The 124,036-nt window shown below is 40.6% G+C and overlaps 3 protein-coding genes and 1 pseudogene across 4 annotated transcripts; all 4 read left to right on the forward strand.

The window, feature by feature from the left end:
- The first annotated feature begins 55,842 nt into the window (after window positions 1-55,842).
- LOC111834845 (thiamine transporter 2-like) lies at window positions 55,843-66,261 on the forward strand (annotated as a pseudogene).
- A 7,888-nt stretch (window positions 66,262-74,149) lies between these two features.
- On the forward strand, window positions 74,150-88,071 carry rgs8 (regulator of G protein signaling 8). Of its 2 annotated transcripts, none has more exons than XM_023794445.2 (5): window positions 74,150-74,369; window positions 81,568-81,682; window positions 82,487-82,548; window positions 86,718-86,884; window positions 87,044-88,071. In XM_023794445.2, the coding sequence occupies exons 2-5, from the start codon at window positions 81,582-81,584 to the stop codon at window positions 87,236-87,238; spliced, it is 525 nt and encodes a 174-aa protein (XP_023650213.1). In that variant the 5' UTR covers window positions 74,150-74,369; window positions 81,568-81,581; the 3' UTR covers window positions 87,239-88,071. The 2 variants fall into 2 exon arrangements, with proteins under 2 accessions (XP_023650213.1, XP_023650215.1); XM_023794447.2 differs by lacking the exon at window positions 74,150-74,369 and adding an exon at window positions 80,846-80,899.
- Window positions 88,072-89,950: 1,879 nt separating this feature from the next.
- On the forward strand, window positions 89,951-91,917 carry LOC111834899 (regulator of G-protein signaling 5-like). The gene is made up of 5 exons (XM_072699802.1): window positions 89,951-90,047; window positions 90,478-90,567; window positions 90,757-90,821; window positions 91,122-91,288; window positions 91,387-91,917. The coding sequence occupies exons 1-5, from the start codon at window positions 89,977-89,979 to the stop codon at window positions 91,564-91,566; spliced, it is 573 nt and encodes a 190-aa protein (XP_072555903.1). The 5' UTR covers window positions 89,951-89,976; the 3' UTR covers window positions 91,567-91,917.
- A 20,719-nt stretch (window positions 91,918-112,636) lies between these two features.
- On the forward strand, window positions 112,637-121,025 carry LOC111834910 (regulator of G-protein signaling 5-like). The gene is made up of 5 exons (XM_023794747.2): window positions 112,637-112,767; window positions 115,211-115,324; window positions 117,128-117,189; window positions 119,501-119,667; window positions 120,060-121,025. Exons 1-5 carry the CDS (start codon window positions 112,724-112,726, stop codon window positions 120,219-120,221), a joined length of 549 nt encoding a protein of 182 aa, XP_023650515.1. The 5' UTR covers window positions 112,637-112,723; the 3' UTR covers window positions 120,222-121,025.
- Window positions 121,026-124,036: the final 3,011 nt, after the last annotated feature.

Raw genomic sequence — 124,036 nt, forward strand, 5'->3', positions numbered from 1 at the left:
AGTATTATCTGTTTTTAATCCCTCATAAATGTGCACAAAAAAGAAATGAATCTCAATCGTTCTCCGGACACTAAACCTATGGAGCAGCGGCTTCTTTTTACGAGGACAACTGAGTACAAAAAGGCAGGTACTAAACATGCAGGAAAAAGGAAAGTCTGAAGCAATCACAGGCTCACTCTCTCTCTCTGAAAGTCTCTGAAAGTTGGGTCCCTTTGCAAAGCAGGAACAAAGCGCTAACCGGTTTAGTCTGAATAAATGTGGAACTTACACGTCTTTAAATTAGTACTGTGGGGAGGGTGAATTTGCAGCCTGCTGTGAGAAACTGTCTTAATCATAAAAATGCCCTAGATTTATAAATAAATCCACTAAATATTCCTTATAAATAAGTCCTTTTTATATCAAAGGGCATTTTAATAGTTTACTCTTGCCTTAAAATATGCTAACATAAAAATAGTATTTTTGCATTAAATAATTAAAAATATATATTTCATTAATCCACTTCATTTTACTAGCAATTTTTTTCTAAAATGATAAATAAAATAAATGAGTAAATACAATTAATAATAAATGATCATATACAAACAGTAAGCTGCAGGGCTAGATTCACGCTATTAAAAAGCTGCATTTAGAAATGTCAGAACTGAATTATTGACCATTGTTTAGATACCACCTGATCATAGATGCAGTTGTACAATAACAAAATTCAGATCAGGCCCTATCTTATGGAGGTTTGCCAAATAGTCTGATTGGTTTGTCATTTATGTGTATTTTTTCTATTTTTCTTCTTAATTTAATCATGGAAGAGAAGAAATTGTGTGTAGTCTAAATTCTCATTAAGAGCTGGGTAAAAGACTAAATTATTTTCAAATGAAGTAATTTTGTTTTTACATTCATGTATCACCAGTAGGAGTTGCTTTTTAAATATTCTGCATAATGACTAATATGTTTGAAACTGTCGATTTAATCACATAACAAGTCCCATTAAGGAAAAATACTTGAAATTGTTAGTTTTAGTGAGGAAAACTTGGGGTCAGAGCCAGATCAGCCAACATCCAGCAGTCTTGAAGCAGATGAGGTTAAGCACCTTGTTCAAGGGCCCAATGGCAAAATGATGACACTGTCGATGACAGGATTTGAACCCACAACCTTCTGGACCCAGGCCAAAATCCCTAACCGACAGATACAGTACATGCCCCCCCATTTATTCTGAAACACATCATTTCTGTCAGCAGTTAAATCAGATTTTGGATTCTTTTGTTTTTATTATGAAATTGGAATAGAATGCAGTCCTGTCATTCACAATTAACAAACATTCTATTCTATTCTATATAGTTTTGTTATTCTACATATTTCATTTCTATTTGTTTACATGTTTTATGTAAGGTAGAGAGAGAACACGAGCATAAGTATTTCATTGTATATTTTTAATACATATGACAAGCTTGAACTAAACATTGTACATTGGTTTACACCTTTGTAGCAACTTATCTCTGATGTTTTTGTGAGCAGTCAATTACAGTACTTCAGTGGGAGTTTTCTAAGGTGCTATAATGAGATTTATTTTTGAACAATGTGATGCTACATAATTTATCAATTAATTCAAGTAAAGAATCCATCTTATCAGCCACACTGCGCTCCTTCTACATGCTCCTTCCAACTTTCTTTTAGTTTCAGGAATCTATTGCAAACATTTGAAAGACTCTTTGACCTCATCCTGCACCTTGCTGGTTCCTGCCAATTTATCATTGATGCAATAGGAATATAATCACTTATCCTGACACATTCATTGATCTCATCCCATATGATTTGCTGACAAACTACAAGCTATATTACTTCATTTTCTTGGGTTTACTTTTAATCTTTTAAACCACAATGAAGAGGGATCCATCACATGGGAATATTAGAATCCACCTATTTAATTTATGAATACCTAAAATAAATAAAATCTAAATCTCATCTGATGCCACTTAGATTGATTGATTGATAGATAGATAGATAGATATAGATAGATAGATAGATAGATTGATTGATTGATTGATTTGATAAAATCATGGATTTGCAGGTGCTACAAGTACATAACTATCCATTTAGTTTATTTTGTCTGCCTTTTTTTCTTAATTTACTTTCTTAAAATAATCATTCTGGAAATGATAATTACATACAGAACAGACCAATTATTCTGTAATCAATTATCCATATGATTCCATATCAATACTGTATTTCATGTCATTAAAATTGTCATGTGGACACTGACCTGCACCAGTACATGTGTTATAAACCAGTACAAACCAATTCGTTTGTGATTCTATTCTTGCACCTCAGTTGATTTTTGTGAACACATCAATAATCACATGTCCTGCACAAGGTTGTGAGGAATCTGGAGCACAGGCTGCAGACAGGGGACACTTGGGACACAGGCAGGGAATACTCAGGGCACAGGCAAGGAACACTCAGGGCACAGGCAAGGGACACTCAGGGCACAGACGGGGAACATGGGAGACACAGGCAGGGAACACTCTGGGCACAAGCAGGGGACTCTCAGGACACAGACAAGGGACACTCGGGACACAGACAGGGGACACTCGGGACACAGGCAAGGGACATACTAGATGAGACGCCAGGCTATTACAGACCATAGGCCTGCACACAGTCACACACTATGGGGTAATTCAGAAGTATTGACTGACCTAATTGCCCATTTTTGTAATGTGGTAGGAAAACTGATGGCTGAAAGAAAACCCTGTGAATGGAGAGAAAAGATATGAACTCCACACACAGAGAGCCAGGGGCAGAAACAGAAATGCAGCTTGGGAGGTGAGAGGCCACAGTGCTAAGTACTGAGCCACTGTGATGCCTGAAATATATAACTACCATTATACATTTTCATCAGTCACATGTATTCCCTGCAAATGAAATCTGGGGCAAATGGCAAAGATAAAATGCCGCATATTAAGTCCAGCCTTACCCAATGATTTGCACATGAACTCTACACAATTTCTGCACCAAAACAAACATACAAAAATACGTCGCTATCCATCCATCCATCCATCCATCCATCTACCCACCCAGATCTGACAGGCACTTCTGCTGTCTCTCAGTGTGAACTGAGAGGCTGAGAAGGAGCTTCTGCCCTCAGGCCACCAAACTGCTTGATACTTAATCCCCCTTCTTACTCATGTAACATGCACTTTATTTGTACTTTATTTGAACTGTGTTACACAACTGTTTCAGTTTCTGTTAATTTCTGTTCCTTATTTGTTGTATATTTATTATACTGTTACTGTTTATGTCTTTATTACTTTCACTATTGTTATTATATAGAAGTTCACCACCTTGCATTTCACTGCAGCTTACAGCCTGACTGCATACTGTACCTTGCAGATGACAAATAAAACACTTGAATCCCTTAATTGAATCCATCCATCCATCCATCCATGGTATCTTCCAACCACGTATCCTAATCAGGGTCTTGGAGACATAGTAATCCCTATAAATAAAGTGTATAATAGGTTCTCAATAAATCTATTAGCCTTCAGAAATGTTTATTGCTGATAAGATGCAGACTGACTAAGTACCTTTAGAAGGCATTACATACCAAGGTACACCATTTATTGTCATATTAACATAAATAATTTATATTCATCTCTGCATGCCATAAAGCCTAATACAGTGGTACCTCGGATCTTGAACTTAATCCGTTCCGGACTCCGGATCGAATCCTAAAAAGTTTGAGTTCTGATCGAATTTTTCCCATAAGAAATAATGGAAAAGCAATTAATTGGTTCCCGGCCCCCCAAAATTACACCTAAATATGTTTTTTTTTTTTTTTTAGCATTTAAACACAAAATGAACAGGATAAAACAAGAAGAGCATTTTTTCTTAATGGCTTCCAAAACGATAAAGATCTTATCCCAACATTACCCCTGTCCTGCCCCGATCGTCCGCTCCTTCCGTGTGCCACGCCCCCTCATTAACCCTGTGTGGAATCCCCGTGTGATCAGCTGTTTCTGGTTGTTGTCATTAGTCCTCTGTATTAAGTCCGTGTTTCAGTTTGTTTCCCCAGTCCGGTGTTCTGACGAGTTGAACTACCTATCGAGACGTACTATCGAGCCTTTTTGCGCATGTGCAGTTCCACCGTTTTGGGATTAGGGTTAGGTTTTAGGGGTTTGGGTTAGGGTAAGGATAAGGGTTTTAGGGGGTTTGGGGGTTTAGGGTTAGGGTTAGAGTAAGAGTTAGGGTTAGGGCTATCGATTAGCACTACGGTAGGATAACTCATCAAAGTAGCTCATTTCGACAGAACACCAGTCATTGGGTGCGTTCGACTTGCTTACAGCGCTGGCTTAAAGCAACGCATTCTGATCCTGCCGCAATGCATTACGGTTAGATGCATTGCGACCTCTCACCCGGCTGCACAAACTGGAACCGCCTCCATGACGACACACCTTTGCCCTTATTGGCTGAAGAGTTTAGTTACACGCATGACGTTTGTATCCCAGGCAGTTCCGATGAATCTGCTATTTTTCCCGAATATCACGTAAAGCAGTGAGAACTGGTTTTCAGTTAATTTACCTGGTAAAATAAAGTTTAAATAAATGACATAAATGCTCTAATAGTACACGTAAGTTAGTGGTTTATTTATTGTTAGTTACTGTAATGTTGTTCTGCTTTATTTGGTTAATCGTCCAGTCTGTGAAGAAGGCATTCAAGTAAGAATTGCATTGTAGTATGACTCACTTCCTGGCGCGCACACTTTATATTAGGTCAGCGTTCACGGTTCGACTTCTGATATTCAGATCGAGTTCTAGGTCAAACTGGTTTGTTCGACTTTCAAGAAATTCGAGTTCTAGTGAGTTTGAGAACCGAGGTACCACTGTATTCCATCAGTAGATCAAGTAGTTAACATACAGTATACTGTATTTGATCATTGTTTTATGACATACAAATCAATTGTTTTATTACATCATTATTACTCACCACTCATAACAGGCATTTTTATAGCCATCTGAGTTTACATAAATGAAAATATTTAAATAATTCATTTAATTTTAATATCCAATAAATTAAATTGGCTTAAATATGTATAATCTAATCTTAAATATACTTCAAACTACAGCACCAGCCAAATGTTTGACTAGAGACTATAATCATGTATGCTTTATACTGAACACTTATCTTTCTGTTTTATGGATTAGTGAGTCAAAATTTAATTGCAGTGTCTTTGTAAGGTGTACAGAGGGTGAATGCAAGTGACCTTCGTGTGTGTTTTCCATCGTCAAACTTGGAGGAGGCAGCGTCACGGTGATTGGTTGCTTTGCAGGTGAAAGATTTGCAGATGTTTACCAAAATGTAACTAATCCTTACTAATGGTTATTATAACCTCCTTCAAATGCACTCCAACCCATCAAGATTATGAGTGATTGGCCAGTTTTTCTGTCTTCAGCAGATAACAACCAAATCTGCACCACTAAATTGTGCAAGAATTCTCTGGAGCACATGGAAAGTGAAGGACAACTCAAACTAATGACTGGCCTTGTTCAGGATCCAGACCTCAGTCCCATAGTGCTTGTAAAGGACGAGTTGGACAGAAGAGTCAAAGCAGTGCAGCTGAAAAGCACCTCATCTCTGGGAATTGATTCCCTGTTGAAACCTGTTCACCAAATGCCATATGTCCGTGAAAATGTTACCTAAGCAAATGGTGGCTATTTTGAGGAATCCAAGATTTAGAGACACAAATTTTCTCCAGCAGTGCTTCATTTCTCCTAATGCTTTGTTTTTTATAATGCGTTGCATTTCAAATATTTACAGAGAAAATATATCATGTAAAACGTTACAAATAACCCTAGATTTCAGCAAGTTTAACCAAACTCTTGACTAATATTGTATGTCATATCCAGACTGCAGTTGATTTTGTTTGGTTATTAGTGTTTAACTGTGGTCAGAAAGCCCTATTAATTTGCATGAAAAATATCATAAACAATAAAATTTATATGTCTTCAACCCTGCATATAAAACTGTGAACATGGCATGTATTTACACCATTTTCAGAAGTGCATCCCTAATAAATTCATATTATTATACTAATTTAGAAATTCAATTAGAAATGAATGATTTATATGCATTTGGGACAGTAAGCTGTAAAAGATGCCAGTTTTTGGAAAAGCCTCCCAAAAAAGGCATTATAATTCACAGGGTAGGGAGGACATTTATCAAAGGGCTCAGACTGGAACCCAGAACTAAATAGCCAGAAGACAAAAGAGTGTCCTTGTATTCCAGCTATTTATGGAACCACTGGTCCAAGTTACACTTCCAGCTTTGGCCAAAGTTCAGTTCATTTATCCAGTAATGGATAATGTGTGTGTGAGCATGCATGTGTGAATAAAGGATTATTACAGAAGGTAAGGGTAAATGACAACAGAACAAATGCAGATTTATAGATTTTACTCCACACGTTTGGTCCTAAAAGTTGCACATACATTCCCATTTGTTAATATGCCCAAATGTAAATCCGGAATTGCATTCACTCCACAGTAACTCTCTCCTTGGCTCACATCATCTGACGTTACTAAGCAGAAAGTGTTAATCTGTAAAACGATTGCAGTTACTCTACTTGGAGACACACAAAGAAAACATTATTGCTTTGAGATTTATTAATTAAGACTTTAGAAAGCACAATGAGAAATTGCCTTATATGAATGTCGCTGGAAGGACCTGAATTATAACAGCACGTTAATCTGTGTATTGATCATGGCTGAGTTAATTAATCTTCTGGGACAGGTTTGTGCATCTTCTGTTGTCTGCCAGATAAACAAGATGTGTTTGTTACAGCAGGTCAATAAGATGTTTACAGTAGTAAATAAACCAGAAAAAGGAAGGTACCTGCACTGTGCACCTGTCAAATCCCTAAAAAGTAAAATTTTGATTTTTCCATGCAGTGTCTTTTCCCTCCCATCAGTGTAAATATCCTGGTCCTACAAGCTTGATGCTTAGTACAAGATTTTAATATCAGTTTGGGCTTTAATAAGTGCTTATCACTATATGTTGCGTTCTCATTCTGTTTATTTTAAATGTATTCAATATATCAACAAGTTAAGATGTCATCTGCCAAATGACCAAGAATTAAATTAAGCTGAGGCTGTTGAATAATGTAATTATTTCTCGAAACATCTGTATGGATTCACTGTTGAAACTGAACTGCTGCTTTTAGCTTCTCGCAGGTTTTCAGCTGTAGTGCTGACAGAGCTGTACAGCAGGAAGGTTACTCTCCTGAGCAATGCTTTGAGACGTTATGCTTGGATGATGCTGTTCTGTCGGCCGACGTCTCATTTACTCCCTGGTCGGAGTGTGTCCCTTTTCCCCCACCTTCCTGTTTTCTCTCTCTGTACAGAATCGCTACGGAGACAGAAAGTGAATTGGGGAAAGAATGCCTAATAAAAAAGGCACCTTAAGCTACAGTATGTTTCAAACTATATTTCCTGACAATGCTCAGTAACACGATCAGTAAACACATTTGACAAACACCGATTTTGAAACGGAATATTTGTAGTCGCATATTATTAAATTAATTCACCAGTTGCCACCCTCCCTGTTTGGAATGGAAGTGATAGAAAGCTGTGTTGTTTCGATGCATGTGTTCTCATTTACATTTACGGCATTTGGCAGACGCCCTTAGCCAGAGCAACTTACATAAGTGCTTAGAAGTCTCATCAGTGAATACGTTCTGATACTGGTTCAATAGAACCTGGCTAAGAATACTATCATTCGAAAAACCCTGCTGTCAAGTAATTTTTGTATTTTTTTGAAAGAGTATAATTTAGGAGGTGCTAATCCAAGTACTTCAGAAAGAGGCAGGTTTTTAGTCCTCATTTGAAGGCACCCAATGACTCAGCTGTTCAGATATCTAGGGGAAGTTCATTCCACCACATAGGAGCCAAAACTGAGAAGAGTCTGGATGTCTTCCTTGTGCTTTGTGCAATGGTGGGACCAGTCGAGCGGAGGATTGAAGAGAGAGTGTTGCAGTGCAGGGTGAGGTTCTTTTAGATAGGAGGGTGCTGGTCCATTTTTGACTTTGTAGGCGAGCATCAGTGTTTTGAATCTGATGCGGGCAGCTACAGGAAGCCAGTGGAGGGGAGCGTAGCAATGGTGTGGTGTGGGAGAACTGGGGAAGGTGGAAAACGGCTACACTGTCCTACTATTTACACGTAATAGCAAATCCACAAGTACATATTCATAAACAATAAATGCTTTGAGGCCAATTTTCTGATCCACTTGAAGGTTCTCAATGGCTTGACAGTGCCATTGTTAGCGAAATGTTAGCGATGTGTCATTTGTAATGATATCTTTTTTCGCCGTTTTTTTTTTTTGCCATCTGGATAATTGTGGGTTTGTTTACAGTGTGTTCATTACCAATTTACCCCAAGAGATTACGATGGACTCTGGCACTTGCGTTGATTTGACATGGAGATGTAACAGCCCTAGGGCAAATCAGAGGAGGAACCTTCTCCTATAAAATACAATGAGCCAGAACAGACTCTGCCGTGTTCCGGTGACCCAATCAGGTATGTGACCATGTGACACCCAGGGAGCTGTACCAGGTCTCTGCCTCAATTCAGACGGCTTGCTGTGGTGAAAAGCTAGCTAGCCCTTTTAGCGAAGCAAAAATAAGAAAAACACAGATCCACATACAGACCATCACCCCTCAGCCCCTTCTATCCAGGATAGAAATCACCCCTGAAAGAAAATGTGAAACACGCTTCCCAATCCAGTTGCAGCCTTATCAGAAATTAAGCTGCAGTCAGCGGTCTCACTTACTATCACACTGATTCAGCTCTGTGAGTCGTATCCAAGGTGCGCAAGCCAGAGCTGTAACTGAGGGCAGTTAATAATATGCAAGCTTTTGCAGAAATATGGATGTGCGTCTATAACCTCTGGCTTTCAGCCTTTGGGCCACATCTGGACACATAGCTAAAGAGAAAAGGATCTACACATTCGTGGAAGGCAGAACTTGTGTCGGCAGCCAAGGAAGTTAGCAACTCCAGTGCTCTCATATACTTATATATATACACACACACACACACACACACACACACAATCACACACACAGCAGGGCCTGATACCCTATGTGCTGTCACACATTACTTCTGTGATAATCATCAAAATCATCTACAGTTTGTTCCACAGCAGCCCTTCTGTTGGCTTGCATTGTACAAGATGGACTAGCCTTCGTTCACACCTTGCATTGACAAGTCATGGCTACCTAACACCCTGTCTGTGATTCATAGTTCTCCATCCTCTGATCACTCTCAGTAAGAACTGACCATTTCAGAGATGCTCTGACCCAAATCATAGGGCCATAATGATTTGGCCCTCAGATCTTTATCTTGACCTATTTCTTCTGCATTCAACATTTTGTCTGCAAGCACTGAATGTTACCTGAGCATCTAATGTATCCCAGACCTTCACACGCCCCATTTTTATGAAATCGCCAACATTATTCGCTTCACAAACGCTTCATAAACTTTTGGCTCTTCGGTTTATAAATGTTTCCTTTTTTTGAACACTCGCTAAGACTATCATATTGCCAGACATAGATCGACTCATAAGCACATGTTCTAAGATATACATTATATCTTACGTTTTCAGCCCTACTTAGTTCTGGTAAAGCCCTTAAAAGTCCTTTGTCTGTCTGCAGTTACGCCAGAGCGATCACACCCTTATCAGCCAGCGGATGCGTTACACACTGTGAGTCATACGTCGCTGTACAGGAGAACTACAGCACTGCCAAATGGAAGAGCAGCATCTGGCGACGTGTGTGCGGCTGACATGTCCCTAGGATGGGGCCGTGTAGAAGCCTACTGAGATCCTCCTTCCAAACTAACACCTCCCCAGACTCCCCACCAGGAAGACATGTATCCCGCCACTGCAAGCTTCTAGTCAAATGTAACGTGTCTCAGACACACGGCAAAACTCTGTCTACACTCACCAGTCCCTGAGACTATATATTTACTCATTGAAGATGGCACAAAGCATACAATGGCTTTGATGAAATAATGAAAGCATAAATTTTTCTCACGATGATCATATAAAACTATCTCTAAGAAAAATGGCAGTGTAAGTGAGGAAAATAAGATTGATTTTCCTAGGAGAAACCAGCGTGTCAAATTAAGCAGACAGCGTCCCGCTTTCATGTAAAATAACTGATCTAACATTATAGGAGCTGCAACACAAGAGCTTGAAAGAAAGTGAAAATGTTTCACAACAAGTTCAACCCTATTTTTATTTTGTCTTGTTTCATTTAATCAGAATTCCTCAGCTGAAGTTAAATTGAAAAGAAGAAAAAAAGTAATTTCAGTTCTCCAGTGGATAAGAGACAATATATATTAAGGTCATGTATTTTTCAGTGGGTGAGATTGATCTAGAGGCAATCATGTTTTAATGGTTAACAGGAAGTATGTCACTCAGAATCGCTCAATATGTAAATGAGGTAAAAATTACCATTCGTCTGATAAAGTGTGGGGGTGTGCCTGACACAGCTCTCTGAGTGTTAACCCAACAAGGGCCCATGTGATTTCAATGGAAATAGTGAATGAGGAAGTTTGATTATGATTCATAACCATCATACAGCATCGGTAAATGGACCCAAAGATGGACAGATAACATTTACCCACAAGACCCAGCGAATTGTTTCTCGGCAAATTTGTAGTTTGCAGTTCCTCAGCTCTTGTTACATTTATTACGTTTGACACCTGACTCCTTCTTTTGGGGGTGGGGGTGAGCTTCATAAAGAGGGTCCCTTATACTGCTCCTGCCAGACCACTGTGTGTGTGTGTGTGTGTGTGTGTGTGTGTGTGTGTGTGTGTGTGTGAATGAGCGGTCCCCATAAGGATATGTTTACCCTACATGTGCATGCGTGTGTGTGTGTACTCATTTTCTCAACCTGCTGTAAAAATTGCTGACAACCTCAATACTGAGAAAGAAAGCTAAATTAGTTCAGTCAGGAAACTAATTGGTTCAGCCAAGAGCCTAAATGCTTTACTAAAATGGAAAACCTGGATTTTCACAGGGCGCAGGGACATTTACATGGTAAACACGGGTGCTGGTGTTCTGTGGTGAAAGGGAGGCTCACTGCAGTGTTACTTACCTAATCAACCACCAAGGTGTCCATGCAAAGAGCATAAATCGATGAAATGGTCTGGCATTGGTCATGCTTCTGATCTCTTCCAGCTGTTAGTGCAGTTAAGGTCTCTTGGAGAGATAAAAAGCCAACGGCTGCATAAAACCAAGGTTAAAGAGAAGCACGGATGCCTTATGAAGAATCTCTGCAAAGCCTTCTGCACATAAAACACAGAAGATGGCAGAGCGCTGCGTTTTCAGCCATGTGACGGAGGCCTAGCTAACTTCAAATGAAGCTTTTAAATTTAACAAGAAAAAAATTTTGGACTGCACTTCAGTGTGTCATCAAGGCACATTTTTTGTCATTTTCAAATTCAGGCTGTCAATATCTTGAAAGAATAGCTGAAAATGCCACCTTGGTGATTAATGTTGCAAAGACACCAGGAACAATTTATTCAGATGCTGTAATCTGTATCTAAGATATACTCAATCTAATATACACTCAATTACTTCAGTGGTACCCAAGTTTAATAACACGGTTTATCAATAGACAGTAACTGTACTAAAATGCAAAGATATTATCAAATTTCCTAGAGCATTTAGGTTTAGTTTCTTCTCTAAAGTTTTTAGTTTGCTTCAGAAAGGAGAACTTGGAACATTTCATCACATACTGTAGTGATGCTTAAAGTGGAATAAGATTCAGGAAGATATTAATTTATAGAGGTACCTATCTAGGGACACTAGATTAATACTGCTATTGTAAATAAATAAGTTAGTGTTTTATTATGTAGCTTATTTTTTCCTAACAGCGCATTAAATTAAAAGAATGAACGTCTTTTCATTTGAGAAATTGTTTTCAACGAGTTTATTTTGAATAAAAGCCAAATGACTGATTTTCATCCTTCCCCTGAGGCTTATAGCTAGTGGAAAGCAGGGCAGTCTTCTTGTACATGTATTTTTATTTTGTCTGCGTGAACAACGGCGGAGGTGCCAAAGTGATTTGTGTCTTTTTCAAGATCCCAGAGGGAAGCGCATCAAAGTTATAATGGCTGTAAAACATTTCCCTGGAAGAGAGGCGTGTACCTCTAGAGGATACCCGGTGGAAATCCTGTTGTCATCTGAAAACTTTCCGCACTGATTGATCATTTTTATAATGCTGCACATCTGACGTTGACATGCCACAAAATTATTTAACGTTCATGTTACATAGCTCTTTTGTTTCAAAAATAGAATAAAAAAAATGCAAACACACTCATTGTGATCTTCCTACACGGAGTCTACATGTCTAAATCATCTCAGACTAAATGTACCCTGTATTATTAATTCTGCTGTAACTTACCAGAAACTTGCGGTTTTTATTTCAAGAAAATGTAACGGGTATGACGTACTATACATTTAAGTTTGAAAATGCTCCATTTAGTAGCATCTTTGCTATTTACGCAGTTAAGATTAAAAGTGAAAAATGAAGTAAACTTGAATGCCGTTGTTTTTCATCTATCAATAAATCCATCTTCCATACAGGATGACTGTAAGCCTAGAGTCTATCCATGGAAGCACCTGGAAAATGTTCAGGGTCACGCTGGATGGTATGAGAGGCCTTCACTGGGCACACACACCATGGGAACTTCACCAAGCTGATCCCGAAGGAAAACTGCACAGTGCTGGGGCCAGAAATCCCAAACCTGGATGTTCCAGAAAGCCACCGAGATGTTTCTGCAATAATAATGATGATGATTATCGTGATGACAACGACGTCAACAACGATAATAATAACAACAATAGTAATAGAAGTAGTTTCATGTCATGATGACTTCTCACAACTTCCCAGAAAGTATTTCAAAGAACATTTTAATCTGCTTCTCCTTATTGTAACTTTACAAAACGGCCAGATCTTGCTTTTTTTCATTCTGCACTGCAACAGATTATTTTGGAGAAAGCAAATATCTTGTGCTCTAAAGATTGACCCAGTATAATTCAGCTGTTTTCCTTCATCCGGTCTGTGTGACCTGATAGGTAGCTTGTCCGCCTCTCTGCCAGCCTCGTGTAAACCCCTTTAAAGCAGTAATACGCTTATTCTCAGCTGCGGGGGGGGGGGGAGTTTGTACTTCATATCCAGTTTTTGGCTTCCCTGCGCTGAGATCAGCAATTGCACTATTTTTCTGAGGCCTTTTGTGCTTCAGCCATGTGCTTTCAGATTGACCCAGGTCAGTTTAATTCTGTCACTGCACATCGCTAATCTCCACAGGCCTAAGAGTATTGGACAGCTCCCACAGCCAATAGATGTGCGGGAGAGCTTAAATGCTTCTAATTTGGTGGAGGACTCAGGGGAATCCCTCTGATGGACGAAATATTGGGACGGTAGGCTGGGCACAATTTTTCACGGACCACCTTCCACAGCATCTGCTTGAGTGTCTTGATATAGTGCCTCACCAGCAAGTTGGTTCACAGATTACACGCGGGTCTGCGGATTCGCTTCACCCAAACGGATGCACGGCGGTCTCTGCTGCACGGCGGCCTGCGTTGGCTGCCCTTTTATGTCAGATTATCTTTGGGACTGCCAGCCTTAGCAGACAGTTTGGTGGAGGACTGGGGAAATGTGCTCTCTCATGAGGAAAACACAGCAGTACCATTTGACAGATGACCTACGAGAGGCAGAGTTGTATATTAAGAAGTGCTGTGGAGTGGATGGTAGTGGATGACAGTGTTATATAACTCATGCTGCGTGGCTCAGTGGATTAGGACTGTATCTCGATGAAGGGAAGGGTGTCTGTTCAAATCCTGTAGCTGCCAGTGTGATCTTACTGTTGGGACCTTGAACACGACTCTTAACCCAACTGCTCCTGGGAGCCTTTGACCCTGCTTTCTGAATTATACTATGTCTTTGGATAAAGCCAGTAGCTAAATAAATGAGCTTTATTGTTAAACTGATTGATAGATGTCAATAGAATATAAATAAAAGTCATTTAACCTCTGTGCACTGTCTATTCATCAGCCGTGCTTTAGAAACCAAGTCTTTTAGCATGATTTTTCTATTTTACTTTGAACAGAAAGGACTGTTTCAGATAAAGAAACTCGTGATTTTGTGTAGTGTGCAGTTTTGAATGATCTTGTTTTTCCACATCATCGGGGTCAGTCCAAACAGGAGAAAAGGAGCGAACATCCCAGACCGAAGGCCTTTGTCAGAATGGGGCCATTCCATTCGTCTCTGTCTTACGTTAAACACGGCCTCCTCTGCTCTGCCAAAGCCTGTTTTCAGAAGATCTTGGCTGCAAGCAGCAGCTTTTACGAGTCGGTCATTTACAGTTTCGATCGGTCACCCTATTCTGTAAGCATATTTATACTCACCATGTTTATCCTTGTTATGTGACTCGGTGTGCTAAGCCTCTGTAGCTGTTAGCTGAAGGTCGCTAGTTTGAGTCTGGCCTCAGCGGAACAGTCACGTGTCTGTTGGCGACCGAGAAAGTCACTTAACCCCTGGCTGCTGAAAATAAGGTGGCTGCCTCTTGCTTTGTGTTGTACTTTCTCTCACCTGTATGGAGATGAAGATGGTGTACGGTGAAAAGGGCAATTTCCCCATGGGGATTAATAAAGCATCAGTATTCTTATAAAAGACTAAAATCAAATCATTGCTTACTAGTAAAACTAGTCACATATGAAGTTGTGAATTAGTACCTAACAAATTACTAATATTGTTTCCATTTGGGTAAATATTGTGTGTATTATGCCTACTGGGCATGGTAACTGGAAGACAAACACATTAACCCGCATTACATTGAAGGTGCAATTCCAACATGTTACAGTATGTCTGCCCACATTGTGTTTATAAGATTTTGAAATGGACCCTTCTTCCTTAGTTTTATCTATTTCTGTTTGTGACTACTATTTACTCTGAGTAAAATGGAGCCCAAATCCATGAGTTAACAAAAAATATATATTGTTTGAAACAGGGACCTTTCAAGACTTTCAGAGTGTATAGAGCAATTTAGTGACCTAGTAGTAGTAATTAAATTATTCATATAAAATACTGCTGAAAAGGACAATATGATACAGCATAGTGTGTGTAGCAAAGAAAACCAATATTTTATGATGCACTGTAAAATGCACATAAAAGCTTGCCTATTGAATATTACCCAGTTTATATATTTATTTATTTTCCTCAGTCCGTTTCAGGTTGATCCTTAAAAGCTCAGCTTGCATGCTGTGCTTTGTTTGTAGAACCATGGCAATCTGCAGAAGATAGGGCTTCTGTGGCAGATACGGCTGATCCATCTTTTCATGACACCACCCCTCCGCAGAAGGTCCGCGGCTTATGAAGTCCCGCATTTCGCGGCGGGTGTCCACCAGCCTCCGGAATACTCCTCGTCTTTGGTTAGCACCGGGCACCCGCGCGTAAAAGACAGGAAGTCGAAATCCAAGGAATAAGAAGTCAAATAAAAGCGAGGAACTGTAAAGTAATGACAGATATCTCACAAATGTCAAAGAAACAAAATTCAGCGGGACGCATTTTTAATAGAAAACACACGGTCAGCTCTCTTATATGTACATGCAGCACAATTTTCTTTGGAAATGCAGTTGTCTGCAGGTGGGTGAAAATGTCCTGGGGGGGGAGGAATACTCCTGTTTTATTTCAAGAGAATGAATTCATGTGGAAAATCTTATACAGACAATGGAGGAAGTTTATAAACTAGGATCATGTCTTTCACAAATTAATTCTACAGAAAAGACTTAGTCATTGGTGCCCATATTGACTGATGTACATTTAGCCCTACTGATACTCTTCTGATTGAAAGATCACGCCCAACAGGACCAAAGGCAAAGAGGCCAAAAAGGCTGCTCTGTATCACCCGATTCAACACCAGCATCCATCTACCACCAGCACAATATCAGAAAATGTATCCATAAATATCTACAGTATATGTGATTCACAAATTAACATGTTATTTTATAAAGCTTGCGTTTTCTTTTATTATGAAACATGAGGGCAATGATTTCCTGTCGTGACAAGCAGCCTACAGCAGTATATGAAAATATATTCTACAAGAAATATGTAGTCCTGAGCAGGATAAGCGGTTGGAAGATGGATAGATGGGTAGAAGAAATATGTAGTTTCTACAAGGAAACCATATGAGTTGACAGGTATAATATTTTTGAACATAATGCATGCAGTGCATGGTTACCATGGCGCCGTGGCTTGTTATCTTCCTATCCACTATTCTGCAGCTGTTGTTCACTTCATATGGAACCGTATCTCCTGGGTCTCTTAGGGCAGTGACTCTCAATCCAGTCCCCTCCGGACCCCCCAGATGGTCCACATTTTTGCTCTCTCTCAGCTCCCCAGGAGCTCAGACAAAGCAAAAACATGGACTGTCTGGCAGGGAGCTGGGAGGGAGCAAAAACATGCACTGTCTGGCAGGGAGCAAAAAAGTGGACTGGACAGTCGGGGGGGGGGGTCGTCCCAATGAACACTGTCTTGAAGTTGGGTTCTCCGATCATAGTGAAAGTGTGAGGTCAAATCTATCTGAATGTTCCTTTGTATTCCTTTTTTACCGAAGAAAGCAAGATGACAACAAAACATTTTGTGTCAAATTAAATTGTCACTTATTGATTCATTAACCATTGGCATTATCTTCATTTATTCCTATTACAAAGGAGCAATTTATTAATTGTCAAGTGTCAGAGCTGCCTGTATGTCTATAAGACAATCCATCAAAAAACAAAATACTGATCTGTAGTAGTGGTGTGACACAGAGGTGACTGGGAGGTGAGTGCCAGTGCTTCTAGCTATTTAACTCTACAATTTCTATGCAAACTTTACAAAAGGGAAGAGTGTCCATTTTCAGTTTTGGATGTGCGTAAGCAAAACAATCTATCTAATTATTACCAATTGTCAACTCACATATTTATATAAATTACTAAAACCATTTGTTCTTTGGGGTGGGGTGGTAGTGCAGGGTGGGGGCTCAAATCCCACCTCCACACTGTTCGTGGGGGGCATGTATATGTTGCATTCTTAGGATAAATGTCCCTACAATTTGATAAAAACCTTTTATTTTGATCTTTTGGGGACATGTTTCTTGTCCCCACAAGGGGAAACTCAATTTACTAAATATCTGTGACTGCAATCAAAAAACTAAAAATTGCCGAAAGACTTGTATTTTGTTTAGTTACTTATGGTTAAGGTCAGGGCTGGGGAGGGGATAATTATGGTCGTCATGGTGAGGATTAGGGTTTCCCCCGTGGAAATGAATGGGGAGTCCCCACAAAGATATGAATACAAAGACAGTATAAACATAAATTATCAATAACATTTGTTTGCGGTCCCTATTGCCTAAATATTTTAGCTAAATCATACTGTTACATTGTCTCGTTTAAATCTGGACCCCTATCCCCTTGCATTACGTTGTTTCAGCTGAAGGGTGACCCACACAGCTACTTGTGTTACTTATCTCATCTGATAAGGATCTTTGAGCCTTAAGACTATGGTTGGAGTCTGTCTGAATGACACTTGGCGCAATGTGGATATCTCTGCAGCCACACAAAGATGTCTCTCTGTGTGTCTCTCTCTCTCTCAATTCCACTACAATGTCAGAAATGTGGGTCTACGTTAAAAATTCACATCTGGGCAACACGCTGCCTAGCACAGAAACAAGAGCCTTCATCAGCAGGCACTGACTGCAGAGCATGCGGCAGTGTGCGTGGTGGCGTTCTGACAGCAGGCACCGTGGGAAGAACCGTTTTCATTGTTTTCAAATACTTTGGCAGTTAATGGAATCGGTGCTGACTGGGGCTTGTCGATGAGGTACTTTCTGTGGATCTCAGTAACTGATCCGGTCGTTTTTACTACATCAGAAAGCTGATCTACGAGAATTATAAATTATTCTATAGTAGGACGAAGATGTAAAACTGGTTTGTTTCCATTTATGCATGTTTATATGTAAGTGGGAGTCAAAAAAAAATCTATACAAACTGATTTTGTGTCAACAGAAATTTTTGGTTTACTATTTCTATATGTAGTGTCTACTTGGTGTTTCTCATTTATGAAACTCCCCACCCGCTTCATGAAGATGAAAACAGCATTTTATTTGCATTGCATGTATTTTTTATTAAAAGTCAACAAAGCTAAAACGATTTATTTTTAAAAGGTAGCTAAAAGCAAAACAACAGAGACTGAAGGTTCCAGGGGTGGGGTGACTTACGAGATAACTATATCTATCGCTCTGCCACCACTTGCAAAATTTGTCAAGGGGAATATTAAGAAAGAGCAGTGCAGTCAAATGCTTATGGCAAGATGAAAAATGTTGAATACACATTTGCATAACCAGGCATCTCTTACTTATTTATTCCTGGCACAGGATTTTTTTGAATAGTTTAAACATCTGTCTGTCAGGTGACGCAAAAACTTTTAAATGTCTCCTCTGTAAACACTGTGGCTTATTAAAAACAATGATATTTGCTAGGTCTTTGTTTTTTTCCCAGTTGTAGGGCACTTTCACAAAAATAGTGATTTAAACATAGTGCTAATACACTTTGTTAATGAAGAGTGTTGGTAAATGAAAAGATTATTTAGTGAGCTGAAGAAGGACGGATTCCTCGGGGGGGGGGCACACCATGAGTAGGGTCTACTGCTACTTATCTTTCTGCTATCTTTCTGCTCTATTGCTTGGTAGTGATGTTTATTCCCTATTTAACTGGAATTAACGGTGTGGTATTAGCTTACTTGACACAGCTCCCATGTCTGAAGTGAAACACATTTTTTAGAGAAGGTATAATGAAACAAAAAGAAATGTATCTGCAGTTTAAATGGTGTGGAGGGTCTTCTGGGAATGGAGGTCTTACGGTTTGATTATCACTTTGGGGTTGTGGTCCATGGTGTCACATAGTTTCTACAGCACAGTACTTTTAGGCTGAAATATTACACTATAATCAAAGCTTAACTAGCTGTGGAATAATTCTGGTTATTATTCCATTGAAAATAAAAGAGACAATTATTTTAATGTAAAGGACTAAAATTCTTATTCATTTACTCATAAAGGTACCTTACGTACTCGGGGGATTATGCAGGGAGTTCCCTTTAGGTAGGGCTTTATTAATTATACACATGTGGTCCAGGTATACCTTACCTTGTGGGGACGAAATGTCCCCACAACATGATGAATACCCGTTTTTTTTTTTTTATCTTATGGGGACCAGTTTCCCCATATGGGAAAACTCTATTTTATAAAAATCCGCAATGAAAAATCTACAAATGCTTAGGGCTGGGTAGCGGTTAAGGTTGTCATAGTTAGCATTAGCATTGTTCCCATAGAAATGAATGAGCGGTCCCCAAAAAGATGTGATTACACGACTGTGGGTGTGTGTGTGTGTGTGTGTGTAAACATGATGTATATTTATTCTGAGCAGAATAGACAATTTAAAATCAACATTACAAGCACCAAAGTATCCATGTTACGTAAGCATATACAACCAACCATGCAAAAATGCAGCAAATTTATATAAATTCAAATGAAATAGAAAATATTGAGGGAAATTCTGACACCAGTGCCAACCTTGAATGCTATCTGCAAATTAGCTATACAAAGTATATAGCAGAGTTCAATTTTAAGGTGTTTAACCACCAGCCTCAGCATGCTGTCATTTTTCCCCATACAATTGGGGGAACTTTATGTCCACAAAACAAATGGAAACTTCAACCTTTGACTTGTATGAAGTATGGCACTTCCAGAAGCATAACTCTTCTAGACATTATAGGCCAAATGATGAATGCAGCCAGCTACACTGTGGTGGTTCTTGAGTGGTTATGGGGCATTTTCAAGGTGTGAAGATTTTCACCTGGTACACATCTGGGCCGGGGATGTTGGAGGCCAACTTTTAAAATGAATCATTACCTGAGGCATCACACGTGTCCCCAATACAAGCAAAAGCCCTTACGGCCTTTCCCGAGAAGACAACAGAAGCAGAAGACCATGAGAAGCAGAGAGGTTTGCTGGCACATTTTACACATATAGGACAGTTAAAATAGTAGTTCTGGCACCAGACCTGGAAGTGAGTGGCTGTATTCTCAAGTCCCAGGAGGATTAACTGTCGCTGTGCTACTAAGCAGGGTATTTTACCCTTAACAGCCCAGTAAAAATATTTGACTCTATATACAGATACAATTGTAAGACAGTTAAGTTGGTAACACTTTACATGACGGGGCACAATTATAGTACTCATGTATTGATTAACCACAAACTAAGTCTTAGTTACATACTGATCTCATGTTAATCCATCATTAATGAACCATGATGTATGTTTTATCCCAAACAGTTACTATATTTGTTACTATATCTGTCAGTTCTGTAAACTTTTCTGATCTAATGAAGGAACAAGTCATGAATAACACAAGTTAATCAACAAAGAGCTCATATTTGTTCTTCATTAATGAATCATCATCTTTCATCCCAAGCAGCCACTATATTTGTTACTATATCAGTTGATTTTGTAAATGTTTGTGAACTACTGAAGGAACTACTGAAGGAACAAGTCATGAATAACACAAGTGAAATACTGATCATGTTTGTTCATCAGTAACGAATCGTAATGCATCTTTTATCTCAAGTAGCGGTAACTTTGTTCAGGATTTGTTCATGATTTGTACTTCAGTAATAATTGTAGAAGTCTTTGTGCCCCATCAAGTAAAGTGTTACTGATAAGAGCATTAGTTAATAATACTAACTGAATGCGTGTACGATAATGTGAGTGATGAATATGGGTATGTGAGCCTTGATGTCGGATTTCATATCCTTTTTTCGATTCAACCAAGAACCAAGGTGGCCTTCCACACATCAACAAATTTATGGCACAGTAACTGATGAAAGTTATAAATTAATGATGGTACTTGGGACGTACCAAGCCCTCACGCAGAGAGTAGAAGTCATCGCTTGTTGATTCATGTCAAGTTCAACAGCAGGAAGACACTGTCATTATGGCGACAGCCAAACAGCCTATGCCAGCTGCCAGGCGCCACATATGAAACAGTGACAAGCATTGTGCAAATTTCTGGTTCATGTTCATTAGACACTTAAAAACTGTCATAAAATTTGTTAATGATGTTACATGGAGTGAGCAAAACCAGGTGTCTGTCTGCATTGTGCAAAATGAACCAATCATGCTTTATTCTGACACAGGTGGGTGTCTCACAGGGTGGCGTCCATCACCCCTTCATAGTTGAGGCGTTTGAATCCTATCTCTGCTCTTTGTTGGAGCAGCTTGCATGTTCTCCTTGTGGGTTTCCTCCAGATACCCCAGTTTCCAGCCAATGACAAGCACCTAAGCTAACTGGTGTCTCTAAACTGCTCATGGTATAAGATTCTGTGTGTGCGCCCTTTGATGCGGCATCCCACCCAAGGTGTCCCACTGCCTTCCCGATCCTTCCTAGATTCTAGGCCCCATAGTGACCCTGACCAGGATAGGTAGTTGGAAGCTGAATGGCCGGATCATAAACGCAGCACAAAAGCCTTGTGTAGTAGTCACAATGACAATGAACTCTTAATAATTTGTCAGTAATTCTACTACGACAATACCTAGTCACTGTGTTTGCACATAATACAATACAATACTTGTAGCCCAAATTCATTGAAAAGAAGTTTTCAGCAACTGTGAGTGTTTTTGGAGACATTTGCAAAAAAAAAAAACAAAAAACTTTCAATGTAGTCCTTTCTGTCCTCGGCTGAACTCCAGTTCTCACAGGAAATAGGCCTGTCCCTCTGGGTATTAAGGCTCATTGACCACAGAAATCAGAACACGGTGATTATATTGTACCCTTACCTCCAATCACCGTTTATTAGCTTTTCTTTGTGTTATAATTTACCAAAAATGCTCGCAGCGCCACATTAAAAAATATCAATACTGACCTACTAAACGCTTTCTAATTTACTTTCGCTTAACTGGCGACCTTGTGTCTTGACTGAAATCAGCTCAGAGAAACGTCACACAGCCTAAGCATCGTGGGCCGAAAGGAGGACGTCGCACGGCTTTTCCGTGGCTTATTTTAGTTTTGGCACCACCTTGACCGTTACGGTGTTAGAAGCTGCTGGTTAAGGCACATTGAAGTGAAACACAGGAAGTAAGTGGGTCACTCAGAACTCGGTTAGGACTTTTATCAGGTGCCAGAGTAATTAAAATCCAATAAACATGTTGTTATGAGCATCTGTTTTCCCAAGGACTGATTACCTCATACAAAACAAAGACACTTGGGAAAGATTAATCACTGACAAAAGCTGACCTCTGCCCTCTCCCAGAGGAACCAGAAGTTTTAAACTGGACTTGTAATATTAAAATCACTCTTCTCTAAAAACTACACATGTAGGGTAACTAACAAAAAAATTCCCTGTGACATAATAATACTCATCCATGCAGACATTCATCCAGCTTCCGGTTACGGTGTTATAAAAAATAATACAGGATTTAAAAATCAGAACACTTAGATTAATTAAATTGGATGAATTCTTTTAATAGGATGTAACAATTTAATTAAGGTAGTCAACTCATATTCAAGAATATAATTAGTTAAATCAGATATACTCCGGGTGAAATACGTTAGATCTATTGGATGGATAAGACTGTTTGATGAATGTTTTGAGATAGGCAAATGCTAATATGCAGTATTTGCCTGTGACGGGCTGGTGTCTCATCCTGGGTTGTTTCGCCCCTTGTGGGCGCTGCTTCTGGGATAGGCTCCGACCTCCATGACCGAGCATGGGACAAGCAGATATACAGGAAATAGATGAATGAATGATATATTTGCTGGACTGTCATGTTTTTCTGTGGGTGACATGTATGTATTTGAAGCCTGAATGAGGGAAATAAAAAAAAAAACATTATTATCCTTGTGTCACGGATGGTTTACGGATGTGGGGAAGCAGGAAGAGGAGTCCGGAAAGTCGGGTAAACATACAGTTTATTTAAGGTAAGACACGGATCAACAGGAAGGATTGACTTCAATGACTGGACTAGGGAAACATTCACTGAAACACACTTAAATACATGACAGCAATCGACATAACTAGAAACAGCGGAACACAGGGATTCTACACGAGGTAAATGAGGGGCGTGGCACACAGGAGGATCGGAACAGCCGGGATATGATACTTGTATTACTGAGTCATCTTAATAAGAATATCGCATGCTTATGTTCATGGAAAGCAGGGAAGATCTTTTGCATGTCCATCCATCCATCCATCCATCCTCAGACTGCATTTCCAGTATAAGGTTATAGAGTTGTTTTGTATGTGTTTTGTTGCAACATTTACACAACATAATACCCTCTGTATTCTAATTGCATGTGCTACCATTGGAGGAGGCACAGAAATAAATGAATGGAGAGTTAAATAACCAAGATTGTTCTTGTTCTTGTTATCTAGAAAGGTAATAAGATTTCCGTCCTCTGAAGACCTGCAAACACTCCCCCGAGAACCAGTCATTTATTTTTATTTTTTTTTCCAGTCGATGTACTTTGCTGCCCTGCAACATAAATTAGCAAACAAAACTGAAAAGTAGAGCTAGAGATTAATAACTGTTGGCTGCATCATTAGGAACGGAGGTGCAGTCTAGGTATAGCCAGGCAACAAAAAAAAGAAAACTTTATATACAAATTAAATTAGGGTGAAATGAAACCGCGGGTGAAACTCAGAAGAAATTGTGGACAAAAAGGAATGTGCTTTGTGCTAGAAAATGCTCTGATAAAGTTTTATTTGAAATAAATAAACAAATTTCTCTTCAATAAATTATGATTGTCAGTGCCTGAGGAGATGAAATGAAGATGCTGAAACAGCAGCTAAATTGTAGATCAGTCAGTACATTGGTACTGATTTCAAATAGGAGGGGTGGTTGTGGCATTGTGTTACGTACAGCGCCTGTTTTGCACAACAGGCAGTCCCCAAGTTAAGAACGTCCAACTTACGGACAGCTCATATTCACGAACGGACTGTCATAAAGTCTTTTTTGTGAAAACTGCGCAGCTTCAGTACAGTAGGTCATCGGTGTCAGTTGCGATATACACTCACCTAAAGGATTATTAGGAACACCATACTAATACGGTGTTTGACCCCCTTTCGCCTTCAGAACTGCCTTAATTCTACATGGCATTGATTCAACAAGGTGCTGAAAGCATTCTTTAGAAATGTTGGCCCATATTGATAGGATAGCATCTTGCAGTTGATGGAGATTTGTGGGATGCACATCCAGGGCACGAAGCTCCCGTTCCACCACATCCCAAAGATGCTCTATTGGGTTGAGATCTGGTGACTGTGGGGGCCATTGTAGTACAGTGAACTCATTGTCATGTTCAAGAAACCAATTTGAAATGATTCGAGCTTTGTGACATGGTGCATTATCCTGCTGGAAGTAGCCATCAGAGGATGGGTACATGGTGGTCATAAAGGGATGGACATGGTCAGAAACAATGCTCAGGTAGGCCGTGGCATTTAAACGATGCCCAATTGGCACTAAGGGGCCTAAAGTATGCCAAGAAAACATCCCCCACACCATTACACCACCACCACCAGCCTGCACAGTGGTAACAAGGCATGATGGATCCATGTTCTCATTCTGTTTACGCCAAATTCTGACTCTACCATTTGAATGTCTCAACAGAAATCGAGACTCATCAGACCAGGCAACATTTTTCCAGTCTTCAACTGTCCAATTTTGGTGAGCTCGTGCAAATTGTAGGAAAAAGAGGCTATTTGTAGTGGAGATGAGTGGTACCCGGTGGGGTCTTCTGCTGTTGTAGCCCATCCGCCTCAAGGTTGTGCGAGTTGTGGCTTCACAAATGCTTTGCTGCATACCTCAGTTGTAACGAGTGGTTATTTCAGTCAAAGTTGCTCTTCTATCAGCTTGAATCAGTCGGCCCATTTTCTTCTGACCTCTAGCATCAACAAGGCATTTTCGCCCACAGGACTGCCGCATACTGGATGTTTTTCCCTTTGCACACCATTCTTTGTAAACCCTAGAAATGGTTGTGCGTGAAAATCCCAGTAACTGAGCAGATTGTGAAATACTCAGACCGGCCCGTCTGGCACCAACAACCATGCCACGCTCAAAATTGCTTAAATCACCTTTCTTTCCCATTCTGACATTCAGTTTGGAGTTCAGGAGATTGTCTTGACCAGGACCACACCCCTAAATGCATTGAAACAACTGCCATGTGATTGGTTGATTAGATAATTGCATTAATGAGAAATTGGACAGGTGTTCCTAATAATCCTTTAGGTGAGTGTATATAGTGCTGTGTGTAGCTACTTTTGTTATTATTGTATATTTATTTTCATTATTATGTACTGTGTTTTCCTTACATACAAATTGAACTTAAAGACAGTTTTAGGCAGCGTAACCTAGTGACTCTGTATTTTGCAAATGTTCTTAACTATATTAACTTTTATTTCTGATACATGTCAAATGAAGGTGATTTCACCACTGGACATGCCTTTGATGTAGTATTTTAATCTTAGCCATGAGCCTGAGGCTCACGTAATTCACAATCACAGATTACACGGTATCTAAATACAGTGTTAAAATGCCAAGTCTGAAAGATGAATCACTTGTTTTCTCTTCTGTTAAAAATCTGCAGGGCTTATCAAAATAATGGATTCAAGATGTGAGGAGACTGTTTACAAACCGATGGACCATTTGTTTCAAGCCCTGTAAATGGTATGTATCCCCCCTATCTGCCCTTGGTATTCTGAAAGAATACATGCACTGTTTGCCAGGTTCTTAATCCTGACACATATTTGTGTTTTCATTCTGTACAGTATTTCCTTTGTCCCCCCGGAGAGGATAAATCATTGGAATTAGATTAAGTGCTTTGCCTTCCACGAAACGTGCATATGACTCTTTGTGGATCACGCATATCTGCAAGATGTTATGAGTGTCCACTTATGAATTTCTAGGCACTCCTACCTGTTATAACAAGCCAAAATAAGAGACTAAGAACATTTAGAACTAGAAACTGATAATCCACTAGAAAAAAAAATCACAAGACAATATCTTCTATAAATGATGGATACTCTTCTATTCATTGAATAAATCATGCTACCTAAAATAGTAACAAATATCTTGAATAGCTCACAATTACACATTTGTCCTTCTACAGAGACAGATTATATTTCATTTCCAAAATGGTAGCATTCAAAGACCAATTGAAATATGAGTAGTAATTTACAGTCGTTATATGAAAATATTAAATATAAGCTAATCTCTTTCCCTGATGCTAACTGGTGTTCTTTTCATTTAAAATGGCTTTGCAACATGTCAGCAGAGGTAAGAGCTGAGGGAGAAGAACAGAGCAGGAGAAAACCTCATACGCTAATTCAGTACCTTGCGGATGTTTGATCGGCGTTCTGTGCTGCTTGTCCTAATGATGCAGTGTAGATACAGAGAGACCATTTCCCCTACAGCAAGACTGTGCCCATTACGTTTGCATGGTGATTTTCGGTAACATTGTGGTTTTTGTTATTCAGACATTTCTCGGCCCTTTCTTCCTGTCTTGCTCTTGCACTCCTCCTTCTCGCTCTACAATTTGTCTCAATAGTAAAAATTTTACGCTCCCTGAGAAAGGTAGCCACCAAACATTGTGCTGAAAATCGTCTAGATTTGAATATGCAGAACGGCTTTAGACTGACACAAAGCTGGTTTCAACACTCATCTAACAACAGACAGTCTTATGATAATCAGGTACAATCTGCTCACTACAACTGACTCATCCCTTCAAACTCAAATTTGAGAAGGTGACAATTGACAGTAAATCCACGAGGACAAACTTGTTCTGAAGGCCTTTCGTGAATTTTAAAAACTCAGCATCCAGTGAGCTATCATCTGTGTAGCATTTTGAAGGCACTGACAACACAGTAAAATGCAAATGACAGTCTGAGGCTTGTCCAGTGGAGGTTGTAACCCAGTGATTTCGCTTTTGGCATCTTCCAGTGGCATCTGCTGCATTCAGCTGGGACTGTATGTCAGCAGCGGTTTGGGTCATGAGCATGTTATATAAATGCCACATCAGGAATTTCTGTGTTTCCCGTGAGATTTATTACACATAATTATACACATAAACCACTTAAATCTTATATTTCATTTAAAGGTTTAAAATATGCGGATATTTGATTGTAATTGTTTTCTCTGGCAGCCAACCACTGTCCATAAATAACCACTTACATGGTTAATGCATGCATATGTTATACCAACTTCATATAACAGTGTTGGCAAGTCATGGTTTGTTTGTTCATTTGTGATCAAAGTATATTTGGTAATGCTTTACATTTACTGTACTTTCATAATGCATTCCTAATGCATTCATAGAACCACTGGCGTGCACAGATAGAGACGAGGTGGTGCTGAAGCACTTGCCCTTTTGCCCTCAGTCCAAAAAAGTGCCCTTTTGAAAGACGTGATTTTTTTTTTTTTTTAAAGCTGCGCGATTTAAAAAGGTGTGAAAATAATGGCTTGATTTGTGCCCCTTCTTCAAAGACACCCGAACCCTGTTGCTTTTTCACTGTCACCGTGTCACGTGAACACGCTTGCAGTTCATTTGTTGTGAGGCGTGTAGCAGCGGCATGACATAGGACTACTTGGAGTAGGCATAGTAGGCTAACTATAGCGACTGGGAGCCACGGCGGACAACACGGCAGCTTTTTCCCTTCCCAACCAGTCAGGTAACCCATGAATCGAGTGAAATTATTCTGTTTGCCCTCTAAGACCAACCTGCAATTGTTTTGTTGTGAAGTAGCCTGTCAGAAACTGCACATGACAAACTTTGCCAGCTTGCCCCCTCCATCCATCCATATGGATAAACAAAAAAACGACACATTTAAAATGTAACCTAAACCATTTAGGCAACCCCACTCTCCATCAATTCCGACCTTTTTGCATACACTATTGAAAATATCACGTTATGCTATAGGCTACATGCCGTTAGGCAGAGGGCTCTTTTGAGCCCATTTTTCGTTACAAATTTTAGGATGATCTCACGGAAATCTGTGAATAAATACAAAGTTTTCAAACTGAAGTCAGTGACGGGAAGACATCACACTTTTTAGAGATGGAACTGCAGAAAAACCTAAAACCTTGACATGATTATGAATAATAGAATTATGGACGTTTCTCCGTTTTTGTGGATTAGCCTTTCCATAACTAACGTCAACTACTGTCCTACTTTGGTAAGATTGAAATTAATGTCTTTGACTGTCTTTAGTAGGTGTGATTTTTGATTTTTAGAGAATGTTTTGAAATAAAAGTCAAATTGCATTTAACCTGTGCGTTTTTTTTATTATAAAAAGAAAAGGTTTTCCACATATGCAAAAAGTGCCCTTTTTTCCCCCTGGAGCACTTGCCCCCCAAAATGTCTGTGCACGCCACTGCATAGAACATTCATAAGCAGATTGTAAGTATACTTACAAACATCCTTTTAACATACCTTACGCTTTAATGTAGACTAATAACAAATATTATACGAATTTTATGTCTTCTAGCATTACTTTTATAAGACCTCATTGACGCTTTCAAAACATTGAAATATGCACCTGACAGTAATAATTTTGTTTGCTTTCACACCATGCAAAGAAGCTTTTTTTCGGAAATCATACAAAGCTTCGTAGTCGTTGTCTAGGTTTAAAAACCTTAATAATGTAGGAGATGGAAAATCTTATTCTCAGAGACTAAACCCATCCTTTCTCCTAATGAACTATGCTCTTGCTGTGTGGAAATCTCCCTTTACATCAGACCACTCATTAGTAATAATATCATAAACCATTATACTAACTCGAAGCATAAAATGGCATAGCGAATGCTTCATGCAGGCCTTTACCCAATGCACATTCTCCAAACAGCTTCCAAGTCAATGACCTATATTAGTCATGTGAATTATTCAGAATTTTTTATTTCACCGCAGTAACGTTGTGGCAGTTTTATAATGATCCTTTAGACTGCTACATCTGTTACAATATCTCAGTGCAATTATGGACAAATTGCCTGCATCATAGCGTGATTTGTTTGGAAAGCCGTAAGAAATCAAAATGCCACCGACTGAGAATGAATGGGGATCTTCGAACCGTTTCTTTGGGCCTCTGAACTCTAATACCAACCCGACTGACTCCAAGCAAACTGTAAACACATCGCCCACTGTTAGGCTGGGTAATGTTGTCTGGGAGACAAATATAAGGAAAGCCGTATTTAAATGGACTCATATACATCCTGACCCCCAGACAATCCCCATTTTTTCTTCCTCCCAGCTTCGACGGCACCTGTACTGGATATTCTATGTTCTTGATTGGCTGGGAGCTGGGAGGGAGCAACCATGTGAATTGTCTGGGGGTCCTCAAGGGCTGGGTTGCGAAACACTGAAGTGATTGATTATCAATTTATATGTAAGGGTAGTAAAAATGTGTGTGTTTGTAGGTTTTGTAGTTGAGCTTCATGTCTAAATTCCATGGGAGTTTCTCTTGGGCCTAAACATGCATCCTAAAAATGCCTTGAGCTACCAACAAAGCTGGAAAAAAGGTTTATCTCAAATGCTTATCTTGTCCTCAAACCGCTCCTACCTACAAATATCAGGTGCTAGATCTTTCCAGCCTCTCTTTCTAACTTTGTCAGTGACACACTGTACATTTTCTTCTAACAGAGACGAAATCTCTGATTCTACTCATAGACCTAAGTGTCTCTGAAACAGTAAAACAGTGGATTTCTTCAAAAATAATATAACTACCGGATGTGCTAGACCTAGATTTTCCTTATGAGGTCAGACTCCAGACCTTAGGACTTTGCTTCTAAAAATAATCCTGGTGTCTGGCATGGTTTTGCTGAGGGTCACTTCTCTGTTTACTCGATGCCACGTGGGAGCATGTTCATTACTCATGTAGTGCATTTTAAGCTGATAAGTCCTGCATAATGCTTTAGACATATATAATACAATTGTTAAAACTTTGACTTGACTGTTTAAATCCAGAGGGGACATCAAGTTGCCTTAAAACTGTGATTTTGAAAATATATAGTCCATGGAAGGACTGATGTGCAAATAATTTTTATGTTTTTTATGGCTGATTATACAGCGCCCTCCACAATTATTGGCACCCCTTGTAAAGATTTGTAAAAAGGGTTCGAAAAAATAAACCTTTTGGAGAAGCAGCTTCATGTCACACTGAAAAATTCAACCTTTCCTTAAAATAAAGTTATTGAAAGAAAAACAAATCCTTCATCAAGAAATAATTATCTTTAACAAGGGCAAGAAGAGCCTGGAGCCTGTATTGGGAAGCATGGGACACAGGACAGTACAGGAGTCCATCTCAGGGCACACATGACCACACATACACATGCAATCCACCTACCCACCATTCCACCCATTTTCTGTAATCACTTGTCCTATTCAGGGTCGTGGGGCCTTCGATGGGGAGTCCATCCCGGAGGCTATGGGCCCAAGGAGGGAACAACCTAGGGTGGGCTGCCACCCGTCACAGGCCACACATGCAGTCACACTATGTAATTTTAAGTCAATTAACACCTTTGATGGGACCACAAACATCAGAAGTGTTTCAAAGTGTTCAGGAGCAGCATTTGCAAGCGCTGATACACCAGTGGACTTTCTCTGCCTGAGCACATTGTCAGTTATGGTTTCTCACCGTTAAGCAACATTTCCACACTGCACTCCCAGTGTGTCTGAATTACATAAATTAATTTAATACTCGCAGTTTCCTAAATTGACTTTGAAGGATGGTTTAAAAAGCAGCGAAAGTAAATTGTGGCCTTTTTCTAAAGCAATCAGTAACAAAACAACATGAATCACACTGTCAATCTCTCAAAGACTCAATTAAATAAAATAATAATATTTCTAATAAAAAACTTGCAGTTACATCTATTATTACCAGTGCTGAAACCCATCCATTTGCACATTTTATTACCAGAAAAAAAGTTGAAGGATCCACATTCTAAATGAACCAAATGTCTAAACATGTTACTTTCTCTGTGTTACTAGAAAATGACTGGAAAATCACCTACGTGGTTTTTTTCATGCACTTCGTGGTCGCTAATCGATTTCTTCCCAGTTGAGCTGTAATCCACCCATGTTCCACTTCCCCAGGGTGGGGTCACAGTGAGCTGAGGATTTATCCCTAGAGGCACAGGGCAGAGGGCACCGGATCACCGCAGGGCACAGACACAGGGCGAGACCACATTTTACCAGACCCAGTGATTTTGGAGTCCAGGAGGAAAGCACAACACTCCACAGAAACTCCCACAAAAAGATAGAGAACAGGCAAAAGGTTTCATGATGCTGGTTTTGCTGTAGCCTTACAGTTTCCAATGGTGTATTTTATTGTCTCCTCTCCATAATCAATGCACCGAACTTAATAGCTTATCATACACGTTTCTGCTACATTAAACATTTATACATCAATAAATGTAGCATATCATTAATATGACAGTGGTTCAGGAATATAGTGCGTGTTACTTTCCATTTTATTGCACTTGATAATCAGGCACAACATTTCCACACCCCACTCCCAGTGTGTCTGAATTACATAAATTAACATTTAATATTTGCAATTTCCTAAATTGACTTTGAAACATTTTAATTAGCAGGCACTTTGCACACGACACACTTGCAGCAGATGGACGCTCGTGTCAGCCAATTTGAGGAACCGGCAATTAAGAACTTATTTGCATTCATATTTAGAGAATTCCCCTCAAACTGGCTTGGTTAACAAATACTTTATATTAATGCCAGAGAAGTCGCTGTAGCGGGAAGTCGAGAGCTCATTGAAAGTGTCGTGCCCGGCTCGACATAAAGCTCTCCTTCAAACGTTAAATATTGAGCTGCGATTCCCTCGATAGCTTCAGTTCTGCAGTCGAGGGAGAATTGTAAATTAAAGCTCTTAAATGAATTAGAGTTCTATAAGTGTCACGGCACGTTTTTTATTTCTGGTGTCTGAAGCAAAACCCTGCATAAATCGGCCAGTTTTCCAGCCATTATTTCCAGCCTGGAGATGCTGTCACTTTTCTGAAATAAATCTTTCATCACAAAAAAGGCTAATGGATCAATTTTTTACAAAATAAATCGTATGCCTCTAAGATGTATCCTTGTTTTCCTTCTGGTGTTTTTTTGTCAATTTTATGTTAACTTTGCGTAATGTCTTTAATTTTTATGAGGAGAAAAAGCACAAATCCTGGCTTTGACACTACTTAGTTCACTTGCTGAAAGGGGACAATCACTCCGATGTATCTGTCACATGTGTGCATTTTTTTTTCCTTGGTTACACAGAATAAAGAGCCGCAGAATTCTCCTGCAGGATTAAAACACTTGCTAGACTGAAGTGAGTGGGTGAGGTTTTATGGTTTTATACATGTTTCATACATTTATACATCTTGCATTTCATTTTTGTGCTTAGTTTTAAAGTTTCAAACCCTTTTGGTTTTAGCGGCAATAACCTCTGTAGTATTTCATAGGCAAACTGGGTCAGAGTCAAACTGTCAGTGATCCAAAGATCTAAAGCCGGCACGCTATGATCCACCGATGTTTTTATGTGAATAATAGCAATAGCATCTCTAAAAATTGATTTTAAAAAGTGACACAGAAAACAACCCCTCTATTTACATACCTATGAGGAAATGCTATTGCATGTGTTATAGTTAGTATAATGAAATGAACCAGAAAAGAAAGCGAAAGTTAATTGCAAAATCAATGCATTTTATAGTATAATTCCTAGTATTATATTGAGTGCATTAATCTATTGTTGCGCTTGGTAGGTTAAGGCATTGCAGCGCTAGAAAGGTGAGGAGCAAAATGACTCCAAACAAACCAGGTCTTTTATTGTAGCCTTTAAACGGACCACACGCAAATAATAACCACGCTCTGATGACACATAATAGGGAAATGCAGGGAGGTCAGATGCCAGGCGCCGTGTGTAAGGCTCACACAGGGTGAGTAATTAACACAATGGCTGAATACACGCAAGGACCGGAGGGGGTTCATATGACAGGGCACACACGACAATCTGGAAGACAACATGTATTTACAGTAAGAAATACATACAGGGTGTATTTATATGGCTCTCAAGCATGCCAGGACATGCAAATACAGTAGCTCCACTTCTCGGAGCCCGCTGGCCAGCACTACACTATTAATTTTATGCATTTATAATCATACAGAGAAGGAGCCACAATTAGCCATGTTATGAAGATTAAAATACGTGTATAAGAATATTTTTTATTTAAATCAATATAATAGGCCTACCTTACATGACGGAAAAGTTACATTTTAATAGCTTTTGCATTTGGATCTTCTACAATGATGTTTTCAAGTAACACGACAGCTTGTATTCATCTTCTTATTAAAAGTTTATTAAATACCTTATGTAAGTTTGGTTATTAAAGCATTGCATATCTTGCCTTATTTTACTGCACCATAGTGTTTTATCATTTATGAACGGTCTTGTCTGTCCTGTCCTGTTCCCTTTGGCCAGCAGAGGTCTCTACTGGCCATCCTGTGTCCTCTCCTCTGGTTCTTAATTACCCTCATCTGTTCCCCATTACATGTGCTCCCTAGTGTTTAGTCATTTGATATGGCCTGCGCCTATTCCTTGCCCCATCCTTGCTACTAGTATATACATATTCCTGCTTGTGCCTTATCTCTTATTCTGGTCATTAAAGATCTTAGTGCTGTTGCAATAAAGATAAAGATGCTTTATTGTCATTGTACAAGTACAATGAGATTTCGTTTGGGGCGCACCAGCAAATACACAGTAAAAAAATTACAATAAAATCCAAAGAATAAAATATGTACACACACACATATACACACGTTCACAATGAATAAAGTGCTGGTAAATTAGTGCAATATAATCATACTCATGAATGGTTATGATTTTGTATAAAGTGTAGTACATGAGCAATTTCGCAGATTTCGAGTTAAACCTGCTGTATAAGGTAAGTGTTGGTACTGCTTGTCTGTCTCCTTTTATAGTTAGTGTTCCCAATACCCTGTTGCTCTGAACCTTGTTCCTTGGGTAGGTTAGCTGCATACTCTTCTGTTTGTATCTCCTGGCTTTTGTTTTGACCCCTCACAGTCTTTTTATTTCTGCATTTGTACCTTTTGATCCCAAATAAACCACCCCCTCCCCAATTTCCCTCAAAGGCTGTATATGAACTGTCATGACAATCATCCTAAAGACGTATTCTCCATTTTGGCTTTCAACAAATCCTGAATCTTAAGAAGAAGGTTATGTTGGATTGTTGCTTAATTTTGCTCAAAATGCCCCAAAAATATTTCAGCACTCAAAGGGAAAAACACATATGGTCAGAAAATGCTGTGGAATGAGAGGGCCTTTTGTGATTATGCTTTAGCTACCAGGAGCAGTATTTGATTAAGTGTGGCACTCTGGCATCAACCACACAACCTTAGCCACTGATAGTGAAATAAGCAATCAGCAGTTAGACACTCTAGAAGCCACTCGGGGAAAATTGATTCACTGGTGGCCTATTAACATGGAGCCATGACAACTTTAGCTCCACGCGTCCTTGCCTTTAACCTCGATGGAAAATAGATTATCTTTAGCGTCTACTTGCAGCACATGGAAAGAAATAACATCACGATAGGAAGTGCCACTCAATGTCAACATACCCCTGCATGATCAGGCCCTTAGCCATAAATTAATAAATTATCTGGCAACCCTTTGTATATCTATATTTTGTAGGCTGGAGGGGTCCCATTCGCCGAATATGGGGGAGATATCCCATCCCTGCATTACACTGACTGGGGGAACTGAAGTAAATTTCTAGGGAAGTCCAGCCTCATTTTACTACCTAGTTATGCGTCAAACCTCTTATTCGGCAACCTGCTTACATGCCTGTGTTTGATGGTTTGAGAAGAGGAGATGAACTGGGAGTAAGCCCTGGAGAGAGTTTGCTCTCAGAAGAGTGACATTGAAACACTGTTTCTTTTACTGACTTACTGACTGTACTCCTTCTACAATATATTTACAACTTGGCGTTGAATGGAAGCAGGTTATAATTCACCAAGGTACAAATGAATATTAATGATGCCCTAATTTTAATGCATCGCAGGCCTGTAATTCATAGACACGGAAAGCTAAAAATAATACAGCTGTCACACATGGTTTTTGGCACTAAACTACTTCCGAATAGTTGCATACCAATGTACGCAAATTGCTCCTTCTGATAATTAAATGTTGCCTGAACAATTACATGGTTGCAGAACAAATTAATAAGATAACAGCAAACATTGATTTCCTCTTAGCAAAGGCTTTGTTCTGTAATAATCAAGACAGATCAGTGCACAATTTGCATGACCTCGTGAGTCAAACATTTGACTTTACCTAAATATACACAGTGACTGCAAGCGACACAAAGCCAATGTACAATGTAACTGCCATCATAAGCTTTGATAGCAAAACAGACATTTTTCTGCCAGTACCTTATCGGTTAATTGCCTTTTGTATTACAATTGTGTTAAAGGTAAAATCAAATATTTTACTTGAATTTTACAGTACCTAGCAGGAGCACCATGAATGGGTGGGGGGGAAGTTAGGATGATTCCAAGGGCCCCTACGGGACAGGGACCCTAAATAAATATTGGGTTGGGGGCCCAATATTATATGCTTTCATCAGGCCCAGAATCTCTAGCAGCACCACTGGTACCTATGGGAATATGACGTGAGGCCAGGATAAGCAGTCTTAAGATGAATGGGGGGATTATGTGAGTTGCAGTTAGGAGAACTGAATCATTGAGACTGAGTTAGACCTGTTTAATTAAGCATTATTGAGCATTTATTTGGTCTTTAAAGAAGTTAAGGGTAACATCCATAATATATTTTTGAGGACTGTATTATAAAATGCAGTTTGCCTTACTGATATGCATATTCATCTGCATAGAAACACTCAGATCCAGTGAGATATGATGGATTCTTCCATACTGCATAAAAAGTTAATGTTTTTGTCAGCACATTTCTAATAGATGCAAATCGGAAATTCGTAACACAGGGTGCCCAGTGGGATTCAGTAAAAAGTGTGATTCTGACACTTTCTGGCAGTAAGTGATTTTTCTGAGCTTCAACAGCAATGTGGTAAATTAATAGCAAAGTAAGAACTAGGTTCTTCTGTAGATGGTGCCTTAAGTCACAGCTCTATAATATGGTCATGAGCAACTAATTGGCACCTTTGAGCTAAATCATTCACCAGAGATGCATTTGTCCACACTTAATATAATGATTTTTTAATCGCCACTAAAACAATAAATTGAAGCACAGTATGATTTCCAGCCTCAGCCTTTGCACTCCAGCACAGAAGCGCTGTAACAGAAATGGAAATCGTCCTGAGTCTCTTACGTGTCACTGATTCCTTTAAAGCTCAGCTCTACCTTTTTTCTTCCATCAAATCACACTATAGCCCTCAATCCTCACTCAATCCCTATTGTGGCTACAATCCCAAATCAGCTTGTAGCCACGCTCAGCATTTCACCCAATCTGTGTCATTACCAGCGTTGTTTGCGGTAAAAATCCACAGATGCTTCAGGAGAGACCGTGGTGCTAAAGCATTTTCACGGCTACTGCAGCCTGTAAAAGCCTTTCAGCTGCTAAAGTGGAAAAGTCCGACCAGTATGTGGTAAAACGTTAATATGCTTCTCCCGAAAAAAAAGTGGAATTTTACCATGGCTAAACAGCAGAATTAAACACAGTCGATATAATTTAAAATCCACTTTAAAAAGAATCATATTGCGGTCCAGTCGGGGGATTCTATAAGATTTGTATGAAAGATTCAAAGAGGCATTTAATAAGGATACTATTGGTAATTGAAAAGTGGCTAGAAGATGAATGGACACTATTGAAAAGAGCAGAATGAGAATAATCTTTAAGATTGTATAAATTTAGCTGGAATGTATAGAATAGTCCAGAGTGCATAATAATAGATGAATTTTCAGAGGCAAATCTTGCATCCTTTCACCCCTAAATCTTCTAACCACACATCCTGCTCAGGATCTCGGGCCATTACATATAGAGAAGATCCCCTTGGACTCTGGGCCATAGACAAAAAAAACTTCATGGGCCCTTCAACTCACCCTCACCAGACACGGTAAAAAAAATTCGCATTATTTTAGGGTGAAGTCTAAATTCATATCAACAAAGAAAATTTAATAAACACAAGTCCTTTATTTCTACTTTTATGGAAAATAGAATATATAAATAAAGCAGGATTATCGTTGTGATGTACTATGTAGTTGGCTACCCTCAGGGGCCCCTCCAGCTTGGGGCCCCTCCAGCTCGGGGCCCCTGCTTTGCCTGTCCTGTCACCTCTGCTTACACATCACATATTTTATATGCAATATACTGTATGTGTTCATGTATGACTGAACTGTTGAGTCTTTCCTATGTATCTGGAAACTTTTAGCTGAGGTTTATAATGTGTCTTTTTTAGGCATTTAGGCAGGAAGACTGTTCACTACTTGGGAATTAATGCAATAAGGCAGTTGTAAGCTTGTAGGTGTTAACAGCGCTACCATGGGAAAAGTGCCCAAGACAGTAGTTTTGTCTCTTTATGTATTCTTATCAGATTTTTCAATAATAACCTAAGGGGAAACCTCAGCCAGCACTGCCCAGGGGAATAAACAACAGAAACAAATATCCACATGCTTCGCTTTATCTACACCAAGGGATCAAGGTTTGCCCGCTGTTACAATAAGAATTGTGAAATGGCCCCTAACCTTTCCCGCCTCTATGATTCACCCTACAAATCTAAGGTTAGCATTTAGCAAGTCTTTCACTCGGTACAGATGATATCCCTGATTATTTTATCTGATACTGAAAATGAAATTAAAATTCTTCTAATGCAGCTCAGGAAAAAATTCAGTGACCATAGCAAATTTTTTAGTTTCACTCATTTCTCAATTTTTCAGTATAATTCTGTGTTGAATATTATTTCGCAAATGCAAGCTTGGCTCTTCCTGTTTCTCCTTGATGAAGGATTTCTTCCTTGCTTTATGGGACTTTAGTCCTGCTTCTTGGAGCTTTTTGCAAACGTGTCCTAGCAGTGCACTTCACACCTGCACTTAATGTTTCCCATTCTTTTTCAAGGTCTCTTGCGGTCATCCTCCAATTCATGAGGCACTGTTGGATAAGTTGATGGTCATCTCTGGCATTAGAAAATCACTTCCGCTGTTTGCCTGACTGGCTTCTGGTTGTTCCCAGTGTCTCCTGCTTCACCTTGTTCTTGTGTACTGCTGTCTTATAAATTGTGAGCCTGGAAGCAGCCTGTCTCTCAGTGTAGCCTCTGCCAGCAGAACCAGGATTATGCCAGGATTTAACGATGCGGATTCTTAAAAAATCCCAAAAACTTCAGAACAAAATCGTACTCAAGTTAGCATGTCCTACACGAACAAGATCAGAAATGAGCAAGACTTGTTATACCATCCACTCTAAAGGTAGTTTCAGCATTAATTTCAGTTACTAACTACTGTGGCTGCTGTAAAATCGCAGGAGAGGAGTGTCCCAAACTGAGTCCCCTTTCGAGCTCTGTGGTTGTCTCCTGACTACCATGGAGGCAGACATTCTGCATTGTTATATCCATGCTTTAGCCAGGAAGGTGTCATTGAACGCTGACAGCTTAGCAGCCTACGGACTCATGTCCAGGCAGGTGTTCCGGAAACTTCTTCTTCTTTCAGTGCAAGAAACTTCCATGGTGGCAAGCAGCACCCGTGTTCCTCAGTCTAATGAAGAGGATAAAACCACCAAATACTCAAAAAATAACTCCACACCTGAAGGTTAATAATACCTGAAAGGTAACATGGGTGTCGCATAAACTGAAAAGATATCATTTGAGCTCAAAGAGGCCTTTACTGTGTTCTCAAATAGACTAATGATATGTTTTCATTTGCTTGCTGTGGTATATATTCTGTCCCTTCCCTTTGTAAGTTGCCTGTGTTCGCTTCTTGGCCTTCTTCTGCAAATGTATCTTCATGCCGGACCTTCCGCACCGAGCCTTTCTGCTGCAAGGCTTGCTGACACATATTTTCCCCAAATCCTGCAAAAGCGTAGAACCAGAGTGACTTGCCTGCTCATGGGATCCCTCATTACCATCCATCCACACCACACCTTGTGCTCCTCACTTACTTAGAAAATCCAAGTATCTTGCAAGCAATATATAGACAAAATCAAACTATAGATAATCAGTATAGGTGATCGGTAGTGCAAGCTTGTGGGAATTTACAGGAAATTTACTGTTCTGAAATAAAAAGGAAAATCCCTACTGGAACCTTAGACCTTGTATGAAACAGGGGACCGTCACCTCCTCAGCACCTGAGGGGACCTGAGACACTGCTTCAGCCCTTGTTTACTGCACCTGGGTGTGCTGAGGGATTCTCCTGTCTGAAGCCTGGCACTGCATTTCAGAAACAATACGTCTCCCTGATTAGTGACTGTCTAGCCCGGTGTTTCCCAATTCGGTCCTCGGGGATCCCCAGATAGCCCACATTTTTGCTGCTTCCCAATTCACTACCCTGGGACCTTGGAGGGAGCAAAAACATGGACTGTTTGGCTAGGAGTTCAGAGGCAGAAGAACCGTAGACTGTCTATGCTTTATAATCAGGTTAATAATTAGGTTGTAACATTTTGTAAATAATTAATAGCAGAGTTGCCAACTTTGGTCAGCTGGCTGACGTGAGATTTTCAATTTGAAATCAGTCTGCACACACATTTACATGTATGTAAGCATTTTATTACCTTGTAAATAGTCTGTATGGTTTGCAAACTCCCACAGTGCTTTTTATGTAGCTAATCTTAGGTTTATAATGGAATGTAAGTTTCTTGTGTGAAAGTATGAAAGCGTGAGTGTCATGCCAGATGCGTGAAAGTTGGCAACCCTTTTAATGGACAATTATAAACAAATTTTAAGACAGCTTTTTATTATTATTAATGAGTTACTACCATTTATAAGTGGCAAAGGGGAGCCTTATTGCAAAGTGATACCAGCTTTTAAAGGTGCCCCAAAATAAAGTTGTTGTATTTACTTTTTTTTGGCAGAATCGCACTGTTGTAAGAATTGTTTAAAATACCAGTGCAGCGAGTAAATTTTAGATTCCTTCCTTGTTTCAGCAGTCCCAGATCACTGCAGAAGGAGAAAGTCTTAATTGGTAGGGGCATAGGACAAGCTCACCCGACACTCGAGAATGACGGCAGTATCTACAAAGTGCAGCAAAGGAAAGATACGGCAAAACACGGGCTGTCTAGCAGAGGAAGACCCCCGAGACCAAGCTTTCAGGCTTCCAGCAATCTCATACTTAACTGGGGGAAGCTGAACATTTCATCCGTGACTCTGCTGCTGGAAAACAGTAGCAAAGACGCTAAATGGGTCCTTAGAGTGGCTGCCTCCCATAAATGTCATGCTAATGCCGCCAAACCTGAACATCCTCCCATACTTCCCAGAGTTGAGGTGTGGAAACCCTCCTTGTTTGCAAGCGTCCATCCCGGAGTGAAATATATCCTTCTTGGCTAACAGGGAACAGCATGCAAAGCGACTGACGTCAAGAGGTCTGTACTGAACAGTCCACCAAGACTGTATGTTTTAGCTAACAGATTTTTTATTGAGCGTAAACTGACTATTTCCTGTCCGTCACTTATATGATCAGCATTGAGATGCCTTAGGTATATAACAATTAAGTCTACTGCTATTTCCTTTATTATAATGCCTGTAAGAAAGCATAGGAATAAACGAGAATGAGACTTGATCTTGTCTATCTCATAAGTGAAGAAGATGAATTCATAATCTTCATGTGTGTGGAGTTTGCATGTGGAGTTACCCAATTGCCCATAGGTATATATGTGTGAGTGAATGGTGTGTGAGTGTGCCCTGTGATGGGTTGGCATCCCATCCTGGGTTATTCTCTGCCTTGTGCCCATAGCCTCCTGGACCCCTATGACCCAGAATAAGATAAACGGTTAGAGAAAAAGGATGGATGGATGGCCTTAAATTAAACTTCAGACAAAGGGTGAACAGCATCCATCCATTATATCTAAAACAAGCAACAAAGTGAGCACAGTAGATTTTGAAATCTAGAAACACTGATGTCTTTAAAGTATATGGGTTTTGAGCAGGTTGTTATAGACCTGAAGGTCAGTGAATGTTACCAGTTTCCATCGGTGGAGCAACACCTTACTGGAAAGTCATGCAATATCTCCACACACTACACAGTCCTGGGCTCGGTGACACTGACTGAAAACCCTGGTCCCTTTCAATATTGTCTTGTTGGCCTTCTTTGTGAAGAAGTGCTGGCATGGTTTTAATTTCACAAAAAAAGGGTGGATAGTCTGAAGTGCCTTTGGGAGTCAGTGCTCAGGTCAGATCAGTAAGTGCATGTTGACAAAGCCAGGCATCCTCTTATCAGGAAATTGAGATTATATTGTTTGCAACGTTTAAAAGTTGCCTAACTAGTAAAAAGAGGCATATAAGATGTGACAGATTCACATCTCCGTGATATTAAGAATTAATGCTTTTTGCAAATGCATGCAGGATTGTTTCTTCATGCTGCATCTACTGGCCTCATGGATTTATGCTTAACTGTTCATGCATTTACAAGGCAACAGGATTACACATGAACATAACAATAGTATTTCCTGTCTTTTTTCATGAATGCATATATTTTCCATTTAATCTGTAAATGACAGATTTTCTCCTCTCGTGTGAGAACTCCTCCTGCTATTTGCCCGAAGATTATAAAGCACAATCTTGCATTGCAAAGCACAAGACTCGTATTTGTCTCTTCTGTTCCTTGTAATACGAAACACCCCAGGATAAATTCTGCAAGAATTGGACAGTGAACACATGCATTATGTGGGTCATATACATGTTTTACACCCCTGTTGCTCCAAAGGAACCCTGATTCAGGGGAATCTCTTCAGTCAATCTCACACATGAGTAAAAATCAAATCTAATGATCTGTAAACACCTTTCATCACAAAAACACTCTTTTCATAAAGTTATACACATATTATTACCGTTGTAATGGTACTGTAGCTTGAATAAAAGTCGAAATAATATTCAAAATAAAATAAAATAAAATTTACTTGTGCTCTTGCATATATATTGTTATGCTAATATAAAATATAGCTATAGCTGGAATATAGCTATCGGAAAACATCCTTGGAAAACTAATAAAAAACTTAGTTATCTGCAGATGGTTATCTGCTCTGCATGCCTTTGTAATACCCCTAAATATTATCTGTAAATGATTGAAGATATGCACAGCCATCTCTTACACATTGCAGTAAGGAAGATAAGCACACATAAGAATATTATATCTTTGATATGATGTCTTCTTCTTAGTACAGACTGCAGGAACTGCAGGAGAACCTCCTTGATCTCTATAATTTGACAGTGCTCACTAAACTGTAAGCATTATTAAGGGTAACTGAACTGCCGTATTTCTGTGGAAATACATTTGTTTTTTTCATAACTAGTGACATTTCGGTAAGTAGGAATATCGTAATGATGTCTGTGAAAATGTTGAATGAGTCTTTGTATTATATTAATGAGTAGGCCTGTATGTATACTTCTGTTTGTTTGTTTGCCAAATTGTACCTTTCTGTAAGGAGTTGGGGGGGTGGGGGGGGGTTCTCATTCAAATAAAGATTGCCGCATTAAAATCTGTACCAGTAAATTTAAATGAGTTTTATCGTTCCAGTAATTTGTTCTGGCACATTGCATAAACACACGAAGCTGTTTAAGTAAACCATCCATTGTTTTCCATCGCCGCTCTTTCAGTACAGGTCCGAGGAGCTGCTGATCACATTATTTCTCTGGGTAATTATGTCAGTCTTAATTACTGTAGTCATTAATTCAATTATATAGGATTAAAAAAATGAAATAAATTAGCGATATATGCGGTATTTTACTGTAAATGGTAGTTGATACGTGGTTCTGTTTACCTCAGTAAAGCGCTCTCGGGGGGAGGTAAGGGGGGGGCATGTCTGAAAGGTTGCCTGTTATAAAGCCTTAATTGGCTGATTGGTCATTGTTAGAGAGCAGTGCTGTCTCATGAATGGATGGCCAATAAGCCAAACTTGCCCCTGGGACAAATACCAGCCTATTAAAGGCACTTTTCCGCCCAGCTGAAGGACAGAGCACGTGACAGGGGCCCAGCAGAACTTCCAGTGGTGATCTCGTAATCTCCCCCGGTACATCGGTACCTTTTTCTTCTCCCTTACTTCATATTTGATTTTTTAATTTTTGTTTTATTGTTGTTTTTTTTTTTTGCACACCCGGTATTGTACATGGGCCAGACATATTTCAGTCGTGAAGAACGGCCCCATACGTTGAGCCAGCCGGATCCCTCAACTCTCAGCAGTGAAAGTGCCATTGTGCAGAGGAGTGGCGATCAAACTGCTCTACATTCGAGCTGTTGGCTCAGCACCAGTAAGGAATAACAAAGATTTATTTCCATTTGGATGCAGGGTGCCTCAAAGGTCAGCTGAATTTTATATGATCCTATTAAATTACACATTTCCCATCACTCTGGTGGCCTCCTCTGCTCATAGCTTTTCTAAATAGCCTGGAAAGGACAGGCACACAATAAGTCCAGTTGTATATAATCTTCTTCCATCCCATCTAATGGAGAAGATCTGAAAACACTCCGATGTTTCTCTTTGTGGGAGATATACGAGCCGGTGTCTTATCTGCCAACATTTCTGGTGGTGGAAGTTCTCTTTCCGATGGTGCTTAGGACCTGCTCGCCAGACCAGCATGACACGCGGGATGTTGTTGTGCTTTTTAAATGACCTTTCGTTGAACTAAAAAAAAATTGTGGGGCATAGATGGTGTCCAATTCTGTTCATCATGTGGGTTGGAAGAGAAAAGTATTTAGAGATAGTGGGGATGATTTTGTGGCTTACTAATGGTATGAAAGCAGTGTCTGCTTCCTGGGCCTGGACCTACAAGGTGCATAGTTTAGCAATAGTATTTCATGCATACAGCAAGACTTGTTGCTTTGATGAGTGACTTTAATTATATATTCTCTGTCTTAACAACTAATTTTGCAGCTGTGCCCTTAATGCAGTGCTTCCCAATCCGTTCCTTAGGGACCCACAGGCGTTACAGGTTTTTGCTCCCTCCCAGCTGCCTGCCAGACAGTCCACATTTTGTCGGGAGCTAAGGGGGAGCAAGAATGTTTACTGTCTAAGAGTCCCCGAGAATCAGATCGGATTGGGAAACACTGGGATGTAAATAAGCCACAATACCTTTAAAATCTGGGAAGAGATTTTTACCTGAAAACTTAATCATTTACAATGTCCATAAAAATAAAAATGTTATACAGGAGTGTCACGCCCCGCTCCGTCCGCTCCTAGTGTGTGCCACGCCCCCTCATTATCCACGTGTGCTTCCCCGATTGTGCCCAGCTGTTGCCTGTTCCGTTTACCTAGTCCTGTGTATATTAGTCCGCGTCTCCCCATGTATGCCAGATCCAGCATTGTATTGTCCGTTAGATGTCCCTACCTGTCTGTCTGTCAAGGATTAAAGACCCTGATTACCCGTCATTTTGGCTCTCGCCTGCTTCCCTGCTCACCTGCCTGCTGAAACGTGACAAGGAGCATAAAAATTAGCTATATTATTTAAATGGATTATTTTAATAACAAGGAAGAAATATGGATGACAATTCATTTGAACAAATATACTTTATTTTGCTCTTTGTCCAGATACATAGTCATTCTTTATTTTTTACATATCCTCTCTTACTCTCCACTGAAATTGACATACAGTATATGAGTGTGAGTGCAGCTTAGGGTCGTACGTTATTAGTTAATTTTTGATCATGAACCATTAATGCTCCACTTATTAAAAAGATACAGTGTGGGCAGGGAGAATTTAACAGAATCAGAATCAGTTTCAATCTGAATCCAAGTGGTGTGTGAGTGTGCCCTGGATTGGTGCCCCATCCTGGGCTGCTCCCTGCCTTTGTGCCCGTAGCCTCCGGGATGGGCTCCGGACCCCCCCACAAACCTGAATAGTACAAGCGGTTACAGAAAATTGATGGCTGGTTGGAATCAGAATCCTTTTATTTTCCATGCTCAAAAAGTGCAAGGACTTTGATGTGGTGCAGATGGAAGCATGGGTGCATGATTTACACGCAGTAAAATAAATGACAGTTCACCAAGCAAGATTCTTTATTCGTCCCATGCCGTCCCATGCCGTCCCATGCCGTCATACAACATGCAACCAAAATTTTCAGACTGTACAAAAATTCCAAAGTAAGGTAAGTAGGTAACTTAATTTTTTAGAAGTAGGTAAAGTAAGTTTGAGTGTCAAGATTGATTTTTAATGAACATGGGAACAGTACTTAACACTTAGTTACTGGTTAATTAATGTGTTAAGTAAGCGTGTGCTACTACATTATTCATGTCCCCTCAAGTAAAGTGTTACTGGCAACCACAGCCGTAAGAATGCAAACTGCTTCCCCAAGCTGACCTTCCCTGCACATCTCTGCCATCTCCCCCTTGTTTTCTTATTACTCTGCCTTACACAGAAACTGCAGTCTTCATCCTTCCCTCGTTTTTTTGTTTCTTTCCTTGTCCAAATGCTGCTTCGCCGTCGGGAATTGGAGTTAAATGAAGAACCCTGACTCACTGCCACCTGCTTATGATTCTGTTTGCTGCAGTGAAGTTCTTTCACACTTCTACTCTAGCACTAACTGTCCTGTAATATACAACGTTATTATTAATGCCCTCAGCCTATTACATTAGGGAATGTCATGAGCATATTACATTTAACCTTTCTAATCAACTAAGAGCATCTGCATAGAGTGCAAAATGTAAATGAGAAAATATTTGGATTTTTCTGAGCTAGGTTTGGTTAGCTTGACACGGACTGGCAAAAAATACCAAATGTGAAATATTACCTAGGACAGAGTAATTATTTTGGTCTTTTCCTAGATCTCATTTCAGCGATGTCAACAATGTTTTTACTTTATTTGTTCAAATCACGAATTATTAATTTCCAAATAAATTATATTGATTTTCTTGGATGCCCATAAAGACATTCTTATAGATCAAGAGCCAGCTATGTTTATCTGTCTAAATATCACACGGTTGATTATTTTCCCCAAGGTATCTTTCTCAGTAGAACACTTCCCTGGAGTGTTCACAGCATCTTGTTATCAAAATAAATTGCAAACATACAGGAGGCGGACAAAACAATGGAAGCACCTCACAATATATTAATATCAAGCACCTTATAAGGAGTAGGGGCACCTTTCTCTTTAAACAGCTTCACTCCTTCTTGGAACGCTGTCATACCAATCCTGAGCTGCTGGATAGGATATTGAACCATTCTTCAAAACGAAAAGCCTCTGTTTCATTGGGTGATGAAAGAAGTACAAATCTACTCTGTACTCTGTGCTAGCAAGCTTCCCGTAAAGGTGCAGTGATGTTTAGATCTGGTGATTGCGAGGGCCATAGAAGATGTTTTACTTCATCCTGGTGTTCATGAAACCACTCCTGCGCAAGTCGTTTTTCAACTGAAAGCCCCACCATGAATTCCATCTTTGTGAAGCTCACAGTTCATAGTGTTCATTGACACTGGGTCACAGAGGGACTGAATCAGTCGTGCGATGGCGTTTGGGGCACTACCTCAATGCTGTCACCTATCCAGGTTGCTCAATTCTTTCCTCTTCGTTGACATAGTGTGTCCATGATTAGCAATTTTTTTGTGACAGAAGCACCTGCAATTTGGACACAGAGTCTTTGGGACTCCATTAGACACTCATGTTGTTTTGAAAACTTGGATGAAAACTGTTAGCTGACGCATACGGCTAATTGGCATCGGCCTAATATGACTCATCTTCATAGCGGCGCTGTTAATGGTGACTTAGTTACTTCAAAGTTAATGTCCTTTTTCATGTCCTGCATGTCCTCCTTGGCTTCTTGCCCCCCTTCAAGCTCATGCTGTTGCTGTGTGTGGAAGAGCTAAGCAGCTTTTTTTTTTGTTCTGTTTTCTAACTGTAATTTCCAATTAACCTCTTGAGTGAGCAAGCAGAGAGACCTCCTGAATGCGATTTGGTCATGGCAGCCAAAACTAAAACCGTTTTTTGCTTTTTTATCTATCTATTTTTTATAGGAATAAAAATAGAGGGAGAATAAACAAGCATCTTCTGGTGTGATATGAAGGTGAAGCCTTAGACGAATCCAAAGACTGCAGGAATAACTGAGCGCAGATAAGGAGCTGAGGCATTAAATGACAAGTTTGGACAAAGATTTTAGGGCTAATCGTGAACAAAATCCTTACAGAATTCATAGTGCACCTTGACAATACCCACGGGCAGCTTTTTCAACCAGGAGACCCCCAAAAAGGCCCAAATGGGACCATTAGCCATCACTGAAGTGCCATATTATTCAGCTGATAAGTGAGTACAGTGACTTTCATCTCCAAGGTGCCCATTGTGGAGCTCTGCCGTGAGGCTATGGCCACAGATAATGTCCTTTGATGGAAAGATGATGCCCCTCAAAAACATCACTTGTCATGCTTTGTTACAATTTAAAGCAACTGTCCTTCAGTACAGAGTCTCATAGTATTAATAAGGTGGGATTTATTTGACCCATTTTACCCCTATTTGAGCACATATAATTTTTTTGTGGTATTATAACCAAATTCATTTTATGGAAGTTTGTCTAAATATATATGATACAAATAATTCTATTAGTAATTTAGGACCAAATATAAAATTATTATTCTGGTGGCTTGATTGTATATGCGACACTTACATAGTTTCCTAACCTATGACACATCTATGATACACATCCTAAAGATAGTGTGAGTGACATTTAATTTCACCGGGATGTGAAAAGATTATAGACTATATACCCACCAAGTCATAATGATTTTCATTCTGCCCTATTAATAACTTAAACCTAAGACATAGAATGCAGGCACGACAGCTTTCAAATATTGCTATTTTGCATGTATTGGTTGACGACGTAATTCATGGCCACCGCGTTAGCGGAACTGGACTTAAGGCTACGCCAACCCTCCAGGTCAACAGCCCATGAAGTACCTGGCACAAAATACCACGTTTTTTCATGCTGGGTTTGATACTCACACTCATTTTTTTCATTAACAGCACAACTTTGCCAGCCAAGTGTGCCGGGAATGGTGTGACTTTGGCATTTACCATTCTAGTGAATGGGGTTAGGGAATTCTCGCACATGAACGTTCTGGAGCTGCCAGGTGTTTGTACTCCATTGTTCCAAGTGGATCGGGAGGATGGATCAACGTGTGGAAGGACTAGAGATCAGGGCCCAGAGAAGGTGCCGCAAGATGGTACGAAGTGTCGTTCTATCTGGGACCATTGTTGCTATCGTGCTGCTGGACATCTCACGGGTTAAGGATGGCATGGGGGATGGGGGGGCAGCCAGCAGAAGCCACATTAATGTGAGCGGGCCAGACACACAGGAGGTCTGTTCTCGCCACCAAAGAGGTCAGGGCCATGTCCTCTTCTCCATCGATCCGGAGCTCAGAAATAAGCCCACCAGAGCCTCGTCTCATTCTGATGCTGGTATCAAAGAGGCCGTCATTGTCGCTTAGTCCCGTTCACAGCGCATGGCTCCGTGACACGGCGCCCTGGCGATATGGGGGGGGTTAGACGTGGGCCCCGACTCCAAAGCCTGGCAGAGGTCTGAAATGTCAGATGCTGAGGGGATCTCGGGAAGGTCACACAGCAGGCACGCCTGATAAGCTTCTAGCGGGGTGATTGTTTTATTCTCACAGCATGACAGACCCACTGCCAGATATGCCTCCCCAGCAACAGATGCAGTGACGCGCCATTATCTGTGAGGCAACATGGGTTATTTTTTTATAGCTTGTCACAGTGGGTAGAACCAGTATAACAGCCAGGGGGGTGGGGTCTGAGGGGGGGGGGGGGCCGCTGCAGCCTCCTGACTATGCCTATCCAGGTTCATGGGCTGCGCAGGAGCCAAAAACGACTGCAGGAGTTGCCATAGGACACATGCAGCAAACATCATTCACTGCCACAGTGAAGCGCGGAAGGGCACTGGAACATAGATTGTCCACCCTAGGGCAGGAAGGGCGGACGGTGGATTTTCCAGGAAACTCGGGCTAATTCACCATCCTTATGTCTTCATCATGGACTGTCTATCACTGTAACTGTTTTCTAGGTGGGAGAGAGAATCCTTCTGCAGAGTCGCTTCTCAACAAGCTTCAGACATTTGACGTGTCAGTTTGGAACCTCCACTAGCTAAACAGGAACTGCCTATTTCACCTCCTGAAAAGATACGTCATCGGTAATGAAAAAGGGGAAACGCAAGTGGTCTGCTAACCTTTACCTTCTGATCCGGTTAAAGCAAGTCTGTTAGTGCCTAAGTTATTCAAGCAGCCTTTTATTCTCATGTCAGACAAATCAAGACTGGTGTAGCAATGCTCTGTGATGCATGGAGGTGGGACACTTAGCTGTGGTTAGCATTAGCCTTGCTTAGCGTTAGGCGTTTTACACGATCTTAGCTAATCAGTCCATACACAGTTCAACAACACAAAGGACTCCTTCACTATACAGTAGATTCCAGTGCATGCTTCATGTTTAAAAAGTGCTTAAAAAGTGCTTTTTACCAGCCAAACAGATGTTCATTTTATTCTAAGACTTATGGGCTGTGTAGTCTAACCATTAATCCAAGAAGGACTACAAAGCTTGTGTTATGCGTTTCTTGTTGTATGTAACATTTACAATGAATGAAGACACTCCTCAAAGGCATTACATAATCACACTTTGCTGCAGAAATGCATTTGAATACCTCAGTGACTTTAATGTTTTCCGTTTCTTCCCCGGAACTAGAACCCAAATGTCCTACAGGCTTAAGGTTCTGGGCTTCCTCCCAGAACCTTTTTAATATTAACAAAATCATATTTAACAGACCTACGATATTGTATGATGGCAGTTAGGTTGAGTGAAAATGACAGAAGTGCTATCAGTTGCTTTTGGCCACTGAAGACAAATGTGTTCAATTGTAAAACATTTAGTTTCATTGTTTCCAGATTTGTCCTGAGGCATTATAATATTGACTAATAGCGTATAATTAATGTGACTCCAGTTTTATATCAAACCCCGCGTGAATGCTAAAATCATTTTACAGGGTCTTGACAGTAACTCTTTGGCTTTACTTGCTCATTTGGAAATAATTTCAATTACATAAAGTATGACATTTAATTAATTATTGAACTGTACTTTTGTGGCACGTTAAAACAAAAATGATTGAACGATACTTCCATCCATCCTCAAACCATGCGGTGCAAGGGTGGTGGGGGTTGGGGGGGGGGGTGGCTGTGGCTGAATCCGGCAGCACCGGGAAAAGATGCCTGTCTATTGCAGGTCAAAGGCACACACACACACACACACACACACACACACACACAAGGACCATGGATTTCGACTCCAAGAAGAAACCAGACTACCTGGAGGAAACCAACATGAGACAGGGAAAAACAAGCGAATCCCACAAGGGTGCAAACACAAACACACACACACACAAACACACACACACACACGATTCAAACATCCAGCCCCAGAGGCTTAAGGCTATATTGCTAATCAGTGAGCTAACATTCTGCTTTATGCCTCCCAGAAATGGTTGATAATGAAGCATAACATCTGAAACACCTTCCATCCTTCGTGCTGCATGCTTCCAGGACACTGTCCTGTAATAAAAGCAGGGTTAGCACAAATAGTCAATATTTGTCCTTTGCTTTACACTCTGGGTGCTCTTCTGTGATTTCCCCTCCATGTTCCTCTCTGTAAGTCTCTGCTGAAACATTTTTTGAGGACATTGAATTATTTTGGGCAAAGTGAACTGGCAATCAGAGCAGTACAATCCTAGTCCCAACAGAGGACACTTACGGTTACACACGACGCTCATTTTCATTAATAACCTGGAACAAAGCGGCTTGTTTAAAGACGTGCATTAACCTCCCAGTGGTATTAATCCAAACCTAAAAATAAAAACCCATGCGTGCAAACAGCAGGGAAAAAAACAACAGAGAATGAGAGAATAAAACAGGGAATGTTTTACCCAAGGATAACACTTGCTTTAGGAAGCAGTGCAGTGCTTTCTGCAAACCTTTCCAAACTCGAAAGATCTTGGCAGAAAAATCATTCAATGTGCATTATATCTACTGTTTAAGGCATAATTGAAACTGAAAATGTAATGTTCCACACTGAAGCACAGCTAATTATAAGACATTGGTGCCCAGTGTTGTAGAGCAATTACAATCCAGTTCTTCTCGACTTCTCTCTGTCAGAAAGCAATGATAACGATGGTAGGATCTCACAGCTACCAGCAAGGCTTGGAGTGACTTGAAGGTGAGAGTAAAGGTGATCTTGCTACTATTTTTACATGCTTACTGACCTGTACATACTTCAGAATGAACACATCCAGCAGATGAACTCCAGGCCCTATCCGGAAGATTGCCTTTCCCTATTTATAAAGCATGGCTTGGAAACACGATGGACCATTTTTTTTTTTTTTTAATTAAAAAGACATTTTTTATGGATGCCAGAGCATTAATTGATCATAGCATTTAGTCTTGGTTAACCATTTAGAGGACCCTTGCACATACATGTGAGAGACGAAAGTATTCATTCATCGCACTGTCTAGTGCCTATTTCTATCATTTTCATACTTACCTACTGGTGAATGAGGCAGCGTGATTCAAACGCCTTACTTAACCGGCTGCTTATGCAAACATAAAATCCGAAGTAAACAAGCCGGATACAAAAATACATCGGAAACACACCCCCTATTGAGAATAAATGTGAGAACTGTTGCTCCCAAAATTGCCTGGTACAAAAGACCCGCTTGTTATTATTCTCTGCCAGGTCTGTTTGAAATTACAATAATTCCCATTGCATACATGCACCTGCTGATAACTTGTGTGTCTGTTTGTTAATTATAACTTACTCCTCCCCACTCCGACCTATTAAATATTTCCCGTGAGTTTTAATAATAGATGTTTCCCTAATGCTGCTGAAAGGCCATTACAGTTAGGAGCGGATGTTACGGATGATCCACCAATTGAAGGTTATGAATGGATATGACAGCAGTTTATTAAAGCACTTAAAATTTATATTAAACAGACTGTTCCAAGGTTAGAATATGACTTGCTGTTATGAAGATGAGTGTGAGAAGTCCACCGTACTCATCGGGGATTGTGCTGTGCAGGAACATTACCCCCGCATAAACCGTACCGGCAATTTCCTCTCTCACACCACGTTATATTACGGTGGAATTGCCGGATGAATGCATGTTGGATACCGCGAGCGTCTACCGTACGTTCCCCGGAAACGGGCAAGGAGCTGATCGGCAGCAGGGCTGTGTAGCGCGGATGCTCGTCTGACGGCGCCGGCCTGTCGTCCTCCGTCGATGCGGCGTGCAGCGCATCAGCCGTCCGCCGTCACGTCGGGCCTTGTGTCATTCAAAGTGATCAGTGCACCTGTGGCCCCGTTTGATTAAACCTGCCAGACTGGTAATTTCACAGAGAATTATTCTGGTTTTAAGCATAATAATATGAACGGTGCACTTTAACAATATAGAATGAAATTGAATACGTATTGTGTATTAATGAACTAAAAACACTGCAGGGATGATCAATCAGGTACATCCAGTACACAGTGTATAATTCTATATTTTTACACCTGGAAGTACTACATAATGCTTTCAGATACGGGTAATTCAAGTACTATATAGATATTCTCATTGTCAGATATGTAGAAATGCGTAGCCTATATATACATGCATAGCATCAAATATCAAATATAATCAATCACGACCGCATTTAACTAAAGTCCTGCATTGTGTTGACATGTAATACACATTGTAAACCCATAGCACTGGTTTCTTCTAATTAAAAACAAAACTTATAGTATAAAAGTTTACCAGTTACTGCTGCATTAAATTAGGGAAAAGAACAAGTGGCTTCATGGACAGCTAGTAAAACGAAAATCTCTCCCAAATTCACTACATTAAAAATGACTATTTCTAAAACGATGTACTTTTAAAGTTTTTCCCATATTAATGAATGCAAACCTTTCTTATGTAACAACAGCTCCCCCAAGTGGAAATAAATTCTTTTAAATTTCGATACAGCGTTATGAATGCTCGGGAATAAATACATAAATTACACATTTAAATAAATAATAAGAGCATTGGCTGACAAACGCTGGCTTTGAGAATTATTCAGATTAATGATCCAACAGATGAGAGACGATTTGGTAACGTGTCACGTATTGAAAGCAAACATAATCTCCTAAGCATCTCCCGTTTATATTTCGCTTAACGTTTATCTTAACTCTCCCCTGGTGCCGTAAATTCATCAGACGTGCAACCTGAATCAGGTGCTGGTGGATATGACCACAACCACACAACATTTGATATTTAATATGGGTGCTGTTATTACAAGTTGGGTGCAGTTCTGGCGTTGAGCTGCCAGTAGGGGGACTGATGCGTTAAGTGCCACCGCTCGCGCCAGCCTCGTTGGATTTGTTAAGAAACGCAGCCCTGCAAACAGCCAGTTTTGTGGATGCAGCTGAATACTTTCAGCACGCAGACGAACGTTAGAACAAATACAGGGGATCTTCGATGTGCTGTGACTGTTCGAGGCACCCCTACCCGCTATTAGAAAGACGTAAAGATCTATATTCTGTATTTTTTTCTCAAGTATATTGTTCCTTACTAAAACGTAAAACTGTTATGCCAGTGACTGTACCTTATAAAATATGTCATATATTTAATTAGTCTGTGATTAATTAATTATTTAATTAATTGTTAATAAGTCTGGCCTATATTTGCTTAACATGTAAGTCATTTGCAGCAAACAAATGACCTTTCGGGGAAGGAATGCAAAACAAATTATTCTGGGTAGGCATGTACAGTATTACTTTAGTCAAGGTAATTTATTGCATAGAGTTAATTGTTCCGATTAATCTAAGTAAATGGCGAGCCCTGAAGACACATTTACCCTTGCTGTGTTTATTTTTCTGGAAACTGCATGCTTTACAGTAGGGATTCTGATCACGTGTTTGCAGGCACATGTATAATGCAAAGCAGGATGTTGAAATTTAATCTGTGTTTATTGCATTGTTTTGTTTTGCCTGTATTGTAAAGCGTCCTTGAATGTGAGAAAGGTCCTATATAAATAAAACATTATTATTGTTATTGTTGTTATTATTATTATTATTAGTAGTAGTAGTAGTAGTAGTAGTAGTAGTAGTAGTATTCATCTATACTGCCTCCGAATTATGGTGCTTTTCCGATACTGTTATTTGGTTATTTTACTTTGTTAGTTTCAGTTTTATTAGCTGCTATAAAGAAATTGTAGGTGAATGCATTTAGCCAGTATATCAGCTCTTTGATGCATAAACATCCACCCAGCACGGGGGTACTGTGACCCTGGAGCCAGTCCCAAAAAGAGCAGGACACAAGGCCTGGGGTAGCATGGGTGGGGTGTCAGTCCATCACAGGGCACGCAGTCACACACTATGGACAGCTAAGAAACAGCAGTTCACCTAACCGCATGTTTTTGGACTGTATGAGGAAGCCAGAGTGTCCTGTTGAAATTTGCATAAACATAGGGAGAGCATGCAAACCCCACACACACTGTCCCAGACCCGGGGATGAGAGCCCACAGTACTGGGCCGCCATCCATTCATTAGCGCATCTTCCAACCGCTCATACAATCACAGGCGACAGGCGATGGTGCCAAAAATGAGCTTTCTGCTAGCTTTATATTTAATAATGCTTATAAGGGATGGCCTTGCTTTTTCAGCATTAGCTCCAACGGGCAGATGTGCAGATCTTTCGTGGACAGCCAGAGGCTGGGATAAATGATCTCTCTTTTGTTTGCCCCCAGTATGTTCACCGCACAGCTTATGCAGGTTATAGTAGGTCTGGTATTCTGTCAGATGCCGGGTGCTGTTTTTGCAATGTCCCTCTTCTGGGTTTGATTTACTGCCAGATGTTTACAAGCCGCTGGAGGGCTATTATGCTAGCTGGTCACATGACCAGCCCAGTGCTGCCACAACCAATAGACTCCTTGATATGCCTGCATGTTTGTTACTTGAATTGCATATTATTAACCAGGAATTCTCTACATGTCCTTCTTTCTCACTGTGCCTCAACAGTCATTCTTCCATAAAACAAAAGAATCGACAAGTTATGAGGGGTCATTCGAACCCCGCATGCACTTGCAGTCACGTCTCACTCCATGTTTTTAGTGAAAACTATCACACCAGTTTCATCTCAGTGGTCATTATGGCGGCTCCTGTCAACTTGCAGTTAATTATTGATTGAACCACACCTTTCGGTACAAGCTTGCATCATAAACCAGTACCTTCCTCTAACAGGTAACTATCTGAAAAGCATGCATTGGTTTTGGCGGATAAAAGTGATATAGAATTGATTTTGTGTCTCGAGTGTCTTCCCCAATACTGTATTTAATATAATTTACAATGTCTAAGCTTCCATTTGATACATTTATGTGCTGCAGAATTTCACTTTTCCATAAACACCAACTTTCAAGCTCTCCTTGAACTTAAGCGATTAAAATTGCTTAAAAACGAATGTCGAGGAAAGTTCTCCCTTCTTGGGGCAAAGCCCATCAGTCGTTCTCCAAAGGAATCGAACTCACTGTGAGGGGCTGGAATTCACAGCCAAGGGGTGGATGGATATTTCCCGCTGCGGTTATGGGTTTTTCTCAGTGGTGAGACCAGGAGTGCCTTTCCTGACACCCTTCCTTACAGGGACTTATGAAAATGTAACCATTACTCAGGTATGTAGACAATAACATAAACATTTTGAACCCTTAAACCCTTAAGTATGTTGTAGCATTTCTGGGTTATAGTCAATTGTGGCTGGAGATGATATATCTTAAGGAGATTCCCGTACTGTCGACGAAGCCAACGAAGGAATGAAGTATTAAGTTTTTTGACATTTATTGCACTGAGAGAAACGCCTTTAGCCAATATTGTGTGAACTTTCTTTGATTTCTTCTCCAAGGTTTCAAGACAAATATACCCAGTTTGGACATATTCCAACATCATCCTCCCAGTTCCCACTTTCCTGTTGACAGACTTCCTAAGATATAAACCAGTCGTGATCCTCTGTTAAGTGGTCGCCTGGCTCTTCTTACTGTTTGGCTCAGGAGTCAGAGAACCGCAGGTTGCAATGTTCATCTACAGCATTGGAACAGCATGGATGTGGGCTATTATTCTTACATTTGCAGCGTTGTCCACGCAGAGTAGTACCAGTGAGTGACCAGCTACTGCAGAGGATCGATATTTCTCGGATTCGCCGTTGGCTCCCTGACTGCACAGTTCCTCGCATCCTTCGGGAATGTGTCCCTTTATTGGCTAAATGTCATCACTCTGATTTGCCTCTCCATAGCGCTGCTCTCGTCGTGCCTGTTGCCCATACCTCGGAGAAGCTTGTTGCTTAATGAGCTGCATCCAAGTGCTCTAAAGATAGACTTTTCGTCAGATCCGGGCAAGTCGTCTCGATTTACCTTCCGCAGCGTGAAAAAGGCAAATTGGAGGAATGTTGTCGGCAACTTCGTGAAGCTAATGAAGGACTTCAAAGAGTGTTATTCATCAGTGACGGTTCTCTTCCTCTCGTTATGGTGGTCCGTGGGAAAATGTGGCTTCTATCAGGTCTCAAATTACGTGCAAATCCTGTGGTTCTCAAAAGAACCCCCTGACAATTTCACTGCATACAATGGGGCCGTTGATGCAGTAGCAACAATTTCGGGTAAACATGTTCTCATTAGTAGCAAATACACTGTATTTCAAATAAACACTCATTACACACAACAACAAAATGTATTGACACATGATGTTTAGCTGATGAATCTCTATTCGAACTGCACCTGTACTGATTATCACTTGTGGATATTTTGAGATACAGGCTGGGTCTATTCATCAGAGTTTAGCTACATGCCTTTCCAAAGTCTCGGATGGACTGTAGAATTCCCAGATAATGAATGTTATTGTTAATATTTCAGTAATCGCACTTCCAATTAAATTTAGATAGCCAAATATCTCAATGTATGCCACATGCCGTTAGTAAGGCAGCTTAATGATACAAAGCAATAAAGCACGACTGTCAGTTCATAATCACCTACAGACTGCAAAGCTGTAATAACATGAAAACACCTTTGCAGGTTTACCTTTTCTCTGCTGCAAATATATGATTCGGAGTTGATTTACTCATTTTTGAATTGCATGATGTAATTATTTGGAAAGGTTTAACGACGTACCAAATTTTGCTAATTGGTCACATTTTAAAGCAATAATGCCAGACATATTATTTAAGGAAATTTTTCGGAGAAATTGGCAATTTTATGCAGCATTGGAAAAGAAAGATGTTTAAAACATCTCTTGCAATGCAGATAGTGAACTGTAATGTTTAAGTCAATTTGTTCTTGAAGTGTGAGTGTTCCGAATGGGCAGCATGGTGGCGCAGTGGGAACGGCTGTCACTTCATCCCTTCTTATTCTCTCCTACACTCTCAGCATGTAGATTGCATGTTGTCCCTTAGTTTTGCTGTTACTTCCAGCAGTTTAGTTAAGATAACTGACATCTGTAAAGTACCTGTAAGTGTGTGTGACCTGTGATGGATGGGCATCTCATGCAAAATGCGATGGACTGGCATCTCATGCAGAATGCGATGGATGGGCATTTCATGCAAAATGCGATGGACGGGCATCTCATCTGGAATGCGATGGACTGGCATCTCAGCCGGAATGCGATGGACGGGCATCTCATCCGGAATGCGATGAACTGGCATCTCATGCAGAATGCGATGGACGGGCATCTCATCCAGAATGCGATGGACTGGCATCTCATCCAGAATGCGATGGACTGGCATCTCATCCAGAATGCGATGGACTGGCATCTCATCTAGAATGCGTTGGACTGGCATCTCATGCAGAATGCGATGGACTGGCATCTCATGCAGAATGCGATGGACTGGCATCTCATGCAGAATGCAATGGACTGGCATCTCATCCAGAATACGATGGACTGGCATCTCATGCAAAATGCGATGGACTAGCATCTCATGCAAAATGCGATGGACGGCCATCTCATCTGGAATGCGATGGACTGGCATCTCCTGCAAAATGCGATGGACGGGCATCTCATCTGGAATGCGATGCACGGGCATCTCATCTGGAATGCGATGGACTGGCATCTCATGTGGAATGCGATGGACGGGCATCTCATCCGGAATGCGACGGACGGGCATCTCATCCGGAATGCGACAGACGGGCATCTCATCCGGAATGCGACGGACGGGCATCTCATCCAGAATGTGGCCCAGGATCCTCCAGGCTAGGATTAGCAGTTAGGAAATGAACAGAATTCTGGGCATTTAATTCAATAGGCTATTTAGTAGGTGTTTTTGTGCAAACAAACACACAATTTAGAAAGCAGGGATTGTCAGTTCCTGGAACAACTGGGGGTTAAGGCCCTTATTCAAGTTCCCAGTAGTGAAATTACTACCTCCATCCTGGGATTTGAAGCATTGCCCTGCTACTCACAGACACAGCACCCCGACCCGCTGGGCCACACTGCACCTCCCATACTAGCTGTGGAGGATGTGCAGCATCGCCCTGCCCAACTGCATAGCATCACTGTGTAATTAACAATGGCACCGCGGGCAGCCTCATGGATCTATTGCCTCCTCTGTTGAACGCGGAGGTGCTGCAGCCTCCTTCGCGGTGGGTCATGTGACCCGAGCTGCTTTGTGTGGGGTGAGCTGGTCCTGGGCATCTTCTCGCCGTTGAGCGCCGGCGCTGTCTACCTCACGGACATCGGCAGCAGCATCTGGGTTTGCTACGTCTGCTTTGTGGTGCTGAAGACCTCATACATGATGCTGATAACTAAGAATATGCACGTAAGGGAATATATTTATGTTACACATAAGGAATACCGTATTCCCACATATACAGCACATGTCGGTGTTTGAGGTTTTGCATCATCTATGAACAGTCTCTTGCTAACTTTAATATCCATTTCGTTATTATACAGGGGAGTAATGGTGCACAAAGTTTACAGTTTGGTACAAACCTTGGATTTGGGTTCTGAGTTTGGTGCAATTTCGGTACAGTAAAGAAAGTATAATTTGTTTAGAAATAATTTATTATTAAAACTGCAAGCACAAAACCCATTAGGAACAGTCAAAGGAAATGTCAATGCGTCTGTCGACGTTTCTGAATAAGAACCTAAAAGGCGCATATTTGTACATGGTAAAAGTATATAAAATAAGAAAAAATCATAATAATCATAATGAACTAAATTCTATCTAAATCCCGTGTTCTCTACTACAAAGTGGCATTTCTGGTTGCATGCCTGTAGTGATAAAGATCCCTATAATTTATGTGAGTACGGCATAACAAAGCTGACAGACAGTCTTGGTCTTATCAACAACCTTCTCTCCAGTATTTCAAATGTTTCCAAGCAGCCAATTATGATTGACTGCAACCAGAGGCAGACCTTACCATTAGGCAAGGTACGCAATTGCCTGTCCCCTCCAAAAAAAAACCGGGGGGCCCATGAAGATAAAATTTCCAGAAAATACATTTAAGGATATAATATAACGTGATTTAAATTATAGCAACATGTCTGTTATTTGGTTGATGCTGGACAGTATTTAGCGTGAATTTTTCGAAGCGCTGTAATCAACCTCGGTTTTAATGATAATTTAAATTTGAAATGGTAATATTAATAAATCTATAATTTTCCTGTGGTTTACCATGAAACCGGTAACCATTTCATCCCTAGGCAGGACAATCTGTTAAAGTGTTTCAGTCTATCAAGATGTGCTACTTGTGTAATTTACAAAGTTTGGACAATCTGATAATTTCATCCGTCTATCGAGATGTGCTACCCATGTATAAGGTAGGACATTCTGGTGAAGTATTTCAGTTTTTCTAGATGTGCTACCTGTAGTTTTAACACTCCTAATACAAACTGAATATTGTGAGAACAGAAGTAAACAAGAGTACACTTAGCAAAAGAAGGAACAGTTAAAGCTCTTAATTTTGACCGACTGATCCGCTGGCACGATACCCCACGATCAATGCATTTTTCCAACAGCACTCCTGCCCTCACCATGATCGGTAAGTTTTACTGGTGGCACCCTGTGCTTTGATTAGCATGGGAGAATCTCAATACTAAGAATGCAAAGACCATACCGGTGGTCTTGGCAAGACCGGTCTTGCTAACTTGCCTTCCAAGAACGAACTTAGGGTGCACTGAATCATGGGATTGGTCTCGTTTGGCAAGAATGTAGCCAAAGTATCCTTGATATTTGGGGCGGAGCAAGATCAGTATCTGGGGATTTTTACCATCATTGTGTACTTGTGTTCTTAGTATTGGAACTGGGTTTTGGCAATGGAAGATGATGTACAGTAAGAAGGGAACATGGGAACACAAGTATGGTCAAGTATGCATACTGATACTCACCCCATATTACTGATGCTCCATCATTTTTACGTCCTTCTCCATTCCCTCACTGTGTTGTACATCTACTTCTGAATTTAGGGGCTGCCGGTCGGTGTCAATAAGTGTTCATTCATTTAATTGTGCATAACGATCAGAAAATAATGTACCGAACGGTACACCACGAATACGCAGTGTATTATGCCTAATAAAATCACTTTATTCAAGTGACGCTTCCATCTTAAAAAAGAAAGGAAAACTTTGTGAAAACAGGCAGCAGATTTTGGCTCTGATCCATACAGGTTTACAACAGACTGTGCTGTAGATAGAAAATGTTTGTGGAAAGTTTAGAATTACCTGGGTTTATGCATGAAAGGACTCTCTGATCTGATCTCCATGTAAGTCATAATAATAAACTGACAGTCTGATAAAAAAAAAAAATACACATACAGGTACGTTTGATATCATCATATCTTTACTGAGCTAACAGTTTAGACAATCAAGTTCATTGACTTGTGAGTGCTCATACAGTATTTAATAACTGGTGCAGGTTCCTTTATTGGCTATATCCTAAATGAAAGGCTTTCTGTATCTGATGATCATGGTTAGGAGGTTTTCTGGCCCACAAATCTATCCAATCTGTCTCACTTCATGTATATTTTTGGGATGTCTTGCTTGAAGAGCCACTCTGTTATGTTGTTGATTTTCTTCTGTGTTTTTGCCTCACTGTTGTGTTTCATGACTCATCTCCTTTTGAGTTTTTGATGAGAGACGCCCTGACACCCTGCTGTGGAATTTCCTGATAAAACTTGGCCCCTAAATGACTGAAACTCATCCAGGCCCCGAGAATGCAAAGTTCCACTTTGGGGAAAAAGTGAAATATTGTCCATATAGTTTTGTGGAACATCCAAGTAGTCTTTCTCAAACTTTACATCAGCAACAATGTTTTTAGAGAGCAGTGGTTTTAGCTGTTGTGAAGAGGAGGAAGCCAAAATAGTGTGGTTTACCATCTCACTCAAGCCAAATTGATTGATTTTAATTGATTGGAACGCCAGACTCACATTCTATTCAAGAATCCATTACACAAGACACTTTATCTATATCGTTATGTAATGTTAGATGTATTTTAAATGACTATCTTTATTAGGCCTATTATGACTTCTTAAAAATCCAAACATGTTTTATTAGCCATTCATGCAGCAAAACCAAAATGTCCGCAAACTTTTCTTACAACATTAGGATTTCAGTAGGATGTATTTTATTTTTTTAGCTTTCACATTGCCAAAAAGCTGAGCAGGGGAGTGCTATGCTCTTATTTTTGGAGTAAACAGTTTTCTAGCGACTGTCCTACAGACCATCCTGACAGCTATCGTGATCAACACAGAGTCTGTGATTGCCACTTAGGACACAGGTTGGTTCTCATTTTGGCATGATTGCTAACATAAACTCTGAAATAGGAATCAATATTTATATTAATAGCCTCTCCAAAATGATATATATATATATATATATATATATATATATATATATATATATATATATATACTCTCAATTCTGACTGGGCTGCAGATCGCTTTTCAGTTTTGTGGGAGGAAACACAGTGTGTATGCTATCGAGCTTTGTCCTTCTCTTTCAGTACCTTATTTATGCTGCTAGCTTCACATCCATCGCTTTGATTTTCTTGGTAAGAAGAACATACATGGCCCTCCAAACAAAACTCACTTTATTTTGGCGGCACACTGCTCGGAATAGTCTTCCTGAGAGTAGTACCAGGCTGTAATCACCATCATTTGTCTTGCAGTTCGTAATAAATGTATAATGAATGCAGTTTCAGGACCTAGCCACAAGAGTGTGTCGAAAGTCTTTGTAAATTCCGAGATCAAACAGCAATGCTGCAAAACGAAGGATAAAAACACCAAAAAACAAAATAACCTAAGAATTTTTTCTTCTTTAGAACTCTAATTGTATTAGTCATGAGTTAATTATTAATAAAAACAATACATCCATTCAAACTGTACATAAACATAGAGAGAGAACATCTTAAGCATACACTAGATTATTTTCAGAGAAGATAATTTCTCATGGAGGAAATGGCTGACAAAGATTCTCATGGGGTTATTTTTGTTTGTTGTTGATTAAGTGGCAAATTGTGTGCTGTAATAAAACTCTGTAAACTTCAGTCATATTTCTTACATGGGTCTCATAGTGTTTTATCACTGAATTTTGGGGGGGGAGGGGGGTACTTCTGTGCGTAAAAAAGCAAAGGAAATGATCTCCAAAAAGCTTCTAAGATGTAAGTTCAGGCTTTCCTTCCTACAATGTTCTAAAGCCTGTGGTGTTTTGCATCTGGAAGTCTCTGGTATGACGAACTGCTTGATAATTTCACTTTTTTTTTTCCATCAGTAGCCTCTAGTTCCATTTCATTTACAAAATAAATACGTTCCAGATTAGCTTATGCAATCAGTGAATTAGCAGCCGCTGGGTATTTTACACAAAGGGGCTTACAACGAAAGAGAAGGGGAGGAATTTCACCAAAGTAATAAGCATGTCTGGCACCCCGGCGAGGTATTACTCCCGAACAACAGTGCAGGAATCAGCGTCAAACTGCGACAGACTAGAGACGCATACAGAACGGCAGCGGCTGCGTGCCACGACACCGCTCGCCAAGCTCCTGCTGCACAGACCCTTTGGGGATATAACCAAAAACAGGCTTTATGATCTGCATTGAGCCAGAAGTCACGATTAAAATGACGATGACATGACGATTCAATGTGGTTAATCCCCAGTACACTGAACAACCAGCCTAATAACATTTCATTTCTCTGGTAATCTTTGGCAACCTTATGAATTTATGGAATAAAATATTAATCCTAGCACTAAACACAAATGATATTATCAAATATTTCACCAGTACCGCAAAACCGAAAATAAAGTTTACCTGTTAAAAATACTTTGAGTGGTTTTTTTTTTCAGGCAAACAAATTTTCTGCAAGTAAACTATCATGTTACACTGATAAAATACCATTTATATATAAAATATGCCAAGATGGAAATTGTTTTTTGAAATTGGGGCAGTGATCGGTAAAACTGTAACTTCAGGCTCCACCGAAAGGCAAGTGGGAACTGAAGACCTCCAGGCAAGAATGTTAATTGACAGGATGACATTAAAGCACTTAAGTCCAAATTCAACCCAAGTTAATGCTGAATAATCCTGAATATTACATGGATAATCAAATTATTCATTTATTGGTATGTAATTCATGTCTGACATGTAATTTCTAATTAACGTGTCATTTTCATTATGCATGAAATAATATGTGTCTATGAGTGTGGTCTTCTTAATTACAGAGAACAGCTCAATCAAAGCAGGTGTCATTTACTAAGGCCTTGTCCACATTTTTAAAAACAGTGTTTTTCCTCCTCCGTTATAAAAAAAAAATTTCCATCCACATGAAAACACTGAAACGCGCTGTCAAGAGCATGCCGAAACAACAGGGGGCAGTATAACTGTAACTGTGGAGCCATGTTGGCCAATCAGAAACCTTATTACCGGTTCTGCAAGGCTAAAGACAAAGTGGACAATGGCACACGATCTGACATTACAAGCCAAAAACTCTGTTTTCCCAGTTTACATGTCGACACTGAAAACCGAATTTTTGTGAAAATCTTAACCCTGGATGGGGTTTTACAAGAGTTTCATTTTCGTGTAGACGAAAGGCCAAAATGCTTAGAAAAAAGTACAACTAAAAAAAAAAAACCATGAATATGTGGACACGGCCTTAGTTTTAGCCTATGGTGAAACATTGTTTTAAAGTGAATTGTTTCAAAACTTTACAATTGCGGACTGGAAGCCCTGAACCACAACATATGGACATTGAACAGCCCAGTAACTTAGATCTGGACTCCACACACAATATTTTAGCTTTATTGTTTCTGGGGCTCTACTCAAAAAGCCGCTTTGAGAGCCTCCCTCAGGTGCTAAACAGATAGAGAGTCAGAAAATCATAGCTGGGTAATAGAACATGCTGCTTCGGCATCTCTATGTTTATTTAATATTTAGTGTAGTGACTGTTTGTTCCCAACAGGGGGACCCGCAGAAATGCATGGTTTGACTGGTGGTGAACACTGCCTCTGTGGGTGTTATACATGCCCTAAATTGGACTGGCATCTCGTTTAAGGTCTACCCCAGCTGTGTGCTCCTTGGTGAGCTCTAGGCTTCTTGTGACTCTGCATTGGATAAATTGTTTATGGGAACTGGATGATGATTTGTCACCAGATGATTTTACGTGCAAGCAAAGGGATCTCCATTCATCACAAACTGAAAATAAAGTCGTACTTTTTAGAAAAAAAAACATTATACATTATCTTTTTCTGCTCCTACTTTAAATGTATAGCAATCAGGATCGGTATGCTCTTCAAATCACCAGTACTGCACAAGTCATTTTCCATAAGTTGAATTGAATTGGCAGCTATTTAATCTCACCAAGTGATATATTTTTCAGTTTCTGTTGCATGTTTCTGGAAAGTTGAATCCATGCACTGCGCAGATCCTCGCATACACAGAACTACTATTTCTGTGCTTTAGTAGGATTGACTTGGCGTCTTCTTTTGCAAAGAACGCTCCTCTTGAGACTTCTGAAATACCAACATTTGCATATAGCTTCCATCTCCTGCTCATCTCCATTTCCACTAAGGACTTTGAGGCGAAAAAACCACCAGAAATTTTTCCTTCATTAATAAGTACAAAGTGTACTGGAGGGTCGCTGTAAGATTTAACGTAGAGGAAAGCAGGAGGGATTTTCTCTGTGGCCTTTCCATTGCATAATATCATCAGGTGTGGCTTTGAGTTTGTATCGAAAGCGGAAGCCTTGTCCTTTATCACCTGCCTGTAAGCAAATACCCCAAGTGTCCTGTGCTAATACTCAATCATAATGGCATCGCGCTGTTTCCACTACAGAAAAAAAAGGGCTGCGTCACATGCAATTAATCAACTGTCGGCTCCTGCACTGTCGTCCGCACTGCACTGCCGCCCATCTGCGGCTGCTGTTCCCATTTCACTGGACAAAGGGAAACCCGAGAAACGTCCGCCAGTGTTTGCCTCCTCTGACGTCAGCGACCTCCACCAGCTACGGCAGGTCTCCCCTAGTCATTTTTTAAAGTGACAGCTTGGTGACTTCTTTTCCAATTAAATAACAGTCTGACATATATATAACACTGCACTTCCTTTTTTTTTTTGGTGACAGTGACGACACCGTGAAGATCAAGGACACATTGTGACATTTACTGCTCAGCTACATGTAAACTAAAAAAGACAAGATTAGGCGCCATATTTCTGTGGGCAGAACAGAAGAATAATGTGGTAACAGCACCTGGAATTACTTCAGGTTCCAGACACGCTCTCTGCATTCGAAATTCATGCTGGCTGCTTTGGAAAGACTGAACTGCCTCTTCATTCCCTGCAGTGACATCCCACCTCAGGGGAGGGGCCCCCTTTTTTGGTTCATTTCCCTGCCTTGTAGTCTCCTGTCTCCTGCAAGGCTTCTGGCATGTTCTACAGGAGAAGCGGGGCATCGTCCAACCAGACAGAGCCTCTCGCCAACGGTGACACACTGCTGGCTGCTGCCAATCGCAGTGGGAGTTAATTGCGTGTAACGGTCTGGGATCAATTCTTGGTTGGTAATTAAATGACAGTTTGTCTTATCGATTCATTTACCAGACACTGTCTTCCCATTTTAGTAAGTCCACTATAAAGAAAAAAGAGAAAGTAACAGTAACTGTAAGAGAAAATAGGGACCAGTTATTTACATATAAAATAACAACATTGGCATTGTTTGCAGTCCCCTTAATCCTTGTTCTTTTCTGCATTTATGCATTCTACAATACACAATACTACAATTGCTACACATACAAATAATGCTGCACATATAAAAATACATAGGATGTTGGTACTTCTGAATAGAAGTTTGTAACATCTAGGTCTGTTTTTGATTTTAATGTCTTCTGGCAGTAAGCTGGTGGTATCGTGCCCCAGTCCTACATTAGAAATATCATTAAGCTTAATAAAGGACTAAAGAGCTTTACTGCTCAGATTTACTTCATGACTGGTGCTGTGCCCCATTCCATCCATATATGTCCATTACAAACAGAAGGTTTTGGTGTTTTGTAATAACTCTACGTGCTCAAGCCGTGCTTTCATAATAATTTCTCAGTATATGAACTGAGTATACTGTATGATCCTCTTACGAACATAAAGTGGAAAGAATACAGTGATATTTATTTATATCAATGTTTCTCAACCCGGGAGCAAAAACCAGACCATCTGGGGTCCCTGGGTACCGGGTTGAGAAACACTGATTTAGATGATATATCAAAAAATATAACCAAATATATACAATTCTATAATATCAAAAATTGTATGCCTTTGATAAGTACAGCTGAATACCAGTTGATGAAACTGATTACCTATAATATTTCAACCCTGTTTGTAAACTTAAGTGGGTAAAATATTTGTGTATGAGTTCTTATATTTATGCAACCTTTTCATCATGAGTATGTCTCTGCTTACTTGCAAGAACAGTTACTTAATCATTTGTTGACTAAAATTTTGCACTGAACAAAATGATACAAAAGAGCTTTATGCTAACCTTTAACAGCTGCCAGGGGAACTATCATTTTAGGGTCTTGCTGATGTATAATTATTCCATAGACAGTAGTGTGTCGCGAGTATAAGTGCATCATTGCAGTTTTTCTCCAGGGAGCTTGGATGTTGGGTGTTGGATCTCACTGAGTAGACCAAACCAGTGCTAAACAATTGTTTATTTGCATTTTGACTTGAGTACAAGGGGATATTAATCCATTTTTTTCCAGAGACAGGTGTAGTGTAGGATTACAATCTCTCTCTTTTCTCTCTCCTTCATTCCGAAGATTCATCCTTTCTCAGGCAATCGGCAATTTCTCTCTTGACAAAGTGCTGAAAGGATTTGCAGTATCCACTGCTAAACACACCCCGTATTTGTTAATCCTTCCAAATTTGCAGTGTGCACCATGCATGGGGATTTCTTTGCTTTTAATTTCCTGGGGATGCCTGAGGGTTCGATTCCTGCCCCTGGCCATTTGCATGGGTCACTTTCCACCCACAGTCCAAAAGATAGTTTGGTCAATAAGTGTGTCTTATTTGCCCTTGGCATGTAAAACTGAGTTTTTTGATGCACTGGTATCCCATCCTGGTTGTTCCTCTGGCCAGCGCCCTGTGCTGCCTGTGATAGGCTGCATGATCACCATGATGCTGTACTGGATCAGCAGTTATGGATGGAGATGTTTTGTGTAAGCAGCAAACAATAACATTTCTTTACCTATTCATTCCATCCTTCCATCCCTGTGTGTCCTATGTAGGACATCCATTCCATAAGTCCATCTATTTTATATACCCACTTGTCATGTGCTCATGTGGGCCTGGGGTCTATCCCACCTTAAACCAGCATAGGGCAGCAACTCATCATACACACACACACACACACACACACACACACACACTTCATGTATTCCAATCATTGTGGGGACTCTCCATTCATTTCTATGGGCATATCATGGGCATGATACCACCTACCCTGCCCTAACCCTAACCATATGTAACCAAACAAAATACAAGGTTGGTTGATCTACAGTAGGGTGGGGTGCTGATTAACTGCAATACTGACGCACATCAAGTTCAGTAGTGTCACCAGCCATGAATTTGTAGACTGTGGGAAGAAGCTAAAGACGGCATAATTAACATCAAATAATTACAGTAATTAGTTAACATTGCCTTCTTTTGACCTGTCAAGCCTTTCCATTTTTCCAAAACGACTTGGCCCACCCCAAGCCCCCCAGCCATAACATCTCAGGAAGCATCCATCCTCTTCCGCAGAAAAAGCCCAACGTTGTCTGATTTTTCTCATGGCACATACACCTTCTGTCAATTTATTTTTTATTTATTTATATTTATTTACTTAAGCCTTATCAGGATGTTATGTTTGTGTACTCTGTACTTGTCTGCAGCATGTGTATTGTCTTTGCACTAACTGTTTGTTTGTCTGTAGTTTACGTACCTCGCTGCAGTATGACAAAGAATTTCCCTAGAGATCAATACAGTTAATCTTATCTTAAAATGCCACTTCTATTTAAACTCTGCAAGCAAGTCGAGGACCATATGGCGTCACCAAAGCACTGTGGCCATGGTGGTTGCCTGTGCTAAGGTTTCAGATGGTCCACTCAGCCGAACCAGGTCGGACTGGAAGCCCAGACCTTCCACGTCGAATTACAGATGCAGCCCTGGAGGGTTTGCACCTAAAAGAGCACCTGCCACCCTATTATAAAAACCAAGAGGTGAGAACCAGTACACAGCACTCTACCCTTTGTGTTTTCAATGACAGTCTGTCACACGCTGCATATATCAATAGGAGGCTGATCTCTGAGGGTCACATGACAACAGAAGGCTTCTCCTTTGTGATGTCACTAGACCAGCATGTGGGCATCTCTGACTGGGAGCATTTTTTGTAAACACTCTCCTTAGTGTTCATGTGCTCGTTCCAAAGCATATGGTCAGTCTCAGAGGTCTTCCTGACTCTGGTTGGCTCACATAAAACAGGCCTCACCGCTGCTAAGTTCTGGCCCTATAAGTTGTGGTACACAGGGGCTTAAACAAAGTAACAAAACCAAGCAAACGAAACACAAGACCAGGGGCCGGTATAAAGATGCTGGGTTTTCAGTCTAGCAAGATAACTTGTTGGGTCTAAGGTAGCCTGGGCTAAATATACTTAAATGAAGATGAAGACCATTTAAACTGTGGCACCTTAAATTCATCAAGCTGTCTAGCTAACCAACAAATTTCAATTCATAATACAGGCCCCTAAACATCAGATTTGTTTATTTATCACCAAGCAACAAACAAAGACAGACAAACAAGGTTTATTTGCACAAGTACTGTACATTGGAATGCTTGTCTTTGCTAACCCATAGCTTGGGAGGGGGGGTGGGGGATATAGCACAGGGTTAGCCAATGTGCAGTGCCCCTGAAGCTGGGGGCGGGGGGGGGGGGGGGGTTAAGGGCCTTGCTCAAGGGCCGGTGGACATGCATGTGACTGTTCTGGTGAGGTCAGGGTGCAAACCAGCGATCTTCTAATCACAGACACAGGCACGATGCCCACTGAGCCACTCACCACCCCCAGTACTATTACATACAAAGAATCTATCTGGGGTGCCATGGAAAAGCCATCAAGGACATAAATATAATACACTATATACATAAGTAAGATAAAATGATGTGCGTAGTGCAGATAATGTGTACAGAGCAATGTAGCAGCAGATGGTTAGACGGGCTGGCAGTGACAGGCAAATTCAAGGGCCTACTGCTGTAAGGGAAAGAACTGCTTTTGGTGCACGGTTTTGGTCCGGATAGACCTCAGCCTCTTGCTGGAAGGGAGTGTTTGGGAAAGTCCATGCCCAGCGCGGGACACTTTTCCAAACTCTCCTCTCCGGCAAGAGGCTGAAGACCAAAACATGCACATGAACACAAATGTAAATGACCAAAGCAGGAGCTGGTAGCCTGAGCCCTGAACAAAGTGTATAATGAAATGAGGATTTAAGGTGCGGATGGAGTTCCAGGCAATACAGGTGTAGCAATGAAATGTGCAGCTGATATCTTTAGAAAAGTAAAAACAAGTTGCTTAAATATTGAATTACATCAGCAAAACGTATTCGGACCAATACAGAAACAAGTGTAGAGGTTTGCCCTCACGTTATTAATATTCATAGACCAAATTTAAGGCAATTCAGTGACTTTGTGTATAATTTATCATCTGTGTGAGAAACATTGGTGTGACAAGACGATGAGACATGAGATTATAAATTTAATAGGGATAGAGGACATCCCATTACAGGTGTCAAGTGTACTAGTCACATAAAAACTGGCAATACAAAAAGCATAAAATGCTGCTTTAGAGAGAGGAAGAAAATGATTTAATGCGTGGGGTTCAGGGAATAGCAGAGGGAATGTGAGCCAGGACTATTGGGTCCCTGAAAATGTACAGTAGGCCATAAAACAGAAAGCATCATATGTGATGAATATAAGGCAGAAATCAGCAAATAAGCATGAATAACCATGGTCACCTGACTGCCATTCTATAGATGGCCCCGCCCCTTTCCCTTTCCTTAGTGAGTAATAAAAATTCTCCCTAAAATCATATTTTTTCAATTTCTATTAAAAAAAAAACATTTGTTTGCCTCTGTGACAGGAGTATTTGTACACATTAGTGTCAGTATCACACTAGTCTGTTTATTCGTGAGCAATTGTCTACTTCATTTTATTTATACTGTATATCGGCAGAAAGCTCATAAATGGAAAATGTAATATCATGGCTAGTGTGTCTTTCTTATCTCTGACATATTTAAGGCATGCAGCACATCAGCAGCACTCAGCACAATTATCTGTAAGCCTTGCAAATGTGATTCCTTTTTCAGCACCTAATATAAATAAAATTCCTTTGCTAGCCAGATAATATCGGATTGTGCAATCAGTCAGTGCAGGCTGGAGACGGAGGAAAGCCTACATTGTAATATGTTATTTCAGCATAATTTAAACCAAGCTGTTATGCAGATTGCTCATTTATGCTTTAAACAAAGCAGTTTTGAAGTTTGTAAAAGCACATGATTGCAATATTGTCAGAAATTTTACATTATGAATCAATTAATTCATGTATGTACAGTATGGACTAAGAACACTGCATCAAAATTACTTTTCCAACTGCATGCAGTATATTAACACCAGAATAATGAACATAGACATACATGAATAATTGTATAACATCTAATATTACAGCATAAACCCAAACTATTCTCAAAATGAAAACCTCGCAGGATGTACATCACAATCTGTCTTTTCTGTCTTTCAGTAAAGTGATGAGTGGCTCAGCAGGCGATGTCTTCAGAAAATCACCAGTTCGAAGCCTGACCTTTGCAGAACGTTCACGGCCCTTGAGCAGGGCCCTTAAGACCTGGTTCCAATGGTGTTGTACTTTAGCTGACCCTGTGCTGTGACCCCCGAGCTATGGAGAGTCATATTAACTGTCAGACAGGGATGGCTATGCAAACTACCCTTTCAAAGACTAAAATCCACAATGTATGTTACTCAAGGAAGCAAACAAAGTGAAAAAAGAAGTTCTTGTCTTGAAGACATGCTATCAGAAAGAGGAAATTTCAACACCTCAGGTGGCGTAACATTAAAAATATGAGTCAGAGATTACGTGGGAAAAAAATGACGCCCAGTGGTAAATTACTCTCAGCAAACGTGCGCTTCATGATGAACGGCGAGGTATAAAACATCATGTTGCTAAGGAAGTCTCCCATACTATAAATCTTCCCCTAATAAGCCAGCCGCTAGGAGAGGCTAATGTCGGATGCTTTGCAAATGTTTAAATCCCCATGAGAACCTGACACATTGTACTAGATAACAAAATGAAGGTTTAATGTTTCTTTCCATCTTTTCCACATTTTAATTTTAATATAGTACTCACAATAAATTACTTAATCATAAATATGTTAAGATATTCTCTTCTAGGATGTCCAATTTTCAGGCAGGGTTTCCAGGTATCCCAGCGACATGGTGACTGTGGGCAGTGAGGTCATCAGACTCCATCTCCACCTTCAAGAAACGCCTCAAGATGCCTCTGTTCCAGGAGCACCTCTACTAGCCTACACCGCTCCATACTCGCTGAATGCTCTGCGGTACACTGTCTGCTGACTGAATAGTAGTCTAAGTAGGTTCTTGCTCCAATGCTGCGTTCACTTTTAGCTGAGCATTCATTAGAAGCTCAGCCCATCCACATTTATGCTCAATCGACCCCTCAACAGCCATATGTTTGTAATATGCTATTTGCCTTATTTATACATCATGCTATAGAGCATATAAATAAATGTGATTGTTGTGATTATTGAAATGTGAGTGTAGTTTGTTTTTCAAGAGCTGTGTAATTTGTGATGAGGAAAAGCTGTTTGACAGTGATCTGTTATTCAAATCTGACTACAGGTGATAGCAAAAATAAGAACCATAAGGGCCAAATAAAGAAAAAATATTATTATTGTATATCAACTGAATTATTTTAGCTGAAATAATTCCTGATACTTTAGGCGTTATTTTGAATAGATTTGGGATAGTTTTTAAAAATTGACATGATGATCTCCATGGGCTTCCTTCATATCATAAAAAAAACATTAAAAACATGTCAAACTGACTCTAGAAATAACTAAAGCTTTGACATTTTTGTTTGTATAAATTATAAACTGTAAATAGATTGTAAGTTGTTTTGAACATTTTATTACATTAAGAGTGTTGATTCATTTCATTACAATGACAGTTTTAAATTGTGAGATTTATATGAATTATATGTGTTTGTCTATCAGAATTTACTGTGGAAAGCAGGGTGACCCTATACCTACAGAGCAGGGTATGAGAATCCTGCCCCGTGTGTGTGTGTGTGTGTGTGTGTGTGTGGTGGAAATTCAATTTTATAAACATCTGTGAATGGAAGCAAAAACCTAAAAATGCCAAAAGTCTCGTATTTTGTTTGATTACTCATGGTTAAGGTTAGGGCTGGGTAGGGGTTAAGGTTGTCATGCTGGAATTAGAGTTTTCCCCATAGAAATGAATGGAGTCCCCACAAAGATATAATTACAAACCTGTGTGTGTGTGTGCGTGACACAGCCAGCTTCTATGCCAGAGTGTCACCTTCCTCATGACCTCATAGTTCCTGGTATACTCTACACTTAGCCCTGTACTGGGAATTCAGATATGAAACATAGATGTAAATATCTCATTCAAGTGTTTTTACTCTCATAAAATTATACTCATCCATCAATCCATCCATCCATCTCCCAGCCACTTATTCAATACAAGGTTGTTGGATCCAAACCTGTATGCATTCCTTCAGGAGTTTCTTATTAAAAGCACACAATGTTTTACAGTGGGACCCTGAACATACCTGTGAATCTGACACTTCACAACAGACAAAAGGAGGCACTGACTCTGGGCTCGATGTACGCTCCCCTTTCCATAGGACATGCGATGAGCGTCTAAATGTGCTGCCTTTTCGCCTGTTATATAAGAGACGCAGCTCGCCGGGCTCCCATTCCGAGGTCATGAGGTCACCGGCACAGTGTGGGACGCGTGAACTGACTAAGACTGAAGAAACGCCTTGAGCATTTCACACAACTGCTTCAGCCTGATGTCATATGCTGACCCCGTTGGAATGTATAATTCCTGTAATACGGTGGTATCTCTCAGCCCTCCAGCCTCCCGTTGACACTCCCTGCCCCAAATACCTAGTAAATTTAATTGCAATATTAAATGTAAACGTGAGCTTGGAGTACATAATCCTGAGAGATTACTCACTGTCCACACTGGAAAAGCCCCCCAATACCCCCAGAGACATCTGCGCTCAAGCAGACTCCCGCTCTCTCTCCTCCTCTCCCTCTCTCATTCTCTCTCGGTCTCTTCCTCTCTCTCCATCTTTTCCCACTACGGTGAAAACGAGAGCGTGTTTCCCATTCTTGCTCTTGTGCAACACAAACACACTCAGGAAAAGAAGCCATCGTCACCACCTTACGTGTGACATCAGATAGCAGGAGGACTAAGACATTCACTGCACCCCAAAAGGTCAGCAGTGGTACGCTGGACTTTGACTGAGACCGTTTCATCTTCCTCCTAGACTGATATAAGGTAGGAATTCCATATTCACTCCGTAGATCTTTGTTTTACAAAAGTATGGTGGTCCTACGTTTCAGCTTAGGTTCAGGTCCATCTGGTTTACTGTATGGTATTGCTTATTGTATATTTCAGTCATGATTGAGATTAACGTGATGTATAGTGCATGGTTGTGGTGTAAATACTAACAAGACCAGTATGTGCGCTGAGAAATGTGTTTTGAAGGTTATTTATTCAATGATCACTAGATATCAATCAGTCAAAGTACAAACTAACCTAATGCATAATTTGCAATTCACGTCAATAATCTGTGGCACTTGACTCATTCTTTTCATGCAAAATGGCTCTCTCTGAAACAGTCATATGGCGACTCGAAAGAATATAAGGCGATTTATCTGAAGCGACTGATCGCCTAAAGCAGGTTTCGCTATTTTTCCATCATAACAAACTGCCCACCTTGTGCACTTACTGCCAGAACACATCAAACCATTCCCATGGCCATTGATCCAAAAGCCTCCATAAGAGTGTGAAATGTCAGAGGACAGGATGTGTCCTGTGTGGGTGGGTACTTTGAAGCAACCTTTGTGCATGGAATTATGGGTCTTTTGTCCTTGTTGAAGAAGTTAAACTATAATGATACAACAAAACTATTATATAACTATACTATAAACTTTAAGAATACTAAACTATTTAGCCAGCTTAATAAAATTCACAAAGATTCATAAACAATCAACACAGTAATATGATGCCTTTTGATCAAAGGGGTTCTTTTTCATCACAAAGGTTATATGAATTATTTCTCTGTTGAAATGATGCATTAATGCAATCACACTGGCATTGAATACAACCCACGTGCGTCACACAATCCCAAGAACAGGCTGCTTTCTTCTCTATTAACTGTGAACCCAGAAACAGAGTAGAATCCCACAGCCACGGGAACAGAAAAATGCAGGTATTCGAAGTTGGGCTTCAACTCCACCCAGAGATCACAAAAGCAACATCAAGAGCAAAAATACAAAGCTCACATAAAAGACAACAGACCAGATTTCTGAGACTCTGAAGAATCCTTTGGATAAACATGTACACGGCATTTTCACTAGCAGGTAACCCTGTCCAAGGTGTGACTTAACCAGAGATGAAGGCACTAACCGGTAATTAGGTGATTAGGTAATTAACTACCAGGCAGGTAAACTGGATCGTGTGATGCTGGGTTTCCCCTGGACTCCCTCTGACAGGCAGGCAGGTTAAAATGTGAAAACATGAAGAGGATCTGAAACTGTTTACCTCGCTTGTCTTAACATTGCCTGTCATCAATGTAACAAAACTACTGCCGCCAGTCCCAGTTTAAGGAAAGCAGCTGCATTAATGCAAACGTTGTGCTGCAAACTCCCTACCACCATGCACGATGATTGAGATGTAAAATATACTAGTTCTCCATCCATTCATCCATCATTCCTCCATCTTCTGTGTCCAGGGTTGTTGTCACACATTAGTTACATCTTTAACTCACAGGCTTCGTTAGGCCTATTTTAGGGGTGCATTAGCCCCCCCTAAAATGTATTTAACCTCCTAAATAAATATGTATTTATAGGCTCCAGTCATGAATAGCTTTCTATATTATATATAAGTTTGCCCCCCGCAGTAAAGACTCAGCCCCCCTATCCATTCATCTCTAAGTACATCCCTGCTTTGATTTATATGCCTACAATCTTTGGGTGGATTATAAACGTATAAACACAGTTGATACATAATGGCTGGCATTTGCATTTAATTTCACACCCTCCCCAACACAGCACCGGCTTGCAGATAGAGGCCGTCCCCGAAACTCCTGAGGGTCTCCATCCAAAGCCACCCACCGTCGGCCGCTCTAGCAAGGCGCTCAGATGAGCGGAGGCCTCCGGGACAGAATTAGGTCAGTCGTGCGGAGAGAACATTCGCTGGAACCCTGTAGCCAGCGAAGCCGCTGAAAGCCTAACAGAGTGCGAGGGTGTTTGAATTTGGCGGCCTGTCGGCGGGCAGGTGGGTGAGAATGCCGCATTCAGGTGTGCAGGAGCGTGTTCATCAGCACCTGTACCACGCGGCGTCACGAACGGGCTTTATGGGACTATGGGACCCCGGTAACAACCACACGCGAACTAGAGATGTATCAGTGAGAACCTGAGAGAAGTTAGTAACGTAGGGGCAGTTTGGAGTGCAAAGGATAATGTCCCAACTGAGGAATTAAGCTCGTAATCATGGGGCTACCCACAATGCTCTGCAGCAGAGATCATTAGCGCATTAGCCATCTGTGACAAAGATATCATCCATCCATCTACTTTCTGTACCCGATTGTCCCATTCAGAGATCGGGGGTCCGGAGTAGATTGACCACCTAATCTATGTCAGGAGGGACACTATGAGTTATGACTGGTTTTGTAAACTACCACGTCAACCATTACAATTTATAGGGCCTGGATTTCACTTAAGCACTGAGTTCTTGCTGTGTGCTGATTGGTCAGTCTCCTATAATCATGCGTGTGTCAGTAATGTTAATGTGAAACAGCTAGATGAGTATTTCAATCAAGGGAACAAACCACTTCAAAGTACAAGAAGAGCTAAACTATTGATCCAATAGCCTTTCAGGTTTAAAGTAGTTTGTAAAACCTGAAGTAGCTCATAGTGCCCCCCCGACATGGATTAGGGGGTCATGCCAGTCTGGAGCCTTAGCCCAGAAGCTACAGGCACAGGGCGACAAGGATATCAAGGTCATTAAAGTTAGCCTACATTCCATGAAGTGAGTTAGGACTTAGAGAGCTGCGCTCCTTCCACCGTTGCACAGTAACTTCAAAGTTTCCCTGCGCAGCTACAGATCCAGCAGCAGAATCAAGCGAGCCGAGGCCCCCCTGCCCAAGAGTGCTTCACAAACACACGTAACTGACAGCAAAAATGTCGGCGGAGGTGTGTCTTCGCCTCATCAGCCAAACGAGGTTCAGTATGTTGTGATCTGTGGGGGGATTAGTAGCCCATTGCAGGCATACAGAGACCCAGGGGTGGTCTGGTCACCCCTAGTAAATACATCAAAATAAAAACAAAAAAAAAATCAAATATGTATTATTTTATATTCGAAGCAGAATCATAGAATAGACAGGATGCAGTACCACCACCCCCACAAATATCACCGGCACCTAATGGCCACGCCAGTCGAAATCTTCTGCAGGCACCTCTGTAGAGACCATAGAGATTCTTGGAAGTCAGAGTCCCAGGAAACCCTAAACCAAACAGATGAAAGCGAAACACTTACAACTCATTCAAATTAAAGCAAGGAAAATGGTAGTTCGACACAGCAGCTACAAGGAAATGCCAGGAAGTAATTGAACTCAGGAGAGAATGTTGTATGAAATAAAACTTCTATGTGCTGCCATAATGAGAATAATTATGGATAAAACTGTTATTTCTTACTCTGTCATTAGATCAAGATGCAGTGCTTCAAACCTCATATAAACACACTGGAAGGTTTTATGTCTTCCAAAGTCTGATATAATTAACCACTCTCCCCATCCCATACTGCAATCTCAGTGTTTCCCCCATTGACCTGCTTTAATTGCCTGTGAAGGTTTCATCAGAAAAGGTATATATTACAACATTAGGGAAGAATATTTTGTTCAATTTGCAGAGGTCTAGCCAAGCTAAGTGCTAATCTTTGAATGTATCACCTAAATTTTATTTCTTTCTATCTATCTATCTAATGTACTTACTATTTAAATTTTCACACATAATCTGGAATGGACATTATATTTCATGCATAAATCATCTGGCAACATTATTCGACATCATTATTCGACATTATCAGTGCAATCCTACTACATAGATGTTACATCATTGCCAGAATACCATAGATAATATTCATAAGATCATCATAAAATGTTGTACAACACAGTTGAATTTTGCTGACAGCTGCTTTATTGTGCTTTAAATGCAGTATAAGCATCTATAAGCTTGAACACTCAAAGCCCACACACAAAGCTGTAATGGGACCCTGGCCCAGCACAGTGGAACATCACAGGGAATAAATTTACCTGCAGACTTTTAAAGACCCCTAACTTCAAACAGCCAGAGATCTAGAGACCTAAATACCAGGAGTGTATATTTAGCCTCACTGCATGACTTATTTTGCTGCATGACCAACATGGACTGACTTCTCCCTGACTACACAAATTAGTCACTGCATTTTATAGTTTCACCACGTGCTCACACTGCTGCGTGCCATACGCAGCCTCACTGTCCTGTACACCTGTAACCATCTCCTGTAAGTGACCTGAATGTCACTTTGCAGGGCATTTAAGCCTTGTGTCAATGCCACTGAATACATGATACTGGATGTGTGGAAATGTCACAGATGTTTACCTCTGATATTCATTTCAGTGTGCTTTCTCTTGTGTGCTGGCAAGTACCTGTGCTAATCTAAGCAGCAGTTCATTTGTGAAACAAATGAATGTCCATATTTGGAGTCCATTAAAGATGCAGAATATTCAATCAGGACTGGATTCAGGCATAAGCAAGCTAGGCAGCTGTCCGGGGGGGGGGGGCAACTGGCACGAGGGGAGTCATGAAAAAATGAATATTCATATAAATAATTCATAAATAAGAACAATTATACAAAACTGAAAATTATTTTTTTAAAAGGTATACATCAAATTAAAATGTGCATGTGCAGGCAGAAACATGGCCAGCTATAAGCAGGAACTGCTGGTACTTGGGGGCCCCCAAGTAAAGCTTTTCCTAGGGGCCCCGTGAAGGTAGAGCCCAGTATCCGGTCAGTGCTGTCATATGTGTTCATGAATTCTGATTTATTCTAGAATCTTCTTTGCTAAAAAAAAGTACTTTATGATTCCAGACTGGGTATCCTTTCTCTAAGCGCTTTCAGATAAACAAATTAAACTGAAAGCATTCCAGATCAGCAGGCACTAAAAATGCCTTTCTGCCAAAAAAAAAAAAGAAAATCAGCAAGCGCTAAAATGTTGTTTGCTTAACATAACAAAGAGATTTCAGTAGAATTATTTTCTAGCTAAAGCATTAAGCATCCATACCACTTATCCAGTACAGGATGACAGTAAGCCCATCCCAGGGAGCACAGACACAAGGCAGGGACACCCTGGATGGGGGTAGCTGCTTTATCTTTGATTTGGATAAGCTGGAGACCCCTGTCATCCTGCATATGACAAGCACATATGAAAAATGAATGAATGAGTGAATGAGTGAAAGCTTTTGTGTTCTTTACAAAGTATTAAGTGAAATTAATAAGTATTTGCTCATTTTAAAAGGCTTAGAATAGAGAATAGCATGTGGCTCAGTTGGCTAAGCCTGTGTGCTTGTAACCGCAAGGTTGATGGTTCATACCCAGCCTCAGCACATCTGTGGGTCCTTGAGCAAAGCCCTTAACCCCCAGCTCCCTGGGCGCTGCTACAGGTGGCTGCCCTTCATGGACAACTTGCTTACAAAGAGCAAGCTGAGGGAGCTGTAAAAAAGACAATTTCCTCATGGGGGTTAATAAAGTGATTCTAATTATTTATTGTGGTTATAGGGTTGTTAGTCTTTGTCTGTGCATGTGCAGTGCATCCCATGATGGGCCCCATCTGGCACTTAGTAGCAGAGAAGAAAATGTATGAAACGGATATGCATTTTATAAGAACACAGCCGAAACCTTTTATGGCACAGAATATTGTAATATTATCCCACAATAACATCTTTTATCTAGCACTTCAATGTAAACAGACAGCAATGATGAGAGTCTAGTTAGCTTTTTAATGGTTATAAAGTTAGTCCACTCGATCTTTGCTTACACACTTCATAACCTTTAGCTCAGGTATTTTCCTCTCTTAAAAGAATTGTAGAGCAGCTTAAAAAAATGCTATATTGTTTCGCATTGTTTTAAACAGCGGTGGATGTGTGAGTGAGTATCAGTTTTGCCTGCTCTCCTAGATTACAGTATTAAGTAAAATGTGCTGCATGTAATTGGTAGAGAACAGAAAAACAAAAAGGTCCTTAGAATACTTAAAATTCTCTGTGGGAAGATTTGCGGTACAGTTTGTGCCATGTTCCCAATTAGGGAAACGTGCAAAAACAACCTGCAATTTGTCTCTACCAGTAAGGCAGTATTCACATCTCATGGAAATAAACACTGGGGGGAAAAACGTGTTTTGCCGCCAAGCGGGATGCACGTCCTCAATCTGTAGCTGGTGAAAAACACGGTGAGCTTTTAGCCATTTTGTTTTTCATGTCACTTGGCCTGGTAACATCTGGCATGCTGATAATTAAGACAGGTGGGAGCAGTAATTAACAAAGCATGCTGCGAACAAGGGTATAAAACGAGGGCAGCTCTGTTTCGATTAATAGGAAAAACGATTATGAGGGAGCTTTATTGATTTCCTGGCTCCACTGACACGGATAGCAAATTAACCAAGCAACACATATCTGTTATCTGTTCTAGTGTACAACAAGGTGGTTTATGCTGAGGTAATGTGGATTTAATGTTTCCCAGATTTGACGGCAGATGAATCCTGCACTTCAGTACGTTCTTACACCTTAACTAATATGTTAATACGTTAACTAGCTATTTAAATTCTAAGAGCCCTCTGCCCTTAGGGGTACAGCGGGGTTTCAGCACCTTCTTCTGCGGCGTAATCAGCGCACATTCCTGCGGACTGAAACAGCGCAGCGATTAATGCAGTCAGACGCTGCGTCCGCATCCCATAGCGTCAAGTGCGACTTCTTACAGTCAAAAAGTAATATTAAAATGAATCTCTCTCTCTCCTGCTTTTCGAACTCGAGTCGAATTACTTATGTGATCTACATTTTCCATTTCTGCCATTTATATTTGTCCCTAGACATTTGCTTGTTTGTTTGTATACCTATCTGTTTGTTTGTTTGATTGTTTGTTTGTGAAATATAGATTTAGCAAAAGAGGTACGGACAGTTTTGTTCTCATTATAAATAGGAAATTTTGTGCCATCACAGTTGCGACATGTGTGTGTATATGTGTGTATGTGTTTAATTTTTAATATAATAGTTTATGAAAATGTGATGGTGACTTTATGCCATATATTATGTGTATAATGTATATATATTGCTGGTTTATAGAATGCAGTGATATGAGTGGAAAAAAGCCGGATATACGACGGGCTTTCCGTTCGGGGGGGGTCATCTTCATTATGCGCTGACATATGTACGGTATATAGGTGCTGTTTCAGCCATGAAGACCAGACTCGGGTGTCTGTCCCACAAGTCCGACTCATACAGCGACTTCACGGCGTTCCTGCCTCCAGTACAAGAAAAGGCACCCAAGTGCATGAAGTGAGTTAACCGTGTCACAAAACACAATATATCAAAATCACATTTATTATTTAAGGTTGTAAGTGATTTATAGCATTTGTTTCACGGGTAACGCTTTACTTGAGGGGGGCACAAATACTTAGTAGTAACTCAGATACTACTGAAGTACAAATCATGAACAAATATAATCACTTCTTAAGACGAAAGATGCGTCATGATTCAAACGTGACATCCGTGTGTTATTCATCACTTGTTCCTTCAGTATTTCCTTAGTAGTTCGTTCAGTAGTTCACTAAGATTTACAGAATCAACTTAGATATAGTAACTGCTTGGGATAAACGATGTGTCACAATTCATTAATGATGAACAAACCTGAGCAGTATTTTTTGAGATCAGTGTTATTCATTATTTGTTTCTACATTACTTCTTTCAGTGGTTCCTTCAGCTGTTCACACAGGTTTCCAGAATTAGCAGATATAGTAACAAATATAGTACTTGCTTGAGATAAGAGATGTATGACAGTTCATTAAGGATGAACAAACATGACGTCACTTTGTAACTATCACTTTTTTATGGTTAATTAATACATAAGTAATAGCATAATACTACATTATTTGTGTCCCCTCAAGTAAAGCTTTACCATTTAAGGAAACCAAAAATGTTTAATATTGGCACGTGCATATTGTGCATATCAAGCAAACACGGTGTATTGATTATACTATACCACATACATTTACCCTTAAACATGTGTTGTATATACTTACATACTGTAATGTGTTTACTGTTATGGTTCGATTTATTTTGAGGATGGTTTCTTTCTCTCAGGCTATCAACAGATGAAGTTGTACGATGGGCAGAGTCATTTGATGTTCTCCTTTCTAACAAATGTAAGTCTGGGCTCTGTCTGAAGACCTCAGCATGTCACAGCTTAAGTATGGCGACAATGTCCTCTCTGCATAGCCCCGTGATGCTCACAGCCATTTCTGGCCATTTCTTTGCTTTTTGTAAAGATAACTTAACCAAACCAGCCTCGCAAATAAAACGACCCCCATGCCTTTAAGAGAAAATTCAAGTTACATTTTAAATTACTTTTCAAGTAATTGTCACGTCGGCAGTGTGTCATTTTATCAGCGATGCTGGTTAGGCTGTCTCTACATCCTAGCACACAATATAAGACCAACCTCCCAATAGTCTAGGGCTGAGATTAATACCCTTTCAATGTTATCACACCTATTCTCACCTTACTCTTAACTTTTACATTACAATTCTTTCATTTGTCAGACACTTCTGTCCAAAGTGATGTGTAGATGAGGCAAATAGCACATTACAAACATACGGCTGCAACACTAAGAGCGTTCAGGGTGTATGTGGTGGTGTAGAGGTAGAGGTTCTCCTAGTAGAGCTCATTGCACAATTGGGGAACCACACATGAGAAATGTCCACTCATCTCTGCCGGCATCCCAGAGATCTCCGTGCCAAACCACAGATGCTCCTTTACACCTATTTCTTGTCAGGAATGTACATTTCTTTGAGGCAGAGACCTCACACTTCACATCCCATATACTATAAAAAGTAACTTCTATGATTTTACTGCCGGGACACATGGCATCCACCCCTGTAAAAATCCCACTGTGCCTTTCACCAGTCCCTTGTGGGCTCAGCCGGAACAGAATCTATCAACATAATAGTAGAGGCAGAATGGCATCTCTTGGGTGACCTGGAGCATATGGCCCTCAGCCTCCTTGGAGCCAGACTTTCACCAGCCCCCCCTCCCCCAAGACAGTGCCGCCCCCTCTTTCCGCCGATAATTCACCCTGGTTACTCTTGGCAGGGCCATAGATCTCGGCCTCCGGAGGGATTTCAGCGGCACCAAAGTTGTGACTCTACCCCAGGGTGACTGAGGGTGATTTGAACTGGTTTTAAATGAATCATGAACAGAACTTATTGTATTTCTCCCCAGCGGGTTCAGAATGGATGCTGTCGTCTACATGTAGACCTTCACCTTGGGAAAGTGAGGCTGTCACTTAAGATGGACACATCTGAGCTTCTTTAGGGCTTCAATTGGCAGATTCTGCTTCTGTCAAATTTTTTTTCCACTTTTTCTTTCTTCTCTTTCCTCGGGTTAAGCATTATTTCTGGTGCTCAAAAGCAACGCACTAAGTCGGCAATGTTTCCATTGCCAGTATATCTGCCATAGTGCAGCATCTGCCATCCCAGGACAGGGCATGTCTTGATTTATTTAGTGTCTTTCCGGGTTGTAGACCTTCAGCCTGCACCCCCTTCTTGAAAATAGCTCCATCGATCAGATCTTCCCAAAATAAAATGCTGGAAACATTCAAACAACTTCCACAAACATACCAAAACATGTTCCAGTTTATGTCCTGACAGTCACGAGATAAACCAAACACAAACAAATTTCTAATAGTTTTACTTACACAGATAAACAAACTTGAATTGTAAACAAACTCACACTCACGGGCATTCTAACGTGGGGCTTCCTTGGCATTAAAAGCATTTTGGAAACTTCTGTCCCTGGTCAAACACATTGTTTTAAGAGCTCAGACCCTTGGGAAGAATCGATATAAATCTTATCTCAATCGGTTCAGGGACAGCAACATGTCGCCAGCTTTCCTCACGCCATGAAAACAGCAAATAAAAGTATATAGATGGCTTACCTGTGTTTAACTGTAGATTTTTCTGCTTAATTCCATTCCTGATTTTGTATCCTGTTTTAAAAGTCAATCCCGGCACACATGTCATGGAACTGATCTTTTTCCGGCCTAATGCTTCTTCCTGTTTGGTTACTGAGTGGCTGAGAGGTTCATCAAACTGGAGGGTCAGTAGTCCCCATGTTTCTAGGTGGTTGGCTGGCAAACTCGCCAGTTAGGGCAGACCAAATGCATACGCCCATTTGCAGGCTCATCTTTAAAAGTAGGCCGAGAGCTACGCATTGAATGCTGTGAGTTGTGTATAGGTCCAGTGTACCACGGGTAAAAACTGAAGTCACAGATGCCATATTTACAGGGGAAGTTTTTTTCTATTTTTGAGCATCTTACCTAAACTTAACTAAAAGCCTATAACAGATATCAGTCTTTGGACTGTTAGTCAGAGATACAAATGCAGATATCAGCGTACTTTGGATGGTGAATGTTATCCATGTAAACAAACAGGAAGTTCACTGGTCCCTTAGCAGCCATATTGAAATGGTAACTAATGCTATTAATATTTTTGTTTAAGTGACTTTATGTCTGGATAATGTTATTTTAATGGTTGGGAGCTAGTGTATTCATTTAATCAAGTCATTTTTTATATTGCGATGTTTTTAATTGAAATGTAATTGAAATTGGAAAGTGGCAGCCATACCACAGACGGGTGGATGGGGGGGTGAGGTTAACCTGGGCCCCCTGAATCTGCTGGGGTATCCATGCGCTTCTTGTACCCAATATACTTGTGATTTCGTCATCAAGGTTTTTAAAAAAAATATATATAGTTTTATAAAAAATTATATACCCCCCCCCCCCCCCATAAAACTCTCAACATACCACAGACGAATAATTGGTTAAAAGATGGTTGGAGGAAAATAGTCTCATATTTATGTAGCATGTTATTTCTATTTCCACATCACATACTGTACCGAGTGAGGAACAGCCAAAACCTGCTGGAATTTCAGACGGGCTACCAGTGAATCGTTTCTTCATTGTAGGCGAGGAGATGCCAGGGGTCGTGTCTGGCACCATGATTGTGGAATCCCACCAGTGTGGGGATTCGGCTCATGTGCTTCCCAGTTTGCGCCACTGGTTACCTTAGAACCCAGTCACTTGGAACCCAATTATCTCTCACGCTGTGATGTAAGCATAGCATGCAGCCCAGCTTAAATTATTGTCCCAACTTGACCCAACATTAACAGTGAAAACCTGACAGCAGTACTGGTCAACCCATTAAGCACGGGGGGGTACACTGTCTTAGATGGGGGCACCAGCAGTACACCCTGCCTAGGGTATCACATGACCTTTGACTGGCATTGCCTGAAACTCATTATCTCATTATCTTATAACGGCTCCAGCTACTGTCCCATCCGGGCATGAGAGACCATAGTTCATGTCTGACAACTGCAGTAAAAAAGTTATCTTGCATCATACTGTTTGAAAGTTGCTGTACTTAGGGACTGAGCTGGAAAAGTACTCAAATGGCAAACTAAATACATTCGAAAGCTAACAGGCTACTCACAGCTCCTAATGTGAGTACAGATGGGAGGCCCAGCGTTTGACTCCCCACCTGCTCGAAATGCATGCGGTTTGAATATAATCTCCATGTTTAATTGATTTTTCTCCAGGCACCCCGGTTTGCTCGGGCAGTCAGAGCAGTTTAGCTGAGTTTTTCTAAGTTACTCCTCCATGAGCCTGGGCTGCATGGGCATTTATGAAAGATGGACACAAAAACACACACATACACACACACACACTAGCAGAATAATGAAAAAGGCATAATTATACATGTTTAAGTGGATTTGTATGAGGGTAAATTCATGGGAATGTGTGTAAGGCGTATGTGTGGATGTATATGTGTGTGTATGACCTCATGTGCATAGAAACATGTTTGCAGTGACCTGAGTCCAAATGAAGTCCTTGTTCCTTCCGCACAATCCCATGTCACAGGGTGCTGCTTACATCTCGCCTACACACACATTTCTTGCCCTTTCAATAGTTGGAACTATTTCCTTCAAATGAACTATTTTCAAAGTATCATTCATCAATTTAATTCTTTTAATCAAATAATTGATCTATTCTTTTCATGTTAATTTTTTTTAAAAAGGCTGTTATATATTTTAGGAATATTTGTTGAAAGTTTTTGAAGTTCCTATATAACAAAATAACACAGAAATCCTAATATCATTGCTGGTACCACATTGAAAAAAAAAACAGAACCCAGTTAATATTATCACTAGAGCCAGTATACATCACTTATAAGAAGGATTATTGCTCAAGTGATGATTATCAGTAAGCATTTCCTGTTCATGTTATTTGGAGATATGAATAATTTTATCTTTGTTCTTTAGATGGTTTGGCGGCTTTCAGAGCTTTCCTCAAGACGGAGTTTAGCGACGAGAACATCGAGTTCTGGATGGCCTGTGAAGACTACAAAAAGATCAAGTCTCCCGCCAAGCTGATGACCAAAGCAAATAAGATCTATGAAGAGTTTATTGACGTTCAAGCGCCCAGAGAGGTAGTCTCAGGGTTTTCATAATCTGCTGTTGCTTCAGTAAAAAAGGAAACTACCACTTAATTTTCAGAACCTTTTAAAGTCTGATGTTTTATAATCAGTTTAGTTTTACAAGTGCTGAGTTCACATGGGCTTTGTTTTATTGTGTTTTGTCCTCCTTAGGTCAACATTGACTTTCACACCAGGGAATTGACTAAGCAGAACCTACTAGAACCAACTACTTCCACCTTCAGTGATGTACAAGGCAGAGTGTACAGCCTGATGGAAAAGGATTCCTACCCACGATTCCTGAGGTCGAATATATATATAGACATATTAAATAAGGCCCAATCGCAGCGTCAAAGGCGGTCCTTTTAGCGGGTCACCTGATAGGCTGACTGAACTAGGAAGCAGTTACAGGAAGTGTTAGAACATGCATTAACGCTCTTCAGCAGGTAACATCATTTCCTGTGTTAAGTGTAAACAGTTCTGGTATGAGCATCCTATTTATAGGCTGTCTAGTGGTTTTCTTGCTGCTTAGAAAACAAAATATGACCTTGTACTGTGTTTCAGAAGTCCATCTTGATAGTTATTTTGACATCAAACATTGATTTCAACCTGCATGTCATTTTAATGTGTCAAAAAGTGCACACATACATTTTATTATCTACATTATGGACTGTTTCCATTGTCTTTGGAAAAGCAAATACTTTTGTTTTTGTGATTTATTGATATTTATATTTTTATATATTTTTATTAATTGCCCCAGAGAAATGGCATATAATGAAGCAGGTAACCTTATATTTACTTATAAATTATAATTTATTTGGACATCATCTGGAAATTGGCCTCCTTGGTTACACTTACAGGCTGCTTGTATTATATAAGATGCATGTCATTAACCTAGAAAAGAAATAAAAGTTTTATTTCCTCAGAGTGTGAGCTGTGATGTATGTAAAGCACAGTGGGAATATCTTACAAGGTTTGGCTTTGCAAAATAATTTTATGTATGGCTCATTTGTCCCTGTCTATAAAAGATCATTTGAAAAAAGAAATGAAATGATTTTTTGTGTTGGTGATTAAAAAGTGTAAGTTCAAACTTTTGAATTTTGTGTGGCTCTTGTAAAATAATGTTTCACGTCTTCCAAAGCTACATTTTCCCCTTGCGTTCGTGATTTAACTTATTTATTATTTACTATATAACTGCTGACACCTACACTGATGAATGTCTTTTGCATCCCATAAATGTTGTAAAAGTTGTCTGCCAGTTAAAAATAAAGAGCATAAAAACCTCAGGCAAGGTTTTCATCCCATTGTTTTATTCCACTAATTACGTTCCTTTGATGCCGCACTTGAATCCACTTGAATCCAAAGCAATGGAGCTTATCAGTCACTTTTAAATGACTGGATCCAGACAATAGGAAAGGTTAGTAGCTGTCAGCTCTCTGATTAAGCTACCATTAAAACTTCCACAACCCCACCTTGGGAAGAAGGTTATGGGTGCTTGGGTCATCATATACACCTTCTGGCAGTAAACAAATGGCTTCCAGTGCCAATATACATGACAATACACAGTAACAAATGCGCTAAGCCCTATTTTGCAAGAAATATGCAATTGCCAATGGGTATACAGTACATAAGCCCCAGTAATTTTATTTCATATAGAATTTTCAATGTAATCTTGAATTGTTTACAGTAGAATTTATTCTGGGACTGACAGTATTCCAGTGAAGTGTTGATCATTGCTGAGGACCCGAGCGGCTGGACCAGGTCAAGGGAACACCCACGTACAGTAGCACCTGGGTACAGCAGATAGATGGTCATTACTGGAGAGTGGGACTAGACTGCATGTCGGCTTGGGGGGGGGGGTCACCAACTGGGACCCTGAGGCGTTTCATCACGCTGTACCAGCACATGCTCCCCAACCTGACCTGACCCGCTCATCATGTGTTTACCTGGAACCAACCCCAGGAAGCACAGGTCACTGGGCAGAGGTACATGCTGCATGGGCTCGCAGAACCGCTACACCAAGTAGCATATTACTGCCTGCTAACAACACAAAGTACATGTCATATATCCCAGAGGAACACAGACCTACAGTGTAGTGCATCCCTAGGTGTGGTCTTCACCACCACTCACACCGTGCGTTTGTGTAGGACCCCAAGGTTTGAAGTCGGTACTCTAGAGGGGGCTGGGGGCCCTGAAGGACAACAAACCTGCCCCTGTCCATCCCCGTGATCCTGTACTGGATAAGTTCTTCGAGGATCGATGGATTTTTTAAATCCATGTAGCACAAGGTGCCTGTGATCTCTTGGTTTAATAACACTGTGGATTCACTCAGCATCTTACGTCTTCTCCCGAGCCAGTACAGTTACATAACACGTTGCGTTTTGTCCTCCATACTCGGGCTTGTCTTTTCTTGGCCCACACAGTAGTATCTGTGGATATTCCGCACTCGATGTGCCGCACTCTGCCGTCAACAGCTGGAAGCATCACTGATCGCTCGACAAACACTGTATTACAGCTAATTCCGGGATTTATGTGTAACCAAGCACAATCTTTAGGACAATTGAAACCACAAAACATAAATCACACACCCAAGCAGCCTTTCAGTGGCATAACAACATGCGTTCACCGTAATGTTTTCTGTTTCCGCCGCTTTTAAATAGCATAATCCACGTGTAATGATTCCTGACTGATTATTATCTCACCGTCACGTAGCCCATTCTGCCTGCCAAAGCCCTGAACGCTTCTAATGAACAATTATTTTCCCCTTTCCGAGCGATAAGGCGATTATTGCAGGATGTGTGTTTCCTGTGTTGTCAGCTGCTATTTTTTCTTCCTGGTTCAGAATAGCTGGCTTTCAAAAAAAACAAAAAAACAAAAGAAACTCCAGGAAGGATAACATCTGATGGAAGGGACAGTAAAATCATCATAGGAAGACATTTATCTTTGCTCTGAGATCTCGGTCTGCCCCCCCGTCCCCTTGTAAGCCCACGTCATTGACTAGGCAGGGTAATGACAGGCAGCCATCTGCTGCATATAAAATCCCCCTGTCCCAGAATGCACGGACAATCTGCTGATAACGTCGTGCCAGCCACCCACCGCAGGAGGACATGCGGGCCTTCCCACCTGACGTCAACATGCGCCGGGGAATCGCATCGCTGCCTGACACGTTCCGGAAAAGGTAACTCACTCAGCCGCGGCTTTTAGCTGCATGCTTGTAGCACTTCTGCGGACTTCCACCGTGGAATATTGTGGAATATATGCACCTAGAATGAAACCTTTGATATATTTGCACAGGAAGTGTCTCGTTTTTATCCGTTTTACTCCGTGTTAACTGACAGCAGCCTTTTTGCCATTGGCAGTCACGAAGAATTCCAATTTTTTTTATCAAAGTATTTCAGTGCTTATTTATTTATTTGAAACTTAATTTACTTGCCACTGTTTGTCAGTGAACTGGATTTTATACAGAATTTGCGTCTGGTCATGTTTGTTGGTAGCAAAAGTACAGTATATTGTTACTGTTATGTAATTTGCATAATGTAGTGTAGCTATACTCTCTGTGTTTATCACTGTAGATGATATTAATGTAATATTTTAACCTCCAATATTAGGGCTAAAGTACTGAAGGCAAACCTGAGCAGTTTTCTTAAAAAGACACAATGGATCCTATCCAGCCACCCATATGAAACAGACCAACTAAAGTGAGTCATTATGTAAATATCATCCACACTATATATATATATGTATTAAGTAGTGAATTTATTTTCTGCCTTATACTGTGCATATAATTTTAAAAGTCGCTACTGTAAGCATATGGAAATAATTACAATTATTAACATTTTTGCTATTAATTATATGTATAACATTTTTTTTATATTACATTTTTTCAGCAGTACTACCCAAGTTGAATCCTTGAAATGGAAAGGATCCTTCGACAGACTCCTGGAAAATAAAGGTTTGTGGATGCATTTCTAGGTCTAGGTCTTTATACACTTTTATAAATTAAGCTTCCAGTCAGGCCTAAGCGCAATGGATTCAGCGTGATGCATTGCGCGTTTTGCACAGCACAGCAGAACATTCATCTGGTAATTTCCCTCTTTTTGGAAATATATTTCCATATTCAGGCAAACATTAGCCCCTCTTTATCATGTAATATTTCAAGTTAATCATGGCGGGATGTTTAATAACAATGAAACCCCTGTTATGCAGCTCTTTGTAACTAACTAAGAATGATTTTTTTTTAATTATTATACAGATGGACTATTAACATTCAGAGCATTTTTGGTGTCTGAGTACAGTGAAGAGAACATAGATTTTTATCTAGCCTGTGAGGACTACAAAAGCACCAAATCCCCAGACAAACTGAAAACAAAAGCAAAAGATATTTATGAAGAGTTCATTCAAAGGGATGCATCAAGGGAGGTAATTATCGCTTATTCACATACTGTAAGGTTTAAAGACTTCCACTTATCATTGTTGTTTTTCAAACAGACCAAACAAGTATTCCATTTTTCCTGCAGGTCAACATTGACCAGAAGACCAGAGATTTCACTAAAAATAACCTTGAAGAGTGCAAGAGAATGTGCTTTGATATAGCCCAACTTGAAGTCTACACTCTTATGGAGAAAGATTGCTACCCACGCTTCCTAAGGTCTGCCACTTTCAAAGACAGGGAAAAATACCCAAAGCTGCTTGCATGAGGAAAAAAATCTGTTCTCCTGTCGAGTATTTCCAGTTCCGTGACAGTCAACAAGACAGAAACCCTGATGAAGGTAGCCAAGCTCTGATGGAGCTGTGTGACATGGCTAGAGGTACATGAAGGTAGCCAGCCTCTAATGGAGCTGTGTGACATGGCTAGAGGTACATGAAGGTAGCCAGCCTCTAATGGAGCTGTGTGACATGGCTAGAGGTACATGAAGGTAGTCAGCCTCTAATGGAGCTGTGTGACATGGCTAGGGGTACATGAAGGTAGCCAGTCTCTAATGGAGCTGTGTGACATGGCTAGGGGTACATGAAGGTAGCCAGCCTCTAATGGAGCTGTGTGACATGGCTAGGGGTACATGAAGGTAGCCAGCCTCTAATGGAGCTGTGTGACATGGCTAGGGGTACATGAAGGTAGCCAGCCTCTAATGGAGCTGTGTGACATGGCTAGAGGTACATGAAGGTAGCCAGTCTCTAATGGAGCTGTGTGACATGGCTAGAGGTACATGAAGGTAGCCAGCCTCTAATGGAGCTGTGTGACATGGCTAGAGGTACATGAAGGTAGCCAGCCTCTAATGGAGCTGTGTGACATGGCTAGAGGTACATGAAGGTAGCCAGTCTCTAATGGAGCTGTGTGACATGGCTAGAGGTACATGAAGGTAGCCAGCCTCTAATGGAGCTGTGTGACATGGCTAGAGGTACATGAAGGTAGCCAGTCTCTAATGGAGCTGTGTGACACGGCTAGGGGTACATGAAGGTAGCCAGTCTCTAATGGAGCTGTGTGACATGGCTAGGGGTACATGAAGGTAGCCAGCCTCTAATGGAGCTGTGTGACATGGCTAGGGGTACATGAAGGTAGCCAGTCTCTAATGGAGCTGTGTGACATGGCTAGAGGTACATGAAGGTAGCCAGCCTCTAATGGAGCTGTGTGACATGGCTAGGGGTACATGAAGGTAGCCAGTCTCTAATGGAGCTGTGTGACACGGCTAGGGGTACATGAAGGTAGCCAGTCTCTAATGGAACTGTGTGACATGGCTAGAGGTACATGAAGGTAGCCAGCCTCTAATGGAGCTGTGTGACATGGCTAGGGCTACATGAAGGTAGCCAGCCTCTAATGGAGCTGTGTGACACGGCTAGGGGTACATGAAGGTAGCCAGTCTCTAATGGAGCTGTGTGACATGGCTAGAGGTACATGAAGGTAGCCAGTCTCTAATGGAGCTGTGTGACATGGCTAGGGGTACATGAAGGTAGCCAGCCTCTAATGGAGCTGTGTGACATGGCTAGAGGTACATGAAGGTAGCCAGCCTCTAATGGAGCTGTGTGACATGGCTAGAGGTACATGAAGGTAGTCAGCCTCTAATGGAGCTGTGTGACATGGCTAGGGGTACATGAAGGTAGCCAGCCTCTAATGGAGCTGTGTGACATGGCTAGGGGTACATGAAGGTAGCCAGTCTCTAATGGAACTGTGTGACATGGCTAGAGGTACATGAAGGTAGCCAGCCTCTAATGGAGCTGTGTGACATGGCTAGGGCTACATGAAGGTAGCCAGCCTCTAATGGAGCTGTGTGACACGGCTAGGGGTACATGAAGGTAGCCAGTCTCTAATGGAGCTGTGTGACATGGCTAGGGGTACATGAAGGTAGCCAGTCTCTAATGGAGCTGTGTGACATGGCTAGAGGTACATGAAGGTAGCCAGTCTCTAATGGAGCTGTGTGACATGGCTAGAGGTACATGAAGGTAGCCAGCCTCTAATGGAGCTGTGTGACATGGCTAGGGGTACATGAAGGTAGCCAGTCTCTAATGGAGCTGTGTGACATGGCTAGGGGTACATGAAGGTAGCCAGTCTCTAATGGAGCTGTGTGACATGGCTAGGGGTACATGAAGGTAGCCAGCCTCTAATGGAGCTGTGTGACATGGCTAGGGGTACATGAAGGTAGCCAGTCTCTAATGGAGCTGTGTGACATGGCTAGAGGTACATGAAGGTAGCCAGCCTCTAATGGAGCTGTGTGACATGGCTAGGGGTACATGAAGGTAGCCAGTCTCTAATGGAGCTGTGTGACACGGCTAGGGGTACATGAAGGTAGCCAGTCTCTAATGGAACTGTGTGACATGGCTAGAGGTACATGAAGGTAGCCAGCCTCTAATGGAGCTGTGTGACATGGCTAGGGCTACATGAAGGTAGCCAGTCTCTAATGGAGCTGTGTGACATGGCTAGGGCTACATGAAGGTAGCCAGTCTCTAATGGAGCTGTGTGACATGGCTAGGGCTACATGAAGGTAGCCAGCCTCTAATGGAGCTGTGTGACACGGCTAGGGGTACCAGGTAAAAGAATCAAGCATCCAAAGAACGACACAAGACTCAGAATCGCTCCTGATTGCTTTTGAAGAAGAAACTGTCAAAGACCCCTTGGGAGAAAGTCATGGATTAGCTGAGGCTTCAGTAACCTTCTGATGTTGACTCACCCAGCTCTTTATTGCCTTCTGGAAGGAAATAATGGAACAGCAACAGAGCACTAGGCTCAAACCTGCGCTTCGTAATTGCGGATCAGGGCTCAGAAGCCTTGCTTTATTTTTTTTGATAGATGAGTACTTCATATTAAGTTGAAATGTTGAATTTTATACAATAATATAAACTTTTTTGAGCCTGGAGCCAAACCCAGGAAGCGCAGGGTAATGGGGCAGGGGGTGACCCCAAATGTGGTCAGTAAGTCTGAGACAGCATCGTGTGACTCATATATATGACACATGTTTACATTTTTTTTAATTAAACCTTAAAATATTTTAAGGTGTTTTGTATAGAAATATTTATAAATAAGTTCTATATTTATTTATTGTGTAAGTGAATACCGATTCAAAAATGTAATAAGTTTGAAATGCTTAACAATTTGCTAATATTTGCAGACACTTTGTTTCCTGTTTTATATATGCAAAATACTTTTGAGTTCATCAGAATAAATTTATACTGTCAAACATGTTTTGTTGAACCAAATAACAATTTAATATGTGTAGCACATTCCTGAATAGCTCAGACATTCTCTGTGCAAGTGAGATTTTCTTTGCAGCTTTTTCCCTGGACTGACTCATCAACACAGAGAAAAAGGCAGACACACATTTCACAGCCAGACTGCAGGTCTTTGGACTATGGGAATAAATCAGAGGATTTTAAACCCACAACCTTCACACGTGGGTTGGGGTTCAAACCCTATAGGGGACAGGCTACAATGCCAGAGTATCGGCATCAAAGAAACAGACGAAAGGTCAAAGGATGCGGCTGACAAACATGACTGCAGGAAGCTGTTTGGTTCATATATATTAAATATAATCTGGGGTTTCATTTTCCACAGATATATAAAAACATAGCTAAACAAAAACCATTATTTTAGGGTCCGCTATTTACCAATAACAAATCTCACTGTAACTTTTCTCTATATGTAATAATATTTCAAGTATTTTCAATCAATTTTTCCAATTTCATTTCATATTTTTGGTATCAAAACACATGTCAAAGAGCACTTCTTCCTAAATGAAGACTTTCTGCAGTTATACATTTGGGAGTGTGGATAATGGAATGTCATACTTTGAAACAGACTCTCCCACCTCGATCACCAGTGTTACACAGGTCAGAATGACTGGGACATCCACTGCACATGTGAGTGTTTGCCAAGCAACGCTGGCTAAACAGTGCTCTGCACATCCTCAGGGAAGGTCTTCTAGCAGGTGGCAGCAGGCGATTCTCCTTGTAACGCTCCTCGACTGGAAAACTAGTATCAAGGAAGAGGAAGACATTGCAAAAAACGGCTGCGGAAAGCCAATAAAAATGCGATCATGAAATGGTGATTTGAAAATCTGAAAAACAAAATGATAGTTCAATGTTTTAGTTGAAATATTTATTTGATATTATTCAGCAATTTTTTTATAAAACCAAACTTACAGACCACAAATTAGATTATGCTCCATTATTACTGTAAATCTCTTCCTGTGGATGTCTGGCTGTCATCTGCTGCCTCTACTGATTAGTAACATTACCCATAATCCATTTAACAGCATTGCCCATTTACATTACTCACAATTTCACACCATTTAGTAATGACAATACCCTTAACCGTTCATTAATGACATACCCATTCGTTCACTTTCTAGACGACAGCTATTCCTGTTACACCGAAGGACTCAAGTGCAGTTTTTGCAAGGAGGTTAGCAAACAAGCGGAGAGACATAGAGCTCATTTGTCACATTGTTTGTTTGTTTGTGTAGCTTTACTTCAACAACAATGGTGACTCTTCAAGGGTGGGCAGCAGTAGTTGAGGTTACATATGAACAGACACGAGGGTAATGAAAATTAGGGGCACAAATACAGAGAGAAATAGGGTAATACCATCCATAAGCAAAATAGTTACTAAAACTAACCTCATACTGTACAAAGAAACCCTTTGAATGGAATCAAGATGCAGTCTGGAGCTCAGGGCTGGAGCGCAGCCTAATTAGACGAGTTTTGAGTCAGAAGATGTGAAGGGATGCTGCAGTGCTGTGGATGAGCTCCGTTTGCTACACTGAGGCTGAGGCTGAACACCAACTGGACTTTGATTCCTGACCTTTCAGACCTGGAACTGTCACACAGACTGATATAGGGACGCTTAGGGATATGGAAGCCAGGAGACCAGGAGCAGGGAGACAAGACCTCGAGGGACCTTCTGGGTGAACTGGAAGTGTTTGATAGACCGTGCCAGATTCCCAGTCAGGGGAAGGTCGAGGTGAGGTGACCCTAACAGCCAGGTTGACAGGGTCCTGAGGCATGAACACATCCATTGGCTTTCCTTCTTGTCTATTTCCTTGTCTCATGCACCATTCTGTATAAATGATTCAGTAATGAATTGCCACACACTCTTCTTAAGTGCCTAGGGCTAACTGTGATGTATAAGGCATTATATAAAAATATACTGAGTTGAATTGTATAGCATTTTTACAGTGGTGGGGAGCAGTTTAGACCAGGTCTCCTGGGCTATAATAACTTCATATACATTCTATGTCCCACAGATCCACCTTAATAACACTTATTCTAGGCATGGGGTGGGGGGGGGGTGCAGCCTATCCCAGGCACCAAGCACATGCAGACACTATAGGCAGTTTATAAGGTTTATACGCAACAATTCACCTCAGTGCACACAGGAGGAAACCAGAGATTCGAGTCAGCTGCCCTGCAGGTGTGAAGCAACATCGCCATCCACTGGCCCGTTGTGTTACTGCTACACTGTAATATGTTATTTTGCAAAAGCAGACATATTAAAGTTGCAGATCATGTCTTACCCAACCAGGAAGTTGTTATAGGGAAAGGCATTCCCAGTGACCCTAATGATCTAAAGGTCTAAGGTTAGACTTGTATAGCCTGGATACGAAGTCATTAAGACCTGGACTAAACTGTGAGAAATTCCCGTGGCTGTGGGGAGTCGGCTGTGGTAGTGAGACCTGAGGAGGCAGGAGAAATAGCACATAGGTGTTTTTTTGCTGTCCTTCATATATGTCAGCTTTGCACATCATGATACCACTGCTGTTCCCTGCTGTCTCTGGCAGCCAATGAGGATGAGTGGGTGGTCGTGCTCCCAATACTGACAAACCCCAGGTCACTGTGAGGATAAATCCTGTTAATTATTAAATACTTAGCTAGCATGTTTCACATAATACATATAAAATGTATAACTATAACTATTTTTCAGAAGTAATTTTGTGCTTCACAGATTTCCACCTTGATGTCCACTGACTTTTGAAAGGGGAAGAGTGCCCTCTAGAGGCAAAAGACTAATAGAAACCCCAAAGGTGCTCGATAATACGAGCTGTAGGAGCTACAGGTTCAATCTGTGAATTGAAACACAGGTGCACAAATTCAAACAAAAATATTAGAATAAAATAAGGTCCAAGGTCATTGAAAGGTATGATTTTGATTGATATTTTATAGTGATCTTTTCATATTTGAAATTCATGCTTTTACACTGCTTGTATGTATGTTTACATTAATTTCTATGTATTTTTATATTTTATGTGTTAGCCTTGATAGCCATTAATATGAGAAGTGCAAATATACACATTGATCAGCAGAGGGCATATTATTATTATTATTACTTTTAGTTATTTTCACAGTAAATGCAGCATTCCTGAGACATACACTTAAACTTTCCTGCAGTGCATGAATTGCATTTTATGAGTCTGTTACATGCTGATAAATGTATCCCTTGCATGAATACAGGTGCACTGAATTTCCCAGGTAGCACTGCAACCCCTTAGACTCCTCCCCTTGTTTTGCGAATGTTTTGCACCATTTGTGAATAAGGAGGACAGTAATGCTACCAAGTGTTTGTCCAGCAGACATTTTGTATTAACAAGCAGAGCACGCAGCGATAATTTACAATCACATTAATATTTTAACATCACAAATTTGTATTTATAGTGCATCCATATAATGCTTGTTCTTGCATTTATTTATTATTAATTAAGCTGATATGTGACAAAGTCATAGAGTTAAGAGGACTCCCAGTATGACAGTGAAAATCTGAAGAGATCTGGATCCTACACTAAAGTGTGGGAAATATCTTGTTTGTCTCTTGTGGTAATAAAAAAGTCATCCTTTGACCCCTGGCTATGAGGTCTTATATACACTGTTTGCTTTGATTCTTGCTACTGTGGTCAGGGCTCACAGTTTAAAAGATCACACATCATGTGAAACCTTAAAAACAAAACACTTCTGTCAGTTACCAAAACTTGGGTATCTTCTGAGAAAGTAAAATTAACAATTCAGTTCTGAGTAGAAGCATTAATTTCTGACGTCCTGTCATTAAATAATTTTGCTTAACTTAATTGGATGCTTTTGTTACACGTGTAACTATATGCGAGTGCTGACTTCATTTATATTCCTTGCACCATAAAACTCTGCATGGAGGAACTGTCAGAGTTTGGAGATGGCCACCATCGACCTTATTCACCGAGATGTTTATGATTTAGACAATTCTTTACAGAATCAAGCTCTAAATTCACATTTCTTTTCTGCTCTCCAAATGGCATGCTGATTTTCCCCTGAATATGTAAAGCAACTTAAATGGCAAGTCATTTGGTGGACAGCTTTATGAAAAACATAACCTTTTATTTAAAAAAGAGAACTGTGTGTGTGTAACTCTGCAGCTAGAGAGAATGGCCATTCATTAAGTGTTTAAGTTTTAATTCACCATCTCCATCTGGACCAGATGTTACAGACTACTCAGGCTGAGAAGGTCAAGAATATTTATACATCCCAGTTATACTTTAGCACGGGCAAAATAGATTTCCCTTCTCTTGAGACATCTAAAGATATTTTCCACAACGGCTCCTCTTTTGTGTACCTTACTTCGCACTCAATTCTCATTCTATTTCTTAAACTGGTAAAAATTTAGCAGCACGCAACAAGCAAGCATAATTAAAAAGCAGATTTGACTGTCAAAAGCCTGTAAACTATTCACATTATCGAGATTGAATATCTGTGCAGAATCATTAAAATATCGCAGGAACTGCTAATTAAAATAAAATGCTTTTTTATAAAGTAAGAAATGTTCATATATTCTATAGTCACTTACTTATCTATACTGTAAGAGGTATTCAGAAGTAGGTCATTCTAATATGTTGTGGATTAAAAAAAAATGATAAAAACAGCAATGTGGAAATGCAGCTGGTTTAGAGAGTTACAGATGAGGGTCATGTGACACTTTTCTAGTGTGAAAACACTGCAGCTCTGAAATGTGTCCAGATACAGTGTCTGTGTGTTACTGTTGAACCATCCCCAGCCTTCTTGTATCCTGTGCCTGCTAGGATATACTCAAGCACTCCTATAGCACTGGAATAGCTCTGGGATAACGGATAGATGAGTGAATGATATAAAGGAGTTCAGTGGAAAGTTTTACAGATTCTACCTGTTTTGTGTTAATCCTCATTTCCAATAACATGCCGTCAATGAATATTCTAGAACAAGCACTGGACACAATGCACTACAGTTATCTGAAGGTTAGATGACTCATCTGTTCAACTGTTAACCAACTTGAGCTGACACTACAGAGCTGTAGACACACCATGTTTCCGCGTAAACATGAACCATGAGTGTGGAGTCTGCATGTCCGTCCGTCCCCCCCATGTCGCCAAGAGGTTCCCTCCAAGTTTCCTACCCTACAGTCAAAAAATATGCCGAGCTTAATTGCAGTTACCAAATTGTCCATAGGTGTGTGTGTGTGTGTGCATGAATGGTGAGTGAGTGTGCCCTGCGCTGGGTTGGCACCCGATCCTGGGTTACTCCCTGCTTTGCGCCCATACCTTCCAGGACCCTCTGCAACCCTGCATAGGTGCAGAAAATGGATGGACATTTAATCACGTAATAGTGAATACAGGGAGCAGCTCCTTAACTCAGTTTTGTAAAAAGTCCAAATATGGTGAAAGGACTGCTCTAAATGAATCAGGACTCTGAAAGGGCTTGATTGTCTAGGCTACCCTGTAGGCCTGTCGCCCACACGAGAAGCTACCATGGGACCCGTACTGGACTAATGCAGCTACTGTGGCCTCAAGTAGATGAGCATGTGTATCACACGACCACACACTTCCTGTCCCTGAAGTTTCATCTACATTTTTTCAGCTGTATCATGGGAATATGCTTTAAAAAGAAAAAAAACACTTTGGTCTATTTCCAAGCTGAAGACATTTGTCTTGATTCTCAAAATGGTGGAAGGAAAAGAAGAATGACTTCTCATCACTATCAGGTTCGCTCTTCATTATTATGTTCTGCTTTGTAGATTAAAATTATTACAAAAATATTAAATATTAAACACAGGTAAGATGCGTGAGGGATGCTTCAATCTGCATGCGTAAAACAAAGAATAAGTGGTGATTTCTTTTGTCTCCCTTTTCCCTGTTTTTGAATTATTTTGTATAAAGATGTATATAAATGTAAAACGCATTGGGGCAACTCTGATGTGAAAGGTGCTATATAAAAATGGCAACACTTCACCTAAGCCATGTTTTTAGTAATTTATAAACACATTCATAACACATAATAATGCATCCATAAAGCATTATAAACATGGCTATGAATATTTATCAAAAGGCATAACATTAAAGCCATGTGCATTATGCATTATGACTGCATTATGAAGCTCTTATTTTTGGCGCTGCCCTGTACGGGACCACAAACACTCTTCAGCTCCCTTTCAGTGGCCTCTCTCAAGAGTTTGTGGTGACATGGACAAGAGACCCCAGGGACCCCAAGGTGGCAGCAGCGGGCATTGAGGTCCGCGCAGGCAGGAAGTGGAGCGCTGCCAGAGAGCTTCAGGTGGCAGGGGCACGGCTGAGACAGAACGCCCTTGTCGGGACGGTGGCAAGAGGGCGATCAGGCCTGGGCTTCTTCCAAAGCAGTCAGGTTTGCACAGCCAAAGGAAAGGAGCGACAACATCTTCTCCAGGAGGAAGTGTGTGCAGGTGTAGAGGAAGTGAGAGGCAGCAAGATGGTGGGACTCAGACAGCAGGGAGCCCGGACAAGGTGGGAGAATATGCAGCGGCGGAAGGTATCGTGGGCAGATCTGAGGCGGGCGGATAGCCACCAAATTCGTTTCCTGGTCCAGACTGTCTATGACACCTTGCCAAGCCCTGCAAACCTTCACACCTGGGGCAAGAGTGAGACACCTTCCTGCCCCCTGTGTGCTGGAAGAGGATCCCTTCAACACCTCCTTAGCAGCTGCCCCAAGGCCCTGGCCGATGGGCGCTATCGTTGGCACCATGACCAGGTGCGTAAGGCAGTCGCGGAAGCAGCTACCTCAGCCATTCTTGGTAGTAGACACCGTCCCAGGAAGAATGCCATCTTCTCCCAAAAAGCTGGAGAGAAGCCCCATTCCCGCCCACAGATGCGTGTAGGGCGGCTGTCCACAGCCTCAGATTGGCAGCTGAGAGTGGACCTTGGGAAACAGCTAAAGGTCCCCGAACACATCACTCAGACAAGACTGCGCCCCGACTTGCTTATCTACTCAGACACCACTAAGCAGGTTATCATGTGGGAGCTAACGGTGCCGTGGGAAGAGCACATGGAGGAGGCGCATGAGAGGAAGTTGGCAAAGTACGAAGACCTGGTGGAGGAGTGTAGAAGCCAGGGTTGGCGGGCTTCCTGTGAGCCAATTGAAGGGGGCTGCCGGGGGTTTGCTGGCCAGTCATTATGTAGAGCTCTGGTAGGTCTTGGAGTAAACGGAGCTGTCAAGAGGGGAGCCATACGTTCCATCACTGAAGCCGCAGAAAAAGCCACACGGTGGCTTTGGATAAAGAGGGTGAGCCCGTGGGTTAGTGCTGCTGGGATGCAATCCGGGACCTGATCAATCCTGGATGGGTCACCTGCGTGTGAGGGGGTCTGATGTTGAAAGACCCGAATCCCCCAATGACCCCAGGAACATCACTGATGATGCATCCCAGCGCATCCTAGAGATGTATTCAAATTCCTTATCATTAATAATTGAATTGAATTGAATTGAATTGGTGAACAAACAGGAAAAAGTAATTAGTGCAATACTATAGCTGCCCCCCACCAGAGACAAATTACATGCTTTGTATTTGGGGTGCAGATATAAAAAGTAAAAAGAAGAGCAGTGGAGTGGAAGTGATTGAAATCATGGTGGATTAGCCTCACCTGTCACTTATTTCATAACATTTCCAAAGTAGCTTGTCCACGTTTTTTATATCAGTGCATGTAATTCCCTGTTTGCATTTCCTCCATTGCTGATTACCCATTAGTACCAGCCAAGATGAACAGGAAATTATAAAATTATAATTCGAAAGTGAGACACTTAGGAAAGATTACATCCTTAATGCACTGCCTGTAAATTATATATTATTATAAAGTTGTTACACAGAATAATAGAAAGCAATTAGGATGATATTGCAGGTGTTTACAGGGAGATAAGAAAAATGCGGTTTTTCTGGAAACCGACGTTTTACTCTCCAGAGGCTGGAAAAGAAATCTCTCCTAGAGTCAGATGTGTGTCAGGTGACAGCAGGTGACAGCTTTGGTAAACAAAGTGCAAGCCCTTGGTTCTGAGTGCGTTAAATAAGCATTTGTTTGCATATGTACAGTACAGTATGTCCTTGGAATTCACTTTTCTACTGACACAAATGCGGGGCTTACGATGGCTTCTGTGTGATGTAACTCAATGAGCTCCACCCCGCAGTCAGCGGCCCTCAGTCACAGCGATGACAGCGGGTGACATGTTGCCTCTGACTCTGGGAGAGTCGCCAATAATGGAGACTATGCTTATGCATGCGTTTGCATTAGTGGCAAGATCTTCTGTTCCAGTGATATAGTGGTAAAAAGGGTGAGTAAACTATACATGTCTGTTAACAAAACGGTAGAGAAACTCCCTAACATCTGTGCAGGACTGCACTATCACTGATCATTATCATCATCTTCATCATCATCGTCATCATCATTAGTAGTAGTAGTAGTAGTTGTAGTAGTAGTAGTAGTTGTAGTAGTAGTAGTAGTAGTGTGCTTGTCCAGGTAGCACAAATGGAAATACATTTGCACTCATGCTGCTGTGTTGCCTATTTAATGTTATGTCTGTTAGCCAGCTAACTTTATTGCAAACAGCATCAATCTGCAGGCTACGCTACACGGGAGTAACTAATGTCATCTTATTAACTGAAAAATAAAGAACCACTGGGTATGTTCTTTCGGGTGATTTGCGACTCTTGCGCAATGTTGTCTGATGTCCGTGGCTCCGTCTGCACGCTGCAGGACCTGTCATTGATTTGCTCGCTCATAAGCTCTGGCTGCGTTGTCGAGGAGTGAAGCGGAAGAGGAGCAGAGGGAGGAGGAGAGGGAGTCGATGCGTGCCAGTTTGTTGAGAGGGTCAGTATGGTGTGTTGTAGGCTAATGCAATGGACGAGTACATTTCTGATTCAAACTTTTTAAATTGCATAATGACAAGTGAGTAAACAATCATAAAAAAGTGAGTAAATGCTGTAACGTAATTAAAAAGGTATGCACACGCCTTTTATGTACATTTACCCTCTGCTACACCCCTGTACTGTTTGGTGAGCCCTTTCACCCCGAGGGACTGACACCTTGTTACAAACAGACACAACCACTACACTACATCCCACTATGCTCCCGCTGGACATGCTTTTGGCTCGGATTTTGCCATTTTATCAGGTTTCAGCAGCACCCCCGGAGTGGGAACTGATAAGGGCGATAAACCACAGCCCCCGAAGTCGTCATGCCTGCCTCAGGTTGGGAGGGGGTGATTCTGGCCCCTTCTAGCTGCAGTCAAACTTCTTCTTCATTTTATGCCACAAAAGCATTTGAAGGCCGTGCCCTCAGTCAGTCTCCACTCAGCAAAGGAAATGTAATCACGCACGCGATTTCTCTCTTTACGTAAAGGCCGCCATCGCCTGATCTGTCAGACAGCCAGTTCTCTCTCTCACCAGACTTTTTGGTTATTTAGGCGTGTAACAGAGAGGACATGCGCTCCCTTTCCCCAACGTCACTGTGAAGATTCCTCTGCAGCAGCACATGGAATAATCATCAGTGACAGAAATGCACAAATTCACGTACAGGCGGGCAAAGCTGCGTCAGGCTCCTCGCTGAGTACATTTCCAAGAAACACAATCATTAACATGGGGGAGCTGAGTCCATTCAAACTCATCAACTTTCATCAACAGCAGAAATAGTCTGTCAGTAACCTTGGACCTTTGACATGCTAAGGAGACATACCAGTGTAAATTAACTCTAAATCTGTATCACTAATCCTTCCATAAATCAGATCTCAGACATTCCACTCCATAATCCAAGTTTCAATCTCTGCTCTTATACGGGCATTCTGCTTCAGTTAATAGCACAACACGGGGAATGCTGTTCATTTCGCACACATTCACCCAGGCATGCAAGGTGTTGGGTGCTCTTTTATGGCAGAGAATCAGATACACTCCTTAGACTATGTGAGACCTGCTTCTAGAGTGTGGGCATGCACTCGTACTGATCTTATACAGATGCATCCAACTAATCCAACAAATTTATTAGGTGTTTTTGAGCAGGGAAATCTGCAAACTCTGTTGGATTCCGGCCCTCCAGGACCGGAATTGGGGAACCCTGAGCTTAGTCACGAAGCTAGAATAGCATCTAGACCTCAACATGCCTTGACACTTTTATAATAAATCCATCCATCTAACCCTAATCCTAACCCATCTTCTAACCTCTGATGCTGTCAGGGTTGCTGAGGGGCCCGGACCCTATCCCAGACAGCACAGGGCAGGGGGGGAGACAGGGGGGGCACCCTGGCAGGGCACATGCACATATACTCACACACAGTCATAACAAATTCATAATAGATATGTTAAGGTGGGGGGGGGGGGGGATTTGCATTTGCACTTTTAAAAGATCTTTTAAATTTTCATGAACCTCAAACTTGTAAATAAATGATGGCACACGGGCCACTGAGGGCTGGTCTCACACCTCCCAGGCTGCAGGTCTGACGCCTGTATGCAGCGCTCTGGGCCTGCAGTCTGCATGCTCTCCCGTGAGGGTCTCCTGTGAGGGTCTCCCGTGAGGGTCTCCTGTGAGGGTCTCCCGTGAGGGTCTCCTCTGGCGTCTCCGCTTTCATCCTGCAGTTTGCATGCTCTCCCGTGAGGGTCTCCTGTGAGGGTCTCCCGTGAGGGTCTCCTGTGAGGGTCTCCCGTGAGGGTCTCCCGTGAGGGTCTCCTGTGAGGGTCTACTGTGAGGGTCTCCTCTGGCGTCTCCGCTTTCATCCTGCAGTCTAAAAACATTCCAGTGCGCATGATCGTGTGTGAGTGTCCTGTGTTGGACTGACATTCTGACCAGCGCTCCTCATCATCCAGACTGGCTACTTCCCAGTTGTGGAAGATAGATAGATCTATAGGCAATTTATGTCCTATGTTACATCTCTCATGTAAAAAGCCTAAACGCTAAATGATAAAAGACTGAATGCTATTCTTGTCAGCAGTACAGCTTTTTTTAAAGTCACTTTACTGATACAGTATATTGATCCCATAACACTGAAAATCTGTCTATGCATATGCATTTATGATAACATGTATGCAATTATGCATGTATGTCTCCATGTATGTATGCATGTGCATATGCTAAAAAGCAAAAGCACCTTGTAATATGTTCATTAGGAGCTTAGGGTCATGTTTCTTAGTTAGCATTGCGTCCAGGGTTGAGGTCATTTCCACCTTTGTATCTCATGTCCAGGGTTAAGGGTTGGAATCCTGTCTCCACTTGATGTGTGGAGCATGCATGTATGTTCTCGCTGTGACATATGTAGTCACATGACATGTATATCCTGCCTGAGGTGTGTCCAGTACTGTGTGGAAAAGGCTCCAGGCAGCCCTGTGATCAGAAGGGGGACGGATTTAAGGATTACCATAATAATATTTTATATTACACACATAACTTTACATGACTGGAGCCATAATGTTGATAAGCATATTTAAACTGGATGGTTTAAATGGATGCAACGGTAGTGAAAAGACAGTCAATCTATTTCCAAACTGCAAGCTATTTTGATGAAAGTTTTTGATGTCTTTAGGTAGCAGATGTCTCCCAGTAAGATGGGTCCTATAGTCAGATTTCTGTGGTCAGCTTTCTTCAAGACATCAGTCTGAAACTTGGTTCAATGGAAAAGCTCCTGCTACTAAAATAGAAGCATGCAGTCAAAACAAACCCCTAGATTTCAACAACATTCAAGCTAATTTATATCTTGTTAAAAAGCATCAATATAAAATTACATGACCCTTCCTGTTTGGCAGAAACATCTGCCAAGTAAAGAATATTTCAGTTTCTTTCTTCAAGCACAGCGATTGAGCAAGATACCAAACCATTTTCCAGATAGGAGACATTATACAATGCTATTTTTAATGCAAAATCAAGACAAAACAGAGGACTACGGCCATAATACCATTTTTGGAATTCACATGAAATGCACCAAGGTTTTCGTTTGTCATGCAAAATAAAACAGAGAAATTTCCGGTTTCCCTGCAGAAAATCAGCAAAATGGTGTAGGCTAGGGGCTGATGTCCGTGGACAGGTTTATGTTGTACAGAAATTTCACAGACGGTAGCACAACCAACAGGTTAGAGGTAGGGGCACCAGCAGATCCATGGGTGATTTCATAAATGTAACCATTTACTTTTTTCTTTTACAGAAAGGACCAACATGGAAAGCAGTGAAAAACAGAAAAGATATAGTTTATTTTTGGAAATTTACCAACCCTTGTGCAAAACCGCTAGCTCGGCCCAGTGGAATACTAGCTACAGGCCGGGTACTGGGAACCCTTGGATTGATTACAGTCATCCAGAAACTCTTGTAGAGCATTTGACATCTGCCAGCCGCACTGCTTGTGAACAACAACCCTGGGATAATCGGAAACACGTGTCGATCCCCCTCAACCTGAGTCCTGAGAGAATCTCAAGGATAATGCCTTTTTGAGAAAGGGATTTTTTCATGAACACTGGGAAAGTATCTTGGCTCCACTTCATCTCGTCTTCCCTATCTCCTTATAGGCATTTAATTAGCTATGTAAGCTGTAAGCTAACCGTCCACAAGAGAGCAAACCAAAGGGCCAATTAAAAGCTAATGGAATGCTATTACCGTACACCGACCCATGTATTTGAAATAGACGATTGCGTTTGACTTTGATATGGAATTTTTTATCAACTGTCCTGACAAAAGGATTTGTGACGCAACATAAAATGACAAACTCTTCTTTTTATTTTAACTGAAAGGCTGAGGCCACCAGCTGCCCCAGCAGACATCTTTTGTCTGTGTTCTTTTCATTTGTAACAATAAAGTAATTTGCTAATCTGACAGCTAGTTGCATCATCAGAAAAATATTTTTTAACTACATTCACGTTTGAAACTTTTAATCTACTATAGCAAGCTGTTAGTAATTTTGCTTTGCTCCCAGTTTGAGTTTTTCTGGACATGTTACAAGTGGGTAGAGGTGAGAGTGTCTCTAATGCAAGATTTTCCTGTGAGCTATTTGTTCAGGTCGTGTGCATGAATAATACGAATCCTGAAACATTCTGACCCCCACAACAATTCGCCAACAATTTCATTCCATAAAATGTCATCCAGAAGCATGGGTATCTACTTTTAATTTTATATTTTATACAATAGCTTTATTATTCATGGCACGTAAAAATTACGTTTGTCATTCTGTGAATTCAAATGGTATTGAAATTTGATCAGGAGGAAAAGTACATTTGAAATAGAAGTCTATATAACAATGACCTCTTCCTATGACTGTGATCCAGACCCAGTTGGACGTGGAAAGTTAGATATACACTATTTGGAATGTGCTTCACCGCTTTTTGCAAAATAGGACTGGCTTCCAGTGTGCTTGATGACTTCTAAATACCCCAGAGGCAGACATTGGCCTAAGCACACACTGGTTTGTCATTTGATGAGACCCTGTGACATGAGAAATGCAGATATTAATACTTGAATAAACAGATGTGGGATACTACACTGTGCAAGTACACTTAATAGGACAGTGTTCAGTCCTTCAGCAAGGACCATCCATCTGTCATCTAACACCTTTGCAGTGAGTCTGGAGCCAATCCTTGGCATCTGAGGGCACAAGGCAGGAGGAAGCCCTATTATAATAGGTGTTGAAGCAGCAGAGCTGCAGCCATCCTATGGTTTTAGTTTAAATGCAATTTTATTATAATGGTATAGTAAAATAAAGTGATAGAGTTTTCAGTGCTTTTAAAGTCATCGTTTACTAAAACAATGTCCACCAATCACTTACAGTGTTTACTGTGAAAGTAAGAGTTTCACAGAAGGTACGGTGACACTTTACTTGAGAGGGCACAAGTAACTTAGTAACTGAGTTACTACTCAAGTACAAATCATGAACAAATATAGTATCTGCATGAAATACATGAACTGTTACGATTGATTAATGATGAACGAGCATGGGATCAGTACATGACTAACACTTAGTTTCTGTTTAATCACTACATTAAGTAAGAGTGTATTACTACATCTGGGCCTCCTTAACTGTTACCGAAGGTAGCTTACTATGGGAAATCGTTTGTATGTCATAAAACTCCAAATAGAAATATCTGGTTTCTTTATGTTGTTACCAATTCTGTTAGTAAATGTAGTAAATGGCCAGTGACCCTCATTTTTTCAATGCAACATAATGCTTCAAAATGCTGTCAAAATCCCGTACAAAATCCCACAGCAATGAACAAGTTACGCTGGATACAAGCTCCTCCGCTACCAAAAAGAGATATCAGTGAAGGAGATTTAGAGTGGAAATAATAAACTAAACCAACAGACGCAAGTGACTACACTTTGAAGAGTGTAAGTAGGCCTGCAAGCATTATAAAAGTCTGTATCTAAATGATGGAACCTTTAACATACACAATACGAAGAGTAACAGCATGACACGGTTGATAAGATAACGCTCATTGTGGCAAAACTGTTAGCGTTCAGCTGGTGATGAAGTGCACAGTGTAGCAGATTCGCTCTTCCCAGGCTGCTTCCCGTCCAGGAGCAACTGAGGACCTGAACCTTCGCCATCTTCTCAAATATGTGGCCAAGGAGTTAAGCCAATTTGCGCAAACTTCAGTATATTTTCTCAATTGTGTGTCATTTTGTATAAAAGCATCTGCAAAATAGCTGGGTGCTGTGCACTGTGTGCAGCTCAACGGGTTAAGACAGCGGATGTGTGTGATGATTGGGTGGTCGCCCATTTAAATCCCAGTACTGGCAGAGTAATTTTGCCGTTGGGCCCTTGAGCGAGGCCCTTAACCCCTGATTTCACCAGGGACTGTCTGAGCCTTCTTTCTCAGAAATGCACATCGCTTTGAATAAATGTCCCTGCTAACTAAAGTAAAACATTTAAAAATGTATTTGAGAAAACTATGAACTTCGCAAGGATTATGACTTCGATTTTATGTTAAGTATATATATATATATATATATATATATATATATATATATATATATATATATATATATATCAGGGCTAATGATGTAATGACATACATATGAATGGGGCTATAAACATGTAAATTATAAAAATAATTCAAAGACATATTGTAGATGAGAATTCTACAAGTTTTTCATATACGCAATTACACAGAAGTAGGGACGCCGTGGATTTAAGGGGGATGAGTTAAGACCTTTTATAGAACTAAATTAGCTAAATTAAATTGCTTGTATAAGGAACATTAATGTGCTTAAAGTGAATAAATTCATTTGACACATTATATAACGTGATAGCTGTCATATTATGATATGAAAGTGAAGTGAAAAGGAGTTTTTAATAACATAAGTGTTTTTTCACTGGCAATTGAACTAGAAGTGGAAATGACCTCAATTACAGTAAAATTTTGAAAATTCGGGTGTTTAATATCTGTACATAAAGTAAGATGGGAAAAACATGAAACTGCTGTAATTCAGGACAAGCCATTATTCCCATCCACCCATATTTAATAGCCTTTTATCCAGTGAAGGGTCAATGTGAACTTAGCCTATTTCAGACGCTTCAGACACAAGGTGCCCTTCACTGGATGTTAGGGCAAATCATCGCGCAAGCAATTCCACAGAACACCCAAATAAACACAAGAAGTGAAAATACAGAAGAACAAACCTCCAGTTAAAAAAATACAGATTGAATTACATTTATGCCATAGAATTATATTATACAAACAAGAGAATTACAGTATCTATGTACAGAAGTTTTAATAATGCTTTACAGTACATTAACTGCACCTTCATTATGTGTTCATAATGCATTCATAGAACATTCCTAAGAAGCATATACCTTAGCATCCTAACATACCTTAATAGCTTTAATATACATTAATAACAAACATTATATAATTGTATGATTATAATGTTTATTACCATATAATGTTTGTTAAGGTATGTTATTATGTTAAGGTATATGCTGCTTATGAATGCATAATGAATGTATGAAGGTGCCCTGAATGTTCTATGAATGCATTATGAAGGTGCCCTGAATGTTCTATGAATGCATTATGAAGGTGCCCTGAATGTTCTATGAATGCATTATGAAGGTGCCCTGAATGTTCTATGAATGCATTATGAAGGTGCCCTGAATGTTCTATGAATGCATTATGAAGGTGACTTTAATGTAAAGGATTACCATAGTTTTTCTTCTATGACGTAGTCATTTTTTTATAATATAGAAGTTTGTATTGGATAATACAAACCAGCTTTTCCATATTTATTTTTTGGCTGCTGTCTGTTGTTGTCTTTTTAATTTGAAAGAGCATGTGTAATGTCTCTGCAGTAGATCTTTATGCAAAGTTGTTTGATTAGCTTTACATAAATTATTAAAATATGTACACAATGAAATGCTGAAAAATGTATGAACTACAAAGCATGGAGTTGCAGAATTCAAGTGAAGCTAAATAATTGATAAGTATGAGTTGTGTGCTTTTGAAAGTGCTCGAAATAGCTCTCTGGATAATCTAAAAACATAACATCCTGTGGCCTGGTGCGCTACTGGTCCCTTTCATTACTTTGCTGAACCCAACTGACACCTACATCAAATACAATAAAACAGAACAGTTACACACAATCCCCAGGTTAAGAACGTCCGACTTACGGGATCATCAAACTTACGAATGGGCTGCTATAAAGCATATTTTATTAAAAATCCGGGTTAAATACAAGGGTCCTCAGTAACGAACACATGCGCTACTTAGTGGCGCTTGTGGAAACATTGTACAACTTCAGCGGTTTGTCGGTACAGTACACGACCATATGCAGGCCTAGTTACTTTTGATAGCTATTATTACTGCATAGCTATCATTATGCACTGTATTATTTTTCGGACTTACCTACAAGTTTAAATTAAAGACAGACTTGGAGAATGGATCTTGTTCGTTACCTGGGGGCCGCCTGTACTGTGATTACATCATGTTACAGGTGGTCATGTAGGGATCAAAGACATGCAGGGTTGGAAAGACAGGCCCGAAATGTTAAGGCGGAGTCTTTTAGACACCTTCAAAAGGAAGGAGAACTCACAGCACAGTAGCCCATCATTTTGGCACAAATCCTTTTCCACAGCATGGTCTGTTATTGTGTCTGGCTAACAGTGTCATGTGTGAGATGCACGTGATCTACACACAGAACATGTCCTCCTACTGTTGTCCTTATCATTTCTTCAGTAAAATTTGTCATTAAAATACAATATTCTTCTATTTTTTCCATTTTATTAGTTGTGAGCATTTGGGGAAAGAAGTACTATGAGGTTAGCCTACGGAAGCTTGGACTGAGCTTCTGGAAGGTTCTTTGGGTATCATTATTGATTGGTCAAAATAATGTAATGGATACGGTCCACACGGTTTGTCAGTATTAACTAATGATCTGAGACAATGATCTACAAACATTAAAACAGATGACTTTGGGGTCACAGTGTGATAAAAACCTGTTATTTTGATGTAGTGGGGACATTTTTTCTGTCCCCACCAGGAGAGAAACAGAAGGGAAGCAGTGAATGCAATCAAAACACTAAAAATGCCAAAAGTCTTGTATTTTGTTTGGTTACTTACAGTATGGTTCAGTTTAGCAAAGAAAATCCTACTACCTACAAAAGTTTCTTTCTAAGTTTTTTTATGTACTTCTGCTTGTTTGAAACAAATGAGGTACCCACACAATGAAAATACCAAGCAATGGAAATGGAAATTGAAAATTTTTACAGATTCTTTCTGTTATATAAAAAAACTTAAGTCATTTATCAGAGGCAGAATCAAAAGTTATAGTCTAAGAATACTCAAGTAAAATGCATTTCTACCTCTAAAACCATGTTTTTGATGAGGTGACTAGACTAGTTTATGTGGGTTAAAAGAAACTTGACTGATCTGTGAACTGCTCCCCTGGAACATCTATTATCTGGTTTTAGGAGACCATAGCTTTTTGTGTGTTTATGTTTTTCGCCTGCATGTAATCGTAGTCTGCAGTTTGATTGGTGGAATTCCTGGTCCCGTGCCTGTGGGGTATCTCTATATAACTCCGAGCTTGAGGAGTCCACATAAAAGCCAAGCGGACAGCACCACTTGCGGACTCACTGTGCGTGTTTCCAAAGCACTTTTTGCAAGATTGAAAAGCAGAGAAAATGTGTAGGGGATTAGCGGCCTTACCCCATACATGCCTGGAAAGGTAGGATCTATGCTATATTATTACATAAAAGGCGGTTACATCTGCTGCATGTTCATTTTTGAGATTGTTACTAAATAAACAATGAATTAACTCCTTTGTTGTTGCTTTTATGAATAAATAAATAAATACAAATCATACTTAGGTGCAATTTATTGCTATTTAATGCATTTTTTGGGGGGGTTTACAAAGTCATAAATAAGTGACTGTAAGAAAATTGCATGAAAGTATATTTTATACAGATATGCTAAACAACACTAACGTATTGTATAACTGATTAGAAAACACCCATGATCCATAAAAGTGTGGCTTTGAATATATGAAATAATACCTACTATCTAAGTGATTAAAACAGAAATCTTCACAGTATAGATTATCCATGAGGGGTACTCCCTCATGCATTCTTCAAAATTTCAAGATTTTCTTTTATATTATTAAATAGTTTTAGATTTTTGTAAATGTGATATATAACTTATTTTCTTTTCGGAGTTGACCAATCGGCATCGTATATTTTCCCACCAAAAGACATTAATAGCAGTCAATCTGGAATGTATTGTCTTAAAGATATTATGACAAATGTATTATTTTGGTTTTTCTAATGAAGGCCAGTTTCCGCAGGCATTTTGTACACAATTCTGCCAGCTGTAGTCATTTAAAAAGCATCAGTGAATTAATTCATTCATTATCTTCTAGTTCTTTTTACCTACGTAACAAACCAGTTAAAACAGAGACTGCATGTATAATATATACAGTATATGCTATGCCCCCAAGTTTTCACAAAATCTTTTATAGTCCTGTTTATTACAGGATATAATGTCTCTTTAAACTTCTTGTTATATTGTTGTGACAAGTGTAGAAATAATTTTACTGTTGCAGTCATTGTTCTGATTGCATTATGCCTACAATGAAATGCAATGGAGTCTACACAACAATCATTAAAACAAAGGATGAGAAGTTGTACTCATATTTGGTTTCATTGAAGTGGCTCACTTGAGAAGATAAGCCTTTCTCTGCAGTGGATGGGAGGAGATACAATCCTGGTTTATGCTAAACTCACAGCGGCATTTGCTGTTGGTATGCTGTCCTCTGTAATGTCAGGGACCGAACTCTGAAAAGGAAAAGGAATTATGCAGACGACAGCTTTGATGGCTGATGTCTCGGCACTGAAAGCTGTCCATCCTGTTGGTGCTTTCAGGTCAAACACTCTACACACGGTGTATCAGGGAATATACAGTATTCTGCTTAATTAACTAATACCAGTGTAAATATTTGTATTTAATATTTGTAATACCAGTTTGTAAACATTATAGGCAAACTCTATTTAGGTGCATATTATAGTAATAGCAGTAAGAGTTTTATAACATTTTATATGTTAAAGAAACTTAGTGTAGTGTTTGTGGTTGAGACAGGATGTTCGGTGTCCAAGGATAGGATCACTGTGGCACTATATGGAAGTGCCAGTTAGAGAAGATGGATGGATATTACAGTGATGTAATCATGTTTGCCTTGTTTGAAAGGTACCAAAAGATCTCAGCGACGAATGGCGGTGAATACAGTAGTTTGCGTTAAAATTGAAGTTCCATTTCCATTCCCAGGTATTCCTGCTATGGGATGTGCTTCAGCTAAACAACTTCAGTGCGGACACCACGTGTTTGACATATGTAGTGACTGTTGGGGCTTGTCTGCTGTGTGAGTAGTGAGGTCTCTCTCAAGGGCCCTTGGGGAAAGCGCAGAGGAATGGCGAGTGTTTAATAAACACATTCCTCCCGCTCAGAGACCTTCCTACCAATCTGTCCCCAGTGTTTCTTAAACCTCACAGATACTAATTATATATCACATAATATTTGTTTTCCCTGGGTAGTTGTTATGGATACGGTATAAATTAAGCATTGTTTAAATAATCCTTAGTTTCCCTCAGAAGTTTAGTTCAACTTTAATGTACTCCAAGTTTGAGTCATTATCATGTTGCTTATTCTCTTTCATACTCAACACTTTTGTAAATTCTTATATCATTTTGTAAAAATTTTGGGAAGGCCTAACACTTTACTCGAGGGGGCACAAATAATTAGTTGTACATTCTTACTTGATGTATGAATTGAACAGAAACTAAGTGTTATGTACTGATTTGTATTAATCAGTCATAATGGTTCATGTATTTCATGGAGTTACTATGTTTGTTCCTCATTTGCACTTGAGTAATAACTGAGTTACTACTGTAAGTTTCTTGTGCCCTCTGAAATAAAGGGCCACCAAATATTATTTTCTGACTATATGTGTGTCACCGTGTCAATGCAGAGGGGTCTCTCCCTAAAGTTAGTTCATTTTATTAAATGTACGTGTATGACTTTGTACGTTTGTAAATAAGATCACCCCAATCATTCAACTTAAATATTTATGGAGGAGATAACTGCATAATGGAAACGTATTTATCTGGTTTATTTTCAAGGGCTAAAGGCATCAAGACTAAATTGGGAACTCTGCTCCAGAAGCCAGAGAATTCCATCGACTTCATCATTCCCTACGCAGAAAAGCCGGAGAAGAAACCCGAAAAGGCTCAAAAGTGAGCATCACGGGCACAGCTGCCCGTCAGCTGCTGTTATTCCTAGACGCGTTGCCTCATGATGTAACGACCACCACAAGAGTGCTGTGAAGAAACACCACACAGTCTCAAATCAGGCACTCGACAAAGCAAAAAATAGGACTACCTGACTGACAGGAAAAGCAAATTGGAAGGGCCGTCAGCGGTTGGCAGCTGCTGTTAACAGAGCAGTTTAAGTCCCCCGGCCCAGCCTGAATAATAATAATAATAAGAGTCATTGTACGCTTTCCCTTCCACCACTTTATGTAATGGCTGACGTAATTACCACATGCAAGTTATTTTCTGACATTGTGCAATTTATTCACTGAAATGAAAGACATCTTCCTTTAAAGGGGTGTTTTTCAGCAGAATAAAATGAAATACTGATAAAAAATTAAATGAAAATAATCAACAAACAAAGCTCAAAGCCAGTTACACGGCTGGGTTTATATTATCTATTAAGGTTTGAACTGTTAAACTATTCATTATTTTTCTTCTTATATAACTGAAGTTACTGTCACTAGCTTTGGGGTCTTGGATAAGATAAGGAATGGCTTCTGCCATCGTATATCCATCTAAAGACTTGTTAAGGGGGAACATAATGGTATTTCACTGGAAAATATGCAACTGTGGCCTTTTCATTAATTATCTTTTTCTAAGTGTGTCAAACTACGCCCCCATGTGGCGAGTATGATAATGTGCCATGCTAAACCAGACATCTGTTGTGTTTTCCCCAAATCAAATGCTAATGCGTCACATCAGTTTACAGCGGTCACTGCACATACTAATGGACTCCCAGTCGAGATAATAACCAGTAGCGCAGGAGCGCATAGCAAAAAGCTTGGCATATTTTAGCCATGAGTCGAATATTAATGTCAGAAGATTAGCTATCGTAAAGCACAGTAATGATTTATCATGTAGAAACAGATCTGTAGCCATGTTTTTATGTGATCTGAAGAGTTTTGGCAGGAGTGATCTGCATGGGCCTGCTCCCTGTCACGTAAATGCGTACTGGCATAAATGAGGAACAGACATATTAGCAGACCCTGGGCTGTGGCCTTAACTGCTCTGTTGTTCTTCAGAATCACCCGATTTAAGACTTACCCTGGGGCAGGATGGCAAACAGGACCATGTGACACGACGGACAGGAGGGACAGAGCAGGGGGGGCGTTTGGGTACAGAAGTGGAAACGGGCTTGGGAAAAGCAACGAGAGGGAATGAACGGTGGCCCTTTGGGTGTTGGCACAAGAGAGAATCAGAGAACAAAATGCCGTTTGGGCCATAGAAAGGACTACAATGGGCTGGGGGGTTGAGTTTCGAGGACTGAGTGTATTGTCTGGGGGAAATAAAACAGCTTGATTTTATTGATGGAGTGGTAGGGTTAGGGTGTAACAAGGCCACCAATTTGAATGAATCCGACTAGCAAAAAGATCATATGAAGAACATTCTGATTGCCATTGAATGTCACTGTAGGTGCCGGGTTAGAAAAACCAAGAGGGACACTTATGATGTTGACGTTTCTAACATACTGAGCTTTGAAATATTGAGGTGATTGCAGCTCCACGACACCCCCAGGGCTGCCACCGATGACCAGAACTCGATTTCTCGGTTATAGCTCACAGCTACAGCGCTGATGTAGAGCAATACAGGAGACAATTATTGCTTTTGTTGCCTTTTTTATCCTTCCTCTTCCAGAAATTCAGCCTTTGTTCATTTAACCAGCGGTTAGGCGTCTTTCCCGTGCGGCATCACGATCTTGTGCTCTTTGCTGTTTGTTCTGCACAGGCCGTCCCCGGAGGAGGCCCTGCAGTGGCGGGAGTCGCTCGACAACGTGCTGACGAGCAGCTGTAAGTCGGCTCCTTGCGTTCTGCCTCCGCCGACGTGGATCCGCATGCAGCGGCTTAGCGTCCTAGACAGTCAGCTGAAATCAGCCGGTGTCATTTAACTCATACACTAGTGGGAAAAATTGTGGAAACACCTAGCATTTTCGGCATTACGCTTTAAAAATTGCTACACGAATACTGGCAGTAACTCAAAGAATGTTTAGAAATATCATGCATTGGACGTCGCTGGAGCAACAGTTAAATAAAGTTGAATAAAGTTTTGCAATCTCTAAAGCAGGGTTCTTCAACTCTGGACCTCGATTCCAAATCCAGGCCGTGTATTCAGTACCCCCAGGTAGTTGTTTAATAATTACTGATTCTGATTGGTCAGAGGCTTCACACCTGACTGACAGGTAAAGGAAGGCTGGAAAACCAGTAGTGCTTGGACCTCGAGGACCATGAGTTGAATAACCCTGCTCTAAAGATTGGAAGTATTTACACCGTTCTAGCCCCTAGTGTATATTCTTCACAGTAATGAAGATACAAGCTTCATGATGCGTCGAAAGAATTCAGGCTGACATCCACAGTTATTTATTTAGCAAATGTTTTTATTCAATGCGACATACAGTTGAGAAAGCAGGGCCAGACCGTCTCTGGAGAGTTTAGCGTTAAGGGCCTTGTTCAAGGGCCCAACAATGACATCACTCTGCCCACCCTGGGATTTGAATCGGTGACCTTCTGATCATGGGTACAGAGCCACACACCTTATGTAGGAAGCATTACATAAAGCAAAGAGCAATATTACATTTTTAGTACGCAAACATTTTCCTCACTAGGTGTTTTGATCCTTACCATGTAAACATGCTACCATGTGTATCCCAATCGTTGCCTTTAGACTGGCCAAAGAATTTTTTTCACTTTGTTACGAATCAACAGACCACAATCCTGGGTTTACACACTTGTCAGGAACCCGAGGTAGATTGATGAGAACTTTAAGCTGTTCATAAACTGTTTGTTCTGCACACTTACGGCTCCAGTGACCTGAGTTAATCAGCCTTCAAATTCCACCCCGAAGTCTAATTTTAACTCTACTTTCAAAACGTCAGAAAGTTTGTATGTTCAGACTGCATTTTTCATCCTGGAAATAGCGAGAATTGTTTCTTAAGACCACATATAGTGCTGCCAGATTGCAGCTGTGTTCTTATAGCCTTATTGCTGTACCTCCCACCCAAAAAATGGCACTAGTATGAAAATGGTTGTAAACTGCAACTTACTTCCTTTGACATCAGTCAAAAGAAACTTCCATCCATCCATCCATTTTCCAACCCGCTTATCCTTCTGAGTCGCGGGGGGTCCGGAGCCTATCCCGGAAGCTATGGGCACGAGGCGGGGAACAACCCAAGATAGGGGGCCAGCTCATCGCCGCAAAAGAAACTTCTGTTTCATTATTTAATATTTCCAGAGAGTGTACTATAGTCTCAGTCGAGATGTAATTATCAATGAATGTATTTATTTAACTGATTTATTTAAAATACATATTTAGTTTCAGTTTAATTAAATTCCAATATAGCGTTATGACTTATCTTAATTATTTCTCATTTGCAATTTCACGTCAGAAAATTTTTATTGTGATTATTGCACTTTATTGTTCACCGTTAATCATCCATCCATCTAGTTCCATTTAAGCACAAATGAGCTATTATTAACATTTAACAGTATTTATAGCAGTAAACAGGCAGGAAAATAAGGCTTCGCGCTAAAAACTGAAGTGTCGCCGTAAAGGAGGCCGGATGCTGACTTTTTCCTTCAGTTTGAAGGAAAGAACGCAATGTTTCCCCAACCTAATTTTATCACAATGTTCATGTGCGCGTGATAATCACACCTTAATGAAAACCAGAAGCATAGCATTAAAAGATAACAGAAAATGTATGCGCTCCATTTTTGGAAAACATTATCATTTTGGCTGCACCAGGTAATCTCCTACCCTGGTATTATTGTCACTCGGATAATATTTCAGCTCATCTTCTGTGTTATTAATTGCAAGTCGTTCATATAGTCATTAATTTTTAGCTACCTCATAATGTTCAGTCATATACTATATGCTGTAATACTAAGTATGGTTTTATGAATTATTGTAAGCTACCTTCACAGTCAATTTAGTGGTTTTTAATGTTAATAATGTTGATACAGTATGAGTGTCTGAGCATAAGCACCTTTTTCAGGTGCAAATCCTCCTGTGTTGGTGGCTTTAAAACAAAACACTTACTCCTTCTCCCACACGTGGATGTGGTTTTAGGCTTAAATTGGGCATTTTCCATGTGTTCCTTTTCCACAGATGGCCTGGCCATGTTTAAGAGCTTCCTGAAGTCTGAGTTCAGCGAGGAGAATGTCGAGTTTTGGGTGGCATGTGAGGACTTCAAGAAGACTAAATCCCCCATGAAGATGGCCATCAAAGCTAAGAAGATCTATGAGGACTTCATTCAGTCTGAAGGCCCAAGAGAGGTCCGCTAGAATCCAGTTCATTTTAACCGCTCTGACTTTCTCCATTCTTTTGCATTTCACTTGCCCAGTACATGCCGTGTGCTAAATTATTTGCCCAACAGCATAAATCAGTGTGTTTCTCATTAAGTGCCCATTATTATGTGCTCAGATCACAGCTCTGTGTAGTTTTTTTCCTTAAAATGCATGAAAAGAGCCTAATTTCCATTGTGGGTAGCTCATGTTTGGCACAAAAGCTATTGGAAACTTTGTTTCCCATCCAGGAATATCACACTATAGTAAAAGGACAGTAAAAGATCCTGGAGTTCATTACTTGCAGTTAAATACAATGTAGAGTTGACAAATTCTCAATCCAGTTCAATTTTGATTAATCAAAGCCTACTGACTGCTAACAGGTGAACATCGACCATGTGACCAAGGACATCACCCTGAGGAACTTGGTGAACCTCTCCGCAGGTACTTTCGATCTGGCCCAGAAACGCATCCACGCTCTGATGGAGAAGGACTCCTTCGCACGGTTCCTCAGGTCCGAGCAGTACCTGGAATTAATTAAGTAGCTGCTTGTTCCCGTGGCTGTTAAGCTATTGACAGCAGCTGGATTCTTGTCAAGCAAATCTGTTACAACTGAATAATACTATTTCTATAGAAAAATATGTATCATTTCATGCTACTCATCAGGGGCAGTAATATTTAGTGGTGAACATGTCTATTTAAATAAAATGCTATTAACTGTCTGCTCTATTATTCAGTTTACTTTCATTTCCTCTTCAGCTTTTAAGCAACATGGAGCTCTGATGCAACATTTAGGCATATAAGACCAAATGCGGATTCAATAAACCGTTAATAAACCTGTTTATCAGTTTGAGTATGCATATCGTTTAGATTACTGCATCTATTTCTATTTCGTTTATATTTAAAAACCAAGATCATCATTCTGAAATCTATCCAAGTACGTCATGTTCTGAATGAAGGAGAACACTAAATTACCATTATGTCATCTTGTGGAGTGTATTTGTTTGAGGAATGTCTTGTAAAATCACTTGTTAAGCTAAACAACAGTAAATGGTCAACAGCCTGCAAAATTTGGAGTTAAAAATGCTTAGATGTAATCCCCAGGATGGAGGCAAACATGTTTGTTTAGAGGCAGTACGAGGTTTGCAGGAAGCTTTTTTAAAAGCAGGATGTCGTGTTGCAGTTTCAGATGTTCTTGTGTTGATGCTACCTTGGGGATTTAAGTAAACAGGTCATGAGGTTTTTTGAACGTAATGTAACTTTATATTCATATTATGTATTAATAAATGATATAATGGACCTTTAATATCTTTAAACAAATAAAATAAAAAATTATATATATTTTATAATTGCTGTTATTAGTATTGCACCTGGTTTTCCTATTTTTGCTTCGCTATAAATGACATACATAAAAAATTATTAATTCTTCAAGTCATTAAACTGAGGATAAAGAAAGAGTTAATATTTCAGATCTGTGCTTGAAAACAGTTTCCTCCTTCCTCCTGCACATTCCTTTGACTTATAGTCAGCGATAGGTTCCTTCATTCATTTCCTCAAACATGAATGTTCGTATACGATAGTACATTCCCTGAAATATCATGACTAAATATATTACCCAATAAAGCTCTCATAAATATATATGAAAGGGATTTATATTATCCGTCAATAAACACTCTTATCGGCTCTCCTGTGGAGTCCACCTCTGTCTCTCTGTTCAAACACCTGTAATAGACCCTGATAAGTGGCCGCCACGTCATTCCCCACAGTAACTCTCATCCGTCCAGCTCTGCCCCTGTTTCTCTCATGAGATCAGGGTGTGTTTCCGTGAGCTGGAGAAACAAATAGAGAATGGAAATCTCAAGGCTGATGGAAGGGGAGATGAGAGGCAGGTGGACCTTGACACACTGCAAAGGCAACACTGTCCCAGTGTGAGCACACACATTCATCACTGCACCCCACCCTGTGCAAGGGATCAGCATGTTCAGATTCTGTGTGTGGGGGGCCAGTGTGTTCAGTTCCTGTGTGTGGGGGTCAGCATATTCAGCTTCTGTTTGTGGGGGGCAGCTTGTTCAGTTCCTGTGTGTGGGGGGCCAGCGTGTTCAGCTCCTGAGTGTTGGGGGCCAGCGTGTTCAGCTCCTGTGTATGGGGGTCGGCGTGTTCAGCTACTATATGTGGGGGGCCAATGTGCTCAGCTCCTGTGTATGAGGGGCCAGCGTGTTCAGCTCCTGTGTGTGAGGAGCCAGCATGTTCAGCTCCTGAGTATTGGGGCCCAGCATGTTCAGCTCCTGTATGTGAGGAGCCAATGTGCTCAGCTCCTGTGTATGAGGGGCCAGCGTGTTCAGCTCCTGTGTGTGAGGGGCCAGCGTGTTCAGCTCCTGTGCGTGAGGGGCCAGCATGTTCAGCTCCTGTGTATGAGGGGCTAGCGTGTTCAGCTCCTGTGTGTGAGGGGCCAGCGTGTTCAGCTCCTGTGTATGAGGGGCCAGTGTGTTCAGCTCCTGTGTGTGAGGGGCCAGCGTGTTCAGCTCCTGTGTATGAGGGGCCAGCGTATTTAGCTCCTGTGTATGAGGGGCCAGTGTGTTCAGCTCCTGTGTATGAGGGGCCAGCGTGTTTAGCTCCTGTGTATGAGGGGCCAGCGTGTTCAGCTCCTGTGTATGAGGGGCCAGCGTGTTCAGCTCCTGTGTATGAGGGGCCAGTGTGTTCCCTATGAGAGTGCATGGGTTTCCTCCTACAACATAAAAACACATGGTTTTGGCAGATTGGAGTTTCTAAACTAAGCTAAGTGTGGGTGTGTTTTTCTAACCCTAATCCTAACCCTAACCCTGCATGCTGTTCCGAGAATGTTCTCCAGGATCACTGTGATCCCACGTTAGATCAGTGACTATAGATGGATGGACGTGTCTTAACGATTACGTCTAATTTTCTTACATTAATTTAGGACTGGAGCAAGCAGAACTCTTAGCTTGAAGGCAAGGTAATGTATTTCATGTGTAAGTGGTTTTAGTGACTGATATGTGCAGTTACATTCCTGCAGGTCCTCATACCAAGAAACAGGAGCAGCTACAGATAAATAGTCCAGTATTTTAATAAATCAAATGTAATATATTACAATAAAAGTACAGAAAAAAGCATAAGATTTCAAGGCTCAGAAAAAAATGAATTTCCCTCCAAAGCCATATTCTTTGTTTATCTATCTTCAGCCGCAATGCTGCAGGTGTGCTTAGCCAGCAGCAATGTGGCTGCAGCGGCTGAAGCCCGTCACAGTCACCTGTCAGACTTGTCAACAAAACACTGGTACAGCCCTTGGCAGAATACAAATGGATGCGGGTCTGGCCAGGAGGGTGCGGTTTCAGGACAATGGAAGCTTTCAAACGGCCACTTGTTACTCCAGTGTGACAGAACACCCATCTGTCATTTTTCACCTGTTCAAATGCAGCTGTTTAAACGCTATTTAGATGTTGCAGTGGGGAACAAGAAACAACAGGGAGGTCAAATCAGGATTACTGATGACCCAAAAGAATATAAGACTTCACAAGGCCTTGACTTAGATGGCATGTTTTAGAGTAATTTCTACATTTCCGCAGTTTAAATTTTTGGTTTACATTAAACATGAATGTAGGATATCCATTTATGCATCCACCCACCTTACGATCTTGAATTAGCTGGATGGATGGATGGATGGATGGATGGATGGATGACTTGGAGGTCTGATCAAGTTTGTGAGAAACAACCTTTTAATTGTTCTGATATTGTAAAATTCTACAGCTGAATTGTCCGAAAAGGCAAGATAATTTTCATAACATTATGTTAGCTTTAAGTTGTCTAAAAGCACCTCTGGGGCCAGCATCAGAAAGAAATCTAAATGTAATACTGAAAGGATTTTGTGAAGATAAAAAATTAATTAAAGAGTACAAAAATCACTATGAAATCAAAAGGGTTTTCATTTTTGGAAGTAAAGCGATGTGTGAAACACAGTTTATCAATAGTTAAGGAGCAAACCCCAACTAAAGTCTTACCTTATCTTTATAGACAGTCTTTAATCATCTTATAAAGAAATTCTTAAACCTGAGAGTGTCTGTGCTGACTTGAGAACAAAGTAACCTTGATAAAAGATTAAGAATATAAACTGCAGTGTTTTTTTCCAGTTTTTGATAGCTATTCTTCCTATGTACATATTTGATCATTGTGTCGCACAGTTGATTAGAGTATTTTGAAATATTACTGTATGTGCAAGTAATTGACTTGCATTGATATTAAAGTTATGAAAATAAGCCATATTTTGGCACTTCTCTTTTATACCGGGGTGGGGAACCTGATTCATGGAGGGACAATGTGGGTGCAGGTTTTTGGGATGGCCTCTCAG

This window comes from Paramormyrops kingsleyae, chromosome 15 (genome assembly GCF_048594095.1).
Source record: "Paramormyrops kingsleyae isolate MSU_618 chromosome 15, PKINGS_0.4, whole genome shotgun sequence".
Taxonomy (NCBI): Eukaryota; Metazoa; Chordata; class Actinopteri; order Osteoglossiformes; family Mormyridae; genus Paramormyrops; species Paramormyrops kingsleyae.

Bases quoted from the DNA above. Each gene is read 5' to 3' on its own strand.
- LOC111834910 (XM_023794747.2), top strand. From the start codon at position 112,724: ATGTGTAGGGGATTAGCGGCCTTACCCCATACATGCCTGGAAAG. The intron at 115,325-117,127 runs GTGAGCATCACG...TGTTCTGCACAG, and splicing joins AAACCCGAAAAGGCTCAAAA to GCCGTCCCCGGAGGAGGCCC. The intron at 117,190-119,500 runs GTAAGTCGGCTC...CCTTTTCCACAG, and splicing joins CAACGTGCTGACGAGCAGCT to ATGGCCTGGCCATGTTTAAG.
- LOC111834899 (XM_072699802.1), top strand. From the start codon at position 89,977: ATGCGGGCCTTCCCACCTGACGTCAACATGCGCCGGGGAATCGCATCG. The intron at 90,568-90,756 runs GTGAGTCATTAT...ACATTTTTTCAG, and splicing joins TATGAAACAGACCAACTAAA to CAGTACTACCCAAGTTGAAT. The intron at 91,289-91,386 runs GTAATTATCGCT...TTTTTCCTGCAG, and splicing joins AAAGGGATGCATCAAGGGAG to GTCAACATTGACCAGAAGAC.
- rgs8 (XM_023794445.2), top strand. From the start codon at position 81,582: ATGAAGACCAGACTCGGGTGTCTGTCCCACAAGTCCGACTCATACAGC. The intron at 81,683-82,486 runs GTGAGTTAACCG...TCTTTCTCTCAG, and splicing joins AAGGCACCCAAGTGCATGAA to GCTATCAACAGATGAAGTTG. The intron at 82,549-86,717 runs GTAAGTCTGGGC...TTTGTTCTTTAG, and splicing joins TGTTCTCCTTTCTAACAAAT to ATGGTTTGGCGGCTTTCAGA.